This window comes from Parasteatoda tepidariorum, chromosome 3, assembly GCF_982258835.1.
Source record: "Parasteatoda tepidariorum strain Cologne lab strain chromosome 3, Ptep-v5.0, whole genome shotgun sequence".
NCBI classification, from domain to species: domain Eukaryota; kingdom Metazoa; phylum Arthropoda; class Arachnida; order Araneae; family Theridiidae; genus Parasteatoda; species Parasteatoda tepidariorum.
Genome location: NC_141757.1, coordinates 33390054 through 33502557, shown reverse-complemented (window position 1 = coordinate 33502557; position 112504 = coordinate 33390054). Strand labels below are relative to the sequence as shown.

At 32.1% G+C, this 112504-nt stretch overlaps 6 protein-coding genes across 6 annotated transcripts; 2 read left to right on the top strand and 4 right to left on the bottom strand.

Annotated features, from left to right (window-relative positions):
* Positions 1 to 29792: 29792 nt before the first annotated feature.
* Positions 29793 to 45041, top strand: LOC107455999 (paired box protein Pax-1-like). The gene is made up of 2 exons (XM_043048655.3): positions 29793 to 29840; positions 43078 to 45041. The coding sequence occupies exons 1-2, from the start codon at positions 29837 to 29839 to the stop codon at positions 43803 to 43805; spliced, it is 732 nt and encodes a 243-aa protein (XP_042904589.2). The 5' UTR covers positions 29793 to 29836; the 3' UTR covers positions 43806 to 45041.
* A 5830-nt stretch (positions 45042 to 50871) lies between these two features.
* On the top strand, positions 50872 to 102455 carry LOC107448386 (uncharacterized). Its single transcript, XM_087159028.1, has 5 exons — positions 50872 to 51030; positions 67471 to 67588; positions 93760 to 93905; positions 96396 to 96528; positions 102052 to 102455. Exons 1-5 carry the CDS (start codon positions 50988 to 50990, stop codon positions 102353 to 102355), a joined length of 744 nt encoding a protein of 247 aa, XP_087015154.1. The 5' UTR covers positions 50872 to 50987; the 3' UTR covers positions 102356 to 102455.
* LOC147813514 (uncharacterized) lies at positions 84177 to 85342 on the bottom strand. Its single transcript, XM_087159023.1, has 4 exons — positions 85223 to 85342; positions 85048 to 85135; positions 84660 to 84951; positions 84177 to 84575 (listed from the first exon to the last, which is right to left on the bottom strand). The coding sequence occupies exons 2-4, from the start codon at positions 85126 to 85128 to the stop codon at positions 84283 to 84285; spliced, it is 666 nt and encodes a 221-aa protein (XP_087015149.1). The 5' UTR covers positions 85129 to 85135; positions 85223 to 85342; the 3' UTR covers positions 84177 to 84282.
* LOC147813513 (uncharacterized) lies at positions 85218 to 86622 on the bottom strand. The gene is made up of 3 exons (XM_087159021.1): positions 86369 to 86622; positions 85961 to 86284; positions 85218 to 85859 (listed from the first exon to the last, which is right to left on the bottom strand). Exons 1-3 carry the CDS (start codon positions 86600 to 86602, stop codon positions 85521 to 85523), a joined length of 897 nt encoding a protein of 298 aa, XP_087015147.1. The 5' UTR covers positions 86603 to 86622; the 3' UTR covers positions 85218 to 85520.
* Positions 86902 to 88286, bottom strand: LOC147813512 (uncharacterized). The gene is made up of 2 exons (XM_087159022.1): positions 87762 to 88286; positions 86902 to 87684 (listed from the first exon to the last, which is right to left on the bottom strand). The coding sequence occupies exons 1-2, from the start codon at positions 87990 to 87992 to the stop codon at positions 87334 to 87336; spliced, it is 582 nt and encodes a 193-aa protein (XP_087015148.1). The 5' UTR covers positions 87993 to 88286; the 3' UTR covers positions 86902 to 87333.
* On the bottom strand, positions 89034 to 89970 carry LOC147813511 (uncharacterized). The gene is made up of 6 exons (XM_087158498.1): positions 89926 to 89970; positions 89778 to 89825; positions 89586 to 89672; positions 89410 to 89496; positions 89290 to 89325; positions 89034 to 89207 (listed from the first exon to the last, which is right to left on the bottom strand). Exons 1-6 carry the CDS (start codon positions 89968 to 89970, stop codon positions 89034 to 89036), a joined length of 477 nt encoding a protein of 158 aa, XP_087014624.1.
* Positions 102456 to 112504: the final 10049 nt, after the last annotated feature.

Here is a 112504-nt window from a genome sequence, read left to right as displayed (position 1 = left end):
AATTTTGATTATTTTTTAATGCTCTTTATGAATTTATAAGCCATGCAAATATTTAAAAACAAGACTGTTCTTGAAATTATAACATATAAATACTTGGAAAATGTTAACTTTTTTTTTGTAATCATGAATTGAAAATTAAAGTGTCAACATATTAACACATACTGTTCATTCACTGGGAAATCTATGCTCAGTAAAGGAACATGCCTGTTTCCTCACTGGTTAGAAGTTGTTTTTCGTACTTTTAACATACTTTTGATGTGGAACATCACTAAAGGTACAAGAAAATTAAAAGTTTATCTTTTATTTTCATTGATTTAGAAAAAGAAACCAGTAAAGGAACGCTTGTTCATTCACTGGTTATTCATCGTTTGGTGATCCAGTGAATAAACACCCCCTTATCTCAGTACTTTTTTATGCTATGATGCTTAAAAAAATAAAACGTAACCTCAATAACTATATTTTGAATTCTCTTTTTCACAGTGAGAAAAATAAAAGTATTGCATGCAATTAATTCCACTTCAAACATATAAATACTAACGCTCACCTTATAATTTTTTTTAAAGAAACAAGGTGTTGCAGAGATAATAACAAATTCAAAAATTTTTCCAGAGAAGTCTATTTGACCAGGTAATCCAAAATATTGCTAGATGACTTCTTATTGTTTGGCAGTAAGCTATTGTTACCAGTCAATCTAAAGAAAAACTTTCAAATTCTTATTTTTAATAAATATATGAAATGTTTCTTCACTGGGTAGTGTTCCTTCACAGGTTGGTTTACCCTAATTGCATTTATCGGTAAATAATAATAAACTATTCCTGGAATTTAATACGTATTAATTTATATCATTTTGCTTTCGATTTGCATGTCATGATGTATTAAGAATGTAGGTAAGAATTAAAATTGTTTCATAGGTTTCCGTTCAGTTTAAGATTTTTTTAAATCAGTAGATCATCTCCTAATGTACATTTTTTGTAGTTTATGCAAAGTGAAATAGACTAACAAGATGAGAAAAAGTTTTTAGATTCGACGAATTTTTCCCCGTAAGTATGATTATATTCAGGTTCCAAGCTTCGCATTTCAGAAAACTGAAGAAAGGAAATAATTTCATTAAAAAAAATGCAATAATAAAATAATTCAATATTGTTAAGAAGTGAAGAAAAAAAACTTCTTTTTGTATTTAAAAAAAAATTCAAGACAATAATCATTCATTTGTTTAAAATTATCCGAATTGAAATCCGAGTTAGTTAATTTAATTTAAGTATTGAATAGGATTTTTGAGGCTAGAATAGAATTTCTAATTAAAATTTTTAGAGTATTGGAGGCAAATATTTATATATAGAAAAACTTTAAGACAAATCAGCCAGATAGAGGGAATCTTTTTCTTTGCTCTATTGTGTTAGCGCTAAAATGAAACGAAATGAGCATTCGCGAATGAAACATTTAGTTTCGAACGTTTGGTTCCTTTTTTTTTATTTTTTCACTTTCTCAAAAGTTTCTATTTCGGAAAAGTTATTCAAAAAATTTATGTGCTTTTTTGTGTTTCAATTTTATTCTTATTTTTTATCGCTACTATTTGCCAAAACACTCTGCCAAATTAAAATTATTGTTTCTATGATTAATCGTTGATAAATAGAAGGTAAAATTTTATAAAATTGTTCAAGGTAGTTCTATGTACAAATTTTATTACTAAATAACTCACCTCCAAAGTTTCTATACACTGTAAATTGAATTTTAACACTAGAAAGACGGAAAATTAGTATATACCTATATTGCCTAAAAGCAGTCAAAATGACTAGATTGTGAATGCGTAAATAAATTTGTTTTTAAATTAATTTTTAAATTTTCTTATATTATTTACAGTTATATAACAAGCTATTAGTAAATATTAACTATAAAAAAAATTATATGTTGTACAAAAAGTCACAAAATTCTAAGAAATTGTGTCATTATATACATCATTGTTTTTCTAATTGAAATTAAAAGCAGTCAAAATAACTTCCTTAGGCAATCTAGTGTTAAGAACGACAGATAAAATTGAAATAAACTTGCAAATAAAAATAGCTCAAATTATTCTTTAATAAATGATGAGAAAAATTATAGAGGGGCCATTAAAAATAAAATAAGAGAATCTAACTAATATAAAACTTTGGTAGCTTCAGATGGTTTGCTTGATAGTGTTATTAAATTATTGTTGTTAAAAAATTATCGTTGATTGTTTTGGATTTCATCCTAATTGCGGTAACTTGCTTTCCGCTGTGGAAAAAAATAAATAAGTAAAAAAATAAAACACGTTACAACTTACCGATTTATTTAAAATCGTGACCCCCCTGACAAAAAAATTCTGTAATGGAAAGAAAAAAAAGTAAGGAAAATGTAATTGTTAGCGTATATATTAGCAAAATAAGTTATTTATACTAAATATTATTGGTTAAGTTATCGGTACATAAGAATTCACAACATCAGCATGAACTTAGAGTTATAAGAAATTCTAATGGATCGGTTGAATCATTAAAAAATTTTCCGACAAAAATAATATTAACTATTTCTATCTTGAACAAAAGTTTTATCATCTTTTAAAATTAGAGTTAATAAGTTCAAGCTTTTCACTTTTGCCAGATAATTCAACTAATAAAAAAATTAACTGTTTTAAAAAAATGCATAAATTTAGAAATTAAGCCATCTGAAAATCAATGAACATTCATAATAAATAATGAAAATAATGCAGCAGACTGCCGTAGGCTTTGTAGAAAGGGGGGTTCTTACTATAGGCAAACTATACTTGGGTCTCAGCATTAATGTTAAATTAAACCGGAACTACAGAATTAAAATAGTTAAAAACAATACTTATGCAGCTTACGGCTGTCTCTGACCAAATCTACTCTACCCTTAAATCTAAAGAAAACTGTTTATATACCGTGCATTAGATCCATACTTACATATGATTACCCAGCCAGGGAATGCATAAATCAGATACAAATCAAGAAACTAGAAACTGTTCAAAATAAACTTCTTCGAAGAATCCCTGGAGCACCATATCACCTGCATAATAGAACCATCAGAAATTATCTATCTGACAGAAATTATCCATCTATCATCAGAAATTATCTATAAGAAATTAAATTATCTATCTGACACAGTAAGTAACTTCATAAATAAATTATGTGCTCCCTTTTACAGCAGTGTTGCCAGATTAGGGGTTTTCCCCCTAAATTTAGGGGGATTTTTTTTATCCTTAGTGGGTATTTTAGGGGAATTTGTTTTTAGGGGTTTGTTTTAGGGTTATTTGTGAATTTTAGTTTCATTTTGGTTACGTTCTAATATCAAATTTTATAACTGAATGTGTAAGATGGTAATATGAAAATCAATATATATAAATCAAAACACAAAGATTAAGGACGACACAAAGGTTTTTATTTAGAACTTAACCCCTTTGTTGAATGTAGTAAGTTATTACTTAGCTCGATCAAACTGTACGTTTGGTGAATTTGAATTCAAATTATTCAAAATTTTTAATGTGCATGGTTTAAAAATAATGCCAAAGGATAAAGAACGTACAAAAGTACAAGAAAGATTGGGAACACGAAAAGCAGTTTAAAGGTAAATTAATAGTACAATTGTTCATCCTTTTTTTTAATTATCAGCACATTATTAATTTGTTGATAATAAAATATTAAAGAGTATTAAAGCAACGTTTTTTTACATTATTTAACTTTTGTACTATTTTTTAATACTTATACATTAAGTTAAAAATTTTGGGGTTTTTTAAAAAATTTTAGGGGATTTTACAGCGCTATCTGGGGGTGAACGGTTATCGGCAATACTGTTTTACAGTGACTCAGAAGAACCTAGCCCAGCCGGTTTAAATAATATTCTAAATAGAGAACTAATCATAGACATGAAGGACTATCATCCGTTTATCATAATGCGTCTAATAAATTGATTTTTTAAGTTTAGTCGCATTAATTTTGGAAAGAAGCTTTTAACTTGGATCGATGCAAATTTTGTATGGGTAAAAATTACAAAATTTCTAAAAGCTTTAAGTTGTGTCAGCAGTTCTTCCTTGTAAAATCTTTCTAAACATTTGTTGCTAAAAGAACATTTCTTTACTTAAGAGTTAGTGAAGAACTGCTTTAGGTATATGCCAAGGATTGTTTACGGATAAGAGTAACGCCTACAATGTTTTTGAAAAGTAGGCGGTTCCAAATAGATGTTTACATTGGATTTCACAAAAAGTCACGATGAATGTATTTAAATCGATATCATACTGTGAGATTTTATAAAAGTAAAATAAAATAGAATAAGAAAAGTTCGGAAATTAAATATAAAACATTAAATGTCCATACATTGATTATTTAAGAATTCGGAAATCGGGTATACTAGCGAAAGTAACGCCTACTTTCTACTCGAAGCCTTACTGGGAATTAAGAGCATAGATTTGATAATGATAGTCCTGTGTAAAAGGGATAATATTCCACGTATAATGACAATAAATCCATTCTCTTTATCTGTTATCTAACACCCTGTTACAAATAAATATGGTATTATTTCGTGAAGTTCAAGACAAAACTGGCTTGAGTCTAGAAAATGAAATAATCAGCTGTTTTGAAAAATATGAAATCAATAATCACAAGCTTGCGTTTCAATGATATGATTGTGCACATAGTATCAGTATATAGTATTACGCTATAGTATCAGGTGAATTCAACAGCACTCAACGCAATGTTTCTTCAGAAATTCTAGGTCGATAAATGCCATCTATCTCATGTCAAGCCCAGCGTATTTATACAGTTCTTAATCATAGCTCAATGTGAGTTTTCTAAAATCGGGTATTTTTTCAATCATGCAAGAGTTATGCGTCTTTTTTCTGTAAGAACTCAGCAGTTTGGAACTTAATTTTAAAAATTAAATGTAATAGAAAAAGCTTTGAAGCTAAAAAAAAAATCTATGTTTGACCAGATGGACAGCTCGAGCAGAATCAATCAGGCAACTTGGTAATCTTATGAAGTGTTAGTAAGTAAGTAAGTACACAAGAGTAAAAGTTATATTCGACCCAAAAACGAGAAATAGGACTTATTCTTTAGAAAGAAAAATCACGGTATTTGATTTTATAGTCGACATTTTGATTCTTGTTTCTGAAAAATGTAACGGTTAAAGTTAAATTGCTGACAGAAACCTTCGGATTGATACATTGATAAAAAGTACAACTGACACCTTACAAAAATTAATAAGAATTCTGAAAGTATAAATGATTTAATTCAAAGTGCTGAGCAGTTTTCTAAGATTTTTTGGAATGGATGCCGACGCTGATTTTATTAAGCACCACCGACTTCGCGGAAAAACCGAAACATATAGACTATAGCAACGATATTCTAGCACCATTAACTTTAAACATTTTACAAATCTGACTTTAAAATAGTTACATACAATTTGGTTATTTCCTTAGGAGAAAATCTAGAAAAATGTATTGCATCTACAAAACTATTGTATGACTGGTTCAATTCGACTTTGTCTACGACACTTTTATCTATTGCAAATTTGATGCCAAGCTACTTTTTCCTTAGCATTCTTTTGTCACTCGGACGCAGCTTAAAACAGAACTAAAAGTACTATTGTACTTTTAGTTCTGTTTTAACTATCTACTTTAGTACTTTTAGAACTAAAAATACTAAAAGTACTGTTGCACTGATGAAGGTTGCCCTTTGAGCATCCGAAACAGCTCTCTGTATTTTATAAATATTTTTGTGCTCTTTAACGTTGTTTGCCTTTAGTTTGTATTTTAGCACAAAGGTCGCCCACTTGTGTATTTAAAAGTACTTTATATTTATAATCAGTGTGTTGAAGGAAAAAGAAAGTATCTGATGTAGTAAACACATCGAAAAAATTAAATTGTTAATACCTTCTGCTAATTGTTTATGCCGTCTACCATCAACAGTTCCAGTTACAGTAGCGAGCAATAAGAGGGCATTTAGAAAACTAAAAATAGAGGGCAATTAGATTTCATATTTATTTTCCTACCACTAAACATTAACAGCCTATTTTTGAAGTATTAGTAGCTCCCTCGCAACATCACTCAAATGGGAGCTGCCTCAAACACCGCCTTCTCTCAGTGAAAAGACCGCCTACTACAAGGCGGCAATAATGGTCGACCTCTTTGAATGTTCAATGTAGGCAATGTTTCATACCCAACTGGGCGGAAAGTCATGCTTGAAACAGACTAAATTAAAAAAAATATTTATATTACGTAAATAGGTAACCTACTGAGTGATTAGGATGGTGTTAGGTAACTCTTTTTTGTTAATAAAATATTTCTTATATAACAGAGAAATAATGAAAACGGAGATTTAGTCAAATCCCTGGCATGACTGCCAACTACAGTAAGATCTCGATTATCCGAGTTAATTGGGAGCGCTAGTACTCGGATATCGGAAATCTCGATTAATAGGAACCATGAATAAAAACCTTCCATGCTTGCGAATTTAACTACTTTTAAAGTAAAAAACAATAGAACGTTTTTTAAAGGATAAAAATAAACATATATGAACTTATGTTTCACAGCTAAAAAGACTTAAAAAGGAAATCAACTCTAGTAGTAAATTTTAAAAAGTAAAATGGAATTTTTTTTAACTATACTTAGTTAAATATCGAAAGACGCAGTTTCAAAAATAACACAAATCTCAAGAAAATATTGTATTTTTAAAATTTTCATGTTTAAACTTACAAGTCACATGACCACTGTTAACAAAGCATTCGTGGATGTTGTCTTCTCAGGGTGTAATATTTCATGGAAGTTGAGTGCTTTTGTGGGAAATAAGTGCCTGTACAACGAACTAATATGACTAATATGTGTATAATTTATTCCAAGCTCATTTTGGAGAGGAGAAAAAAAATTTAGACTTCGTTATTGCCTCGGTTAACAGGAACCTCGGTTAATCGAAGCTCGGTTAATCGAGGTTCTACTGTACTACGCTTTTAGCAAAATATTTCATGGGTGGTTGACCGTGTAAAGGTAAAGCTAAGCACAGGTAACGCTAGGTTAAAATTCGTGGTAAGACCTACGGGTTGCTACTTCCGATTGATTTTTACCTTGGATTGCGTAGTTAGAAGAGAAACGGAACAGCTTCAGTTTTCCCCCTTTTCCTGCTCCGTAATTACCATAAATCACCCCGTTAAGCTATCGGCTTGAAATCTCCATCCTCCAAAGAGGGTATGGAATTATTGGTGGGAGCAAGCAAATGAGACTGCTTACCATTTGGAATGCAGCCTTGATATAAAGATGTTTTTCGTCTATTCACACTGCGTCGAACTTGCTTTCCGGCAACTTTTTATTCGTCGTAAGACTTCCGGGTTTCTACTTCCGGTTGATTTTTACGTCTAAGTCTGAAAAAGCGTGCCATCCAATTAATATTATACTTGTATTGTTTGCAATATTACGTGTTCTTTCAATTTAAATTTCAACGAATAATTTTTAAAATTTAATAAATAAACTAGGAAGACTCCGCAAGCACGCTTCAATACGATCCAAAAAAATAAAAAAATAGCTATATTTTAAACAAATGTAGCCGTATAAGAGACAACACGCTAAACATGGCGAACCTTACACTTTATTTATGTTGTGGTATTAATTTTCTAAAATTTGTTTTAAGCTAACGACCTGCTAGAATTTATAAATTACAGAAAACTCCTATGAAAAGTATAATTACGGGTAAGTTAAAACTCAAATTGCAATAAAAAGCTTCCTAGGTAGTAACGATGTTAACACATCGCTTTGTAAGCCTAACACAAGCGGATGTATACACAGGAAATTTGATAAATTCACTCCGGTTTTAGGAAACTTGTTATTGTTTATATTCAGTCAACCATCCTTAGCGTGGTAGACATAAACAATTAAAAATTGAAGCTTTCAGAATTTTTGATAATTTTCCAACAATTTTAAAGCTTTACCACGAAAGAGCTGGACATTGGATCTTGATTTACTACTCGCTACCAGTCCGAAGGCTCTCACCGATTCATATTATATGGTAACAATAGAAGATGATAAAAACATGGCTTGGAATAGTCGAATATGGAAGGTTTAATAAGCATAAAATTCAAATTTAAAAGAATGAAAAGTTATGTGCAGAGATACAAGTTTAGCATTTGATGAAAATAATATTAATAGATACAATTTACAAATTTTTACAGGTTATTTACATATTATTTACAGTAGAATTTTGAAGAGGATTCCATCCTACAATAGGATAGCTGCCAGGGGACTATGGAGGATATTGTCTTGTTGGAACTCTAATTTGAAAATATCATTGAAATTTGTTGTCACATTTTTGCGACTTACTATAGAAAATCTCATTGAGATTAGCAAAATCCCAAGCAGCATAGAGGTTTTGTTAGATATTGATCAATATTGATCGGCATTGTATACGCTGAAGGATATCGAAGGCATCTGTGTCATACCAATTACAAAATGGATGGTGTTTTCTACACTAGGGTGCACCACAAGCTCTTTACTTAGTATACTTCCGGGTTACTGTTTCTGGTGTAAGCAGGGCCCGACTTAGCTTAATTGGGGCCCCCTTTGCTTCACTACTTCAGTAATGAAGAACCGTACGCTATGGAGGTATTTAAATTCTTCACCTCATTATACATATACGTAAAACTTGTGTAAGTTGACCAGTTGTGGTGCATTGTTTTAGTGGTCAACTTAGACAAGTGGTCAACTTATAGAGGGGGTGGGTCAATGTTTACTTTTTCGTTTCCTATATCATGTTGCTATACATTTGATTTTTTTTTTTTAGCTTGACTTAAAAATTTTATTCAGAAAATATGAAAATGAATATCTTAAGAAATGTGTTTAAACCTGAATGAACTTCAATTTGATACATATAATTCTAATATTTAACTAATTTTTTTTTAAAAATTATTTCATTAGTTATGCATGTGAAGTGTTTAATAAACATAATTTCTTAGCATATCAGAACACGAAAACATGTAATTTGAAAACTTTAACAAAATAAAATTATTTGAACACTTTAAAATTTATTTACTACACTTAAAGATCAAAGACCATAAATAAAGGATCAAAGATATTTCAGAGCATTCATTTATTCAAATGCTCACTATTTCAACTTATCAACTAACTCACCTGTTTTTAATGAACGGATGAAAGAAATGGTCAAAAGCTGACCCCTTACAGTTTCCCCTGATGGTCAACTCACAAAAGGGTTTAGATTAGTTTTTTACACTATTTCACCAAACAAGTGAAATTTTAACATACATTGCAAAAATGACAGAAAATTTTCTGAATTGTTTTTTACTGGTCAACTTATGAGGGTTTTAGAATAGAATTTCATAATACTCCTAGACAAAATTGACTTATTTCAGTGGTCAACATACAAGATAGACAGGTGGTCAAGCTACAAAGGTTTTGCTTCTTTATATTATATAGGAAAAATTCCGTTCTTGATAATTGAGGTCAACTTATGCAGGTGCTGCCCAACTTACAAGGTCGGTCAACTTGGCAGGTTTCACCAAGAAAATTGATTAGAACGAAAGATAAACTGAGCTGTTAAGTCCGCCCCTCCCTCCAATGGTTAGACGAAATATCATTCTGTCCAATTTATTGATTTTCTGAAAATTCCATGTCCATCATTAAAAGGATATAGCACATCTGAAGAGCCAAAATTTGACAAAAATGCTATTTAAATTTATAATTAAAAAATGTAAAGACTTATATGAAAATGCAAAACAATGTTATTTTAGGTAATTTATTATTTATTTCTATTAATTGAATTAAAGATGTATAATACGATCAACAATGAGATAACTGATTGCTGATTATGTCATCTTGCAGCGAAAAATTCATGTCCTTCCTGACATTAGGTCGGAATTCAGCTAAATTTATGCAATTACGATGACTTAATTAAGCCAATCAGTAGCAAGTATTTCTGTAAACGAATCCCATTTTAAGATATGTAGAAATACAGGCTTTTGATTGGCTAAAATTTTCCATCGATTGCAGAAATTTATTCTGTGTGTAAGTTGAAGCCATTTGACTCACAACGTAATCATCGTATTTTGAGACTCTCTTGGGTAGTATTTCTTGTATATATGTGTTTGTTCCTTGATTTATTATTTGTGTTGAAGAATCGTCATTTGAAGATCTGTCATTTCAAGACTTAAGAATTGTCATTTGAAAAAGGAACAGCTATAAAACACTTCTTACCTTGTTAACAATATACCAACTTCGAAATTTAAACCTAAATAATAAGTAAAATGAACTTAATCTTGCTGCTAGAACAATATGCTAACACTAACGTATGATGGTGTACTGCTTGCACCAAGACCAAGTAGTAATAAACAAGTTAAAAGAGGCCAAATCAAAACTGCCAAAAAAGCGAGTTCTTTCTAAATCTAGCAACCATGTCACGTTTTTTTAACAATGCATCTCTAAATAACTAAAACAAATTTTGACTTCAAACTGTCCAGAATTACTTAATATCATTAATATCTTATGAAATACAATAGATTTGAATTCAGAAATTATATAATTTATCGCTTTTACAAAAACCAAAACTATCTGAAAACTATCTTTTGTTGTAGTAAGCAGCTGTATACTTTATAATCGGAAGTAGAGCAGGTCAAAAGCTCGGGATTGTTGTTGTTGTCACTTGTAATGAAACACCTTCCACTGTATAACATCCATCGATGACGCGATTTCATGAGAAGTTATCAATTTATTCTTATTAGTTAATTAGTTTCATAAGAAGCTAATTTAGCGATAAAACTCAAGGAAAATGTTCAAAAAATCAAAATAATTCCTTTTTGAAGAAAAAGCCAAAGAGACAAAATTAAATATCGATTAAAAATCATTTGTTAACAACGATAAATATCGTAAACGCAATATCTTTTTGACGATATTCCTCTGCATTCTTCAACCATCCATATGAGAGCTAACTCCGTTCGTCAACTTAACAAATGGGCGAAACTTCACCCTAGGATTGCAATAGCAAGAAGGGGTGCGTATTTACTGCAAAGTTTAAAGGTATTAATTATTTTGTGTTGATTAAAAACTATGTTACTATCATTAACTATGAAAATAATTACGTATTCCTTCAATTATTATTATTATTTCTTAAATGTTCTATATATTTGATCATCTAAAGGTTCGCATTGTAGGCTTAATCTGTAACGTCGGGATACCTTGTCCAAAATTTTCATAAGCATTGTTCTATTTGAAATAGAATTTTTTTAATTTCAGATGTATTCTTTTTATGTTTCATTAAAACATCATAAAGAAATACAAAGTTTGATTAAAAAAATTATTTATTTTTGATTATTTATTATACTTATGAAAAATTTGATTCCTTACATTCTTTTTGAAATTTCTCAGTTAACGTGTAGGTCATTAGAAAAAAAAATTAATCCAATCAAAATTTAATGTGTATTGAAAATATTTTGATCATTTCTTTATTTGCATTCGAAAGCACCATTCACTTAAAACATAAATAGAGTTACTTAATGGATGGTAACACTCACTAAAAAGTTGTGCCAATATTTTTCTTGGCATAGTTGCAAAATGCTTTGAATTTTATTCACGCGTTTCTTCTTTTTTTTTTTTTATGTATCTTCAATTATTCTTCGTTTAATAATTTTTTTTGCGTGTTTGTTATTAGATCTTTAAACATAAAATTTAAAGAATCTTCTGCTTATTAATGCTTTGTATCAACAAAAAAAAAATGCTTATAGTTATAACTAAGGCCCGAATTTTGATGACATATGCATTTTTTTGCATCTTTGGCATTTTTGGAGATTTTTTGTCCTTTAGAGCATTTTTTGAGATTTATAGGGCATTTTCTTTAAATTTTGGGGCGTATTTCGCATTTTAAAGCATTTTTTAAATTTTTTGTTAGTTTTTTTCTAATTTTTATTATTTTTTATTATTACATTGGCTTCCAGACAATGAAGAAAATCTCTAGGATATTAAAAGGTGAAGCAACATCTTTTCAAATTGAAGAAGAATTCTCAGTAAGTGTGACCGTCCTTTTCAAATACGCACCAATAACATCAGTAGACGTTGAAATAAGCTTCTCCTAGTATAAAAATTTGCTTTCAGACAAGAGACGCTCTTTTACATTTCAAAATATTAAAAAAAAAATTTAATAATCCACTGTAATTCTGATATTTAGTAATATTATGAGATGGAAGTTGTTATATTCATTTAAGTTTCTAAACAAAATGAAAATGTTTTGGAGTCAATAAATTTTCCTTTCTTTTGTTATTTTAGGATATAAAACATATTTGTCAAACTTTAATGAACGTAGAACAAGTATTGCATTGCTTTATATTTTTTGAAACGACTCATAATAATTTTAAAGAGTAAAACATTGTTTCAGTTCAATATTTTTACTTCTATTTAAGTCATGTCATAAGGAATTATTAGCGCAATTTTCGCAATTAAGGGCATTTTTTGCACTTTTAAGGGCATTTTTTGAAGTTTGTAAGGGCATTTTTTGCCCTTTTTAAGGGCATTAATTGAGATTTTTTAGGTCATCAAAATCCGGGCTCTAGTTATAACGTTTTGAAACGTTCAATACATATCTCGTAGGCCGTTCAGGATATGTAAGTAAAATCATATTTGATTAGTTGATCAAGTGTTAACTAATAATAATATAAAAACAGAATTTATTTGTAACAATAATATGGATAAAAATAACTATTTTTACATTAACAAAACATTTATCTATGTATCTACGTATATTTATATGCAGTTAAAAATTAGTAACATTCTAATTTAACTCAGTTTTTCAGCGAACATTTTAGTTTAAAGTAGTCATATTTTACAAAATTTTAAAACATACACAGTTGGGAAACAGAAATTTGTATAACACTTCTGCCTATTATTTTCAAGAATTTTTTTTTTTTTTGCCTAAAATCTTAAATTAAATTTTCAGGTTACTCCACAGAAAAATTTACCCCCACAACATTGAATATAAAGCAAGTATACGAAGTTAAGACAACAAACAGTGTAACAATGTCTAATTTACAGTTCGCTAAATAATTAATTTCCTAACATTTATTTATTTTTTTACAGATGGTTCCATCCTGGCACAGATTATTGAATTTATCGTGAATTAATTCAGAGTTGAAATATTGAATTAATCTGCTTACTGATCGCCCCCAAATTTTGATTCCACAAATGAAATTCCACTCTCCGCAAAATTTGTAACTACAAATCGTTAGTGGTTGCCCCCCTTTTTCATAGTGGATGCTAAAGAATGGGGGCTCGGACGTTGTGAAGACCACCAGTAGGATCAGCAGAGAGGGAGATGAGAATTTATAGATTTATGAAAAATGAGAATGCCGAAAGTCTTATCTTTCAATTTGTTCTTGTGGAATATAACATTTTTTTTTTAATTTGCTTTTGTGGGGCATCTATTTCATTGAGGAACGAAAAATTTTTTTGAGCGCATCCTATGAGCAAGGTGGTTTGATTCGATCAATGAAACTTGACTCACCACAAAATTTGTAAACTACAAATCGTTTGTGCCCCCCACCCTTTTACATGGTGGAATGGTGGACGCCAGGGCTCGAAAAAACTCAGAAATTTTACCCGTCCCCGAGGACGGCTTGTCCAACAATGCACCCGTCCTCCGTTGAAACTAACCCGTCGCTTTTAAATAAATAAAAATATAATTTTCTCCTATTTATTACAAACATTTATATAAATTGCACAATGATTTAGTCGTTACTAAGATTACATTATACAGTAATAAAAGAAATACTAGGTTACTAATAGTAACCTAGTATTTATTTTATGAAATAATTTAAATGGCAAGGGTCAAGTTATCTGGAATGTCAAGTTATCCGAGGGTACTGCGTTTTTTAAATGAATCAAATATGACGTTTGCCAGTTCCACAATCAAGCCGATGATTTACAGAGGTTTCTGAACAGAAATCTGAAAGGGGTTTTCCATTTAGGTAGATGTTCATAATTGCTTTTAAAGCTTCTTGTTTAAGACCAGTACGTATTGTGTTTTTTTGCAAGTTTATTGCTGCAAAGCCCCTTTCAACCGCTGCAGTACTCCCAGACAGAGAAAACATCAATATATGCGTAGCATGTTGCTGTATTGTGGGCCATTTTGCTGCCTTGTAACTTACAAGACTCTTGTAAGATAACAAAAAGTGAAAATGTATCACGAACATTAACGGGAAAATGGCCGTCCGCGCGGGCGTCGGATTCGAGAAATTCGTTGTCCGCGGAGAATTTTTGACCGTCGAGGACGGGCGGACGGGCTGTTTTTCGAGCCTGGTGGACGCTACAAAGCGAGAGATCAGACGATTTGAAAACCACCCGTAGGTAGATAAGAATTGATAGACTTATGAAGAATTATTAGAATGCAGAAAGAATTAATTATTAGCATGCGAATAACTTGTCCACGCTCAGCCTTAAACAAAGAAAAACGGTTTACTTCATTAGTTTTAGGCATTTGAAGTGTCTTACACAGTTTAACTGCTAGCAACAGTACCATTTAAAATGAAAAGTTTTAATGCATTTAGAGATCATGTGTGTCGTTACACTTAGGTTTTCAAAATGTAACTTCGATTTATTGTGGTGTACCATATATTGTGAAAAAGATTGTTGAACAAGAAAATTTGTAATAAAAACAAACAGCAAAAATTTTACTTCAAGTCTCTATAATAGTAAATTTATGATTTAAATAAATGATTTTTATTTTGAATTTTAAATTCGTCGTGGCCAGTAAAATGAATTCAAATGCTATGTGTTTATTTTTCAATATTTTTATACAGAAGTGCTAAAAACTGAATACACATAGTTCTTACAAATTTACCAAAGTAAAAATTTTAATATTAAAACATGCAAAAAAGAAAACAGACACTGTGCAAAAAAAAAAAAAAACTTTTTGTAGATATTTATTATTTTTTTAATGTTGGTTGAAAAAAAGTTTGAATTGTAAGGAGCACAATTTTTTTCTTTTTCATTATTTTGAAGAATATATACATGGTGAAGTACAAAATTTTAGCGAAATCGGTTGAATAGTTTCTGGGAAATCAAATTTTGAAAAAGTTGTATCTTTAAAATTTGATTTCTCAGGAACTATTCGATCGATTTCCCCCAAATTTTGTGATTCGCCATTGATTAATTATTGGTGTGTTACGTTTCCAGGTTGATTTCTGCCACAAAAACAATACAATAAGTACAATCACCATGCATAAAAGGAAGTAAATTTCTCGAGAAACATTAAACTTATTGAGTAACCTTAATATGTTGTTTCGCAATGTTTTAAATATTTTGGGAAGCTGTTACTTCCGGGTTGGCATTGGTGACAGTATTCATTAGATGGAGATTATTGTTTGTTTTTTTTTCACATTGTCTGCCAAAAATTTTTTTAGTTGCTATCATTTGTAAATATCTAAAGCTAGCGTCACCGACGCAAAGTTTATTTTCATGGTTAACTTCATGGTTTTACTACGAAATTTAACGCTTTAGTCAACATTGCTAGTTTTATAGATGAGAGATATTAATGAGTTAAAAACAAATAAGTTATGTTCTATCCATACATTTCTACTTTCTTCTGCGCTAAAATGGAGAAATTGATGCTCCTATACTGTATATATACATGGATCTATATCTACCTTTAATGTTAACCTATAATATTCAAACTTGGTCGGGTATTATATTATTATAGTATATCCGCCGTTGAAGAACTGACCCAATTTTTGGGTTTACAACTACTAATGCTACTACTCCGTAGCCTTGTAATTTTGAACCACTCCAGAAGACAAGGAAACTCTTGGATCAGTACCCCCAGAGGTATTGATTTGTTATGGGCACATGGAGGACTTTGCGACTCGACAGATTTAACGTGTATCAATCACCATTTACTACACGGGGAGTCTTCGGTCGCCGGGGATCGAACCCACGAACTCTTAGACATGGGCCCAGTGCCTATCAACCAGGTTATCCCGGCCTCTCGGGTATTATATTGTAATGTACTATAGTACCAGAGTCAAGATTGCTCAGGGGATAGAGCGTTCGCCTTCCAATGAGGTGAACCGGGGTTTGATCTCGGAGATGGCTGGTCGATACGAATTCCACATCCGGCTTGCACCGACCACAGTGCTGACGTGAAATATCCTTAGTGGTAGACGGATCCCGGGTTACAGGCTAACCATGGGAGGTTCTCGTGGTTTTCCTCTCCATATAACGCAAATGCGGGTTAGCTCCATCAAAAAGTACTCCACGAAGGCAAATTTCTCCCAATTAAATCGAGTGATATTTTTTCTCCTCTTCATAATGAGTAGTTATATAAAACTTTTTATTATGAAATTTAATCAATAGTATCTTGTTCATTGTTGGAGTGCATTTCCTGTATTTATATTGCTTTTTTTTTAATTATGATAATTTTTTTTTCTCTTCAACGAAATTGATGAAGGTCGACGTTGGAGAGTAGGTTGTTCATATTTTATTGACATTAGAGATGAGCCTTGCTCTAAACTTTTTATTATGAATAATTCAATAGTATATTATTAATGATTAGATTGCATTTCTAGTGTTCATATTGCTTTTTTTTAAAATTATATTATAATATTGTATTTATAGTGCATTTAAAATGTTTTTGAAGGAAATAAATGTGGTTGAAGATCTGCCGGAACCATCCGGAGTTTTGTCCATACCCCCTCCCTAGTGGAATGGGAAGGTGAACTGTTTTAACCACCAGCCTACCTTTAAATAAACTTTTGATAACGTATTATGGCTTACGACTGAATTATTAAAGCTGAGTACAACAATGATAACAGGAATGTAGCCCTGTTATTATATATACATACATACATGTATGTGTGTGTGTATGTATATATATATATATATATATATATATATATATATATATAATTAAAGAAAAGAATGGGAGCGTGGCACTTCAAAGAGTTAAAGATTAGTTGGAGGCTTTTCAAGTTAGAGGCTCTTCTATTTTTAACTAGTATGAATGCTACTGACTGCAACACATTTTTTTAAATTCTTCCCCTTTGATATGCTAATGTATTTCACCTACTTGTTTTAAAAAAGACTATGCTATATTTTCATGCATTATCTTTTAACAGCAAAAGACGTTTATTAAAATTAAATGTAAACATTTTTAAACGAAATTAAATAATGCAAAATACCTATACTCCCTTACAATAGAAAGTGATAGAAGTGTTGTTGCTCATGCACATGTCACAGCCCGTTTTACTGGGAAAACCCATTTATGCTTCATTCATTCATCCAAAGGACATTAAGACAGAGGGGGTACGATTGTTCCTGTTTTGCAGTGGCGCAATCTATGGTCAAGTATTCAACTTCTGCCTCACACATGCGTCACACCCGTTTAAAGGGCGGACTTATTCATACATCCACGTATTGTAATTTTGACATGAACCAGAGAGCGATCAATCTCCAATTCAGTTCTCCCACAGTAATTGGTTTGCTATTTGAACTTGGAAAACTTTGTGACCCTGGCAGATTTAACGCGCACCAGTCACCATTTAATACATGAGGATTCTTCAATTGAAATAAATCATGTTCTCTCAAGTTAGAGGTTTTTCTATTTTTGCAGGCAACGCAACTGAAAGCACTGTTTAAATTCTTCACCTTTGAAATGCTAAAGTATTTAACCTACTTGTTTTGGAAAACCTATACTATATTTTTCATACATTATCTGTTATCAGAAAAAGGACTTCATTAAAATTAAATGTAAACATTTTTTAAACAAAATTAAATTAGGCGAAATACCGATACTCCCTCACAATAGTAACTGATCAAAGTTTTGTTGTTGTTGTTGATGCTACTCTCCAATAACAGCAAACCTGCTATGGGAAACCATAGCAAATTTTTAAAGCAGAGGGTACGTTTCTTGTTTTCAGTGGCGCCATCAATGGCAAGCAAATCCGACTTCAGCCACATACACGTCACAGCCCGTTTTACAGGGAGGATCCATTCATACTTCGCCCATTTATCCATAGATCGTAATTTTGACATAAACCAGTGAACGATCTATCTCCATTTCAGTTTCCTCCAGAGTAACTGGTTTGGTATTTGAACTTGGAGGACTTTGTGACCCTGACAGATTCAAAGCGCACCTGTCATCATTTAATACACTGGAATTTTTCGGCAGCCGGAATTCGAACACACGATCTCATGAGCACGAGCCCGACGTCCTATCTACCAGGTGTTGATATTATTAACTATTTTTTTCCGGTATAGCTTGGTTGGTAGGTATAGGACCATGTCCAAGAGGTCGGTAGTTCGATCAACGCCGGTTGAAGAACCCCCGTGTACATAATGGTGATTGGTGTAAACTAAATCTTTCGGGGTCACAAAGTACTCCAAGTTCCCAATTCCCATAAAAATCAATTCCTCTGGGGAACTGGATCGGAGATTGATCGTGATCTGGTTCTGGTCAAAATTAAGATCTACTGATGAAAGGTTAGTGAATGAATGTGTTCTCCCTGAAAAACGTACTATGACGTATATTTGTGGCAGAAGTCGAATTCTTGGACATAGATGACGCCACTGGAAAAGAATAAGAAGCACGCCTCTCTGTTGTAAAATAGGCTTGTTAGTATTGATAAGTTTCATAAGGCAACAGCAACTTTGCCCATGTTTTGAATTTGAATTGTTGCATTGCTTGTTCTATGAGCATCTGTTTAAGATATTAAAAAAACACTTGGTTTTCTTTAACTTCGATCCTTTTTGGTCCTTCGCTAAGCCTAATAAAAACTGGACAACATCTAAACTTTTCCGGATGCTCACCAACACAATAACAGCATTTTAGGAGATCATCATAACATGTCTCGCATTCCATGGTATGGCGATGTCCTGCACACTTGACACATCAAGGTACATGACACTGTGGTAGGCCAAATATCTTTCCACTGTAGGCTGAATAAACTGGAATAAAATGCTATAAACTTTTAAATCATTTATTTGTAGTGGTGATGAAAATAATTGCAACTCAAATTTACAAAATAAATAATAAGTTTAAACATAATCTTATCTACCACTAGAAGCAATTTTTCCAGAAAGAGCAGAAAGTTTTCAGCCCAGCATTAGGTAGATGTCACGGAGGATGTTAAAGTAACAACCTATGTTGGATAATTTCCCTAGATTCTTATTCCTAGAAGTGATTTCCTAGATTTTCCTAGAAGTGATTTGATCATATCTCTTCATTTTTTTTTTAAATGACAGTTAAGGGATGAAATAAACAAACAAGTCGAATGAAAATAGCAACGATGAAGATGTGAGATGAAAAGAACGTAGCGATTTTTACTCATGTTTTAATTTAAAATAGTAGCTTTAGAAGTTCAATTTTTTTTCCGCATATCATCATGAAATAATGAAAAGATATAATCTCATGATCAGCTCACACAATTATTATATAAGGTTAAGGTCATACGAATCTATCATCAGTTTTTATTCTATCATTTATATCAGCTCATACGATTATGTCAAAAAGCAGGGCTGGATATAACAGTGTGAGCTGATAACGATATTATATCTTTTCATTATTTTGTTTTCCTATATTTTAATTTTTTTTAAGCATTTTTAAAAATATTTTATTTTAATAATTTTTCTTCTTCTCTTTTCATCAATCTTTATTATATTATTTTCCATGCATTCCTCTATATTTCATGATTTATCTATACTTACTGCTTACGAGCTTATGCGCAGTAAATAACACTTATTATTTTTCTTAATTTTCTTCGTTTCTCTCTCTCTCTTTTTTTTTTAAAAACATTTTTGTCTTCATGGTGTGCTTTATATGTATATATACACCGTTCCTGGTCAAATTATTGGACGCTCTATAAGATTCCATGTAAAATCTTAATTATCAGGCGATACTATACAATTTTATTGTTTTTACGTGACTGAAACCGGTTTGCACTTGCTTACGTTCGTGTATCAATTGGTTAACATTGCAATGCAATACGTTGAAAATAAATACAAATAGAAAGTATGTAAGAAATCTCCTGAGTAAAAATCCATTACATGTATGTTTAAATATAAAATTATTGCATCTAAACTCGTGCAAAACATGTAATTATTAAAAAACTACAGTGCGTCTAATAATTTGATCTAATTATCTATTACAATATAATATAATATAATACATGATATGATAAATATTTTATATTTATATAATATATCGTCTAATTTTCACAATCGTTGAATTTATATTATAAATCGCCTAATTTATATATATATATATATATATTATAAATTAGGCGATTCATATATATATATATATATATATATATATATATATATATATATATATATATATATATATATATATATATATATATATATATATATATATATATATATATATATATATATATTATAAATTAGGCGATTCATATATATATATATATATATATATATATATATATATATATATATATATATATATATATATATATATATATATATATATATATATATATATATATATATATATATATATATATATATATATATATATATATATATATATACTAGTAATAATATAAATTTACTCAAAAATAATTTAAATATAATTTAAATAAAATTTAAATAAAGTTGTGTGTTTACAGAGCAGCACTTCATCAGGGGACACACTGTCTGTAAACACACAGGAGCCTTTCTGTTGTTAGCGGCAAAGCCAAAACTAACAGTGCCCCGAGGCCCCTAATGAAATTACAAGCATAAAGAATAATAATAATTACCACATTAAATAAATATTTACCATTATAACATTCATATAAATTTGAAATATAATCACCTTAACTGAAACAAACATACAAAACACTTAGAAGACATCAAAAAAACCGCCCCCAAAGCACATATAAATATTCAAAACAGTTACAGTTAGTAAAAATGAAAAAGAAATTCCTTATATATTCCAAATCAGCTCAAAAAATAATGTGCTGACACCTAGATAAAAATCAACAAATTAAAGAGCAATAGAATCCAAGTGCTGCCATCTGTCTAAAAAATCCCAACAGAATAAGAAAACATAATCCCAAGAAACTTTGTAAATGAAAACAAAATCCCAATAAATAACAAGATGAAAACCAAATAGTTCACCGTCTAGGCCTGCTTAGACGGGCTTCAATATCGGCCAAGTTAATAGGATTTTTTTAAAATTTCTTTAATCAAAACATCAAAATTATTAAAGTTAAAAGGAAATTTATTTTTCTTTAAACTGTTTTTTAATACCTCAATAGCAGTCAAAAAATCTATTCGGTTATTACAAATGAATTTGAATCTCAATATTTGACCAAATACAATGTTCTTGAAAATTTTATAATAAAGGTTGGAATAAAAATGCGTAAGGCTATATATATATATATATATATATATATATATATATATATATATATATATATATATATATATATATATATATATATATATATATATATATATATATATATATATATATATATATATATATATATAAGTAAAGGTGTGGACTCTCTAAGACCCGTTCCTTGACTATATTTGCCGTCTTTTCCACCAGCAAACAGCACCTTGTTGTTGAGAGATTTGTTTATCATTTGAGTGAAGGGGGTTTCGTTCTTTATGCCTCGTTTAATTACTTTTGACAAACCGCCTTCTTTTCACCTTCGATGCGCGTTCACAGCCATCCCTTATGTTCGGAACACCCACGTCACACTCTAGGCAAAAACACTTCCAAATGTTCTTCTAACACTGGAACATTTGTTTCTATGATTGAAGGGGTAACATCGACCTTTTTGTGTTTGAAAACACAATCACTTTTGAAAAGAAGACCCCCACTGATTAGCCACAGAGATTGAGCCATAGGAAATAATAGTTTAAATATATCAACCCTTACGATATGCAATACATTGATCTCTAAATGTAACTATTTATTAATGCGTGAACTATTAAAATTCCAGACTACACAGAAACAGTTTTAAAAGGACACTGTAAGCATATAGAACAGGGGTTTCCAACTTACATGAGGCCGGGGACCACAATTAAAAACACAAATCAAATGGCGGGCCCAAACTTTATCAAAATTTTATGTAGGACTCTTTTATGTTTGAAGGAACATTAAATATTACTGTCAGATTTTTACCAAGTTGTACAAAACAAAAGTATTGAATTACAAATTAAAATAAGAAGTAGATTTTTAAAAATATTTCATTGCATATTAAAAAATTTGGGCTACAATAACTTTAATGTGCTCCCATGTATTAAACAATTAATGTGCAACAGATATCTATTTTGTTAAGATGTAAAACTTTAAAAAGGTTCGTATTAAAATTTACGTCGTAGCACACAAAATGTTCAATGTCAAAATTGAGGTTTGTCTGCTGCAACTATCAGAGAAAAGATATTTGCATTTTAAATTTAAAATTTACAAATGTGTGTGCAAATATTTTCGTCCAAAATGAGTGGTTTCAAAAAGTTAAATCGGAGCATTTCTTCGAGAAAATTTCTGATACACACATGCTCAATTATATTCACAAAAAACAAAAAAAAAAATGAAATAAAAAAGAGCAACATACATGATTATTTTTGTATTTGAATAAATATGTTCTTGGATGAAAAACCTGAGAAATAATTCTTTTTGCACCGTTGGTATGATAAATTTCACAGAAACGAAGAAATTATGTTTTTATTAACGAGAAAAGTATTTTAAACCCATATATATATTTTACGATAATTGTCCGCAAAAAAAAATGACAACTAATGTATTTTAGTTCGCGGGCCACAAAAAAAGTCTTCGGGGGCTGGTTGCGGCCCCCGGGCCGCCAGTTGGAAACCATTGATATAGAAAATATATTTAAAAAACAAAAATCGCACCTAACACTATCTTTCATAATTCCCTAAAGGCCAACTCACTGTTGGGTCATTCTCACTGAAAAGGTATAAATAGACTAAAAAAATTTCTTAAATTAAAGTAATTAAAAAAGTGATAAAAATTACAAAAATGCCTTTATTTATTTTTGTTATTTGTACTTATAATAATGGTCAAGTTTTCTATTTTATTTTTTACAAGATTTAAAATATTTTAAATTCTGCCTTGTCCACGGAGGAGATGTAATAGTCAACGGAAGAGACATTTTATGTTATAAAATATAAAATGTCAATGAAGACTAATTCATTAATTATTGGGATCAGTTGATATGAGTTTAACATTAATAAGTAAATAATAAAATATTTCATTATTAGAGATAGAGCTACTTCCGATTAATCATGCTGCTATGAAAGGAAACATCCATTTTTAACCTAAGTGTACAATTTCTTAAGTAACTCTTACTGAATATTAATAAATTAAAATGTAAAGACTATTGAAATAAAAATTCAGACTCCACATGAAAGTTGAGTGTTGAGGGTACTCTTTTGTGACCATTTTATGCAAGTTAAAAAAATGTCATCCAAATAACGTTTTTTTTTTTTTTTTTTCTCTTATCTTCTTGTTATTGTTTCTTTTTTCTCTGGGCACAAACGACTAGCTCCATCAATTTCTAGAAATTTAATCACGATTTTTCTGTTAAATCTTTTTCTGATACAAATTTTAAAGTTTCTTGCTTTTTTTTTTTACTTTCTTCAAACAATATAGGGTTTTCTTTTAATTTCTGTCTAGCTTGTCTCACACTAAGTTTTTTCTGTTCCCTTCTCTTTTGCATTTGAACATTTGATTGCTTTCTTTTCTTAAATTTTGGTTTTGCAATTTTCTTCCTAAAATTTGAAGAGAAAAAAAATGTTAAACATCGTTGAAATTATTTAGAAAAATTGCCAATATTTACTTCTCCGTTAAGAAAAAGTTAAACTTAATTGATTTTCTTTAAAAATATAAACAAATTAACACATTTGTTCCATTTTAAAAAATATCAATTAAAAGAAAATAGTTTTTTAATTATTAAAATTGTATTATGGTTATCTAACACATTGTCTCTTACATTGACTGTGTCTTCTCCTCCGTGGACTTGTTATATCCACGGAGGGGACGTCCACGGAGGAGACAAAAGCTAGTTCTTGAATTTTTCTGATTTTTAATTTTAAAGTTAGAAAAATGGGGCAGTTCTTTTTGTTAAATATACTATCTTTGCAATCTGAAACTCATTTATCAAAAATAAAATAATTTTCTCTTACCTTCTTTATGATGTCCACGGAGTATACGGTGAGAACTTTGCCAAACCCCAGTTGAACACAACAATCCAAAACTGACACCAAAGAGAACAAAAACAACTGATATTTAACATTAGAAAATGGAATGGTTACCCCTCCCAGCAGCTGTCTTATAGGGATTTCGCATATGCTGCCCTTTATTGCACATTTACAGAACTATATTAATTGTCCACGGAGGGAGACATCATTTTTGATGGACAAAGTTTACTAGTCATTTATTTTATAAAAATAATTTTTTTTTTAAAAAAATATTAAATAAAAAGTTACTATAAGCATTTAACTAGGTAAAACTACAAAAATTATTAAAATAACATTTAAATTGTTTAACAGGCATTAAAAATTATTTTGTGCCACAGACGTAGGGACGTCCACGGAGGGGATTTTGAAGTCATGTTTATTAAAAAATAAGAATGAAATATTAAATACATTTAGCAGAAATGCATATGATTTGTTAGTTAAGAGCTTCACGAAGAAGGATAAAGAAAAATATTAAGAAATCTGCTGTATGTCCTAATATTTATTACTCAGGGACTTAAAAAATCACCTTTTTGTGAGAATGACCCTGTTGTAAAGTCTTATAAGCTCTACGTATGCGAAAGATTGTTCGCAGGTTTTCGAAATTATGCAGCTTCATCATTAAAGTCAAGATATTTACGTTAAATATTTTCTATTAAAATGATTCAAAAAATATTTGAAATATCTTACCAAATGTAGTTGAAATCAATATAACTTGGCAATGCCGGCACATTACTTTTAATTGCTGTTTCCAATATCATGCAAATTAGTTTAATTGCCATTTATTAAAAATTATAATTAATATATTATAGTTAATAAAAGCACAAAGGTTCCCACACTTAATACTTTAATCAACCATTTATGATTTTTGAATCCTACATTTATTTTTATATCCCATCAATAATTCGATGCTCCTTTAATATTTCAATTATTTTCATAAAATCAAGTAAGTTAATTGCTAGCAAAAAAAGCAATACGTTTAATGATGAAATGGATGCATCTTTCTTATATAGGGGAGAGGCGGCACATGTGAACAAATTTTTTTCTTTCTTCATTTTTCAAAAAATATCATCCATTTCTCACAGTAAAGAAATCCATATGTTTGAATAGTCTTTTCTTTGTCTTATGGAATTTTTTGAGATTTTTCAATAAAATATTTCTTTACTTTATGATATTTTAGAAACATGACTTCAATTGTTCACATGTGCCCCTATTGGGGGCACATGTGAACATGCCTGGGACACATATGAACAAGATTAAAAACACAAAGCAATCATCATATTTCAAAGAAAAAAATCTTTAACATAACAGATATAGATACGCATTATACTGAAGGGGTTGTAGCTTACTGTGTGAATTTAAATTGTTCAACAGTACTGTCAATAAGAAAATAATTTTTCAGCTGTACAATAATTTTTCCGCTGTTGGGTTTTTCGCAACTTCATGTTACTCAGAAGTTGTAATGGGACTTTTTCTTTCTTCTTTAATGCTCTTTCATGCTTTTTTTTTTTCATTTTCCCTATCTTTTCATTTGTAGCTTTAGCAATTCTATCTTTCTCAAGTGTATCAGTTAGAATGCGCAATCAACCATTTAATAAAAAATAAATTAAAAATTTAAAAAAATTTATAAATTAATTATCGAAAATTAAATAATAATAATTTTAAATGCATACATATTTTTTAAGCTTAAAACATCATGAGGATAATAATCTTAATACTATGTAGGGCACATGTGAACTGTTCACAAGTGCCCCATCATCCTTCTTAAACCTAATTTGAAAAATAAAGAATTTTTAATTGAGTAAAAAAGAAAAAAATAATTCTCATAAACTTACCTGAATGTTCATATAATGGTCTGCAATAGTTAATTTTAGTTTATTAGTTGATTTATACTATGCTTTCACTTGAAGAAGCGAGTGATTATAATATATACAACAGCAGCTGATACAAAAAAATAGTCAGAATAGAACAACAAATGTTCTGAAAGTTTTGCAGAGAGGTAGGACAAGTACTGCCATCAATTGAAAATTTTTCAAGATTTTTTATTTCAAATCATATTGGTAAAACATACCATGTTCACATGTGCCCCCTGTTCACATGTGCCCTTCTCTCCCCTATATATAAAAGCGAAGTTTGTATGCATGTTCACTAATCATTAGAAAACAGAAGTACCGATATGGATCACTTTTTCTTCTTCTTTTTTTTCCCCTGCAGTTTAGAAACTTTTATGTGGTGGTTTGTAAACAATCAGCATTTCCAGCCGTATAGTAGTTCGAACGCAATATTGAAAATCCGAAGTTTAATTATTGCAACCTATTGTAACAGATTAAACTTTCCCTAATATCTTCTGAACGACTTAACCAATTTGCAAGGTGTTTCTTGTAAACACGTTTTTTTCATTGTTTCACCGTTGCTTCTATACAAACAGCATCGTAACGATGCTGTAGTACAAAATGCTGTAGAGGTAATACAGATAAATAAGATTATTAAACCGCTTTGAAGGCCTAGATCAGTTAAATCTCAAATTCTTAATCATAAATTTTTCTACACAAAAAGGTTTTTTAAGTACCGCTTTATGAATTACACTGTCATAAAACTTAAAGATAAGAGGATGAAACTGTTTTAATCTACTCATTTACAAAATAATTATTAGACTTTATGTGGTTGATTTTTTCACAATTACTAACGAACTTTATTTATAAAATCGGGGTTTGGCATAAACGAAGGTCGATCATTTAAGGTTCCAAAGCCAAAAATGTTGGCCTTGGATGATTATAGATAACTTTTTGCTTGTTTGAAATCGATGGAGCACACACAGTCAAAATTTATGGGGTTTTTTTTCTTCTTTTTTTTTTAAAGAAAAAATACCGGTATTGAAATAAATAATTAAAAATTATAGGCATGTATTTTCCTTCAAGTACTGAGAAAAATTTAAAAATGACATCATCCATAGAAATTTGAAATTACTTCGTTAATTTATTATGAATGTATTTTTGTGGGATCCAACATGTTTACGGGGGTGGATTAGAGTTCATTTGGGGGGGTTAAAAGCTTGAATCCAATCCATTAACTGTCTTGGAATGAAGAAGTGTGGTCGGACATATGATCTTCAGCGGCACTTTTTACTGCTAATTAATTGTGACCTAGGAGGTCTGAAAACGAAAGGAAGTCTGTCGCCAAAAAGTTTTCCGGTGCAGAATAGGAGGTACGGACTTATTTTCAATCGTCTCCCCCCCCCCTTTTTTTTTTACTGATGTACTCCAAGACCCCCTTTTGCTGATGAGAACATCATGAGCTTACATTTCGCGGAATGTTAAAAAAGTGTCTCTGAAAGACGATACAGCGTCGAAATTTCACTTATTTCTTCTTATTTTATTATTCTTTCTTTGCAGTTACATTTATGCAACTTGTGAAATTCTTTTCGTGATTTCGAATTAGTACGTCTTTTAAACGATAGATACCATATTACGTAGAGGATTGATCTGGGCTATAGAACGGACAAATAACATAAATACTTAAGAAATTAATGAATCTTTTTTTTAAAAATTTGCCAATTTGGCGAGACCATCCAGGTAAAAATTATACATTTCATTGAGTAATTCCGAATTTTTATAAGATCAGATATTGCAGCATTGGAGTAGCTTTTTAAATATTAAAAAATTGGTTTCAAAAACTTTTTTTTCTCCACAAAACTATGATTTGTTCTTCATATTGACGGTTCGCATGGTTTTCGGAATAACGCAGAGGGTGCGGTAAATATACGTTCAACTTAACTTAATAGTCATGAATAACAGTTGCGATTTCAAGCAGTTATGAAAATAGCATATCAAACATACGTTCAACTTAACTTAATAGTCATGAATAACAGTTGCGAATTCAAGCAGTTATGAAAATAGCATATCACTGAAAAATATATATATATGTTACTGTGAATGGCTGAAAGTGGTGGTTGTTGATTTCTACCGGTGAATGTTGACAATCACATAGTCGCTTTAGTAAATGTCCGAAATATATACTAGGTCTAGTAAAGTGCCACTACCCGGTATGCCCTACATCAATCTTTTTTTAAGGTTTACTGCCAATTCCCAGTATACATTTGCCCGATATGCCCTAAAATCAATAATTTTTAAGATTAAGTGCCACTGCCCAGTATGATTTTACCGGTACTCGGAACACTGATGTTTCTCCTAATCTATCCTCAGCAGATATTAAAATATCGAATAAATATAATAATATCAACGGATAAATTGATATCAAATTGGATATAACAAATATTTCGGACATTCAGAAAAGCGACTATGTGATGGTTGGCATTCACCAAATGTGTTGATTTTCACCGGTAAAAGTCGACATTCTTTTGATTTCTTTCATTATTGTAAAGTGATATATATATATATATATATATATATATATATATATATATATATATATATATATATATATATATATATATATATATATATATATATATATATATATATATATATATATATATATATATATATATATATATATATATATATATATATATATATATATATATATATATATATATATATATATATATATATATATGGTTATTTCATGCGACTGCGACATCCTTAAAAAAACAGTCTTAATAAGGATATAAGCCAGATAATCACCTTTATTCGCATTGCGCATATTTTGTGTCTTTTAACTTGTTAACAATTTTTAATTTACCAACGCATCATTCAAAATGTAGAAGGATTATAATAGCTTTATCATGAGCTGTGGTGGCTCAGGGGATCGAGCCTACGCCTTCCAATGAGACGAACCGGGTTCGAATCCCAGCGATGGCTGGTCGTTTCGAATTCCGCACCCGACTCGCACTGACCACAATGCTAAGTAAAAACATCCTCGGTAGACGGATTTTGATAATATTTTCCTCGTTTAATTCAGATTTAAATGAACTCACTTTTCATTAAACTTTAAGTTTTAAAATACTGGTAGTGAAATGAAATTTGCCTTGCAAAATTTCTCCCGCAGTATAGAAACCTTTTAAGAATGTTATGAGTGTGACGTCATTTACCTGTGAGATTTCTTATCACCTGATCGAAAAATAGAAATGTCTTATCTACGAGTCTAAACTAGATCAGTCAATCTTTAACAATCCATCTTTTTTTCTTCATTTTCTGGTTGCTAATGAAAATTCTCCCAGATAGTTTAATTCAGCACCCTTGTTACTGTTAGAAATCATTCGATTCATTTTCACACGCTACCAATAAGGGACGTCATTTTTGCGACACTCTTGCGTTTTGAATTGACTCGCGGATAAAAGTTTGTGCTAGCTTTTTCATCAACTCTTTATCCAATATTAGCATCTAACACCACCTTTTGTTTTGCTATGTTTTCAACATTTGTGTTCTTTCTACATATTTATTTGCAGATTTATTTCAATTACTCTTTTTACTTGAATTTACTTATTATCAATTACAAACACTTTAATTCCCTCAACAAAAAAAGTGAAAATGTAAAGCAAGAATTTTTTACCATGAGCTTTCATTGGCCGTCTTGGGGAAACCAATCAGCTAAGAGAAGGCGTGGCGAAACGGTACTTCTCAAAGTTATGGCGCACGTACTAACATCGCTACTTCGAGAGGTATGGGTAAGCACTATTTACTTTATTTTTATTTTTAAGATGAATATAAAATAAATTACAAAATATTGACTATTATGTTATGTCCACATATTTGGCTTCAAAACTGTTAAATAAAATAGCTTTATTTATTGCAATAATCACTTAATTGTCACATTTCATTCGATTTCAAATAGTTATAACATTATTGAGTATATTAATTTAGTAACACTCAGTTGCTATTTTATCGAATATAAATATAATTTGATTCTTATCACGCAATTGCAATTTCATTGGATTTAAATATAATTTGATTTTTATGACGCAAATGCAATTTCATTGAATAAAGATATACTTTATTATAACCCAATTGCATTAAATTTACTTTCTTAATCAAATATCACACAATTGCATTTAATCTAATGTCACAAATCTAATCTAATGTAATGTAAAATTTTTAATCTAATGTAAATTTCATTTGCTTTCTTCTTATAATGTCACGGAAATTGCAATTTCATTAACTTTCTTAATTTAGCATCACATAATTGTTATTTCATTTTTATTTACATTGTTTAATATCACATTATTAAAATTTCATTTACTTTCTTAATAAACTATCACCCATTTCTAATTTCATGAACTTATTACATAATTGCAATTTCATTTTAGCTTCTTATTTTAATATCACACAATTGTAATTTCATTTACTTTGTTGTTTTATAGCTCACAGTTGCAATGATTTATTTCTCACCATGTAAATGCAGTTCCATTGTATTCCATTCATACAATTATCATTACACTTAATATCGTTCATAGAATCTATTATATATAATTCTCTTACGTGGCTCCCAAATTTTGACTGTATTTCTTTTCCGCCGGTGGCAACGTTTGCTTTGTTTTGAAAACACCAAAGCATTCTGCCTTTTAATGATGTGTTTCTGATCTAATATATATAATTCTCTTACGTGGCTCCCAAATTTTGGGTGAAGTACTTTGTACAACTAAATAAGATCTTTTCTTATTCTTTTCACAACAGTTAAATATTTACTTTATTTTCTTCATTCATAGAGAAAACAGTCGGCAAAGAATTCTGTTAGGTTAAAAAACATTTCGCCAAAAAAATAACGAATTCTAAAAGAAATAAAAATAAACAACTTAAAAAATAAAAATGCTGTTGCCAACCATAGAATTTGGTGAAAGTTAACTTAGCAACATAAATCAAAATGACACAGAAGCGCAACTAGATCAAAATCATGATACCTGAGCGCTTGACGTAACAAATCCTTCAATTCTAAAAGTATTGTATCGCCAAATGCCCAAATTAACAATTGTGTTCTTAAAGAAATTCTATAAAAAGTTTTAAATAAACAACCTACTTCTGCAACTGCTTCTTCAAGAACTTGGCTCATTGATTAAAAATATTGTTTTAATTTTACAGTACTAACTTTACTTCTACTTTCATTATCGCTATGACCCTCTTTCATTACATTTCACAACTTCGTGCTAAATTTCAGGACTTTAAGTTGTTTTGTGGTTGAATACTGACATTTAGAAATGTGTACATAAAAAAAAAAATAATATTTAGAAGTTAAGAGTTGCATCAGAAAAATTTGAATTGTTGACATTGAACTTAACAATGGAAACAATCGTTTTTGTGAAAAATTGAATTGTATTGCTGACATCAAAACTAAAAATATTGTGTTTCAACTTAACAATACTACCTTAATTTATACTTTAGAATTGCCTCGGAGAAATTTAAATTGTTAGCAATGACTTAAACAAAAAGTTTTGTTTTGACTGACAAATACTATATTATAATTTTAACTTTTTCTATGACTATACTCATTTTCTTATTCTTTTCTTTGTTTTGTATACATTTTATTTTTTTGTGAGAAAATAAAAAAAACTTATAGTTGTTCTGCTTCTGAACACTGATGAAAACTCAAAATGATGGGCTTCATCAACAATCAAATAGTATATATACATTTATTTTACAAATTCCATATTAATAGAGTGGTGCCCTTCAGAGAATTAAAAATACAAAATTACCTTCATCAAAGCCGATGCTTTACATCCGGCGTTCAGTGGCAGACTACTATTTCATATTGTTTTACAACGCATGGCTTTAGCTCTCTGGTGGGAAAGACTTTGAAACAAAACTTACAACAGTTACTTTTCTCAACAACTGAAATTTAGAATAGTGTGATTAAGAAAAATATGTGAACTGTTTGCAATTTCAAATTAATATTGACATGTACAGGTTTAGAATTTTCTACAGTGAGAAGTTTTCGGAACTTCAGTATTCAAAAATGTATACAAAAACTAGACGTTAAGAACGTATCCAATGAGCGAGCAAAGCGAGCATTGGATTGCGAAGCAATCCGAAATGAACTGTGAAAGCAGTTCCGGGGGTTGGTGAGTGCCAGCGAGCAGGGGGCGAAGCCTCCTAGTATAATATATTTGTAATTTCTTTCAATATCATGCATTGAATTTAGTTGAATACATAATTCGAAATCGCATAATTGTAATTTTATTTAATGTTATTTGTTGAATTTTATGTACTAATATGTTTTTTTTTTTTTATAAATTGTAAAAATCTATGATAATTACCTTGAAAACCGATAAAAATTATATTGAAAGAAATGAAGACTGAAATTTCATTGAATATCATATGCATGTAATCTTATGGAGTAAAAATTGTATAAATGCAATTCGACTGAATTCATATAATGAATGAAATTAACTGAAATGTAAAGTCATATTCTATGAAATGCAATATCCTACTTGTAATTTCAAGAAAATCGTCTGATTATATTTTCGTTATACAATCGTCTGATTATACTACTTATAAAAATTTAATGATGGCATCACTGTTTCTATTGTTCTCAATACATTTTTATTGTCTGGAAAATCACATGATAGGATCCAGTTTTCCGACATTAATTTTCTTATCAGTTTGGTTGTCATCAGCATAAAATTGATTTAAGTCATAAAGTCATTGTTTTCCCATAAGTATTTTTGTTTGCTTACTTTAAAGGTTAAAATTACCTGTACTATTATAGTTAAGTTCTCGATTTTGTTTGATTCCTAAATTAAGAGTTGAGGAGGATTGTTTTTATTATTATTATTATTATTAGAATAATTTAATTCTACGTTATATTTTAAGATAAAGTCATTTAAATTAGTGCCTGATCTTACTAACCGTTTTACAATTAGTATTTTTTGGTACAAATTACATTAATATACCATTATGAATTACGGTTAAAAAAATTAGTTAAATGATTTAAAACTTAACTTGCAGCTTCATGCGCAAAGTGGTGAATGCAAAAATTGTATTTAAAATACATCCGTCCGTTTGGTAAGCAAAAAAAAAATAAATAAATAAATAAATAGTGCGTGGAGTTCCTCCGCGCGGAAGAAGTTAAACTTCGCAACCTGCGACGTTAATTGTAGAAGAATCAGCAGTCGTAGAAGGATCACTAGTTCTATTCAACGACTCTTTTTCCTGCTCCGCTCGCTTCCGTGCTCTGTAATCACGGTAATATTGTGCATTTTTCCCCCGTGGACCTTAAATCCGTCGCACTGTCCGTGGGATTGTTTTCACTCATTTTTTACAATTGTTATCCACTAAATTTGAAAATAAAAAATACTACCCTATTAAATTATATGTGTATCAAAACAAACTAAAAAAATATTTATAGAAAAACAATAGTTTTATTATTGTTATGCTAGTGAGAACCAAAACAATATGGAAATAATGAATGAGGGAAAACTGGATCCTACCACGTGATTTCCCGGCCAATAAAAATGTAGCATTAAACGTTTAACGCAACCTTGTTGGAAGTCGCATAAGAAGTATAACTTCAAAATAAGAAAATAATAAACACGCATTTTATTTTCATAATTAAACGGTTACCAAAACTGCCATTTACTAATCTGTCTGAATACTATTTTTTCCCAAATACGTTCAGTTAAGTCGTCAAATATTTAATGATAACTAAGTCATTAAGTATTTAATAACTTTTATATTTAACAACATAGTCATTAAATATAAAGTTATTTATATTTAAAGTTGTTTATATTTAAATATGAAATTATTTATATTTAGTTTATTCATTAAATAAAGTCATTAAGTATTAAATTATGAAATATGTATTATATATAATTCTCTTACGTGGCTCCCAAATTTTGGCTGTATTTCTTTTCCGCCGGTGGCAACGTTTACTTTGTTTTGAAAACACCAAAGCATTCTGCCTTTTAATGATGTGTTTCTGATCTAATATATATAATTCTCTTACGTGGCTCCCAAATTTTGGCTGAAGTAATTTGTACAACTAAATAAGATTCTTTTCACAACAGTTAAATATTTACTTTATTTTCTTCATTCATAGAGAAAACAGTCGGCAAAGAATTCTGTTAGGTTAAAAAACGTTTCGCTAAAAAAATGACGAATTCTAAAAGAAATAAAAATAAACATCTTAAAAAATAAAAATGCTGTTGCCAGCCATAGAATTTTTTGAAAGTTAACTTAGCAACATAAATCAAAATGACATAGAAGCGCAACTAGATCAAAATTATGATACCTGAGCGCTTGACGTAACAAATCCTTCAATTCTAAAAGTGTTGTATCGCCAAATGCCCAAATTAGCAATTGTGTTCTTAAAGAAATTCTATAAAAAGTTTTAAATAAACAACCAACTTCTACAACTGCTTCTTGAAGAACTTGGCTCATTGATTAAAAATATTGTTTTAATTTTACAGTACTAACTTTACTTCTACTTTCATTATTGCTATGACCCTCTTTAATTACATTTTACAACTTCATGCTAAATTTGAGGACTTAAAGTTGTTTTGTGGTTGAATACTAACATTTAGAAATGTGTACATAAAAAAAATAATATTTAGAGGTTAAGAGTTGCCTCAGAAAAATTTGAATTGTTGACATTGAACTTAACAATGGAAACAATCGTTTTTGTGAAAAATTGAATTGTATTGTTGACATCAAAATTAAAAATATTGTGTTTCAACTTAACAATACTACCTTAATTTATACTTTAGAATTGCCTCGGAGAAATTTGAATTGTTAGAAATTACTTAAACAAAAAGTTTTATTTTTACTGACAAATACTATATTATAATTTTAACTTTTTCTATGACTATACTCATTTTCTTATTCTTTTCTTTGTTTTTTATACATTTTATATTTTTGTGATAAAATAAAAAACTTATAGTTGTTCTGCTTCTGAACACTGATGAAAACACAAAATGATGGTCTTCATCAACAATCAAAAATATATACATTTATTTTACAAATTCCATATTATTAAGGTGGCGCCCTTCAGAGAATTAAAAATACAAAATTATCTTCATCAAAGCCGATGCTTTACATCCGGCGTTCAGTGGCAGACTACTATTTCATATTGTTTTACAACAGATGGCTTTAGCCCTCTGGTGGGAAAGACTTTAAAACAAAACTTACAACAGTTACTTTTCTCAACAACTGAAATTTAGAATAGTGTGATTAAGAAAAATATGTGAACTGTTTGCAATTTCAAATTAATATTGAAATGTACAGGTTTAGAATTTTCTACAGTGAAAAGTTTTCAGAACTTCAGTATTCAAAAAAGTATACAAAAACTAGACGTTAAGAACGTATCCAATGAGCGAGCAAAGCGAGCATTGGATTGCGAAGCAATCCGAAATGAACTGTGAAAGCAGTTCCAGGGGTTGGTGAGCTCCAGCGAGCAGGGGGCGATGCCTCCTAGTAAAAAATAATTTTACATAATTTTTATATTATAATTACATAATTTTTATATTAAATATTTAATTATTAAGTATTAAAATAATTATATAATAAGAGCTTCTATGATATATCGTTCAAAATTTGTTATTATTAGCATTTTTATTCATTTATTTTTTAGTATTTTATTATTATTCCAATTGCATTCGTTATCACACATTAGGCAAACACTCGCGATTTCTTACTTTTTTTTTCTTTTCTTTTTTTCTTCTTTTTCTTTTTTATATTTCTTTTTCTCCTTTTTTTATTTTTATTTAAACTTACGCTTTCAATATTTATGTCTTCATACCACGGTAGCAGAAACGAAACGACTGCAAGAGCTGCAGATTATTACCACATTTGCAGATTATTTTTCATTTAAGTTTAACAAGAAAATAAACAAAAGAGAAAAAAAACTGTTAAAAACCCTTTTTGAAATATTTCTGAACTAAAACTCTAGTAACTCTTTAAAATTAAAAAAGCTAAATTTAAAGAACGCCTTAAAGAACAAGAAGTAGAGCCCTGAAACGAATGTAATGATTACCGTTGCAGAAAATTATATTCAGATACGCACACAGACACATTGATTACTTCATTTATATTGTATTTTTGCTGAATCTACATTAAATAATTTAATTAAACGTCAGCTAAATATTTTTTTTTTTTTTTTTTTTTTTTTTTAGTTTACAGGAGGGTTTTAAAATACTAACATATTTGTGAGATTAGCAAAATTTCAAGCGAAAATTTACGAAGCGAAAATTCAAGCGAAACGTGGTTTGAAACTTCATAGTTTTTATAACTTTTAATTTTTATTTTATGAAATTCATGATTTAAATATGAAACGCTATTTTATATTCTTTGTTATAAAATTCAAAATATAAAGCGCTTTTTCTTTGTTCTATATCAACTCTGATTAAAATATAAAGTGCTTTTTTGCATTCTTTGTTATAAAACTCATGATTAAAATATGAAGTGCTTTTTTATATTCTTTGTTTTAAAATTCACGACTATAAAATATGAAGCGCTTTTCTTATTTTTTGTTATATAACAGCTTCGATTAAAATATGAAGTGCTTTGTTATATTCTTGGTTATAAAATTCATTATTACACTATGAAGCGCTTTTCTGATGTATATTGAAGATTGATTTGCCTTATTGAATGGGTGATAATCATTGACATCAAATAATGATAGATATTCTATAACTTTCCTTATTCCCAAATGTAACTCATGCTTTTTTTATTTTAAGATATCTCAAAGAAATTCATAGGCTCGCAAAACGTGAGAAAATAGAGAGAAAAAGCAAAGTATTTCATTATTTCAAACATATGATTAAAAAAAATTTGATTTTACAAAATGGCGATAATGATTTTATTAAAGGATAGTTTTAGTATGTTTTAATATTGTAATGATTCCATTCGTTTTTATTTCCAATGAGCTGCACAATCGGTCTTGCCGATGAGCAGACCTATTGCGTTCTCCAGAGGTGGTATCCACTCTTTCAGGACCACCATAATGGGTGAGATACCGTTGGTCATGTTAATTTGGACGATTAGTTACTGCCACACTAGATGGCAGCACAGAGACTCTATTTGGATGCTAAAGTGCACTAGGAATTCAATTTTGCCGGAAATGCCGAGAGCCTATAAGGCACTCCAGCCGCATAATCATACTTACATGCCAGCCGCTTACATGCCGCATAATCATACGACATGGCCGCTGAGGATTTTCTGCATCCCGAAAATCCGGTGTCTGGGCCGGGGATCGAACCCGCAGACTTGGCAGATCGAACCCGCCGACGACAAACCAACTGCGCCACTCAGCCACAATGATTGCATCATTGTAGATTTGATTTTAATAAGAAGCTGATTTTATAATCCGATGATTTTGTAAGTGGTGGTTGCTGTAATGAGAATTGAGAAATGAGTTTCTTTACATTGAGGAAAAAATATTCTGTTAAACTTACCGTATTGTATGGTAAGAATATTTCTGGTAACGAAAAGTAATTCTGTTGAACAAAATCAAACTATATAATATTTAAACCATTCATTTGGTAATTTTTCCGTCCATACCGTAACGGTTTATCGGAAATTCTGGTTTTCAAAATTATAGTTTTTATTACTACACATTTAGAAAAAAAATTGAAAACTAAAAAATAAACTTAACTGGATATTGCGCCATGCTCTTAGGCACTATGAAAAAAATTGCAAAATTTTACTACATTTACCAAATTTTCATCACATATTATGAAACCATGATTTATTGTTAATTTTTACAAAATCATTTCAGAAAAACATCGGTAAAAATTAACGAATATTATGGTGTTCCCATAGAGCCATAAGCAAGGAAAATTTCATCAAATTCTGGTAGTTTTGACCATACTTTTTTCTCAGTGTAGAAAATTTTTATTATTTCATTTCTCGCTATAAAAGAGTAACTTCTATTGTTGTGAAGACAAAAATATTAAGTCAGTTACATTAAAAATGAGCATCATTGTTTATCGACATTATTATCTGTGATGAGGAATAGGATTTGTAGTGCAGAGTCGTGTGGATGCCTTGATTATAGTTTGTCAATGTAAAGAACTCCTCTAGCCATTCGTCTGGAGCAGTGGCGGTAACTATGGATACGAGGTTTAACCATTTCAAGTAGGGGTGTTGGGTCATTATTTAAGACAGGATTTGGCTCGGGTCGGTGAGAGAAAAGGGAATCAGGGGAGAGAAAAAAACTCCCCTCTTTGAAATGCGTTATTTCTTGTTTCCATAACAGCAAACGGCCTTCGTGACGATGGGAGGTCTTTTATAGACAAACTATAGATGTCTCGGAAAAGAGTGTTCTGACTACCGCTGTAAAAAAATACATTCAAATTCACATATATTTCCTGATAAAGATAATATAACATAACAAATATAGCACGTATATTTGCGAATATTTAGTAATTCTATTATGAAAAAACGTTCATGCTTAAAATAATATACATAAATTATAAATTATAAATTATTCACTTAAGGCAGACGAGTATTGAAGTATGTTTTGATTTATGAATTCCAAAGCGAAATTTATTGAGCTAAACTGAAAAGTTAATTAAAAAAATTAATTTAGTGTAACAGTTTACAAATTCCCAGGTTAGCACTAAGACATCTTATGTAATAAAATGATTACATATAAGCTTTTTTCCTATAATGATATTTTCCTATTTTACAATAATGGTTGCAATATTTTTTTAAAAATATATTTGTTAGAATTTACTTCTTCAATTTATTATATAAATATTGGGTTGGTAAGAAAGTAATTTAGGTTCTCTAGTGTGCAGTAAAACTAAATGTTTTCTATACAAAAATAAACTTCAATAACCTTTACCATCTTCATGATTCCGCGTTCATAGAACTTCCGGTCCTTATGAGCAAAAAACTCTACCAAGTGCGATTTGAGATCATCGTTGTTATTTTATTGCCAGCGTTGAACACCTGAATTCAGAGTTTATGACAACGAATGTTCAACTCAGTAGCCTTGTAATTTTGAACCCCTCCTTGAAGATAAGAGAACTCCTGCATCAAGCATTTTGATAAATTAGCTTTTGGCTGCGTTGCATAGAGAGAGAAACCACGAAAGCCTCGGACTAGTCTGATGTAACCTATGATCCATCTAACACTGAGGATATTTTACGTCAGCATTGTGGTTGGTGCGAACCGGGAACAGAATTAGTATCAACAAGCCATCGCTGGGATTCTAACTTGGGTCACCTCATTATGAAACGAACTCTCTCGATTATGAGGCGGGCTTTCTCGATATTAGAAGTTAAAAATTCCACAGCATTATTTTTAGTATGAATTCTTTATCGCGTTATCAATTAAACAACTCTTTTGTAGATTTTTCTTTCTTTGTTACAGTTTTATTTTTGCCAATTTTTAACACTCAGAAATTATACCCCAAATAATATCCTTAATACTAAAAAGATATGAATTTTTCGGTTTTGGGCCAAGGTTTCTTAAATATATAATCGTCTAAGATTTTATATAAGACAATCATTGTGATTTTTGATGTAAACAGTTGGTGTAAATAACACCACTTTCAATAATCCCGGTGCGTGGAGGGGAGCGCATGAGGTTTGAGGGCTCTCTAGCTAGAAAAAATAATACTATAAGTTAAAATAAAAATACTTTTTATTTATAAAATATTTTTTAGTTTACTTCAACAATAACATTTAATAAATAGCAATAAAGTAATAAATAGTAATAGCACTTAATTATCAATTTTACGTCAAATATACGTATATTTCAACATTGAATTTTACTAAGCATTCGCAACATTTGCGTAAAACTAAAACGTCGAATTATAGCTATCCAAAAAACGTAAATAAATTCGTTTCTTTTACGAATACTTTATCAACCACTTTTTACTAGTTAAGAGTGATTGCGCTATTTTTACGTACTACGTCAACAATGCGTCAAAAGTAACGTAAGTGCAAACGTCGAATTATAGCAAAAAATGATTACCCAAAAAAACGAAAAATTTACGTAAAATTTCACATGAACAAATTCGTTCCTTTTACGAGTATTTTACCAACTACTTTTCACTAAGTAAGAATGAGTAGTTTATTTTTACACATTATTTACGTCAAAATGTACGTAACATTTGTAAAACGTCAAATTATGGTGTAAAAAAATGGTTGTACAAAAAACCGAAAATTTGAGGAAATAAATTCGAACCGAAATTTAAATGGTAAATTTGCTTTGTTAATAATACGTGAAATGCACAGAATCTTTTTTACTAAATCTAAATAATAAATATTCTTTCGTCAATCTTTCGTAAAATAAGCGAAATCAATCTTACCAAAGGGTAGTTGGTAAAATCCATTCCGTTAATATTACGTAAAATATACCAAAACTTTTTTTTACCAAATATATCAATAGTAATATCATTCCATCAATGTTACGTAAAATTTACGCATGAAGCATATTGACTTTACCGATTTCGATAAAATTTACATTTAATTTACATATTATGCTAGATGGGTATTTAAGAAAATGGGAGTATCGTTGAATTCTGTTTTCTTAACTACAATTTGTGAATATTTTCTTTTAATTAACTAAATAATCCGAATAAATGCACTATGTAATGCAAAAGATTTTAAAGATTAACGGCTCTTTCTAAAGATTTGTTCCATGTCTTATAAATTCATAAAAGTGGTTGCATATATGTAGACGAAATCCCTGGCTCATTCGTTAAATTTTTTATTAAAACATCGAAAAGGTGCGTTTTGTCCATTGTTTTAAATACGCGTTTTGAGTCATGTTCATTTTCATAAATACGCTTTTTTAACTGGGTCCGTTTTCTTAAATACGCATTTTCAGCTGAGTTCATTTTTCTTAACGATGCAGTTCGCGGCAATCTCTATTTTCTTTAATATGTTTTTTGAACTATGCCCATTTTCTAAAACACACTGTTTGAAATATGTCTAAAAAAAACATCGACGAAACTTGTTGACTTTGACAAAATACATAGTGCCCAGTCTTTTATCGTAGCAGACTCGACATATAGGATAAAATTACTAATCTTTAAAAAGTTCTTTTAATTAATGATAATTGGTAAAAAGAGTTTTAGTAGTTTGACAGTGTCACTGAATTAGAGATATTATAAAAAATAATTAAGAAAAGAATATGATAAACAAAGAGAGATAAATCATATTGGTTATATTGAAAATAATGAAACTTTTTTTTCTTAAATTTAAGAAGACAAGTTAGACAAACAGATGAAAGGACACGAAACTTGAAAATGCAGATCTTTTTAACCTTCTACCTCTTTATTAAAAAAAAATATCATTTCAAAGTTTCTTTATTGAATTTTATTATTTCTAATGCAGTAAGAACTTTTTGTAAGAAAAATAACTTATAACACTGACCCTCTTTTTAATAATTTTTATTGAATAAAAAAATAGCGCGGCATCATCTTAAACAAATAAATTAAAATTAAAAGCATTTGTCTGAAGTTGTCTATAACATCACAGTATCTAGTATCTTTCTTCTCATGGTATCTAATTAATAAGTTTCATCACGATGTCTATCACCGAAATATTTAATTTATTTAACTTATTGATATTTTACAACTTTGCTCGTCTGATATTTTTTATTCTTTTTATTTTCATTAATTATTAAAATTAAATGCTTAAAGCTTAAAAAAATTACTTTCTTTCATACTCGTGTTATTTTATTTCGTAATTGTTATCGTCTTATAAAATGTCATATTCATATTTTATGGAGCAATTTTATAATTGAAATTTACAAAGATGACGTTTAAAAAAGGTTATAAACAAATCCATTTGTATACCTTGATAAAAATTACGTGTGAAAAACTCATTAAATTAAAATAAATAATACTAAAGTTATATATAATGCAATACAATACCCATAAACGATAATTTTCCTTTTTAAGCTATTTTTTATCCCCTACCTAAAAACCCTGTATCAAATAGAATTTTTAAACCGAAAATAAAACAGTTCTTGTGAACAATCAAAAAGGAAACAAATTTGCTGTCAAAGTTAATAATGTTGAATTAATTGTTGAATTATTTAAGTGTTGATCACTTAAGTGAAAGTTCCATAGGAGTAACCCATTTCCTTGGTTGGCCCTTTTCACAGAACATAAGTCCTTCCCCTTTTCTTATTTAGTTTCTGATTACACAAGATTCTTATCTTTTAATAACGAATAGTGTAAGTGAGGGCATTCGATTTTATGAAGAGGCATCCCTTATTAGGGACGATTCTAAAAAATAGTTCCACAACTACTTATTCGACATGAATATTGCATCACGGTGGCTCAGGGGATAGAGCGTTTGCCTCATAATGAGGTGAACCGGGTTCGAATCTCAGCGATGGCTGATCGATACGAATTCTGCACCCGATCGCACCGACCACTGTACTGACGTAAAATATCCTCAGTGGTAGACGGATTATGAGATAGAGTCCCCTTGCCGTCAAGGTAATCGTGGGAGGTTCTCGTATTTTTCCTCTCCATTGTAACGTAATTGCGGGTTAGTTCCATCAAAAAGTCCTCCACAATGACAAAATTCTCCCGATACTTGATCCAGGAGTTCTCTTGTCTTCTGGATAGGGTTCAAATTACAAGACTACAGCATTGAACATATGTAGCCGTAAACTCAAAATTGGGTCGGCTGTTCAACGAAAGTTATAAAACACATTTAGAGAATGCATGGTGAGCAATACATTTGAAAATGCATAGCTGAAAAATTATCCACCTGGCAGAATTCTACTAGATTAACTGAATAAACAGCCATTGAACATACACCCTATTCAAATGTGTCTCAATTAAAAAATGCCCAAAATAATCACGAGGGAACGGTCAAATGTTAATGATGAAAGCTAGTGTTGCCAAAGTACGCAATAAAAAGTATCTTTCTGCAGCATAAACGTGACTTTCACTACGTATTTTGAACAAACTTCCTATAAATTTTCTCTTCTTTTTTTTCACAGATGCACAGGATTATGGCGAAGTCAATCAGCTCGGTGGACATTTTGTGAACGGAAGGCCACTCCCAAACGCAGTTCGCCTAAAAATTGTTGAATTGGCTCAACTTGGAGTTCGTCCGTGTGACATATCACGACAGCTCAAAGTATCACACGGATGTGTATCAAAAATTCTGGCACGGTATCAAGAGACTGGCTCTATACTTCCAGGTGCCATCGGCGGTAGCAAACCACGAGTGACAACACCAAAAGTAGTGTCGTACATACGGCACTTGAAACAAAAAGATCCCGGAATCTTCGCCTGGGAGATCAGGGACAAACTGTTAACAGACAAAGTATGCGATAAATACAATGTGCCAAGTGTCAGCAGCATTAGTAGGATTTTAAGGCATAAAATTTGCTCCGACAATTCTAAGGAGAAAACTGGACGTATGTGCAATGGCTTATATCCATTTTCATGTGCGGGTGTTCAACCACCGCAGCGAGCACTTCTGAACAAAGAAAATTCCTCAGCAACTCTCAAACCATGGACGTCAGTTCATTCTGTCTCAAATTTTTTAGGACAATATCAATCTACTTCAACACTCTCCATGCAACCCTTCCCAACTCCAGAAGCAACCGTTGCCCTAACGCAAAACTATAACTATTACGTGTACCATCATTTGCATGGACATTATTCTCCTCAAAGTAATAATGTGCCAAACTTCGTACCAAATATCCAACAACTCCCATAAAGTACTGGATCAGCCTGTGACAATCAGTATCAAATATTCATTTTTTTTCTTTTTTATCCTCATCAGAATAATAATGTGCCATGTTTATTTCAAAATGCTCTAGTGTATTAGGCTATGATTGTAAGAGCTAACAATTAATTTATCTTGAATCAAAATGATAATGTGTAAAATTTATCTTCCAATATCCACAAATCTGCCCCGGGCTTATCAATCAGACGGACTTGTGATTATCAGTGCCAAAAATTAATTTGTTCTGACATTATTCTCGTCAAACTGATAATGTGCCAAACTTCATTCAAGAAGCTCCCTCCATTCAGACGAACCAGTGATGGTGATGGTCAACAGTTAATTTGTCGAGACTCAATACGCATCAAAATAATAATGCGTAAAACTTATATTCCAATGTATTTAACTACCTCACTAGTGTATCAATGCGACGAACTTCTGATTATCAGTGCCATCCTAACCCTAACATTATCCACAACAAACTTGATAATTTGTTAAAATTTTATTTCAAATATCCAACAATACCCACCAAATGAATAGCTCAAATGATTCCAATTTTCCGTCATCAAATTTATAAGGAGTCAAACTTTTTTTCCCCCACAATTCAGCAATCACTGCAAAATGTATCAATTAGACAAAATTGTGATTATGAGTGCCGAAAATTCCTTTTAGTGTCCATGCTACCTTATCAATCTGATATAATATTGCTATTTATTTTCAAAGATTCAGTAAAGTGCATAATTTATATCATTATTTATTCCACTAAAGTGCATAATATACATAAACCTTTGATTATAAGAGGCAAAATCTCAATTGTTCAGTGATTATCCTCAAAAAATGGATAAACTATTATGCATTCTTTAAAACGAATTCAACTCTCTTAGCAAAACAGCATCAATTAGACTTGTGATTATAAGCATAACGATTTCATTTCAGAGTCCTGATGCTACCTTATCAATGTGACAATTTTTGCTTTACAAAAATATCCAAAAATATCGGTTAAGTATATCAATCTGTGATTATGAGTGACAAAACTGTGTTGATTCACGCATTTTACCAATCAAATTTGGGCTAAACATGTTCCTGCTGTGACGTGTGAAGCAGTTCCAGTACAGGGTGTGTATAATTAAAAGTGCTCGAAGTAGAACAGGAACTACTGCAGTTGGACACTCTCTTCGCAAAAACTAATAAACATTTTTTTAAATAAATAAAATAAAACTAATAATTCTAGCAGAGTGTATCAATTAGATAATTGAATCCTTTTAGTAAATTGATAGTGTTCCTGAAAAGCTGTTTGTTAATCAATGTTTAATCAGCTATTTGTATGTAAGCACTAGATTGCCTGAGGAAGTCATTTCGACTGCTTTTAATTTCAATTAGAAAAATGTATATAATGACACAACTTCTTAGAATTTTGTGACTTTTTGTACAACATATAATTTTTTTATAGTTAATATTTACTAATAGCTTATTAACTGCAAATAATTTGAAAACAAATTTATTTACGCATTCACAATCTAGTCATTTTGACTGCCTTTAGGCAATATAGGTATATACTAATTTTCCGTTTTTCCAGTGTTAATAACAGTAACACGCTAAAGTTTCTTTCTTTTTCTTTTTCCTCCTTTTTTTTTTTTTTTTTTTGGTTGATGTTTACTAATACTCCTTATGTTTTCAGTTTTAAATGTGACAAAAACATAATCATTATCGCTTTTTCAAGTAACTTAAATATCTTAAATTTTAAAATATTTTACTTCAGTTAATTTCAGTTAGTTATACACTGAAGAGCCAAAAACCTGCCAAATAACGTGTGGTCCTTCGACTCCGAAAGCCCATATCGATGATGTTTCGTTGAATGGTTAGCACGCTGACACTTGTTGATGGCCCAGCATTGAAATCTGCTGCAATTTTTGGAAGGGTTGCACGTCTGTCACGCTTAATGATTCTCGTCAATCGTCGTTGATCTCGTTCTTGCATGATCTTTTTCCGACCTCAGCGATGTCGTAGATTTGATGTTTTACCGGATTTGCGATACCCACGGTATACTCGTGAAATGGTCGTAAGTGAAAATCCAAATTTCATTGCTATCTCGGAGATGCTATGTCCCATCTCCCATGCGCCGACTATAACACCACTTTCAAACTCACTTAAATCTGTATAACCTGGCATTGTAGCAGCAGTAACCGATCTAAGAACTGTGCTAGACACTCGTTGTCTTATATACGCGTTTCCAATCGCAGCGCTGTACTCCGATTGGCTCCATACCCCTTTATTTGCATACTCATGCCTGTACCATGTTTTTTGGCTCTTCAGTGTATGATTGGTTAAAACTCTGTCCATTAAGTACACAGCATTACATTTCTTAACAAGTAGTAGATAGTAGGTTGCCTGTGCTCTCACGTATTTTCATGTTCTAAAATGCATACAGTAGAATGTTTCCAATGGTTTAAATCATTTTCAGAACTAAATGTATAGCTAGTAGTTGTGAAAAAACGGCATAAAAACAATACAAAACTTGTGGTATCATTTTGAGCCTTGAAACATATCCTGGTGTAAAAGTACTTTTATTGATTTACGTTTTTCAGAATGCTTCGTGATTGACAATTATTTTTTTTAATTTTATTTATAGCAAATGTATTAAAATTTATTCTAAAATCACTTCTATAAGCTTTCGCATTTCATTATAATTTCAAGTCAAAAGAGAAAGAAAAAATTAATATATAAAATTTTAAAAAAAAAAAGACGCTAAAAAGTAGACACGAATTTAAGAAGAAAAAAAATTTTTTTCCCTTCAACTCTCTACTCTCCTTACTCTCTTAAGGAGAAAATATTTTAGAATTTTAACTTTTAAAAAAATCCATCATACTTTACGCCATTTGAGTACATCATCTCAGCAATAATCAATAAATATGCGAAAAAAAATTTCTACTCACTATCAGAACTTGTTAGGTGAACTCGAAATAAAACTGATATAAGTGATACGCTTTGATTCTCACACTCACCTGTAAGAAAAATCGAACGAAGTGCTCTAATTCGGAGCATAGAATCATCTGCAACGTGTCATGATCGATGGCTGAACTAATTTTTTTTTTTTAATATTTCATATCAATTTCTCTCAATCGCTAACACTTTCGTTAACAAATTATTTAGGATAGCAAATTAGTTTGAATAAAAAAAAATTCACGTCATGGAACTTTTAATTTTTCGGAGACCTCATTGAAACTCGGGACCAGGCCCGCTGACCCGATCCTCAAAAGCCCGCTGGGTCGAATCCGCCCGGGACCAGGCCCGCTGGGTCGAATCCAGGACCTGTGGCACGGGAGCGTGATCGCTACTACTCAGCCACCTGGCTTCACAATAATCATCCTATATTTCGATAATTCAGCGACCCTAACACTAAAATAAAATTCAAGACTGAACTTACTTTTTGACTACTTGACACTGCTCACCTTTCCATGAGAATGGTCAAATCAATGACTATATATCAATGGCTTGTTTGTTTTTTCTAAAAATATTTCTTTCTTCACCTTTTTAGTTTATTTTTTACAGAGCAGTGATTCTGATAGCATTCAGGTGGAAAAATGTCCCTAAATTGGTGATTTTTTTTTAAAAAATTAATAATATTTAAAATATGCAAGATGTTTGTCTGTTCTAAAGCCCAGATAATTCCTCACGGTATCAACATTTATCAAAGAAACGTTCTTAATTTAAAAATTATGAGCCTCTGATCTATAACACTGACACAGCCAATCTGATGTCAACTGACGACAACACATTTATAAACATCAACAATTAAATGTAAGAGACCCACAAGCTGAATTATTTTGTCCCAGACAGACACATTAAAATGATAATTTTAAAACAACATCTATAGAAGAAACCCTCCTAATTTATAATTGAGAGCCGCTGTTCTGACACCGCTGATTTGATGTCAACTGACGACAACACATTTATAAACATCAACAATTAAATGCAAGAGACCCACAAGCTGAATTATTTTGTCCCAGATAGACATATTAAAATGATTATTTTAAAACAACATCTATAGAAGAAACCTTCTTAATTTATAATTGTGAACCGCTGTTCTGACACCGCTGATTTGATGTCAACTGACGACAACACATTTATAAACATCGGCAATAAAATGCGAGAGACCCACAAGCTGAATTATTTTGTCCCAGACAGACATATTAAAATGATTATTTTAAAACAACATCTATAGAAGAAACCTTCTTAATTTATAATTGTGAACCGCTGTTCTGACACCGCTGATTTGATGTCAACTGATGACAACACATTTATAAACATCGGCAATAAAATGCGAGAGACCCACAAGCTGAATTATTTTGTCCCAGACAGACATATTAAAATGATTATTTTAAAACAACATCTATAGAAGAAACCTTCTTAATTTATAATTGTGAACCGCTGTTCTGACACCGCTGATTTGATGTCAACTGACGACAACACATTTATAAACATCAACAATTAAATGCAAGAGACCCACAAGCTGAATTATTTTGTCCCAGACAGACATATTAAAATGATTATTTTGAAACAACATCTATAGAAGAAACCTTCTTAATTTATAATTGTGAACCGCTGTTCTGACACCGCTGATTTGATGTCAACTGATGACAACACATTTATAAACATCGGCAATAAAATGCGAGAGACCCACAAGCTGAATTATTTTGTCCCAGACAGACATATTAAAATGATTATTTTGAAACAACATCTATAGAAGAAACCTTCTTAATTTATAATTGTGAACCGCTGTTCTGACACCGCTGATTTGATGTCAACTGACGACAACACATTTATAAACATCAACAATTAAATGCAAGAGACCCACAAGCTGAATTATTTTGTCCCAGACAGACATATTAAAATGATTATTTTAAAACAACATCTATAGAAGAAACCTTCTTAATTTATAATTGTGAACCGCTGTTCTGACACCGCTGATTTGATGTCAACTGATGACAACACATTTATAAACATCGGCAATAAAATGCGAGAGACCCACAAGCTGAATTATTTTGTCCCAGACAGACATATTAAAATGATTATTTTGAAACAACATCTATAGAAGAAACCTTCTTAATTTATAATTGTGAACCGCTGTTCTGACACCGCTGATTTGATGTCAACTGACGACAACACATTTATAAACATCAACAATTAAATGCAAGAGACCCACAAGCTGAATTATTTTGTCCCAGACAGACATATTAAAATGATTATTTTAAAACAACATCTATAGAAGAAACCTTCTTAATTTATAATTGTGAACCGCTGTTCTGACACCGCTGATTTGATGTCAACTGATGACAACACATTTATAAACATCGGCAATAAAATGCGAGAGACCCACAAGCTGAATTATTTTGTCCCAGACAGACATATTAAAATGATTATTTTGAAACAACATCTATAGAAGAAACCTTCTTAATTTATAATTGTGAACCGCTGTTCTGACACCGCTGATTTGATGTCAACTGATGACAACACATTTATAAACATCGGCAATAAAATGCGAGAGACCCACAAGCTGAATTATTTTGTCCCAGACAGACATATTAAAATGATTATTTTGAAACAACATCTATAGAAGAAACCTTCTTAATTTATAATTGTGAACCGCTGTTCTGACACCGCTGATTTGATGTCAACTGATGACAACACATTTATAAACATCGGCAATAAAATGCGAGAGACCCACAAGCTGAATTATTTTGTCCCAGACAGACATATTAAAATGATTATTTTAAAACAACATCTATAGAAGAAACCTTCTTAATTTATAATTGTGAACCGCTGTTCTGACACCGCTGATTTGATGTCAACTGATGACAACACATTTATAAACATCGGCAATAAAATGCGAGAGACCCACAAGCTGAATTATTTTGTCCCAGACAGACATATTAAAATGATTATTTTAAAACAACATCTATAGAAGAAACCTTCTTAATTTATAATTGTGAACCGCTGTTCTGACACCGCTGATTTGATGTCAACTGATGACAACACATTTATAAACATCGGCAATAAAATGCGAGAGACCCACAAGCTGAATTATTTTGTCCCAGACAGACATATTAAAATGATTATTTTAAAACAACATCTATAGAAGAAACCTTCTTAATTTATAATTGTGAACCGCTGTTCTGACACCGCTGATTTGATGTCAACTGATGACAACACATTTATAAACATCGGCAATAAAATGCGAGAGACCCACAAGCTGAATTATTTTGTCCCAGACAGACATATTAAAATGATTATTTTAAAACAACATCTATAGAAGAAACCTTCTTAATTTATAATTGTGAACCGCTGTTCTGACACCGCTGATTTGATGTCAACTGATGACAACACATTTATAAACATCGGCAATAAAATGCGAGAGACCCACAAGCTGAATTATTTTGTCCCAGACAGACATATTAAAATGATTATTTTAAAACAACATCTATAGAAGAAACCTTCTTAATTTATAATTGTGAACCGCTGTTCTGACACCGCTGATTTGATGTCAACTGATGACAACACATTTATAAACATCGGCAATAAAATGCGAGAGACCCACAAGCTGAATTATTTTGTCCCAGACAGACATATTAAAATGATTATTTTAAAACAACATCTATAGAAGAAACCTTCTTAATTTATAATTGTGAACCGCTGTTCTGACACCGCTGATTTGATGTCAACTGATGACAACACATTTATAAACATCGGCAATAAAATGCGAGAGACCCACAAGCTGAATTATTTTGTCCCAGACAGACATATTAAAATGATTATTTTGAAACAACATCTATAAAAGAAATCTCGACCTTTTTAATTTCTTATGTGGGTGAGTTATCAATTTGTCCCTTAATGCTAATCTTTGCATAGAAAGCATGGACAAAAACAAATTAAAGAAAAAAAAGATTTGTACAGTGAAAAAAAAAAAAGTATAAACATTTGTTTTTATACGTAGAAACGAATGAATGACACGTTTTTGCTGATTTGCATCAGAGTGCTTAATATTTGGCCCAATGTCAAATGGAATATCTAATTTTAGAAAGGGCAATCTTTGCTTTGAATCCTCAGTGCTTTGAACAAAGAAGAACTCGACTCCTTCGTTCTAGCATGGTTTTCTAATATCAAGTCGTTGTTAACGCAATGTTGTCCCTTTTCTGGATTAGTTTATTGTGTGCACTTATTGGTAAGAAATTTAATTATTATGATTCAATCTAGTTTTTAGAATAATCTAATTAAATTTCAAATTTTATAATTAAATAAACGTACGCTGTAGACTTTTAGACAAGCTGTAGACGCTAAAACAAACTTTCTAGACTACGCTTGTTTTTAAAATTTTTATTTTCTTCTTTTCCTTGTGCAACAAAAACTCTTTTTTTGGGGATAAAAATCGGCTTAAAGACCTTTTTTAAAATCATGAGGTCCTTTCTTCAAAAAACGATGTATATTATTTATGTAATTTCAGAGATAAAAAAACATATACTTATGCTTTAACTTTGCCGAAAAGTTGAACAAAATGTTTGAGGACTCAAAAATATTTTTACTATATTTTACTATTTAAAGTGTAACAATAATTTTCAGTAATAATGACTAAGCTTTTTTGTTTTGTTCTTTTAAATTTATTTTTAAGAGTATTTAAAACATGCTTTTTGAGTATTTTCCAATTTACGATTTTTGTTTGGTTGTTGCATTATTGTTTTTGATTATTTCAGAATTTTCCTTTTCCCATGTAAACAAAATGCCCATTACCTTTACCCTTGTACTGTGGCAATTTAAGATTAATAATTTTAGGATAAAATTCAATTAAAAAATTTGCATGTAGCAAAACTTAGGTTTAAATCAATTGCAGACTTTTAAAACTCATTAGAGAAGTTTTTTCCAACTTTCTTTTTTTCTTTCTGAATTTAACAGATTTGAAATTTTTCCAAGTGAATCCGAATATTTTTTTAAACTTCTTTTTGCATTTAAAGTAAGCCTTGCTTTCTTTCCACACTGTTATCGGCTAAAATAAGAAGTTGACTAAAAACATTATGTGATTTAAAATTAACAATTTTAAAATTATTTAGAATAAAAATATCCTATACTTTAATATGTATTCATCATTTTCTATGGAATTTCTTTTAAAGAAAATTAAGATCCAGACAAATAAATTTAAAAAAAGAAATAATAAAACCGAGAAATAGCCCATTTTAAGTTTAGAAATGCTTTTAAATTATTTTAAAATGTAACGAGATAAAATGCTAAATATATTTATTATTTTAATGCATTATACTAAATTATTGCTTAACCTATCCCGCTGAATGCATTTTTTTTGTAATATAATTAAAATATACGTAGTCCAAATTTAAAATAATTATCTTTTAAAGTTTTTGTGGTATTAGGTTTATAACTGAAAAAAAAATTAAAATCTTGACTGACAAATTTTTTTAAAAAAAATAATAAAACAGAGAAATAGCCCATTTTAAGTTTAAAAATGCTTTTAAATTATTTTAAAATGTAACGAGAAAAAATGCTAAATATATTTATTATTTTAATGCATTATACTAAATTATTGCTTAACCTATCCCGATGAATGCATTCTTTTTTTGTAATATAATTAAAATATACGTAGTCCAAATTTAAAATAATTATCTTTTAAAGTTTTTGTGGTATTAGGTTTATAACTGAAAAAAAAATTTAAATCTTGACAGATAAATTTTTTTTAAAAAATAATAAAACAGAGAAATAGCCCATTTTAAGTTTAGAAATGCTTTTAAATTATTTTAAAATGTAACGAGAAAAGCTGCAAAATATATTTATTACTTTAATGCATTATACTAAATTATTTGCTAAACCTATCCCGCTGAATGCATTTTTTTTCGTTAAATTAAAATATAATATTATTTGTATAATTAAAATATACGTAGTCCAAATTTAAAATAATTATCTTTTAAAGTTTTTGTGGTATTAGGTTTATAACTGAAAAAAAAAATGGTCACTGAGAGTTAGGAAGTAAATGAACTCCCTAAATTTAACAAGTGTAACAAATTTACCCTTAACTTTAACTAAAATTGCTGCCTCTTCCTGCAAATCTTTAATTGATTTTTTCTTTCTGTTTTTTTTTTCTTCTAGATAGTAAATAAATAAAAAATAATTCACCAACTAAATAAAAGTAATAAAAATAACTAAACAACTAAATAAAAATAAAATATTAAAATGAATTTTTATTGTTAAAAAATAAGAACATAAATAATTTTAAAAATGTTCTAGAAGATAAATTATTGCAGAAAGCATTCATGTTATAAAAATTATAATTCAGATTTTAAAGCTGTTTTCAGAAATGCAGAAAGGTATTACGCTTAAGTGAATAAGAATGAAAAATTTTGTCAAAGTCTGTTTCTAACAATCATTTTTCCATTCTTCCCCTGTTTCTTTCCGCATTCAAAACAGATTTCGATGCTTACAGCCCCACTTTCCTCACTTATGATTCGGGAGATTTGGATAATGTTTTTGCTCGTTCATCACTTAAACGTTGATAAAAATAACCCCTGAAATGATACTTCGTATCGTTTCATTTCTTAATTAAATCCTAAAAACATATATTGGCTGTTGTAGTTAGAGAAACTGTAAATTATGAACTAACTATTCAGTACAACTACTCGCAAACAACTGTTTCGTAACAGTATGAACACCTTTACTCTGTTTCAAAAACAGGAATAAGATGCCATTTCTATGTAGAGTTTCAGAATATTGATTGTTAAGCTGGCTCAATTTAAGTTGAGTTTGTTTTTTTCACCAGAAGGCTAATGCACTGACAATAATGGAGATCTGCGACACCAACATTCGATTTTTGTGTATAATATTATTCATCATACAAGTCAATAGTCAATAATATTATCCATCAAACAAGTCATACAATTCAAGTGTCAATACTTTTCAAACAATAATTTACTCTTTTTTATTTCTTATTTCAGTAATTTTACATGAAAAATCCTTAAAATACAACTGACTTTAAAAAGAGAACTGACTTTTAAAAATACACTTGCAGTTTATTTTCAAGATATTCAAACCAATACTCTTAGTCTCCTCTTGATCGAGTTTGATGATATGAATGAAAGAGACATTTACTTTCAATTATGTCTCTTTAATTTCCAGAGAAAAAACTAATGGCTGCTATTTTTGTTAACCGAACTTTTTTTTTAGATTGTGTAATAGGTAAGATAGTCACAAAATCAGACAAGGATGTCATCATTCTATAATTAAGTGGGTAATATCGCTGCATTTAGTTTTTTTTTCTCCAAAAGGTGACATTTTTACATCAAACTTCAATATTTGTTTATAGTTTTGTTTTCAAACAGGTGCCTCACGAGTTTTTCGCTTTTTTAAAAATTCTATTAGGTAACAGCACAATAAGTAGAAATATCTCTATTGCTACCATCAGCTAAATTTGCCCGCTCTCTAACAGTCAGGTAAAATTTCAAAAAGGAGTTAAGAATTAGCATTTGCGAACTCCTCAGAAAATCAGGGCTGTCAGTTGCAGGCAAGATGGAAGCCGAAGTTTTTCCCTGCATCGATAATTTTTTCATTGATTGATTGTTTAGAGTTTTGTTTTCAAATAGGTACTTAACGAAATATTTTTTATTTATTTATTAAATTTTGTAAAATTCCATTAGGTAACAGCACAATAAACAGATATATATCTCTATTACTACCATCAGCTAAATTTGTCCGCTCTCTAACAGTCAGGTAAAGCGTCAAAAAGGAGTTAAGCATTAGCATTTGCGAACTCCTCAGAAAATCAGGGCTGTCAGTTGTAGGCAAGATGGAGGCCGAAGTTTTTCCCTGCATCGATAATTTTTTCATTGATTGATTGTTTAGAGCTTTGTTTTCAAATAGGTACTTAACGAAATATTTTTTATTTATTTATTTATTTTTATAAAATTCCATTAGGTAACAGCACAATAAACAGATATATATCTCTATTGCTACCATCAGCTAAATTTGTCCACTCTCTAACAGTCAGGTAAAGCGTCAAAAAGGAGTTAAGCATTAGCATTTGCGAACTCCTCAGAAAATCAGGGCTGTCAGTTGCAGGCAAGATGGAAGCCGAAGTTTTTCCCTACATCGATAATTTTTTCATTGATTGATTGTTTAGAGTTTTGTTTTCAAATAGGTACTTAACGAAATATTTTTAATTAATTTATTTATTTTTATAAAATTCCATTAGGTAACAGCACAATAAACAGATATATATCTCTATTACTACCATCAGCTAAATTTGTCCACTCTCTAACAGTCAGGTAAAGCGTCAAAAAGGAGTTAAGCATTAGCATTTGCGAACTCCTCAGAAAATCAGGGCTGTCAGTTGCAGGCAAGATGGAAGCCGAAGTTTTTCCCTACATCGATAATTTTTTCATTGATTGATTGTTTAGAGTTTTGTTTTCAAATAGGTACTTAACGAAATATTTTTAATTAATTTATTTATTTTTATAAAATTCCATTAGGTAACAGCACAATAAACAGATATATATCTCTATTACTACCATCAGCTAAATTTGTCCACTCTCTAACAGTCAGGTAAAGCGTCAAAAAGGAGTTAAGCATTAGCATTTGCGAACTCCTCAGAAAATCAGGGCTGTCAGTTGCAGGCAAGATGGAAGCCGAAGTTTTTCCCTACATCGATAATTTTTTCATTGATTGATTGTTTAGAGTTTTGTTTTCAAATAGGTACTTAACGAAATATTTTTAATTAATTTATTTATTTTTATAAAATTCCATTAGGTAACAGCACAATAAACAGATATATATCTCTATTACTACCATCAGCTAAATTTGTCCACTCTCTAACAGTCAGGTAAAGCGTCAAAAAGGAGTTAAGCATTAGCATTTGCGAACTCCTCAGAAAATCAGGGCTGTCAGTTGCAGGCAAGATGGAAGCCGAAGTTTTTCCCTACATCGATAATTTTTTCATTGATTGATTGTTTAGAGTTTTGTTTTCAAATAGGTACTTAACGAAATATTTTTAATTAATTTATTTATTTTTATAAAATTCCATTAGGTAACAGCACAATAAACAGATATATATCTCTATTACTACCATCAGCTAAATTTGTCCACTCTCTAACAGTCAGGTAAAGCGTCAAAAAGGAGTTAAGCATTAGCATTTGCGAACTCCTCAGAAAATCAGGGCTGTCAGTTGTAGGCAAGATGGAGGCCGAAGTTTTTCCCTGCATCGATAATTTTTTCATTGATTGATTGTTTAGAGCTTTGTTTTCAAATAGGTACTTAACGAAATATTTTTTATTTATTTATTTATTTTTATAAAATTCCATTAGGTAACAGCACAATAAACAGATATATATCTCTATTGCTACCATCAGCTAAATTTGTCCACTCTCTAACAGTCAGGTAAAGCGTCAAAAAGGAGTTAAGCATTAGCATTTGCGAACTCCTCAGAAAATCAGGGCTGTCAGTTGCAGGCAAGATGGAAGCCGAAGTTTTTCCCTACATCGATAATTTTTTCATTGATTGATTGTTTAGAGTTTTGTTTTCAAATAGGTACTTAACGAAATATTTTTAATTAATTTATTTATTTTTATAAAATTCCATTAGGTAACAGCACAATAAACAGATATATATCTCTATTACTACCATCAGCTAAATTTGTCCACTCTCTAACAGTCAGGTAAAGCGTCAAAAAGGAGTTAAGCATTAGCATTTGCGAACTCCTCAGAAAATCAGGGCTGTCAGTTGTAGGCAAGATGGAGGCCGAAGTTTTTCCCTGCATCGATAATTTTTTCATTGATTGATTGTTTAGAGCTTTGTTTTCAAATAGGTACTTAACGAAATATTTTTTATTTATTTATTAAATTTTGTAAAATTCCATTAGGTAATGCACATGTACAACCATCAACTAATCTACGCATTAGCATTTGCGAACTTCTTAGAAAATCAGGGCTGACAATTGTGTTGTAGGCAAGATGGAAGCCGAAGTGTTTCCATTTATTGATAGGTGATCCGTATGAAAATATTCATCTGCTCAAAAATAACTGCCGATTAAGGTAATTGAGCATCTTACATCCGTAAAGCTCATAGCAATAGCTGGACAAGTTTCCGACTTTTTTTTTAAAATTAGTTATGCTAATAGTTATGTTCTAAATATTTTAACAAAATCTAACAATTTGAGAATCGCCTAGTGAAAAAATAATTTTAAAAGAATCCTTTTTAACTTGTTTATAAGTTTTATTTTTACTCAATTTACCATCCCCTAATAAATCATCTTCAAGAAACATGATTTAGAGGCGTTCGATATGTTTCGAATAAATCAGGTAACGACATTTTTCTAAAAAATTGAGCGGAAACCACTAGTTCAAACGAATTTTATTTCAGAGCCATTAGGCGTTCAGTCATTTGCGTCTTGTCGAGTTGCATCGTGTCGAGAATTGCAAAAGTAGAAAAGAAAATTGGAAAAAATAAGTTTTTCGTAGTGCGAGCTCAAGCTTCATGTTAGATTAAGTTGTTCAGCTTACATCAATCTATCAACATGCATCTTACATATATCCATCACCACGTGATAAACACCTTCTACTTTCTTATACTTATATTTAAATTTATCGCCTTCATTCATTTTAATATTTTTATTCTTTTTTTAGGTCTCACTTTCTAAATTAATTTTAAACTTCAACCCGCAGCACCCGAACTATGTACTTTCGCTAACTATCAAAATTAAGTTAATTAAAATCTACTCTAGAGGATAACTATTTTTAAATGAAAGCGGAATGATTTATTTCATAACTATTGTGAATTTCATAAAATATGCCTGATGTGTAAATAAAGTGGTATACGAAGAAGTTGAAAAATAATTTTTTTTAATAAATGGTATTTCATGAAAAATTAATTCTCATTACTTTTGTATGGATGGTGTTTTCAATATAAATGTAAACAACAGCAAACACGAGCTCTTGACGTGCTCTACTTCCGGTTAGAAAGTATAGGGCTGCTTTCTGCAGCTTATTCTACTAGGCGATATTTTTGTTTTTAATAAAATAATTTCTGAGCTCGAATCTGTTGTATTTCATAAGATATTAATGATAGTAAGTAATTCTGATGAGTTTGAAGTGAAAATTGGTCTTAGTTAATTATGGATGGTGTTTTCAGTAGAAATGTAAACAATAACAATCTCGAGCTGTATGCCTGCTCTAGTTCCGGTTAGAAAGTTTGCAGCTGCTTACAACAGGTTATTCTGCGAGGCTATATTTTCAAACGGATAATTTTGTTTTCAATAAAAGAAATAAATTAAATAATTTCTGAGCTCAAAACTGCCGTATTTCATAAGATATTAATGTTATTATGTAATTCTGGTGATTTTGAAGTGAAAATTTGATTTAGTTATTTAGAGATATATTGTTAAAATAGGTGATATGGTTGTTAGATTTCGATTATTTCTTTTTCGGCAGTCTTGATATGGCCTCTTTCCATAAGTTTATTACTGTTTGTTATTGTTGCAAGCTGTGCACCATCTTACGTTAGTGTTAACACTTTTAGCATTGTTAACACAAGTATTGTTAGCATTGTAAACACAAGTAATAAGTAGTCAAATACATTATTTGCAAAACACAAATTGCATCTCAAAACACAATGATGCGAAATGGCTTTAAAATACAACGGGTCCCGCAGTGGACTGATCGTTAAGACACGGTTCCCAGCAGATCACCGAAGTCAAGCATCACTGGCTGCGGTCAGTGTGCGGGTGGGTGACCACTTGGATCAGGCTGCGTAGGGACCGAGGGTGAGCGGTATTGGTCCTCGTTAAACTGTGCTACCGTAAAGTGCTCGACTTCGCGCGCAGGTCGTCGGGCTACCGAAGCGGGGGTGCCATCCCCTCACCAGAGGATCAAAATTGTGATGGCATGTCTTCGGTTCATCCTCCGGGATGTTTCCCAGACCGTCGCCAATAGCCCATTGTGCAGCTCTAGTGCGACGTAAATGAACAAATCAATCAATCAATTAAAATACAGCGGAAACAGTAACCCGGAAATTTTGGCTGTACCGAGCTTGCAGCGTTCCCTAGTGTAGAAAACACCATCCATAGAGACGGATTGTTGAAAAACGTGACATGGTTGATAGATTTTGAATAACTCACTTTTTTGGCAGTTCTGATTTGGCCCCTTTTTACTTGATCATTATTATTTGTTCTTGGTGCAAGTCGTGTGCCATCATACGTTAGTGTTAGCATATTGTTTTAGCAGGGAGATTAAGTTCATTTTACAAATTATCATTTACGTTGAAATTTCAAAGCTGGTTTATTGTTTACAGAGTAAGAAGTGTTTTATATAACGACTAGGAGGCTTCGCCCCCAGCTCACTGGCGGTCGCCAACCCTCGGAACTGCTTTCGCAGTTCATTTCGGATTGCTTTGCAATCCGATGCTCGCTTTACTCGCTCATTGGATACGTTCTTAACGTCTAGCTTTTGTATACTTTTTTGAACACTGAAGTTCCGAAAACTTTTCACTGTAGAAAATTTTGAACCTGTGCATTTCAATATTAATTTGAAATTGCAAACAGTTCACATATTTTTCTTAATCACACTATTCTAAATTTCAGTTGTTGAGAAAAGTAACTGTTGTAAGTTTTGTTTTAAAGTCTTTCCCACAAAAGGGCTAAAGCCATGTGTTGTAAAACAATATGAAATAGTAGTCTGCCACTGAACGCCGGATGTAAAGATAATTTTGTATTTTTAATTATCTGAATGGCGCCACCCTAATATGGAATTTGTAAAATAAATGTATATATTTTTGATTGTTGATGAAGCCCATCATTTTGCGTTTTCATCAGTGTTCAGAAGCAGAACAACTATAAATTTTTTATTTTATCACAAAAATATAAAATGTGTAAAAAACAAGGAAAAGAGTAAGAAGATGAGTTTATTATTTAAGTTAAAGTTGTTTATTTAAAACTTTTTATAGAATTTCTTTAAAAACACAATTGTTAATTTGGGCATTTGGCGATACAACACTTATAGAATTAAAGTAACTATCAAGTTGGACTATCAAGGATTTCACCCTTGATAGTCCAACATATAATTGACCGTGGCTAAACACTGGTTTAGTTAAATCTAAACAAATTTTATCGAAAGTTTGTCCCTGGGCTTTGTTTATAGTCATCGAAAAAGCTAATCTAATTGGAAACTGCTTGCGTTTGAATTTAAACGGCATATTATTATCAGATGGAGTTAGTGGAATTCGAGGTATAAGATGAAATTCACTGTTACCATCATCACAAATTTCTTTTGCTACAATGATATTTTTCTCTAATGTAACTACTGTTAATCTTGTACCATTGCAAAGACCTCTAGAAGGAGCTAAGTTTCGAAGTAACATAACTATAGCTCCTGTTTTTAATTTTAATTTGTGAGGAGGCATTCCAGTTGGAGTTAAACTATTTAAAAATTCTTCAGGGTATGATAGTTGGTCTTGAGGGTCATCACTGACTATATTATCAGTACTCTCATAAATAACTTCACTTCTTGGTAAGCATGCTAATACACGGTTATTATTTAGTAATGATGAATCATTGGTTACAGTAAGTATAGCTCTACCTTTTAATTCTGCAGGTGTTATTGTACTAAAATTGATATCTTGAAAAAGCTGTTTTACTGGATCTGGAATTTCAGGATAGCAAATTGGGGGCAATATAATTTGATCTCCACTTGCACCCTCCCCAACTTGTAACAGCCAATTAGCAAATTCTCTTTCAGAAGCCAGAGCACGCATATTTTCAGTTAATTTGAAAACAAAAATTTTTGTCCAAAGCGCGTGTTTTTTAGTACAGCTCGCAACTGTTAAAGCTCTGGAACCTCTCTGAATAACCGGAAGAACCTGTCGAAAATCTCCCCCCCCCCAGCAAAATAATTTTTCCACCAAACGGTTCATCAAGTTTAGTTAAGTCCTTCAGTAGTCTATCGACAGCTAAAAAGGCATGAATGTGCGTCATGGGAGCTTCATCCCACACAATCAATTTAGCATCTACTAATAATTTAGCTTCAGGAGTATTGGGTTTCAGATTACACGTAGAAGTAGAATTTAATGTTAAAGGAATTTTAAAAACTGAGTGGACAGTTCTGCCTCCGATTAATAATGTGGCTGCAATTCCTGTCGATGCTACTGCGATGACTTCATCTCCTTTTCCTCTAACTGCATGTAATAGAGTTGAATATAGAAAAGTTTTCCCTGTTCCAGCAGAACCATCAAGAGAAAAACACTTTTGAACATCAGACTGATTTACGTAAACAGCATTTAGTACTTTGTCAACAACGAATCGCTGTTCAGAATTAAGCTTTTCAATATTTGCATTAGCTTTAGACTGTTCTTCAGCAGTGTCGAAGAATATTGGAAAGAGATTTGTCGGTAAATTGACCGAAGGAAGTTTAACTTTTTGCAAGTTTAAGCCGTAAAACTTAAGCAGTTCATTTAATGCTGCTAGTGCATAAAGTGGCCCAGTTTCCTCCGAATATTTATTTATGAAATCTTCAGAAAGAGCTTCTTTATGTTCAACCCAAAGATCGGGAATATTTTCAACCTCCCCAAAGGCACAAATCATGGCAAACAAAACTCTAAGGTAGTTTGGCATGTGCATTCTTGCAGCTTCAAAAAGAGTGTCATGCCAGTACTGATCCCCATCAAGCAGCCCAAGTTCTTTACACGCCTCTTGAAACGTTTGGCAGAATTTCCCATTGATAGTTTTTAAACTATTAAAGGAGAGTGCACCTTTCTCTCTTAACAATAACATGCGAAGGTAAAATCTCTCAGAATCTTGTACACCAACTATAGGCATTCTTCCAATGACTTTTTGCCCGCCTCGTTGCCTTTTTTTTTTCATTTATTTGAAGCTTTATCGAAGACATAATGTTCAGGAATTTCCGCATAGTAAAATTCATGCGCTTCAACGTCAACTTGGTTCAATTTAAACCAAGCAGTTAAAGTTGTTTCTTTAATTGAAGCTCGTTCAACTGCTTCATTTTCTTGGCCCCCTATAAAGTATATCGGTTGTTGGTCAGGCAAATGAATTGCTAGTCAAACTACTGTGTGAGATTTATCAGACATGCTAAACTCACTTAGACGTCACATTGCCTCTGGAGCGCTAACATATCGTCCATCTAAAAAATTTAAAACTTCATCATGGTTTATATTGCTATCATTTTTCAGCACGATTGAAGCTGCATCGTGCCCTTTATATACATATTTATACATATATTTTACACTTTTTACAGATGCGCAAATTTCAACATTGATATGTGCATTATACTTCTTGATAAGGTAAGGATTATATGGAACAATCCAACGATTATCAATGTGATGCTTGCCAACTTTGACTGGCTCAGTGGAGCGTCTTTTGTAAACTGGATAGCCATTTACATTTTCTTCTGTCTCCTCTTTGAAATCTTTAGGAAATTGCTTCGAGCATTTACCATCTCTCATACATGGGGAATTTTGGTATAAATAACCACAGGGGCCATGGACCATACATCTTGTAACAATTTCAAAAAGACGTTGATTTATATTTACGTTAGGTAATTCTGCTCTTACAAATCTATCTATGTCGTCTTTTGAACGAATTTTGGAGGAAGAGTCTAATGTCAGTAAAATATGGCTATGAGGCAAGCCCCGCTTTTGAAATTCAATAACATATATGTAAGAAGTAACAATTCCAAATATATTTCTCTTTATGAGATCGTCCAAAAGCTCTGACAGCTTCATCTTGAAAACTCGTACAATAATATCTGGTCTATTCTCGGGTTTTTCCCGACCATTTATGGCCTTTAAAATTTCTGGCCAGGCAGGATTACAGGTAAATGTAACAAACAGGTCCGGTCGCCCAAATTTTCTGACCATAGCCATAGCATCTTGATAATTTTGTTGCATAAATCTTGGGCTTCCTTGAAAAGAAGAAGGCAATATGATAAGCTTTTTTACGCATAAATTGTTATTCAAGGCTTGTGTTGTTAAAGCATCCAAAAGTCCCTGGTAAAATTCTACTCTTAGATCTTTTTGATTTAAACGGATGTAGTTAAGTCGAGATCCTTCTGTTTTAACGTAAGCATCTACCACAAATTGTTGAAATAATTTGCCACTGCTATGCAAAATACTGAAACCACCACGAACTGAAAGCCTATAAGCATAAAACTGTAGTTGAGTTACTCTATTTCTTTTAGCCGAGCATCTCTCTTGAATATGTTCAATTTCATTTGACCATCCCTGTTCTCCTCTTGGAAAAAGTAGAGGATAAACCATAGGGTCATTGCATTTATTTAAAGGAGAAATATTTATGCAACCCTGCCCAACTGGATAAATGCATATATCTCTATTTGCTGGTGTTTCGCCTTCATCTCCAACAAATATGGCAGCGACTTCAGTTCTGGAGGTAGGTGCATTATAACGCCGCATATCCAAATCTGAATTTTCAGCAAAAACCATTTTTACCTTTACTGCTGGATTAGCCTGCACTAATTTATGCATTTGCAAATATGATTCAACATACGGATTTAGTAAACGTAGCATTTCATCCAATTTTTTCATCACGGAGGCAAGGCAAGATGGATTGTTGGATGAACGCTTTCTGCTTGCTTCAGAAGAATCAAATATATACAACTGTCCATATCCAGGTTTTTTCTTTTCATCTGAATACAATGGAGAAACTCTGTGGTAGATCTGTCCATGAATACGAAAACAATATGGGCCGTATCCAGGAGGTAATTTTACTTCAGCGCCCATTGATGCAAAAGCCAGTGATGCATTATACTCCCGAATATGCTGTTGAAAGTTCCTAGCTTCAACTGAATTATTGGATAGTAAATCCTTTAAAAGTTCAGGAGGATCAGCCAAATTCGGCAATCGGACTTTCCCATCATGGCAGCATTTTGTATATTTTTTACTGGAGAGTAGTTCACCCCGCCAAAAAAGTGCGTGACAAAAATTGCAAACCTCCGTCATACTACCGCAATCGTGTTCCAAGACAGTGACTTCAGTTTGAGAATTCACCCGATTAGCCATATGATGCTCACTACGTTCTCTTGAGCGCCGAATCCTATCGGCAGCATTCCTGGCCAATCTCTGTTGATGTTGTTCAACAGTTGTTTCATTGGAACGTCGTGCTAGCTCTGTAGCATTTCTAATTGTTCTCCGTTGATATTGCTCTTCTGGAGTTTCATTAGAACGTCGTGCTAGTTCTGTAGCATTTATAATTGTTGTCCGTTGATATTGCTCTTCTGGAGTTTCATTAGAACGTCGTGCTAGTTCTGTAGCATTTCTAATTGTTGTCCGTTGATATTGCTCTTCTGGAGTTTCATTAGAACGTCGTGCTAGTTCTGTAGCATTTCTAATTGTTGTCCGTTGATATTGCTCTTCTGGAGTTTCATTAGAACGTCGTGCTAGTTCTGTAGCATTTCTAATTGTTGTCCGTTGATATTGCTCTTCTGGAGTTTCATTAGAACGTCGTGCTAGTTCTGTAGCATTTCTAATTGTTGTCCGTTTATATTGCTCTTCTGGAGTTTCATTAGAACGTCGTGCTAGTTCTGTAGCATTTCTAATTGTTGTCCGTTGATATTGCTCTTCTGGAGTTTCATTATAACGTCGTGCTAGTTCTGTAGCATTTCTAATTGTTGTCCGTTGATATTGCTCTTCTGGAGTTTCATTAGAACGTCGTGCTAGTTCTGTAGCATTTCTAATTGTTGTCCGTTGATATTGCTCTTCTGGAGTTTCATTAGAACGTTGTGCTAGTTCTGTAGCATTTCTAATTGTTGTCCGTTGATATTGCTCTTCTAGAGTTTCATTAGAACGTCGTGCTAGTTCTGTAGCATTTCTAATTGTTCTCCGTTGATATTGCTCTTCTGGAGTTTCATTAGAACGTCGTGCTAGTTCTGTAGCATTTCTAATTGTTGTCCGTTGATATTGCTCTTCTGGAGTTTCATTAGAACGCAGTGCTAGTTCTGTAGCATTTCTAATTGTTGTCCGTTTATATTGCTCTTCTGGAGTTTCATTAGAACGTCGTGCTAGTTCTGTAGCATTTCTAATTGCTCTCCGTTGATATTGCTCTTCTGGAGTTTCATTAGAACGTCGTGCTAGTTCTGTAGCATTTCTAATTGTTGTTCGTTGATATTGTTCTTCTGGAGTTTCATTAGAACGTCGTGTTAGTTCTGTAGCATTTCTAATTGTTCGCCGTTGATATTGCTCTTCTGAAGTTTCATTAGAACGTCGTGCTAGTTCTGTAGCATTTCTAATTGTTCTCCGTTGATATTGCTCTTCTGGAGTTTCATTAGAGCGGCTCTCTCTTCTTCGGAGATTGTTGTAAACCGTACGTAGGTTATTAAGATTCATAAAATTTAACTTAAAATAAATATGGAATATTAAAACTGCATTCAACTCATAACTAATAATATAACAAAACGTGGAATAGTAAAGCGCTCAATTCAAAATAAAATAGCAATATCATAATACTTCTCATTTCTGCCAATGAAAAGGAACTATTTCAGTACTCATAACCAACCAACCGTTTTTTTCTCGGTGACAATCGGAGATAGATAGACATATGATGCTCACTACGTGCTCTTGCGCGCCGAAGCCTATCAATTAAAACGTATTAGCGTTTTATATAACATGGATTAGCCATATGATGCTCACTACGTGCTCTTGCGCGCCGAATCCAATCAATTAAAAATGAAAACTGTTGCCAGCGCGAGAAAAGAAATATCATCGGTTTTATTGATACATACATACGTACGTATTAGCGTTTTATATAATACTAGGAGGCTCCGCCCCCTGCTCGCTAACGCTCGCCAACCCCCGAGAATTGCTACTCAATCCTATGTGGTTCACGCCGTGAACCATGGCTCGCTGCGCTCGCTCGCCAATGAACACAATGTTCTAGCGCAAAGACATAATATATTATCATCAAAGACATAGTATTTTATCATCAAAGGCATAGTATTGTACTCATGTAGATGAATTCTACCAATGTTCTTATTGGCTTTTAAAAAAGTATATTAGCTATTTAGATTGTACATGGTGAAAAAATCAAAACATTAGCTAAATAAGAAACATATTAGCAAAATAAATTATCAAATATTGCTTCACTAATATTCTGCATTTTAAAGCGTGAAAATTCAATGCATAAATAAACGCGAAATATAAAAAAATTCAATGCATTCAATACAAACACTTAAACGTTTTTTAGACGTTTAGGTAGCTCCCAGTAGAAAAATATCAATTCAACAGCGGCCTTTTAAAGCATTCTCACTTCAATTAATTAATTAATTCCTAATTGGGTATAATATGAAAAAAACACAACTACTTCGATTTAATAGGAACAACATATGACGCAATGCTAAACGAATGGAATTTAGTTGTTGTTTATTTAGTTATTGTTATTAGTAGTTGTTGTTATTTGTTTTAGTTGTTGTTGTTTATTTATTTGTATTTAGTTTCAATAGCTTTGCTTTATAATGCAATAAAATCTGGCGAGCAGCTATTTAAACGATCGAACACTTCGTTTGTTTATTTGTGGCTTGAAGTTAGGCTCGCAGAAAATGCCGTTCATGGGTTAAATTTAGTAGGAACAACACAACCTGTGACGTAGGCTATATTATACCCAATTGAGTTTAAATTAAATATTGTCATGTTTTTAGTGCATGAATCTGAATTGAACAACCTGATAATGCTCACTCTGGTTATTGTTATCTGGTTGCTCATTACGTGCTCTTGCGCGCCGAATCCAATCAATTAAAAATGAAAACTATTGCCAGCGCGAGAAAAGAAATATCATCGGTTTTATTGATACATACATACATACGTACGTATTAGCGTTTTATATAATATAGAAGATTCTTTTTTCAAATAACAATTCTTGAAATGACGGATCTTCAAATGACGATTCGTCTTTAAAACACAAATAATAAATCAAGTAAAAAATACACGCATACAAGAAATAATATTCAAGAAAATCTCAAAACACAATGATCACGTTGTGAGACAAATGTCTTCAAAATATACTAAGAACTATTACCTGTCAAACCTTGCACCACCATCACGCTTGCAGACGCAAATGCTGTTGCAAGACACAGACTTCTGCCCCATTCCTTCAGGAAACCCCTCATTACTGACTCTGATTGTTCCAGAATCTTAACATCAACAATTACAAGACTAAGAGCAAACTACTTTAAAGGGATGAAAATTCTTCCCGACAAAATAAGAACTTATATTCCCTGCAAGAACTGCACCGATATCCAACTTACCCCGGATTACATTCTCGAGTGCCCAGCCCTTATCCCATATGTTTTACAACTAGGTATGGTGCCACTGGCTTCAGAACTTCGTGAGATCCTCTACAGTAATGATGTATTGGAGCTTGCGGATGCAGTTTTGAAGGCACACGAGGCCATTTAATTGTCCATGGACACGATAAAAAAATAAGCTGTCAAGAGCTTGCAGCGCTCTCTTGTGTAGAAAACACAATCCATACTTCATCTTTTTTTCAAATATAGAGTCAAAAGCCATGGTAAATTCTACCTTATTCTTGCTTTGATCATGCATTTTTCTCAGTGTGTGGACGTTCATAACAAAATGTCTAATCAAACATATTCTCCTTTTTTCATAGTCGGTTTAAGAGGAGAAACTTGCACACCTGACGTATTACAGCAGTGCTCGAAAGAGGGGACTTCTAGCGATGCTCTTGGTTTACCAGTTACAAGAGAGAAATTCGGAGAATATTGTGAGTAAGTGAAAAAAAAGTCTTTTTTAATCGAATTCAGGAAACGTTTGCGATATTTTAAAACTCTCATATTTGGGAGAGGAATGATTACTGAAGGGAAGAATTGCAATCTTTCCACCACAATTTTTCCTACGTAAACTTTTTTTTCAAACGGAGGGCACTGATATTATCGTTCCACGCCATGGAAGGTACCAGAAGTGTTGCTCATTTTACGTTGCATGGAGAGCACCTTGTGAGCAAAGTCACGAGTCACGAAAGCGTGCAACATTACCCGCATCACACTGCCACAGATACCCGTTTGGACCACGTTCGCTCATCACATACAACCAGAGGATAACACACAGAGATAAAAATCCATATCCTGTGCGAGATTCAAACCCGCAGTCATTGGCAGTCAGGCAACCTAACCGCCTTGTCACCTGGCCGTCATAAAGTTGCATCGGAATATGCAAACTAGTTTTAACAAGGTGTATGTGTAATTCTCTGAAAATATGACACACTGGAAATAGAAAATATTTATTTAGTAGCCCTAATTAATACTTCATAGAGAACAGTGGATTTTACATGCATTATATCAAGTAAATGTGTAAAATAGAAGTTTGCTATTTGCTATATGTTTAATTCCAGGAAAATTACATAGAATTTATATATATATATATATATATATATATATATATATATATATATATATATATATATATATATATATATATATATATATATATATATATATATACATATATATATATACATATATATATATATATATATATATATATATATATATATATATATATATATATATATAGTAATAGCCGATGTACGTGCTACGGAAGTGACGTCATCACTCAAAGTCAACCGGAGCTTATTTCTGCCCCAACCGGAAGTTGCTTATTTCTGTCAAACCGGATGTTGCTTATTTCTGTCCTCCTATTGACCGGAAGTTGCTTATTTCTGCCCATGTGCTTATTTCTGCCCGTCTTAAATCGAAACTTCGTCTGCAGCGTCATGGGGAGCTTATTTCTTTTTTTCTTAAGCCTACATTATTTTTAGTTTCGATTTCTGTTTTTAATATAGTTTCGTTTTTTAAATATTATTTTCATTTATTACTTTTTTGAGGGTGGCAACACATAATAATTTTAATATTAGTTTTTTAAGGATGGCAACACTTATGAGAGCTTCTTTCTGCCCGGTTGCTGTACTATAGTAGGGAGGGGGTATTTTTTAATTTAGTTTTTTGTTTTTTTCGTGGTGGCAACGATACCAATCCTGCATCACTAGGTTTCGTGTGACGTCACAACTACTGTTGATAGATGGCAGTGAGTCATTCTGACAAGATATAGCAAGATAGGTCTTGATCTGTGACGTATGTATGCTGAATTCAGTTCCCTTCACTTATGCTGTTAAGTTGTGAATCACGTGACTGCTTAATATTTTTCTCATTGGCTGTTAGAGTTACTTTTCTAAGTTTGGCAACGATTAGAGAGGACTTTGAACTTCTCCCCCCACCTTTTATCACAAGTTCCTTTGCTCTGGTGTGTGTTGTTGCTTTGTGAAAGTTTTATTTCTTAAGTTTGTTTTAGTTATGGAAGCCAATTCTTCATTAAAAAGAAAGCACGTTGAAATTCAAGTAAGTACTTATTACTTTTCTTCATTCTTATTTTATGACTGTTTATGTAAAATAATAATTTATTTATTTAATGTTAATAGATTTTCATCCTAAACATAATTTTAAATTCTTTAACTACTTATTTCTTAACTTACCTATTTGTAAACTTAATCATATATTTTTTTACTCTTAAACTGTATTTTAGATTTTCATATTACTTAGAAATAGTTTTTTTAAAATAATGTTCAATCATTAATAATGTTTTTTCTTGGTGACTCAAAATATTTATTTTTTAGGATGTACCAAAGAGGAAGGGTCTTTTCCAAGAGGGTAGCTACCCTGAGCACTTCTACCCTATCGGAGAAAATTACTTCATTTTAGCAAGTTTGTACCAAACTAAAGCTGCTATACACATAAGGAAATTCAACAGATATGGAGATAATTACTACCCATCGACTGTTGGGTTGACGCTACAGCCGGATCAATTCAATGTTTGTTTTTCTAATGATGCGCCCACTTCAATATTCGACATTTGTGATATCAACATGCGATTAGAGGCAGTTAATCCAGACAACAAAAGAGAATTTTATCTCCTCATGGCAGAAGACGGAAGAATATCTTTGACACGTGAGACAACATGTCGTAGTGGACGAGTTTATAAATGGCCCTTGGATATCACACACGCCCAATGGCGCCCCATCCGTAGAGTTTACGAAAATGTGATCTCCAGTTACATAACTTTGAAGTACAAGCACAGAGACTTTTTAAAACTTTTAAAATGGTGTCAAAACGTATACTGCCAATGGAGAAACCCAACAGTGCCCGCTATGAAGAAGCAGAGGGTGATATGAATCGTTGTTTTGCCATAGTGTTATACAAACACATAGGTGAAAAGAAAGGTCTTAGCCCACCTATGCGAATTTGCGACGAAGATATTGAAATCTCTGACTTAGTCTCCATCAGAGACTTTAATGAGTCTTGTATGTATCTCAATGTTGTGGCATTAGCCAGAGACTTTGAACTAGAACTTGTTGATAATCACAAGTTGTTCCCAGACCAAGAACCATTAATTGACTTTTTAAGTGAGAACTATTTAAAAAATATTCGATTGGATGAATGCATTGCTGCTGCAAGGAAGGATTTTTGTAGTTATGACTTTTAATTTTTTTAAAGTATTTAAATATATTTGTTTGAATAAATGTAATTAGTTTGTTAAACATTTTTGTTTTTTTCTTTCCATGTGTTTACTGACTTTTCATTTTTCAGAGGATTGTGAAATTTTCTTTTTCAGCAGGCATGAATTTTCTTTCTTTCACATCTTTTCAGAGAGAGACAGTTTTATTGTTAAAAGTTATTGCATGATGTTTGTTATTTAAAAAAGAGATAATATTAATTTTTGTGGTATTTTGTTCCATACCAATATATATAAATTTTAATTCTTTACTAAATTAACTTTATAGGAAAACTTTTTCTTATTGATAGAATTTTGTTATGGATAGTTTACTTTCATCTGTTTATAAGAAACCTGAACACCCAGGAAGTTTTGGTGGTGTTGATGCAATTTATAATGCCGTGAAAGGTAGAGTGAAGAAGAGTGACATTAAGAAATGGTTAGAAACTAAAGATTCTTATACGTTGCATAAACCGGTTAAACATAAATTTAGGCGAAATCGAGTGATTGTTGGTGGTATAGATGAACAATTTCAAATCGATTTGGTCGATTTACAATCATTAGCAAAATTTAATAATGGATATAAATATTTGTTTTCGTGTATAGATTGTTTCTCTAAATTTGCTTGGGCTGTGACTGTAAAAGACAAATCAGCCAAAAATATGTTGTCTGCTTTAAAAACTATTTTTAAAGAAAGAAAACCAGAAAATTTACAGTCAGATAAAGGAAGAGACTTTACAAATAAGATTGTGCAACAATATCTTAAAAAGATAGGAGTTCATTTTTTTACTACAAATAATGAAACGAAATCAAGTATCGTGGAGAGATTTAATCGCACTTTAAAAACGAAGATGTGGAAATACTTTACAGAATTTAACACAAAGAAATATATCAATGTTATTTCAAAGTTAGTTCATAGTTATAATCATACTAAACATCGAAGTATAAAAATGGAACCTACTTCGGTGAATATCGATAATCAGAAACAAGTATGGAATACTTTATATAAGGATATGATAAATAATGAAAAACCTGTTTTTCAATTAGGCGACATAGTTCGTATTAGTAAATCAAAACTTACATTTGAGAAAGGTTATGAAAATAATTGGACGCGTGAATTATTCGTCATAGATAAAATAATCACGCGAAATCCCATAGTGTATAAATTAAAAGATTTAATGAATGAGCCAATCGATGGTACTTTTTATGCCGAAGAATTACAAAAAGTTGTTAATTCTGGTTTTTATCCAGTTGAAAAAGTCATTAAGAAGAAAAAAATGAATGGGAAGATGCAATATTTTGTTAAGTTTCTCGGTTATTCGGATAAGTTTAATGATTGGGTGACGGATGTTCAAAAAGTATAAATAGCAGAGCGCATTCCTTAAAAGGTTCATTTTAAAAAATGTCTTTCTACGTGACGTTACCTTCCGATAGCTCGATGCGTTTTTTTCCTGATAACAAAATCTCTCATTTCAAAACTCAATTACCTATGCCAGTGGATTTAAAAGGTGAATGGGAAGTGGGACTCTCTGAAATCATATATCCCCATTCTTGGCTGAACGTCAATGAAACTAACAATTATTTTCATTACAAGATTAGTAATGGGAATATCGTTTCGACTGTTAAGCAAACAATTGATGTGGGATGTTATGAATCCATGTTTGATATTGTTTCAGCGATACAACTTGCTTTGCCTAAAAATCCCAGTCGGTTTACAATAAGTTACAATAAACCTACGAAACGAGTTAAAATTAATGCAGTTCAAGGTTGCAGTCTTCATTTAGAGAAGTTAGGGGAATTGTTAGGTTTCCGTTCTGATACAACTATCACCGGTAATATGAAAAGTGAATTTGTTGCTGATGCATGGTCCACATTTTCGGTTTTCTACGTTTACACGGATCTTATTTCACCTCAAGTAGTGGGTGATACCCAAGCTCCTTTATTGCGAATCGTGCGAATCAAAGGACAAGATGGAGAAACAATCAGTCAGTATTATGATCGACCTCAATACTTACCCTTAATGAGACATTCATTTCAAACAATTCAAGTTGAACTTAGACTGAATTCAGGTGCTTTTGTTCCATTTGAAAGCGGTAAAGTGATGGTCGTATTGCATTTTCGAATGCGGCATTTTCTATAAATACCCAAACTTTTTTCAAAAATGTTTCATTTCAAGTTTAACTGTCAAGATGAAAGTACCTTATATCTGCTGCTCCAAGAAATTGGAAGACCATTATTCCTCTCAATCGGGAAATTGTTTGCCATATTATCGTGGTATATCCTATCAGAAAGGTTATGGTCTGGGCGGTATATTTAGACGACTATTTAGAGCCGCGTTACCGTACATTGTTCGAGGATCCAAAACAGTTGGAAAAGAAGCATTAGTCACCGGATCACGTGTTATGTCTGATGTCTTAGCAGGTGAAGATTTGAAAACATCAGCTAAAAAAAGAGCAAAAGAATCGGGAAAAAATCTAGCCAATAAGGCACTTGGAAAAATACAGTCCATGGTGGGTAGTGGACGGTATAAAAGAAAGCGCAAGTCTAAGAAAGAGATCATTTCATCAAAGAAACAGAAAGCGAGAGGTCGTGATATTTTCGACTCATCATGACGTTTGTTTTAAAAGGTTCCCCGGAATGTGTGAAATCTGAATTGGAATTGTTTCAGATGCCTGGCACACAGACAGTTATTCAAAGCGGACAGTGGGTTGAATTTCACCCGTTATCGAATGTGTTTGATGGCGGTCCCGTCGAATTTCACATTTCTGGGTCAGGTGATGAATTTATTGATTTAAGTCAGACTCAACTTCATGTGCAAGCAAAAATTTTAAAAGACGATAATACCAATTTGACGGCAGCGGATGATAACATTGGCCCAGTTAATTTATTTTTGCACTCCTTGTTTTCTCAAGTGGATGTATCTTTAAACGACCGCATTATATCGAATTCGAGCAACACTTATCCTTATAGAGCCTATATTGAAACGCTTTTAAACCATGGATATGATAGCAAAACTTCACAATTGACTGCAGAGCTTTACTATAAGGATTCTAACGATGGACTTAAAAAAAGATCTGAATACTTTAAACTAAGTTCAAGTGTGGATATGATTGGATGTATTCATAGTGATCTATTTCACCAAAGTAGGTTATTATTAAATATGGTGGATAAAAAAATTAAACTGAGTCGCAGTAAACCAGAGTTTTGTTTGATTGGAAAAACAGGTTATAAAGTTATATTAGATAGAATTTCTCTTTTAATAAGAAAAGTACGCGTGAGCCCCGGTGTTATTCTAGGCCATGCAAAAGCTTTAGAAAAAGATACTGCAAAATATCCTATCAACCGAGTCCTTTGTAAAGTATATTCCATTCCGAAAGGAAATATGTCATTTGTGCAAGACAATGTGTTTGTGGGACAAATTCCTAAACGACTCATCATAGGGTGTGTCGAAAATGATGCATTTCACGGAACATTTGAGAAAAACCCATACGATTTTAAACACTTTAATTTAAATTTCATCGCAGTCTACGTAGATGAACAACCAGTCCCTCATAATCCACTAGAACTCAACTTTCCACAAAAACAGTATATCAGAGCTTATCAAAATTTATTTATGAGCACTGAACACATGAGAAGTGACAAAGGTAACTTTATTTCGAGAGAAGAATTTTGTGAGGGTTATACTTTGTATGCATTTGATTTATCACCGGATTTATGTGACGGCGAGCATTTTAATCTAATAAAACACAGTAATTTAAGAGTGGAAATGAAATTTGAGAAACCGTTAGACAAAACAGTGTGTGTCATTGTGTTTGCCGAATTTGAAAACATTATAGAAATAAACAAATCAAGAGACATTATATACGACTTTGGAAATTAAAAAAGAATGGATGGAAGAAAGATTTATGACATTTTATCAAAAGATCCCGCTACAGCATTCAGATTTAAAGGTGTTTATTCAAGAGACGCGATACCCTTATTGCAAGAAAATGAAGCTATTATCGTCAACACGGATCCACTAGACCAGGATCTCATTGGTTAGCTCTATACATGGGTGAAGGAAAAATACTGGAATTTTTCGACTCCTATGGACATTCACCTGATTTTTTTGGACTTTGTTGGATTTTGTTGAGAGCAAATCAGACTGAAAGTCACGTAGAACAAACTGAAAACTTAACTTTTATTTACATAAAAAGAATATAAAAACAATAAGATGTTGCCAGCACAGGAAACTCAAAACTATAACTAATCTCGAACTCAAACCTCAACATCCTCCCCACCCTGGTCGACCTCGAGGGGGGTGACCAGAGCTACCGGACGGGTTATGTTGTGACCATTAACTCTCAGCTCACAGGATCTTATTTTTCCATCTCGTCCTTCATGCAAGTTCACCACTCTAGCTTTCTTCCACATGTGACGTGGTCGGACATCTTCTTGTAGAAGTACAATATCGCCAATTCGGATGTTAATGATATTGTCCTGATTACGAACTTGATGAAATGACCGCAATTGAAGCAAATATTCCTTAGACCATTTTTTCCAAAAACAGTCGAGTAAGTCCTGCTGCTGCTTGTAGATTTTTCTTAGCTTTGTGTTGTTATTTGGGCTGGATGGAATGGCCGTTAGTTTCCATCCTGTCAAGAAATGGCTTGGTGTTAAGGCTGTGGAACTGTCATCTTCGTATATCAATGGTCGGCTGTTCAGAGCGGCTTCTATTCCACTGAGGGCCGTGGACAGACCTTCCTCGTCAAGAAGTGCTCGTCCGAGTACCTTTCGTAAACATCGCTTGACAACTCCGATTAGGCGTTCCCACCAGCCTCCCCACCAAGCCGCTCGTGGGGCGATAAATTTCCAAGTTATGCCATTTTGGGCATAGTATTGCTGAGTTTTAGCTGATGACAGAACTTGCCATAGCAGAATCAAGTCCTTATTTGCTGCATGAAAAGTGGTAGCATTGTCGGTATAGATTGTGTGTGGGAGTCCTCTGCGGCCAACAAAACGTTGTAGTGCCAAAAGAAATTTGTCTGTGGTAAGATCCGACACAAGTTCAATGTGTAATGCACGTGTTGTTGCACAAGTAAATAGTGTTATGTAGGCTCTGTGTCTCTTGATTTCAAACATCGAATATTCACGGGTCCAGCAAAATCAATTCCTGTGGTAGTAAATGGAGCAGAAGGTACAACTCTTTCAGGAGGTAAAGGAGCTTCGATTTGTTTTCCGTATTTCGCTTTGGACAGCTTGCAAGGTAGGCATTTGTGAATAACTTGCTTTATAGCTTGACGTCCTCTTAAAACCCAGAAGGTTGAACGTAACTCGGACAGGATTATACGCACACCTAAATGGTGAAGTCGTATGTGGGTATGCTGGATCAAAAGGTGGACAAAATAGTGTATACCATCGAGCAATAAAGGGTGTCGAGTGACAGAAGAAATGTTTGAAAATTGCAGCCTTCCCCCAAGGCGTAAATAATTATCTTCGAGAAAGGGATTGAAACAGGAAATTTTGGATTTTTTCGGCAGGGGACGTTCCGCTTTTAAGGCATTTATTTCAGCTGAGAAACATTGATTCTGTACAGTCTGTATCCAATAGTTTTTAGCTTTCTCTATTTCATTACAATTCAGTTCATGAGCTATGCGTTGCTGAGTCTTACAGTTGTATACAAAAAGTAGAATCCAAGCAGTCACACGAAGAAGTTTCGTGTAAGAACTATAACGAGATATATCTATGATGGGTTCTGTAGTTGCAACGTAGGAGGATTGAAATTTGGTTTTTCGTGATTCAGCTTCAACTAAAGGTTGTGAACGTGTAGATAAAACTTTGATAGGCCAAGTTTCTGGATCATGTTTTAGCCATTTCGTACCGTGCCACCAAGATTCTAAAATCGATAACTGTGATGGAAAGGTACCACGAGTAAGATGATACGCAGGGTTATCTGTACCGGGACAGTGGCGCCATTGTGCTGAAGTATTGTTTTGAAGGATTTCTGTTGTTCTGTTGCAGACAAATGTTTTCCAAAGGTTGGGATTTCCCTTTATCCAACTTAAAGCTACAGTAGAATCGCTCCATAGTATGGCAGTGTGGGAATTCATGTTCGTTTCCCTGCAAAAGTATCGGAGTAGGCGAGCTCCTAGTAGTGCAGCTAACAATTCAAGTCTCGGAAGGGTGACCCTTTTGATTGGGGCTAGTTTATTTCGACTGCAAATGAGATGGATCTCTGTAGGAATATCATCTGCGTGACGCGCGTACAAGCAAGCACCATAAGCACGTTCCGAAGCGTCGCAAAACACATGTATGGTAACGTCGGAATTTTCGGAAAAGCCAATCCATCTTGGGATGCATATTTCATTCAGATAGTGTAATTCATTTATCCACTTGTGCCACTGCTGTGCTACAGATGGAGGTAATAGTTCATCCCACTGAATACCACTAAGCCATGTATCTTGAAACAATATCTTCACAACTACTGTAACTGGAGCAAACAAGCCTAGAGAATCGTAAAACTTTGACATCAACTTCAGTAGTAAGCGTTTTGTTACTGGTTCTTTACATGCTTGAACAATTTTTGTCTGCACATCAATTTGAAAAACATCACTGTTAGTATCCCATTTAACACCCAAGACTTGCGTGATATCCTTAAACGAGACGTTTTCTTGTTTCCACATATCTTTCAAAATCTTAGAATTTGTAGTCCATTTGTCTAATGGTAGGCTAATAAGTGATGTAAGTTTCTGCAGTTCTTGGTAAAGAATCAGAGCTTCAGTATCCGTAGACGTTCCCGTTACAAAATCATCCATATAGGTGTTATTCTCAATGTGTCTAGCTGCTGTAGGATATGCTTGTTTGTATTTTGTAGCCAATTCACGAAGAGAAGCTGCTAATAAAAATGGACTAGAGACGAGTCCAAATGGAAGACGTGTGAATCGATAGGTTACAATTTTATCTTCAGTGCGGAGTCTCCCATCAGGAGTATATGTAGTATTGTACCAAATAAATCGTGTTGCATCTCTGTCTTCTTCTGCTAGAATCAGCTGCAGAAATGCTTGTCGCCCATCACTAGTGATTGCTATTTTAGAAAGTCTAAATCTCAACAATGTGGCTAAGATATCGGGAAGAAGATTTGGTCCTACTTCAAGAGCGTCGTTCAAAGATGGGTGACCTGGAGAATGTGAAGATGCATCAAAAACTATACGCCACTTAGTTTCTCCATTTGTAATTTTCTTTACAGCGTGATGGGGCAAGTAAAATAAACGTTCTTCATTATGTGTTTCTGAGACAACTTCAACGTGTTTTTTATCAATGTAATCTTGCATGTGCTCAATATATTTTACTTTGAAGTCTGAATTTGCATGCATTTTCCTTGTTAAAGATTTAAATCGTTGAATTGCGACTTCATAATTGTTCGACGAAAGTTGAACTTCTGGTTTCCAAGGCAATTTTACAACTCTTCTACCATCGATGATTTCAAAAGATTGATGAAAGTTCGTTAAGAGTTCAGAGTTGTGAGGACTTATTTTTTGTTGTGTTGGCTGTATACCAATGCTCTCTAAGTTCCAGAAATTTCGTACCACATTATCTAATTCCTGAGTTGAAGTATCCACATCAACATTATGAACCGTTGAAATGAAGGAAACTGTTGTGTGTGATCGAGTTCCACTAAGTACCCAACCAAAACTTGATGGGACCAAGGCCAGAGAATCCGACAACCTGAGTGGCGCTTCAGAATTCATAACAATCCAGTAGTAATCTGCACCGATTAAAATCTCAATTGGTAAGTTCGACAATGAATCATCTGGATCAGCAAGTTTCATTCGCTTGTTTTTAGCAAAGAGTGAAACATCCGTTGATGAAGGTAGGTGTGATGCATATTTGTTGGAGCTTTCAAATGCAGTAACATCAACTTTAGATTTGTCCCAGATACTTGATAACTGGAATTTGACTTGTCTTCGCATGTAGCCAACATTAGCTGGGGATTCGAAGGCTTGAATGTCCAAATGTCTGGTTGAAATCACTCGAAGTTTTAAAGTATCCACAAGATTAGAAGAAACGAAACTAGATTGACTTCCACCATCCAAAAGACAACGTGTTAGTTTTGTAATGCCAGTGGGCCCAGTTATGAAAACTCGTGCAGTTTGCAAATGAACGAAATTGGAAGGCGATACATCAATTTTGTTTGTAGATGTAGCCGCAGGCTGCTCATTGGTTAGAGGTTTGCATATTGATGTATGGTGTTTTCTCTTGCATTTGGAACAGCCAAATTTTTCTCTACGTGGGCAATTTTTTTTGGTATGTCCTCGGTTAGTGCACAAAAAACATCTATTACTAGTCTTCAATTTTTGTATGCGCACGTCTATGTCCGTTACAATATTGCACTGTTGAGGCCAATGTCCGACAGTTTCACAGAAAGGACAAAAGGGTGACATTATTTTACTTTTGGTAACTGATTTAGAATTCACGTTAAAATTTTCTAAGGAGGATTTAATAGGATAGTCTGGGGCTAGTGAACCTATAATATTACTTGCAGTAATTGATCCCTCGACCTCTTCTGATAAAAATTTCATTAATTTTGAAATATCGCTTTCACCAAAATTTTCACGTTTGGCATGTACAATCCAGTTACGACAGATTTCATGAGGAAAAGCACGAAGTATTTTAGGAGCCAAAATTCTTCCGTATGATTGAGTTTTTTCTCCTAAAGCATCTAAAGCCTGTATTCTTCGATTACAATCAATATACACTGGTTATCATAAATTAAGGAAAAATCACAAAAATAGCGATAACTCTTTCAAAAGTAAGCCAAACCATGCAAAATTTGCATATGTTGTCCACTAAGAGTAGCTGAGTAAAATTGCAATATGCAAATTAGTGGCGCTGCACTCGGCTTACGTCATCTGCCTGGAGCATAAAAGTCCAAGTTTGAGAGAAAGCACACAAATTTTACTGTGATTGCGACATTGAAAATCTGAGATAGCCAATTCGTAATAATGACCTCTAGGCATCATTTGCCTGAAGAACTACGATGGAGAGCCATCGGGAGACTAGAGGCAGGGCAGAGTCAATCAGAAGTGGCCAGATGGCTAAATGTGAGTCCATCTGTGGTTCATAGACTTTGGAGGCAATTTCAAACCACAGATTCGGCATCTAGGAGGTTCAGTCAAGGACGGCCAACTGTTACGACCAGTGCCGATGACCGATATTTGACATTAAGTGCACGCAGGAATAGAACCGCTACTCCGACACATCTTAGATCCTCTCTTGCTGCAGCCACCGGAAGGTTGGTGTCAACGTCAACTGTGCGCAGAAGGCTCCACGAAGGTGGTCTGTATGCGAGACGACCAGCCATTTGCGTGCCGCTCACATCACGCCATAGGAGAGACCGTTTGCAGTGGGCCCGACAACATGTCCACTGGACGTCAGATCAATGGAGGCCTGTTCTCTTTACGGATGAGTCCAGGTTTAGTCTAGAAAGTGACAGTAGACGTTATTTGATATGGAGAGAACCTGGGACCCGTTATCATCCATCAAACATCCGTGAAAGAGATGCATACGGAAGAGGCAGTGTCTGTGTTTGGGGAGGCATATCCTTAGGAGGGCGCACATACCTCCATGTCTTTCCAAGGGGAACCGTGAATGCTCAGGTTTATCGAGATAACATCCTTGATGCTTATGTGCGCCCATATGCCGGGGCAATTGGTGATTGCTTCCTGTTACAGGACGATAATGCAAGACCACACAGAGCTCGCATTGTTGATGATTATCTTCAACAGGAAACAATTACTCGCATGGAGTGGCCAGCTCGATCCCCGGACTTGAATCCTATCGAGCACGTTTGGGATGCTCTAGGGAGGCGTGTATCTGCCATCAATCCGCCCCCTCAGACCCTTGCCACGCTTGCAACTGCTTTACAAGAGCAATGGCTCTCACTTCCTATTGAACTGATAGACCGCATAATTGAAAGCATCACACATCGCTGTTTGTGCTGTATTGCTTCTAGAGGCAATCATATTCCATATTAAAGGTACTTTTTCTATTGCAAACCGATACTTCCAATTTGTTTATTTTATACATGTGCTAATTTCTATACTACTATTAATGTCTGATAATTTCTTTTTATGTTGTTTAATACCTTACTATGTGTTGTATATTGTGGGTAAGTTTCATAAAATTCCATGTGTAATTTCTTGAGTTATCGCGATTTTTGTGAATTTTCCTTAATTTATGATAACCAGTGTATAACTCATTTATTGCTGCTGGAGAGTGATTTTTGACAGGTTTTAGGTTTTCTAAATAATCGAGATGAGCCTGTATTATTTTATCTTTATCGCCATATTTCGATTTCAAAATATTCTTTGTTGTTGCATATGTTTCTGCAGTTATATTAATTCCATCAACTATTCGTTTTGCTTCTCCATCTAAATATCCCCGCAAAAAAACATGCTTGTCAATCAGCGATAAATTTTCGTTTTTGTCGATACAGTTTTCAAAACGCTCCCAAAAACTATGGAATTCTTCAATTTCGCCGTAAAACGTATTTATTTTTATTGTAGGCAGCTTTACTGTAACATTTGAAGGCGAAGCCGAAAAATTATTTATATTGGCAGCTGTTGGCGATGTTTCAGAAATTGAATTCGTGTTCCGATTCGCTGTTCTTTTGAAATTAAATAACGCCAAATGAGCATATTCTGTGTATCTTTCGCATTCTATTATGTCTTCCTGATATTCTTCATCATTTAAAAAATTATGTATTTCATCGTCTGCCAAGGTTAATTCTTTAATTTTATCTTGTAAACGTTCAATATTGTATTCCTTTTCAGTTTGTGTACTAGCAGCATCGTTCAATTTCGTCGTTAGTTTCGTAATGGCGGTACGTAGAGTTGTTCGTTTGCGTTTAAATATTACAAGTTTTTCACTACCGGTAGCCATTCCAATTCAGATTTTTGACGAAAGTAATTATAAAAGGTTCAGTATGACTTACCGAGTTATTTCGGCACCAAATGTTGGATTTTGTTGAGAGCAAATCAGACTGAAAGTCACGTAGAACAAACTGAAAACTTAACTTTTATTTACATAAAAGGAATATAAAAACAATAAGATGTTGCCAGCACAGGAAACTCAAAACTATAACTAATCTCGAACTCAAACCTCAACAGACTTGATGTATATAACTTATTTAACATTTCCAATGCATGCTGGAATGCTATCTCTTTTCAATCTCTCACTTCGAATGTATGTGGAGCCTATTGTATTTTTTTCATTTATAAGCGTTGTCGCGATCACTCTATGTTATCCATTATAAGACATCTCAATGTAAACAGAAAAAATGATTTTGTTATGTATCAATTTGTCAAAAAGAAATTTGGTGTACGTTTTGCTTTCAAACAATAAAATTATTTATATTTTTAAAAAGGTTGTGTTTTTCTTTACATACCGTTTTTTTAATATTATTTATTTTTTAATTAATATTCCTGTTTGATTTTTCTTAAATAACAATGGAGTTTCCAATGCTTAAAAGTCCATTTACTTCTGTGCTGGCCGGTCCAACAGGCTGTGGTAAAAGTCAGCTAGTTAAAAGAATAATTGAATTTAAGATTATAAAACCTTTTCCGCAAACGGTAGTTTGGTGTTATGGAGCTTATCAATCCATGTTTGAAACCATACCGAATGTGACATTTCACGAGGGCGTTCCCTCCGATTTAAATAATATTTCAAATGCACTCATTATTCTAGATGATCTTATGTCTGAATTAGGAAGCAATTCCAAATTAACTCAATTATTTACGAAACATAGTCATCACCGTAATGTCTCCGTCATTTTTATTGTGCAGAACATTTTTCATAAAGGAAGAGAAATGAGAGAAATTTCGTTAAATTCTCATTATCTTATTCTTTTCAAAAATCTCAGAGATCAAAGTCAAATCACTCATTTGGGGAGACAACTCTATCCAGCAAAAGTAAAGTTTTTTCAAGAAGTGTATCAGGATGCAACTTCAAAGCCTTATGGGTATTTATTAGTTGATTTAAAACCGGATACTAACAATAATATGCGCCTGCGCACAGGTATAACTCCGACTGATAAAATGATTGTGTACCAGCCTCGTTAATCATTTGTTCATTAACCTCCGTGAAGATGTATCGTTTTAGATTTCGAAGGATTTTTATTTAGTCAAAATCGAATGATTATAAAAGAACTTGCTATTTTTGATATAAAGTCTGAATCTTTGAGTCATTGGGCATTTCAATCACCTTTTAAGTTTATAAACCTAACGAAGTACGGCAATATTTTAGGATCAAGAATAATACTCATGGATATAATTGGTGTTTAGATAAAATGTCATATAGTGCGTTATATTATATTTTAGAAGAGATATTTCAGAAGTATGAAATTATTTACATAAAAGGAGATGAAAAAACAAAATTTATTCAACACTTTACCACTTGCATTACTTTAGAAAATATAGGATGTCCAAAAGTCAATGATTTGGCTCCTTTTCGCGTTAACTGTAACTTTAAACACTTGGATAGAAATCATTGTGCCATTATCAAAGCTGAATCATTTGGTCGTTTCCTGAAGTATAAATTAAATCTCACAACGATTGAAACAATCAAATGCGATTAGAATGTCGGACAGTAAGCACTGTTGTCTCGAGGTCTTAAAAGCTGTGGCTAAATCCAAATCGAAGCGGCACTTTTTGAAACATTGTTCATCTAAATCTATTAAACATATTTGTGAATGCGTACTTAATTTGTTAAAAGGTAATATTCCTCTTAATAAAAATCAAAAGAAAAAACTTTCACCCTTTAAAAGAAGTTTACGAAAAATTGCAGACAAAAAAGTACCTTTATTCCGCAAGAGAAAAGTTCTTGTTCAACGAGGTGACGGATTCTTAGGATTTCTGATACCAGCAGCCATTACAGCTTTAACATCTTTAATCAATGGATCACGCTAAAAAATTTATTCTTGTACCGGAAGATAGGTTACAAAATAATACTGTCGAATATCTATCTGAATTGGACAAGCAAATGCATGATATTTTAAAAAACAAAAATATTACTGAAAATGAAAAAGCAGATTTATATTTACAAATTCTTCAAAAGTATGTTAAATTTCCAACTTTTATGGAGAATAAAAACGAACCAGTGGATGAGCAATCAAATAAAGTGGAAGAAAAATCTGAAGAAGTGGAAGAAAAATCTGAAGAAGTGGAAGAAAAGACTAAAGATATTAAAGAAGAAGAAAATGCTTCGAGCCATTTAATAGAAACGCAGCTCATGAATATTGTACCTAAGGGTCAAAAGGAACGAGCGAAAGAGTTTTTACAATTCCTACAAACTCATAAGAAACTGTTATCGTGGACTGAAAAAGGTGAAATAATGTATAAACATAAACTCTTACCTGGAACCAATATTCTTCATCTGATAAATAGTGTAATGAGAAATGAAAAGAAACAGCCCAAAGGACAAAAAGTATTCTTCGAAGCTTTAAAAGAAATGAAAACCCCCGAAGAATTTGTCATTAATAAAAAACTGTTACCTGTATCATCTTCTGCAGCACCAGTATTGTTTGCTAGAAAAAACAGATGGCTAAAATACTAAAATATTCTGTAAACCATTAGTCGTATTAATAAATGATTTTAAAATATAAACTTGTATTTTTTCTACTTTCATTAAATTCTTTTTTCATTCACACACACACAATACAAACAAGGAGACATCCGTAGGTCCCTCTCAAGGAGACCTTCCAGAGTGCGGGACGAGGACCCTTCTCCTATGGCACTCCGCGGTTTTTTAAGTGGGCGTCGCCACTAGGCACGCTTTTTTTTGAGTGGGTCGCATCCACTAGGCACGCTTTTTTATGAGTGGGTCGCATCCACTAGGCACGCTTTTTTATGAGTGGGTCGCATCCACTAGACATTTTGATCCTTTAAAATCCATAAGGGAGAGTTGTGTAATCAGCCTCGTTAATAATCCTCTTGTCGTAAACCATACGATACTTCTTTGTTTCCGTCATGTTCACAACCTTCCTCTTCTTTGGCTGGCGGACAATTTTTGAAGGATTGCAGAGAGGTATTGTGGTTTCTCTGTCTAAAGAACACACAAGATGTTTAACTGAATCGAAATTCAGGATTTCAGAGTTTCTAAAATTCAAAGAGAAGCCTCTAACTTTACAGCATGTTTTGCCCGACGCTGTTCTATAAGCGTAGTTTTTTGCTCCGCCTGTGAAAAAAAAAGCAATGCTTCTTTAAATTTCTAAGTAATTATATTAATAACTGAAAAATATGAAATTAAAAATATATTTACCAGAAACAAATGATGTAATCACATCTCCGTCAAGCTCATCTGTGAATTCGCCCAAGAAGTTTCCCAAAGGTGGGTCATTATCTCCTGTGCTTGCATAAATAATGGAATCCGTGTCATGGTATAGGACGGAATCACCAAGTTTATCCATCTCTTCATAGAGTTTTAATCTGGCCCACGCGGTTGTAAAAGACGCTATAAATATGTTTGTTGTTGTGTCTTGGTCGATAAATTCCTTCACAGCTTCCCACTGTATTGCAGCAACTTCGGAGCTTGGAAAATATATATCTTTAACCTATAATTAAAGCAAAATAAAATTTAAATTATATTTGAGTTAAATTATATTGAAATTAAACATATATTTTACTTAAATACACACAAAAAAAGATACCTTTTTCGTAGAATCAGCCAGCATCTTATTAAATTTCGGTAGGTCATTTACGTATGTTAAATGGGGTTTGAAGAGGTTCATTGCCCATCTGAAAAAAATAATTTTTTTTGTAACACAAGAGAAAAAAACAATTCAAAACATTCTTTCAACTAAAGAAAAAAAAAAGAAAACCCACCTTCCCCAAAAATTGTTAAGAAATGCTTTGGATACTGCCCGTCGACCAGGATTTTTTTCAATTCTTGTTGGGTCCAAATCTATTCCTTCTCTGTTTTTATAATCTTGAATGTATTGTAGTTTATCTTCTGGACTCACACAATTTGCTGGCCAGCCACTACTCTCTTGTTTGATCTTTAGGAAGAGATCGATATATGAACGGAAGAGACGGTTGGATTTCTCCTTGAAGTTATACACTTCGTATATCTAAAAAAGCAAGAAATAATAAAGATAAATATACATACACAACATTTTTATGATTATTTGAAAACATAAGAATTAAAAAAAAACTGAATAACCACCTTAACGATTCTATATCCCTTCTTAATGGCAAGTTTAACCTCCTCGGATACCCAGGTTCCAATTAATGAGCGTTCTTCATCTGTGTGCTGGCAGACTGTTTGAGCCAAATTGTCAGTACACTTTCTACATAGCGGGAACATCAGTTTCTGATTAGATCTGCACGGCAGAACAGGTAAGTACAGTCCTCTTGGTGGTAAGACTTTGCATTTTATTAACCCAAAGTAATTATTTACATCCTGAAAATCCGATGTTATGATTTCCGGATGACCAACTGGGTAGTCACAATATTTGTTTACCTGAAAAATAAGAGGCGATAATATTAAGCAAATAACATAATACTTATAACATATTAATAAAATTTGTTCAGGAATTTCACCCTGAAAAAAAAATTACTTACCCATGGGTATAGCGAGGTGAAGTCGACATATTTTGCTTCACCTTCGTAGTACAGTCGTATGGCATTAGTCCTACCGCCAAAGAAGGAATCTCTGGGTTTCAGTCTATCTTGCACTTCATGATTCTTAATGAATTCGTTCAGCTCTGGACAATCCTTCATTTTTTGAAACTGATGCTCCCACATCTCAATAACTCTGTAGCCTGAGGAGCACAACTTTTCGGTTAACTCTCTTGTCTTTTTTCTTAGGGCTGACATCGTTATTTTCTTTAAAGGGTGCACAGCATCTTCTTCGTAGCACTCTAGACACCCATGGTAGAAGCATCCCTAGCATTAAAAAAAATTATAATGACGTAAAACGCTCGACAAAAAATAAATATATATATGTATATATATAAGAATAAAACTTACATGGTATTGATAAATTGTATTTGTATCACTACAGAACCCATCAACACTGACATTATTGATTTTGACTTCTCCACATCCTGTAAGAGCATGTTGAATTTGGATATGCTCCTGACGAGCTACAAAATCCAGCCATCTAACAGCGTCTGCACTGAAATTGGTTGCATTGATATATCCATTCACTGGAACCATAGCAATAGTCCCTTCCACAATGTGTTTGCTTCTATAGACAGCCATGCAAGACGAAGCAATTGTAATATAACTGGGAGAAAAAAACATAATTAAGATTTTTATTTAAAAGCAGTACCATTTCAGATTTTTTATTTAGAAAATTAAAAGAGCTTACCGAAAAGGATCGACCCCTGAAATTTGTATCATCTCCGATCGGAATACATTGCAACATCTTCTTAATATGTCTACATCGGAACTAAAAAGAATGAAATAAATTTTTAAACACCAATTCATAATACGGTTGCACTTTAAGAAATTAAAAAAAAAGATAATAATTACCTGCAATATTCCCTCATTTCTTTTTGAAAATCAAATTCATCTTCCTTGTGCTCATCATACCACTTTAAAAATTCAGTTCGATTATTGGCAGACATTGTGTCTGGGCAAAAAAAAGATCGGTCCGGCAGTGGTCCTACATAGTTTTGGTTTTCCACCGTGTTGAATAAGTGGGGGAAAAAACCTTTCTTAATCTCAGGAATCGCAAAACAAGAGGGTAATTTTGCTAAGGCCATCGGTAAAAAATTATATGAATCAATAATTGTGATTCGCAAATTCGGATGAGTGATGCTCATGACTTTTGAGCCGCAAGGAATAACGTCAGGAGTAGTGCCTTGCTCTAAAAGCCATGCTGTAATGAATTGACAGTCGAACCTAAAATCAAAAGCAATACTCATAAATTTAATATTTTTTAAAAATTAATGATGAAATTTGCATAGATGACTTAATAGACATACAACTTACCCCTTCATATTATGGGCGATTGCTGTATATTGTTTGTGGACTGGTGAGAACAACCAAGCACAAAATTCTTGGAGAGCTGTGTAACCTTTAAAAACTTTCTCGTTTCCCTGAAAATCTTGAGCTACAGCAAAATTCACCCTGTGTTCGCCTGAACTCTGGTCTGTTTCGAAGTCGAAATATATTAACTTTTCTGTTTGCTTTTTAGCATCAACTTTCTTCAAGTAGCAAAGATGATGTTCATTTTCAAATTTACCACAAGAGACGCATTTTGAAGTGTCGCAGCGATGAGCCTCACGTGGGCAATACTTCCTCAGAATAACTTTGGAACAACGAGGGCATTGGTATAACTAAAATAAAAAAATAAATAAATAAATGAAATGTTAAGATTGTAGGTAAAAAATAGATTAAAAAATATCAATCTTACTTTATCGCAAATGGAAAATTTTTGCCTATTCTGTTTCGCTTTGTGCGAATCATAACACTGTTCAGATCTACACAATCGGTCGCAGTCCTTGCATCTTTTAGGGTTTTGTGTAGGTTGGCACTCTAGTTTTCGGCAAACGGGGCAAACATATTTGCAAGCGTGATTTTCCTCGTGATCATAAGCCTTCTCGCATCCGATACAATAAAAATTGGACGCATAGAACCCTGTCATGGTTGTAATAGGACTATAATGCTCCTTATGTAACCATAAGTTAATTCGTCTCCGCCTTGGAGTATCACTCTTGTACGATAGCTGAAAAATATATAAGAACAGTTGAAATATTTATTTCTCATAAAAAAAAAAGATATTGTTAACATAAAAAAAATTTAAAAAAATAACACAGCAAAAAAAAATTACTTTTTTTCTCCTTTAAATGTTAATTAATGCTACTAGGTCTATTTTCTTTAATTAAATAAATAAAATAATAAGTTGATCATAAAACAGTCAAAAATAGAAAAAACAACATTATTTTATTTAAACAACAGTTTAAATTCATTGAAGTCAAAATCGAAGAAATCAATATAATAAAGTATATTCTTAAAATTTTAAAGAAAAGCTAATCTTTCTTTTTTTGATACCAAATTTAGAAGAAGAAAAAACAATATATAAATATTACGAAGAAAACAAGCATGTAACTAATAATTTTATATGATTAAATTATAGTTAAAAAACTTACCCCGTTTCCATTTGTGGAGGAAAATACCACTATTTGTGTGTCTAAAAATTCCTCAAACCTTGCAATTTCAGAATATTGCATGGACCTAGTGGAACATCGGCGTCTTCATGCAATTGTTTTGCCCTCATCATTAACGCTGGACGACATGCGTTGCGGAAAGCATTTGTGGATCTTGTATCCCCATCATTCAAAGCAATTGCCCTGACAATAGCCTTTGCACAACATAGCCCAATATCATCTCTTGGAATGAAGATAATTGATCGTTTTCGAAGCTGGTCAATCTCAGCGTTGATTACTCTCCTAGTACCGCCTCCTGCTCCGACATCCCGTTTCACCGTTATCACATCGACGGTAAATCCATCCGACAATTTTATTTTGTCCTTCGATTGTAAAACTTTGAGAACGATCCCAAGAAGCTTCTCTAGGGTGAAATCTCTGACTTGTTGCAAAGTGGATGATATTGGCTTATCCAATCCATCTGCCTGGATACAGAATCTCACTAGATCCGTGGGTCTCAACCCAACAAAAGTGCGCTCTTATAACAGCGTGAATAATTCTCTAGCAATTTCCACGGCTGTTATCAACGGTCTTTCTCTTAAATATTCTGGTATCCTATCATCATCGATTCTGGCACGGTAGGTAATTTCATTCGCCCGGTATGTATTGTAGTCACGCTGACGAAGTGGTACCAATATAATGGCATCGTTCAACTGATAAGGAAAATAAAACAATTAATGTTGCAGATATTAATTATTCATTTGAATTACTAATTTAAATAAGTATCATACATACATTGAATGGCGGAACTCCGGACGGTCCGGGGTTATCCTATAAAAATAAAGATAATCATCACTGTAATAAAACATTATTAAAAATATAAATTGTATCTAAAGCAAGAAAAAATTTAATTACCTGTAAACCTAACCCATCTTGAATAAAATTTAATCTCCCAAAAAATTGTGAGCTGTCTATATAACTCTGAGTAAGTGCTCCACGAAACTAATAATTGAAATAAAATTAATATTAAGTAATGAATAAAGTAATTAATAAATCAAAGTGTTTTACAAATATATAAAAAGGATACCTACAAGGTAATCATCACTATCATTGAGTGGAATATCTGGATCGTCAAATAACGTGTTTGAAGAGTCGTCGCACGATACCCGTGAACACCACTACAGAATAAAATTAAAATTAAAAAAAAAGTAATCATTAACAAAATCTAAATAAAACTATGAAAAAAAAACAATAAAAATGAATAAATTATGCTATATTAATACCTCATCATCAGAATTTTGCAAAGGTATTTCAGAATCCTCAAAAATAATCTAAAAATATGGAGAATATATTTCAGAAATATATAACTTATATTACAAATTAATAATAATAATAATAATAATAATAATGAACTTTTTTAAAGTTACTTACATTGCTTTCTGAAGAAGAAATATCAGATCTTCGTCGTTTATCCATTTTCATAAATACACACCACGTGCAACCGCAAATAAGAAAAGCGAGCAACGCTATCAAAAACACATTCAAGTAAGAGCGAGGAAAAGAAATGCAAGAAAGTTTATTATAAGCTATGGCTTGCCGTTGCCAAAATTCGGAAAGAATTACTTCAAAAGACAGTTCAACCAATGAGAAAATATTAATCACATCACGTGCAACTGCGCGAGTGAAGAGAACGGAGTTCAATACCTGTACGTCACTGGTCAAGATGAATCTTGTCCGAGTGCGATCCCAACATGTTGATGACTCAACCTAAGTGACGTCGGGCTAAAACCGGTACTCCCCCTCAACCATCATACCTCATGGCTCGCTTCAGTGACTAATGCTCTTATCATCACATGATGAGTTCAATCCTCAGTAATAATTATATTTAAATTAAATAATAAAATAGATTTAAAGTTATTTTATTTCTAACATTCCCTTATAGATGGCGCCACTAGAGTGAAAATCATGATATCATTTATTTATTATGTAATAATTAACACGTGTATGATCAGTACCGTTGCCATCCAGAGAAAGCTATAATATCCTTTTCGAGGGGCAGAAATAATTACTTAATAACTGCCAAGTGAAAATATATCGATGAAACTGTAGGATGATATCGATATAAAATCCTTTTCATTTATACACATGCTCAGAATACAAAAGTTTAACTTATTTACACATATCTAACCAAGCATTCGTGGGTCAGTGGTTATGATATCCAACTACTGACCCACGAAGGCTTTTTGATTGGCGTGAGTTCGATCCTCAGCCTTAATTATATTTAATAAATAATAATAAAACAGAATTAAATATTAAAATAGATTTAAAGTTATTTTATTTCCATCATCCCCACATAGATGGCGCCACTAGAGTAAAAGCATGATATCATTTATGTATTAAGTAATAAAAAGATGACGTCATTACTTCATAATATACAATATTTCACCCCAAACAAAGTTTATAAGTGTTGCCACAGCAAGAAACTAATATTGAAATTATTATGTGTTGCCATCCTCAAAAAAGTAATAAATGAAAATAATATTTAAAAAACAAAACTATATTAAAAACAGAAACCGAAACTAAAAATATATTAGGCTTAAGAAAAAAAGAAATAAGCTCCCCATGACGCTGCAGACGAAGTTTCGATTTTCAGGCGGGCAGAAATAAACACACGGGCAGAAATAAACAACTTCCGGTTAATAGGCGGGCAGAAATAAGCAACTGCCGGTTGGGACAGAAATAAGCTCCGGTTGACTTTGAGTGATGATGTCACTTCCGTAGCACGTACATCGGCTATTACTACTTATATATATATATATATATATATATATATATATATATATATATATATATATATATATATATATATATATATATATATATATATATATATATATATATATATATATATATATATATATATATATATATATATATATATATATATATATATATATATATACAGTGGTGGCCAAAAGTGTGGACATTTTTTGAAAGTTTCATGTTTTTCAACTTTGTGTGCTTGTGGAATATATTAATTTTCACTTAAAGACAAACTTTTATATATCAAATTGAAGGTAATTTAATGTAGAATTTAATAATAAATACAGTATTACAAAAAAAGTTATGCAATTAATAGTAAGATCTATCTTAGATTTGTATTTTTTTAAAGTGATACTTACACAATCAATACTTAGTAGGATAACCCTTATTTTTTAAGACAGCTTCACAGCGTCTTTTCATCGACTGAACGAGTGTTGGGAGTTTATCTTTCGTAATCATATGGTGCCAAGAATCAATTATAGCTTCAATAAGTTGTCCTTTATTGGATGGACGTTTTTTTCGTACAAGAATTTTCAAACGTCGCCACAATTTGTCAATTGGATTGAGATCAGGCCTGTTTCCTGGCCATGGTAATATATCTATGGCTTTATTTTGAAACCATGCTTTGCATAATTTTGCTGTGTGGCATGGAGCTGTATCCTGCTGAAAAATAAATGGTGCGTTGTTGAGGAAGATATCCCTGATGGAAGGTATCAATTTTGGTTTCATGCAGTTTCGATGTATTTTTTGGCATTCAGGATGCCATCAATCACTTGAATTCGGCCCACACCATCTGCAGACATACGTGCCCAAATCATGACATTTGTTGGGTTTTTTGTATCTAACCAGATCGGAAAATATTTGTCCGTATCAACAACCTGTAATGAAACGATATATTTCTTAATTACCCAGTAGAAAATGATAATTAATCAAATTCTGGCAGTTTATTTTTATAAGTAATAAATTCGAAACAGCAAACATGAATTTACAGCGACTGTCGAGGAAGAATCATAATGGAATACCTCCAAGTGACGTAGTGTTGGTATCTCGATTGGTTGATGAAACATGGCATTTGTTCACATTAGCTACTGTTTTTTCCATTTTATTTCAAGTAAGCCAAGCCTGTCAAGTATCAATTCTCTTAAGTAACACATTCTAAATTCTTTCTCAAAGATTCTTTCTCAAAGATTTCAATTCTTTCATTATATATATATTTACACAGAGACTTAGCACAAAGACAGGCATGAAGTCACGTGAAGCACAAACAAACTAATTATGCAACGAAGTTGCCAGGTACGCAAAACAAAAATATATCATGGTTACAATAAACTACTCAAACAAATAATAAATCTAAGTTAAATAAAAGAAGTAGGCGAGAAGGAATTATATTTCAAAAAATTCGATGTGCGATGTGGTTCTGTATTGTTTAACTTATAGTTAATTAATGTTCTAACTTGTGCAGAGAAACTTAGCTCAACTTTAAAACGCAATTTTGACGATAAAGATTAACTGGCGCTGACGTCATAGGTCTTATGTGTGGGTATAGGAGATCTTCTTCTTGAAATGCAAGTATGCAATTTTGGATTTCAATCTGGGAATTATTTTATAAATGCTATTAAGTAATTCGAAATCTTTACATCTTTTAATCAAAAACTAGCAGACCACTGTTCAATCAGCGGATTATTTTAAAATTATCGAGGAGTGTTTCTAACACATAACCAAGTTTTTATTTTCTTACACGTTTGATTTGCCTTCATCACCGCCATTAAATGGAGAAAATCTGCTTTGTGATTGGTCAGAAATTGCTCTATCGGAATTTGCCTTCAAAGATATCGTGCTGGTCACGTCACAAGAAATGTTCGTAACGTTAAAGTTGAATCAGGAAACAGACATTCTTCGAATAAATCTAGCAAAAACCAGTAGTTTGATCGAACTGCGTTTGAGTTGCACAAGGGTCATAGTGGTCAAGGTCATGGATCAAAGGTCAGAGTGTGATCCAACCCAAATTTTCAAATTAAAAAAAAAAATTATTTCTTTATTTTTTGCAGTAAGTACATGATTTGCTTCAATTTTTCGCCTTTCATTTTTTTAATTATCAAGTCCATTGAATTTTTACTGCGTTTCACGCAAGTCAATTATTGGATATTTTATATTGATCCTTCGTTTTCTAGTATCTGTCTTTCGCAATGAATGGTCTACTAGATTCTACCTTATACATATTTCGTTCAGTTTGACTTTCAGATAAGTAGGACACAAAATCATGTTTTTTTTTGTTTGTTTTTTTAAATGGGGAGCACTTTAGTTAGTTGAATTGTCTATGAGTTCATTTCTCGCTTGAATTCATTACAAAATGTTATCCCCAAATGTATGTTCTTGTGTTCATTCTCGTTAGATTAGGTCAGTTATGCCACATTGCATGCTAAATTCAACATTCTGTTGCAGGAAAAAACTTAATGCGATGAAATGCGTGAGAGATTACATGAGTTACTGCATGTCTAACGAAAAAGCTGCACTCTTCAATCTAGCTGCTGGTGGCAGACTGAAAATACTTGAAGATCTATGCACAGATGGGACAGAATTCAATACAGGTAGACAGTATATTAATACTCATAAGTGGCGTCTCTCTTTTCGAACGAACTCATCTCTCCAAGGTGTGGAGACCCAGGGAAAATATTGTAAATATTTTTTTTAAATAAATTTTCACGAATAATCGAATGCTGGATACTTATGCAACTGAAAAGTATCTTTTGAGGCCAGCAAAATATTGGCGCTTGAAATGGACTACAGCTGGCACATAGCAGAACTCATTACTTAAGGTAACACTAGGCATGCTTTCACTGTAGCGTGTGGACAACCAATGGAGTACTTTAATTTATATCTTATTTTCCAAACCGATTAAAAAATTTTAAGCTTGGGAACTAGATGGAACTCAAAACTGCACTGAACATAGTGCTTAATTTAAGCATTGCGTAAATTTTAAAATATACTTTTGATAGCCTAAACGTGTAACCGGTTTTCTCCCCAGATGGCGTATTCGAGTGTTGCGATCGCGAATCGGATCTTCATCTCACCAGAATTTAAAAAAATTATAGCAAGTAGTATTTCAGAATTTCTGTTCAATTTTCGAAAATTACGCCTATATAATATTCAAATTTGCTCTATTTGGACTCGATAACGGTTTGTCAGATTTTGTTCAATTTTTTTTCTTTCGCAAATTTTCTATGATATAATCTTTAAACAAAAAATTCAAAAATATATGTGTATATGGAGGGTTGGCTGTAAATGGATTGTTGAAATTCGGAAATTGTGCTTAATATAAAAAGTAACGCCTACTTTCTACTCGAAGATTTACCTGGCATATAGATAGAACAGCATAGACAGGATAAAGATAATCTGTGTAAAAGGGCTATACGTAGTGAGTAAAATCTTATTTTTCTAAAGTTAGTTCACGTGATTCCATGACATACCTAGGATGGTAGACTAAATGTAAACAATAACAAACTTCGGGCCGGGATAGCCTGGTTGGTAGGACACTGGACCCATGTCCAAGAGGTCGTGAGTTCGAATGCAGCCGGCTGAAGACTTTCCGTGTAGTGAATGGTAATTGATGCACGTTAAATCTGTCGAGTCTCCATGTTCCCATAACAAATCATACCTCGGGGGTGCTGCTCCAGGAGTTTCCTTGTCTTCTGGATTGGTTCAAAATTACAAGACTACGGAGTTGAACATTAGTAGTCGTAAACCCAAAATTGGATCGGCTGTTCAACGACGGTTGCAAAATAACAACTTTCTAAAACTGGAAGAAGTTTCGAAAATTTCCAGTATATCTCTCCGCTTATGTTATGTTTACGAGACGATGTATGAGCAGGCTTGATATTCTAGAAAGTTTTATTATTGTGATTTTTTTTTTGCAAAATTTATGCAAAATTTTACTATTTACAAGAGTTTTTTTGAAAAATATCGCGGATTGTTATTGTTTGGGTATCATCACAGCATGCTTGCGAGATCGTCTGAATCTATTAATTTATTTCGTTGAAGAGGTTAAATTAGCAGAACGTGTAATGCTGTGAACACTACAAATATAATGATATTGAATGCCATGCTTTTCCAAGCTCAGGCGTGAAAATCTATCGGAAGTAATTACCTGGAAGTCTTACGACAAATTTTCGCTTTGAAACTAAGACCGTGGTAACTCAAAAAGGCAAGTTTTTCAGGAGAGCGATTTCTAACTTTTCAGGAAATTCCACCGCAGCTTGACTCGAAGCTATGGCGACTATTGCAAAATAGTTTACATTAAAAAAACCCTGTTTCTTTACATTTTTCAATGAACCAGGCCTGATCCTTGTAGCATTTCTAATTTTGTGATAATTTCGAAATAAGTTAAGGTACGTTGAGTTGCAACACTTTTCTCTGAAACTTTTATTAAAAGTGGAGAGTTATTTCAAAATACAACGATGTCCTTCAAAGTATCCTCCCGAATATTATATATTTCATTTCAAATTTTGACATACAACAGTGTAGGGAAGAAATGCGACTTATCTCTTACAAGGTTTTGTTTCAAATGACGCAATGCTACACTATTCCCTAAAACCAAGAGGGCGAATCGCGGCAATGCGATAGCGATTTATCTGCTCTCTAAATTAATTTTATGGAACTATGAAGATAACACGTTGTTTCTCTGAAAGGGTGATTTTTTTTTACACAAAAATCTCATTTTTCGATTTTTTTGAGTTACTACGGTTTAGTTTCAAAGCGACGATATGTTCTAAGCTTCACATGGTCTACCATCCATAAAGTACTCTGTGCGACTCCATTTTCTAGCATAAGTCGCATTTCTGAAAAAAAATTTCTGTAATTTCATATTTTTTATAATATAACGTAATTTATATTAATTTTTGATAAATTACATTTATTACTTAAAAAAGTACATGCATTTGTCTTAATCTGCTGTCACAAAAAAAAATTATTTTCCTTGTTGCAGTATGATCAATGATAAAAAGTTTCTTTTTTTTCAGCAATGTGACCAAAAGGAATACTTTGAAGAATTACTTTAGATTTTAATAATAAATTTGTTTCAGTTTACTTGAACAACATAGACTGTTGGCCAAAAACCAAAAGTGATCTTGAATATTGTCAATCAAAATTTACGGATACTCTATATAAAATCAACTATGAAGTGGATCTTAGCCTGAAATCTTTCCACACCTGTTGGTACGTTATTATTATTACTATGTACGTTGCTTGGTAAAAACCTTGATGCTTGGCATGGTGCATTTACACAAAGAGAAAAACAAAGATTTTACCCTGAACAACTTTTTTTCTGATGACGGGATTTTCACAAATTAAATGCTGGAGTTAATGGTTCAAAAGATTAACCCCAAATATGATAATTAATTTGTGTTTAACTAGTAGTTAAGTTGAAGCAGGGTTAGCTTGGTTGGTAAGGGGCTGAATTCACGCGTGTGAGAACGGGAGTTCGAATGCAGCCGACTGAAGACTTCCCGTGTAGTAAATGGTGACAGGTGCACGTTAAATTTGCCAGATCACAAAATCCTCCATAGCAAATTAAACTTCTGGGGGTGCTGATTTTGATTTTGATGGTTCTCTTGTTTAGGTCAAAATTACGATCTGTGGATGAATGAATGAATGTATGAATGGGTTCGCCCTACAAAAGCGTGTGACATATGTTTGTGGCAGAAGTTGAATTCTTGGCTATGGATGGCGCCACAACAAAACAAGACCAATCGCACCCCCTTTCTCTTAATGAACCTGTCTTACTGGCCAATGAGAACAATCACAGTCGTTAAGTTACAGAATCAGACAGAAAAGTATACCTTCTCTGAATAAACTTACCTTATTTGCTGTATTTTTGTTTTTAATACCAAAATATAAAGAATGTGGGAGAGGTAGTTTTAATCTAAAATAGATGGTTCAAATAGTTTAGGCATAATATCTCTCCAAATTCGATCTTGAACCATCCTAAAAATTACGTGAAAGAACATTTTTTTTAAAGTTAACCACGGCAGTTGATTGTATTCACCATTGACCCTAACTCTCAGTCACAGGTTTTATGAGAGCAACTCCAGGTTAAATTCCAAAATTTCATTTCACCGTGGACGGAACTGCTAGTTACGGCAACCCAGAGTTAACTAACTTTAACCTGAAGATATTCTCAGTTTTGAGTAACCGCGGATGCGCAGTAGGCGATTGTTTATTTATTTATGTTTTCAAAAATAACACTTTTGATGTTCGGTTGCTTCTTTTATGTTCAATGAGGTCACTTTTGAAGATGTAACTATAATTAATTTATATCAAATAAATGCTAATTAATAAAATGAAAATTAAATAACACTTTTGATGTTCGATTACTTTTTTTTATGTTTAATGAGGACAATTTTCTTACTAGATGCAACTATAATTAATTTATATCAAATAAATGATGAATTAATAAAAGGAAAGTTAAATTTTCCTGAGTTAATATCTTCTATAGAAGATATTGCATATATTTCTCAAATTATTATTAGCAGTCGTTGCAGCACTTAAATAATTTTTAACTGGAAAAAAAATTGTGGATAATATAGAATGTGGCCACAATAATTCAACTGAATAGTGTAAGTAATAGGATTCTAAATAATTCAACTAATTTTTATTTATTTTTTTAAAAGGACAAAAAACAATCGATGCTTGAAAGAAAAAGAAAATTTAAGAAAGAAGTATACAATTCATAAAATGATTATAGATTTTGATAATATCTATCGAGATGATAGATCTTTCCCAAAATTAAGAAATAGTTTAGAGATGAACAGGCGAATTACTGTGCAATATTTAGATATGAAGATAACGAATAGCATTTAAAAAAAATTTTTATCCATAAAATAAAACTATTAATAGAATTAAAAACATATACATTATTTTGAATATATATTTAAAAATTATGCTGAAATGAATATTATGTAATCAGTACAAATTTTGATCTGAGGTAACATTTAAAGTACACAATAATCTGCATTAAATAACTTTGCAAATTAGGAAATTTGGAATTTTATAACCATAAAATAATCTGCTGAACATTTGGAAAAAATAGGATTATCTGGAAGAGATATTAATTGCTTAAAACTATATGAAGTTAAAATACCCGTCTTTAGTTGTCTTTTTTAATATATGGCCTGGCTACTAAATTACATCTGGAGCATATATACAACTGATATATTTCCATTGACAATTATTTAAATAATTAAATTTTTAATTGCATGATTTTTTTTTTTAATTTTGAAAGCTTTGGAATATTTGTTCAGATTATGACATATGCCAAATTTTTTTTATCTTATTCACTGTGATTCTCTCTATTATCAGCAGTTGGCAGCACAATAATAGTCATTTATGACTTCTGAATAATAAGAATGTATTGTTTTATGCTTATCTGAGCTGAAAAATTTATTTTGTTCTAGTTCATTTAAAGTGTTTTAAAAAAGAAAATTCTTCACAATGATTTTATTTAACGATAATATGTTATGAAGGGGAAAAAAAGATTAAAAATGTGAATAAGGATGAGAATGATGTTAAGATAATCCCCTTGATCGTTGTGTAAAATTAAAGTATTAAATAGTTGTGTGAAATAAAAGTCGCTCATGGGCTGCAATAGCGGCACAACTCAAAAAACACGCGTTTCGGACTAAGAACAGGACTAAATATGAAAATACACATTCTTTCAGCAGCAATACTAGCACAACTTATAATTCAACTTGAAGGTAATCTTCGTTTAAGCAAAAGAAAGCATTTCTTATGCATTTTGTTTAGCAATGAAAACTTTAAACCCACTTGTCTCAAGACTTGATTTTTTGACTTGTGCCGCTATTGCAGCCCATGAGCGAAGTATTCTTAATTGAATTTCAGTAATATTTCTATGTTTGCGTGCGGCCTTATGATATCCATAATAATAAAATATCTTAATTCATAATTATAAAATTCAGATCCTTTTGCTCATCAATGCAAGTCAGCTGGAAAAACGAAACTTCCTAGCAATTCAGTTAGGAAACATCTTTTTCATTTGTCCAGTAAAATGGTGATACAAATTTAATTACTCAATGCAATCCTTTTTTTTCTTCTTCTTCTTTCAATAGAAAAATTGTTTTAAAAATGGCAACGAAAGTTGGAAACAAACACTAGTAATAAGGCTTTACATCTATCTAATACCGGAGTGCAAGTTAACAGCAAGCAAAGAAGCCCGCAGTTACAAAACTGAGGGTCAAAAAATAATGAAGAATACACTTTTTGACTCGTGGTCAATGTTTCCAAACCCAGATTTCAGAACTGTGAGTTTCGCGTTAGGTCAGAGTCAATGGTGAATTCATCTAACGGCCGAATTCACTATGGAAACTATCATTCAGTCACAGTTAGAAATAGGTTTTATGAGAGCAACTCCAGGTTAGATTCTAAAATTTCATTTCCCCATGATGTCCGTAACTGCGTGTTAGTTGGATCCAGAGTTAATTAACTTTAACCTGAAGATTTCTCTGGTTTGAGTAACCGCGGATGCACGATAGGCGATTTTTCATTTATTTATGTTTTCAAATATAGCACTTTTGATGTTCGGTTGTTGTTGTTTTTTTATGTTCAGTGTGGACAATTTTTTTTTAACTTGATGATTAATTAATTTATATCAAATAAATGCTTATTAATAAAATGAGAATTGAATTTTCCTGAGTTAATATGTTCTATAAAAAATATTATATATATTTCTCAAATTATTATTAGCAGAAAATTAAATAACGGTGAGTGACATGATTCATTCCGCGTATGAGCGTGACAGAAAATTAAATAATGGTGAGTGACTGATTCATTCCGCGTATGAGCGTGACAGAAAATTAAATAACTGTGAGTGACTGATTCATTCCGCATATGAGCGTGACAGAAAATTAAGTAACGGTGAGTGACATGATTTATTCCGCGTATGAGCGTGACAGATAATTAAATAACGGTGAGTGACATGATTCATTCTGCGTATGAGCGTGACAGAAAATTAAATAATGGTGAGTGACTGATTCATTCCGCGTATGAGCGTGACAGATAATTAAATAACGGTGAGTGACATGATTCATTCCGCGGATGAGCGTGACAGAAAATTAGATAACGGTGAATGACATGATTCATTCGTTTCACAAAAAAGGATTGCCACTAGTATTTGATGCGTTTTTCTCGAAACTCCAGTAAATCTACAGTTTTAACTCCTAAAACTTCGTGGAAAAAAAATTTCAAAAAAGAAAAACATGTCTAATTGTTTTCGATAAAGCACATATCTTAAAAATTTCAAGAAAATCTAAATGTCAAACATCCAAATATGTCTAATTTGAACTATTTTTTTTTAAAAATTAAAAATAAACAAGATTAAAAAAATCTATTGGAATATCTGTGATAGAACCTCCTCGATCGGACAGTTAGCGACGTGGATCCTCAATCGCGCAATCTAGGTAGCTGGTCGCGAAATTGGAGCAACGCCTCCTAGAGGAGAGAGGGGCCTCAACCAACACCGCCTAAAAGAAGGAAGGCCTCAGCACGGATCAATTTAGTAGTCCGATCTAGCGAAGTTAACTGCGCAGTAGATGAAAAATAAGAAGGATGTCATTTCGTTAAGGGTACTAAGCTGTGCAGTGGTTGAAAATACGAAATATGTCATTTCGTTCGGACTACTAAGGAATAATTATGGTAACCCGTGCTGAGACCTGCTTTTATCTAGGATGTGTTGCCTCAACATGGATCAATTTAGTAGTCTGAAGTAACGAACATAAACTGTGCAGTGGAGGTTAATAAGAAAGATGCCACTGCGTTCGGGATACTAAGCTACGCAGTAGTGGATAATTCGAAAGATGTCATTATTTTTAAACATTAAAGGATCAAATTTCTTGTTCATGGTAACCCTTGCTTAGGCTTTCTCTCTTCTAGGAGGTATTTTATAGCGGTCGTTGAACTGCTGACCCTATGTTTGGGTTTCTGACTACTAATGTTCAACTTCATAGCCCTAGAAGTTTAGAACTCAATCCAGAAGACAAGGGAACTCCTGGATCAAGTATTGGAAGAAATTTGCCTTCGTGGAGAATTTTTTTTATGGAACTAGTCCGTCTTTGTATTACATGGAGAGAAAAATCTCCCACTGTTAGCCTTACGGCAAGGGGACTCTAACCCATGATCCGTCTACCACTGAGGGTATTCTACGTCAGCACTGTGGTCGGTGCGTGCCGGATGAGGAATTCGCATCAACCAGCCATCACTGGGATTAGAACCCGGTTTACCTCATTAGAAGGCGGACGCTCTATCCCCTGAGCTACCACGGCTGCCCCAGGAATTATTGCCCAGAGACGGCATGGATCTACACCTATTAAACACTTTCGAGAACCTAATTAACTCTCTTCCTGCTCATCTCGCAGCCGTCCGCTCTACGAAAAATGTTTATTCTGGTTTTTGATCGTTGTTCAGGCTAATGTGACTGGACTATGTAGAATCAGGTGGAAAACTTCTGATTTTTAAAAATATGCATGAATTATTTAAAATAAGGTACATGCACAAATAGTCACGTTGATATAACGAAGGAAGAAAACATTACGGCAAGCAATAACATATTAGCTGCTTTTTAATATTTTTTTAAAATCAAAATTTACTGTATAAAAGATTAATAAAAAAAAGAGTGTCTTTTTTCAATTTAAAATTTATTTGATCACTTGATATTTTTCCAACTTTCAGTGGTTTTGAATGGTTGAAAATGTGCACAATAACATCAGTTGAATTGAAATGTAACCAGGACGCAAAAGGTTTTATGGAAAAACTTACCACTATTTCGGGAGGCGAAGAATACAGAACGTTATGCGGCAAATCAACAGAGGGGCCATTCACAAATTGCTTTGGGCTGTATGGAGAAGAGAACCTGGAAAAAGAAGATCTCGTTATGATATTCTCGACTGGCAGCACTGCACGCATTGCGTCATTTGTTGTACTCTTCGTCCCTTTCATTCTCACAAAACTAAACGATTATGTAACACTTTATTAATGTTATCGTTAATTTTGTCTACATCTAAATATTGTTTTAACAAGTTCAGGCGACGTGATTCTCCCTTCATGACCCACAGTATCATATACGAAACAAGTCTTACCAGCGACCCATCGTCAAACAAACTTGATTTAGAAAGGTAAAAATTAAACAGGCTGTGATATTTACCCTTCTAATTTAATCGATTAGAATAGCTTAGGTGACAATTAAAATTATTTTAACAGTTAAAGGTAAGAACAAAAGAAACTAAAATGTCTGTTTTTGTTAGATATAGGAACTAATTTTTTTCCTGATGTGTATTTTATTGATAATAATTTTATGGACAGTCGAGAGTAATTCTACAATTTATTACTATGGATTTCAAAGTCCTGTAGAATGAAATGAGATTTAGAATCGTTCTAAATAATGAAAACATTTGAAATGCCAAATCGCCTTTTTCACTCTGTGGATAACAAAAAGCAGTTTTTTGTGAACAAGTTCTTGGTGTCTCTTAATTGTTACCTCGTTTAATAAACAATAATGAAATTCCAATAAAAACAATTGCAAGAGATTCGCGTATGATTCAAAGCTGTGGCATTTAAAACTATGGCATATGATTCAAGGTGATTTGCTCTGCGCAAAACTGTGGAACTCTGAGCAAAAAATTCGGTATATTTATTCTGTATATTCGGTATCGATTTTGATGAATTCAGAGATGAAGAATGCAGCTTATTTTTATTATAATCATTAATAATAATATTTAAAAAATTTTTATTGAACTTCGATTCATTATTTAACTTCTTTTAATTAAATTGAATAATTAAAATAAATATAATTTGTAATTTTTAAATAGCGAATATACATTTAGCTTCTTACGGAACTAGCGCAATTAGACTACCATAATATTAAACAAAAATCTATAAAATTATTTTTTATTGAATGAACCAATTGTTGCAAGATCACATATTCATTATTAAATTCCATCAATAAATTTCTTCAAATTCGCATTCTATGTCCATGATTTTAGCTTGAAGGTAGGCTTAAGCAGAAAAAATAGCATCTAACAGTTATAAACACAGTTCTTACAGCTTTGTCTTAGTAGAACAAATCACGCCAACATAACGTATATACACCGAAGAGTCATTACAGTATGACCACCCTCCATCTATAACAATGGGCTCGCCCAGGTATTCATGGTTTCTCACCCAGGAACAATGTTTTCATGGGGCACATTAGGACCCATAATCCTCATAGAACAATCTCTGACGTCTGTAAGCTACTTGAACATAGTTGCAGACCAGGTTCACCCATTCATGGCAACAGTTTTTCCTGCGGGGGATGGTTTTTACCAACAGGATAATGCCCCATGTCATAAGGGTCGAATCGTCGAGGAACATTCCAGTGACTTTCAAGTCATGTCTTGGCCCCCAAATTCACCTGACCTTAATCCAATGGAGCATTTGTGGTCCTACTCGGAAAACCAAATTCGTGCTGCCACGCTACCCCCTCGCAATGTGAGGGAATTGCAGTATCAGTTGGTGAGCGCTTGGTACCAGATACCTCAGACTACCTACCAGCACCTTGTGGAATCAATGCCACGACGGATGCTAGCAGTTTTGAGGACTAAAGGTGGTCCTACATGTTATTAGCAGGGTGGTCATAATGTAATGGCTCTTCGGTGTATACGTAGCATGTAAAATAAACGCAAGCATGCGTTTATTTTACCTCACATTCAATCTTACGTGCATGCATTTCAATCTTACGTGCGGGAGCGTATAGAAGCTCACGCAAATATACGAATTTGCTTTCTCCAAAGAAGTTGTTTTCGAGATTTGGAAGAATGCAACAAATAGGTAAAAGAATTTAGGAAACTGGCAAATATATAATGAAGTATCCCAAAATATCTAAACCTCACTGGCAAAAAATTTTTTTGTTTCAAAGTAACTATTTTAGTTATTAAAAGTAAAATTTTTCACATAAGTTTTTTGGAAATATTTCATTTGTTAAATTTATAATTAGCAAATTCATGAGCTCTTATGAAGTTAAAATTACTTTAATTGTATGAACGACGAAATAACAAATTAATTGCCTTGATCAATTCTTTTATTCAAACTGAACGAAAAAGAAAATAGTTTGAAACTGATATTTATCGCATTAAATGACTATTTTATTTATTTCTCTGAGATTATTTAACTAAATTCACTTGCATTGATAACAGTATTTTACACGTGGCACTCTTTATTATTATAAAAATTGAACTAAAAAAAATCTGTTTTACTATATCACAACTAAATCAAACAACAAAAAAAAACTACTTATAACTCATTTTAAGTACTTTCTTGTGATGATTGCATGTTTCTTTTTTCTTTAAATATTATAAAATTATTATAATGTGCATCATATTTTTGGTTAATAATACTATCTTATAGAATAATTGTTTCAAGATGATAAAATCTCTTTCATGTTAATAAAAAGTACTTTTGTTATGTTAATTGTATACAGATGTTATTTATATATTAAAGTTTCACATAATACATCTAAACTGCGTTGTTTACATTGGGAAACTTTTGTTCAGCTAGCACGATAGGTAAATTTACCTTAGAAATTTTAAGAGCATGATGTGCTTCACAAATTGTTGAATCTTTGGAGTTTAAAATTATTATTGTTTATCAATTTCCTTGCTTCTAATTTAAATTACTTTGATTTTATCGTAACTTACTATGCTTGTATACTTTTTGTACCTGTAGACCTAAATTATGCAACTTCATGATAAAATAAATTTTATGAATCACAAACGTCCTCTACTTTTTTTTTACTGGTGACATTAATTATAATAACACTTTTTAACATTATAAAATATTTTTTTCTCTAAGATAAGATAAAATATTTTTCAAACTTCCAAATCTTCTTCAAAGTGAATGTTAGTACAACTCAAAAAACCACAACTGTTTGCTTTGTTTTTGAAATTAACAAATTCAAACCGCAATTTTATTTTGACTTTTAAGCTTATATATTGCACAGGTAGTTTTAAGAAAGTTGCTCTTTTAATAAAAGATGTTGAAAAAGCTTACTTTTGTTGAAATTGCTTTTGAACTATTCCAGCACTATTCCCAAGATATTATTACAGCATAATTTGTTATTAGGAAAATGCCTTATTTTGTTAAACAGCAAATACTAGAAATTGAAGTTTGTAAAAAGATTCCGAAGCCGTGCCAATTTAAGAATCATCATCTGATTTTTTTTAAAAATGAAATAAAAAATACACAAGTTTTTAACTTATTTTAATCGAAAAGAGAAATACGCGGTGAGAAGGTTGGCATACTTTTTACAGAAACTGTGAAAACAAATTTTTCCTACATCTTGTCATAAGAGGAGAAGAATGATAGTGCTCCAAGGAACCCACTCAATAATTTCATTATTTTCAGAATTGAAATCTTTTTGACGAAATATATTATTTTTTTAAAAGCTAAAACGAGAAAAAAATTAACGATTATTATTTATCAATGCTTATTCGATTTGTTAATGATAGCGTCATCAAGATTAAGGATATACGATGGAAGCTCAGTTTACTAGTATACTATGAATGAATTTTGTCCCAGACAGACATATTAAAATGATTATTTTAAAACAACATCTATAGAAGAAACCTTCTTAATTTATAATTGTGAACCGCTGTTCTGACCCGGCTTATTTGATGTCAACTGATGACAACACATTTATAAACATCAGCAATAAAATGTGAGAGACCCACAAGCTGAATTATTTTGTCCCAAATTAAAATGATTATTTTAAAACAACATCCATAGAAGAAACCTTCTTAATTTATAATTGTGAACCGCTGTTCTGAACCGGCTTATTTGATGTCAACTGATGACAACACATTTATAAACATCAGCAATAAAATGTGAGAGACCCACAAGCTGAATTATTTTGTCCCACATTAAAATGATTATTTTAAAACAACATCCATAGAAGAAACCTTCTTAATTTATAATTGTGAACCGCTGATTTGATGTCAACTGATGACAACATATTTATAAACATCAGAAATAAAATGTGAGAGACCCACAAGCCGAATTATTTTGTCCCAAGCAGACATGTTAAAATGATTATTTTAAAACAACATCTATAGAAGAAACCTTCTTAATTTATAATTGCGAACCGCTGTTCTGACCCCGCTGATTTGATGTCAACTGATGCCAACACATTTATAAACATCAACAATAAAATGTGAGAGACCCACAAGCTGAATTATTTTGTCCCAGAGAGACACATTAAAATGATTATTTTAAAACAACATCAATAGAAGAAACCTTCTTAATTTATATTTGTGAACCGCTGTTCTGACACCGCCGATTTGATGTCAACTGATGACAACACATTTATAAACATCGGCAATAAAATGCGAGAGACCCACAAGCTGAATTATTTTGTCCCAGACAGACACATTAAGATGATTATTTTAAAACAACATCCATAGAAGAAACCTTCTTAATTTATATTTGTGAACCGCTGTTCTGACACCGCCGATTTGATGTCAACTGATGACAACACATTTATAAACATTGGCAATAAAATGTGAGAGACCCACAAGCTGAATTATTTTGTCCCAGAGAGACACATTAAAATGATTATTTTAGAAAAACATCCATAGAAGAAACCTTCTTAATTTATAATTGTGAACCGCTGTTCAGAACCGGCTTATTTGATGTCAACTGATGACAACACATTTATAAACATCAGCAATAAAATGTGAGAGACCCACAAGCTGAATTATTTTGTCCCAGAGAGACACATTAAAATGATTATTTTAAAACAACATCCATAGAAGAAACCTTCTTAATTTATAATTGTGAACCGCTGTTCTGAACCGGCTTATTTGATGTCAACTGATGACAACACATTTATAAACATCAGCAATAAAATGTGAGAGACCCACAAGCTGAATTATTTTGTCCCACATTAAAATGATTATTTTAAAACAACATCCATAGAAGAAACCTTCTTAATTTATAATTGTGAACCGCTGATTTGATGTCAACTGATGACAACATATTTATAAACATCAGAAATAAAATGTGAGAGACCCACAAGCCGAATTATTTTGTCCCAAACAGACATGTTAAAATGATTATTTTAAAACAACATCTATAGAAGAAACCTTCTTAATTTATAATTGTGAACCGCTGTTCTGACCCCGCTGATTTGATGTCAACTGATGCCAACACATTTATAAACATCAACAATAAAATGTGAGAGACCCACAAGCTGAATTATTTTGTCCCAGAGAGACACATTAAAATGATTATTTTAAAACAACATCAATAGAAGAAACCTTCTTAATTTATATTTGTGAACCGCTGTTCTGACACCGCCGATTTGATGTCAACTGATGACAACACATTTATAAACATCGGCAATAAAATGCGAGAGACCCACAAGCTGAATTATTTTGTCCCAGACAGACACATTAAGATGATTATTTTAAAACAACATCCATAGAAGAAACCTTCTTAATTTATATTTGTGAACCGCTGTTCTGACACCGCCGATTTGATGTCAACTGATGACAACACATTTATAAACATTGGCAATAAAATGTGAGAGACCCACAAGCTGAATTATTTTGTCCCAGAGAGACACATTAAAATGATTATTTTAGAACAACATCCATAGAAGAAACCTTCTTAATTTATAATTGTGAACCGCTGTTCTGACCCCGCTGATTTGATGTCAACTGATGCCAACACATTTATAAACATCAACAATAAAATATGAGAGACCCACAAGCTGAATTATTTTGTCCCAGAGAGACACATTAAAATGATTATTTTAAAACAACATCAATAGAAGAAACCTTCTTAATTTATATTTGTGAACCGCTGTTCTGACACCGCCGATTTGATGTCAACTGATGACAACACATTTATAAACATCAACAATAAAATATGAGAGACCCACAAGCTGAATTATTTTGTCCCAGAGAGACACATTAAAATGATTATTTTAAAACAACATCAATAGAAGAAACCTTCTTAATTTATATTTGTGAACCGCTGTTCTGACACCGCCGATTTGATGTCAACTGATGACAACACATTTATAAACATTGGCAATAAAATGTGAGAGACCCACAAGCTGAATTATTTTGTCCCAGAGAGACACATTAAAATGATTATTTTAGAACAACATCCATAGAAGAAACCTTCTTAATTTATAATTGTGAACCGCTGTTCTGACCCCGCTGATTTGATGTCAACTGATGCCAACACATTTATAAACATCAACAATAAAATATGAGAGACCCACAAGCTGAATTATTTTGTCCCAGAGAGACACATTAAAATGATTATTTTAAAACAACATCAATAGAAGAAACCTTCTTAATTTATATTTGTGAACCGCTGTTCTGACACCGTCGATTTGATGTCAACTGATGACAACACATTTATAAACATCGGCAATAAAATGTGAGAGACCCACAAGCTGAATTATTTTGTCCCAGATTAAAATGATTATTTTAAAATAACATCCATAGAAAAAACCTTCTTGATTTATAATTGTGAACCGCTGATTTGATGTCAACTGATGACAACACATTTATAAACATCGGCAATAAAATGCGAGAGACCCACAAGCCGAATTATTTTGTCCCAGACAGACAAATTAATATTATTATTTTAAAACAACATCAACAGAAGAAATCTCGACCTTCCTAATTTTTTAATTGGGTGAGTTATCAATTTGTCCTTTAATAATTAGCTAATCATTACACAGAAAGCATGGGTAAAAACAAATAAGAGAAAAAAGATTTGTACATGAAGAAAAAAAAACGTTTAAATATTTGTTTTTACACGCAGAAACGAACGCAGAAGACGATTTTGCTCACTTGTTTCTCGTCGTTGGTAGCGCAATGTTGTCAGTTTATTGGATTAGTTTATTGTGTGCAGTTATTGGTAAGAAATTTGTTTATTATAATTCAATCTGGGTTTTTTAATAATAGAATTGAATTTCGGGTTTTACTATTAAATAAACGGTCGCTGTAAATTTTCAGACAAGCTGTAGACAAACTTTTTAGACTATGCTTGTTTTTAAAATTTTTATTTTCTTCTTCTCCTTGTGCATCAAAAACTCTTTTTTTGGGGGGGGGGGATTAGACTTAGAGCCTTTTTTTTAAATCATGAGGTCCTTTCTTCACAAAAACGATTTATATCATTTATATAATTTCAGAGATAAAATAAATATACTTATGCCTTAGCTTTGGCGAAAAGATTGAGAACTCAAAATTACTTCTCGTTTCGACACACGTTGTAATAATTATTATCAATGATAATAATTTGCAAATGTAATAAAAAAAAATTTGAGTTATGATGACTAAACTTTTTTATTTTTTTAAATTTATTTTTAAGAATATTTAGAACATGTTTTTTTTTCATCAATCTACAATTTTTGTGAATGTTGCATTATTGTTTTTGATTATTTTGAAATTTCCTTCTTCCCATGTAAGAAAAAATAGTTGTAGCAATTTAGAATTAAGAATTTTAGGGTAAAATTCAATTAAAAAATTTACATGTAACAAAATTTACGTTTTAAATCATTTTGTAAACTTTTAAAACTCCTTGAAGAAGATTTTTCTAATTTTCTTTTTCTTCCGAATTAAACGAATTTGAAATTTTTCCTAGTGTAATTGTTTGCCATTTTTTTTAACTTCTTTTTACATTTAAAGTAAGTCTTGCTCATTCTCTTTCCACGCTGTTATCAGCTAAAATAACAAGTTGCAAGTCCCCACTCCGCATTTGTGCTTATGTACATGCTATTTTAAATAAAAAATATCCTATATTTTAATATGTGTTAAGCATTTTTTATGGAAATTTATTTTAAAAAATTTAAATCTTGACAACTAAATTTTGAAAGAAATAATTAAACTGAGAAATAAACCATTTTAAGTTTAGAAATGCCTTTAAATTATTTATTTTAAAATATAACGAGAAAACAAATGCTAAATGAATTTATTATTTTAATACATTAATTTGCTAAACTTATCCCGCTGAATGCATTTTTTTGTAATGTAATTGAAATATACGTAATCCAAATTTGGAATAATTATCTTTTAAAGTTTTTGTGGTATTAGATTTATAACTGAAAAAAAATGGTCATTGAGAGTTTAAAAAAAATGGACTCCCTAAATTTAACAAGTGTAACAAATTTACCCTTAACTTTAACTAAAATTGCTATCTCTTTCTGCAGATCTTTAATTGTTTTTTTCTTTTCGTTTTTTTTAAATAGTAAATAAATAAAAAATAACTAACCAACTGAATAAAACTAATGAAAAGAACTAAATAAAAATTATAAAATTAACTAAACAACTAAATACAAATAAAATATTAAAATGAATATTTATTGTTAAACAATAAATACAAAAATAATTTTAAAAATGTTCCAAGAGATTAAAATATGAGAATTATTGCAGATATGAGAATTAATGTTTAAAAAAACACAATTAAAATATGAGAATTAATGTTTAAAAAAGTATAATTCAAATTTCAATGCGCTTTCCATTAAATGCAGAAATGAAAAATGTTGTCAAATTCTGTTTCTAACAATCTCTTCAATTCTTGTCTGTTTCTTTCTGTGGTCAAAACACATTTCTTTTCTTACAGCCCTCTTTCCTCAGTAGTGATTCCTGAGATTTAGATAATGCTTTTTGTTCTTTCATCAATTAAGCGTTAATGAATAACCCCTGACGCGTCACTTTTTACCGTTTCATTTTTTAATTAAATCCTAAAAATATATATTGGCTTTGGTAGAGAAACTGTAAATTATGAACTAACTATTCAGTAAAACATCTTGCAAACAGTTGTTTCGTAACAGTATGAACACCTTTACTCTGTTGTGAAAACAGGAATAATATGCCATTTCTATGTAGAGTTTCAGAATATTGATAACACCTCAATTCAATTTGAGTTTGTTCTTTTCACTAGGGGCTAAGCTCCCTTGTTCGCTGCCGCTCACCAAACCCTTCGCAATAATTAACGCATTTTATCGGGAAAATGACCTTAGATTGATTTTAGACTGAAATGAGGGAGAAATCACCAAACCTTCAAATAATAAAATTTTAAAGCCATTTGAAACAATTTGATAGTAGATAATAATTTACGAGATTTACGATAATTACAATAATTTACGAGACACAGGATTTTCGGGATGCAGAAAATCCTAAGCGGCTATATGATTATGAGACATGTAAAAGATCCCTGGAGTGCCTTATTGGCTCTCGGCATTTCCGGCAAAATTAAAATTCCTAGTGCACTTTAGCATCCAAATAGAGTCTCGGTGCTGCCATCTAGTGGGGCAGAAACTAGACGTCCAAATTAACATGGCCAACGGTATCTCACCCATTGTGGTGGTCCTGAAGGAGTGGATACAATTTCTGGTGAACGAACTAGGTCTGCTCATCGGGAAGACTGGTTGTGCAGCTCATAGGAAATAAAAAAGAGTAATAATTTACGAGATAAAGGTGTATCAATTAAGTCTAGTGTTATGAGTTTAAGTGTGTTAATTATGCCTAAATGTGTTATTTATTATAATTTATCTAGTGTTTAATTATGTCTAGTGTTTATGAATTTAAAACCTGCTTTGTTCTGTTTGAGCCTTTCAAATTATGATTTTTTATTTAACGAATTTTCCATGTAACGAATTTTTTATCGGGATTTCACTACTTCGTTAAATACAGGCCCGACTGTAGGGGAGAGTGGGGTCGATTGTGACAGGGTACGATTGTAACAGAGCAAAAATTTCAAGTGTCGGGTTCTAGATTCAGTTCCTAGGTGGCGCACAAGGTATATTTAATAAATCTACATGTGCACCCCTGCTGGCAACCTTTTTTATGTACTTTTGAAAGAGTTACATCACAAAAGAAATTTTCCCGCTACGTAAGTACTTTTTTTTAGTATTAGAATATTATATTGTAACAAAGTAATTTTGTTTAAACAAATAAAAATTATTAACCGAATATGTAAGTGGACACCTTAATTAACATTTCAATAAAAAAATTAGTTTTGTTAATTAACTAGCATTGTTTTTAATTAATGAAGCTGAAATGGCGTCTTGGGGACGATTGTAACAATAAGTAAAGGGACGATTGTAACAGCTGAAAATAAATAATCTTAT

Excerpts from the sequence above, each read along its gene's own strand:
- LOC147813514 (XM_087159023.1), bottom strand. The coding sequence starts at position 85,128 with ATGAACCTCTTCAAACCCCATTTAACATACGTAAATGACCTACCGAAA. Across the intron at positions 84,952-85,047 it reads TGGCTGATTCTACGAAAAAG|GTTAAAGATATATATTTTCC; the intron begins GTATCTTTTTTT and ends CTTTAATTATAG. Across the intron at positions 84,576-84,659 it reads GATTACATCATTTGTTTCTG|GCGGAGCAAAAAACTACGCT; the intron begins GTAAATATATTT and ends TTTTTTTCACAG.
- LOC147813511 (XM_087158498.1), bottom strand. The coding sequence starts at position 89,970 with ATGGATAAACGACGAAGATCTGATATTTCTTCTTCAGAAAGCAAT. Across the intron at positions 89,826-89,925 it reads TTTCTTCTTCAGAAAGCAAT|ATTATTTTTGAGGATTCTGA; the intron begins GTAAGTAACTTT and ends CCATATTTTTAG. Across the intron at positions 89,673-89,777 it reads TGCAAAATTCTGATGATGAG|TGGTGTTCACGGGTATCGTG; the intron begins GTATTAATATAG and ends TTTATTCTGTAG.
- LOC147813513 (XM_087159021.1), bottom strand. The coding sequence starts at position 86,602 with ATGGCTGTCTATAGAAGCAAACACATTGTGGAAGGGACTATTGCTATG. Across the intron at positions 86,285-86,368 it reads ATACAATTTATCAATACCAT|GGATGCTTCTACCATGGGTG; the intron begins GTAAGTTTTATT and ends TTTTAATGCTAG. Across the intron at positions 85,860-85,960 it reads TCACCTCGCTATACCCATGG|GTAAACAAATATTGTGACTA; the intron begins GTAAGTAATTTT and ends CTTATTTTTCAG.
- LOC147813512 (XM_087159022.1), bottom strand. The coding sequence starts at position 87,992 with ATGACAGGGTTCTATGCGTCCAATTTTTATTGTATCGGATGCGAGAAG. Across the intron at positions 87,685-87,761 it reads AATTTTCCATTTGCGATAAA|TTATACCAATGCCCTCGTTG; the intron begins GTAAGATTGATA and ends TTTTTATTTTAG.
- LOC107448386 (XM_087159028.1), top strand. The coding sequence starts at position 50,988 with ATGTTGTCCCTTTTCTGGATTAGTTTATTGTGTGCACTTATTG. Across the intron at positions 93,906-96,395 it reads TGGGACAGAATTCAATACAG|TTTACTTGAACAACATAGAC; the intron begins GTAGACAGTATA and ends AATTTGTTTCAG. Across the intron at positions 96,529-102,051 it reads AAATCTTTCCACACCTGTTG|TGGTTTTGAATGGTTGAAAA; the intron begins GTACGTTATTAT and ends TCCAACTTTCAG.